We start from the raw sequence: 105,420 nt of genomic DNA on the forward strand, positions 1-105,420 counted from the left end.
GATGAACCAAATTTGCTTGTAGTTCACCTTTAAGTGACTTTTAAACTATTAAACCCCAAAATTATATACATCATTTGGATTTCCCAGCAAAAAACTGAACATCCGCACAAACCATATTTTCCTTTAGAGTACTATATGGATTACCCTAAACCAATATTTTATGTCCTATTTTGATGGAAATATCTAGACAAGCATTAACATCACTAGATGTCACTAAATCGTCATTTCCTTTGCAAAGATTCCCCATGATTGTTTTCCATTTGGTAAGACATTCATATTTCAGTAGTTTAGCTTTCATCTCCAGATCTGACTTTGTCTCCTATCACAGCTTTGCTTGTCACCTACGTCATGTGTAAACCTTTGTGCCCTACGCTTCAGTTTTGGGGAGCTTTTCTGGTCATTGTGCATAATTGTGTGTGGGGGCAGGTAAAGCCTTCTTGTGGGTTTGGTTTTATGAAGTGCTTGGTTTTCACATACTCCAAGTAACACCAGAACTTGCATTTGTGCTACATTAATGTACTTTTTTTTAAACTAAAATACTAAAAAATTTCTCCCTGTTGAGAATATGTAAAAAGACTATTCACATCTAGATTTTTGGGAAATTTGTTTTATGTTTCATATGTACCAAACTACATATTCTGCTGAAGATTTTTAGAGCAAGCAGAAAATGAATTTGCAAGAGCAGAAGGGCAGCCATCCCTACGGTTCTTATGTCCTACTTTTCACCAGTTGAACAGCATTGCCTCTTACCTGCCCACAACTGGAATTCCAGGAAACAGCAATCTTGTTCCACATTGTCAATACCCCAATAACTCAGTCTCATGCCATGCTCAACCACTACCAAAAAACTTGCATATGCCAGAACACACAGTGGTGCCACAGCTTATTTAGAAACAATCATCTGGGTTTGTGTCTTGCTAGCTGACACTGGAAGTGCATTTGCTCTGAATGCAGATGCTCAGCTTGTCCAAGTGTAGTGATTTTAATGGACTGCCTCTGCCTGAAGAATACATTGCTTCTAAGCCTCACCACCAGCCTCTGATTTTGTTGCTGGTGTGGAGCACGCTTTCTTCACTTGATGGGGTTTTAATATATCTGTGACTCTTATTAGTTCCCAGAGGTTATATTTTGCCATGTATCTTTTTGATCCATGTTTTTCCTGACTGTTGGTGGCACATAATGCCTCTTACAATAAAAACCAAAATTTTCAAACTAATCCTTTTTTATTTGATTAAACGATCCTGTGTTGTTGTTATCACTCCAACAAAAGCTCAGTCTTAAAGAAAAGTCATATCACTTAACTTTTTCAGTGTTTTCATTATAAGCACAACTCATTAGCATTTTGCCTTCCTGTTTAAGCTCTTAGTTTCACCTTAGTTACAGATACTTGGATACCCTTGAGACTTCACCAGAACTTCTGACAATTCCTTCTCCATTTTCAAGATCCAGACCATTTCCATCCCACACATAAATTAGCCTGGTTCAGACAGCACTGGGAACACTTGCATATCTTGGAAATTAGGCTTTCCCTCTAAAGAACTTCCATGGGCACACATAAATTCCCTTTAAATTTGACATTAGTGAGAGAATTAATCAGAGTAAGCCCCTAAGAGCCCAGCTAGGGTTAGGTAAAGAATAGGTACAAACAATATTTCTGAACATCTAAGGACATTACTTTAACAATCTACTTCCAGAACTGAATGAGGAGGTGACAGTACCTCTTAACCAAATATTACTGAGCATCTTTTGGGGGTTGGGGGGGAGGGATCAACGTGCATTGTCATTATATTGCAAAGGTTCCGTACTGGTGTCTCCTTATTGCAAGCATTTCACACCTCCTTGATGTTTTCCATGGGCAGCTCCTCTAAGCACTGCCTCTTCTCCCTTCATCTCACAGTAACCAACAGACTGCAGCTCCCCTCTCAAGCAACCAATCCACTCTTTTATAGCACTCTTCTTCTTATTGGTTACAGCTGTGGCCTGTTAAAGTCAGGCCTGTTCCCAATCTCTAATAATTGGCTCAGCTGCAACTCCTTAGGGGTAAGATTACTTCTATACTACCTTTATTTTCTTATATTCTATCCCCTTACAAATGTGCTCCAAAAATATTTTTTAGAAATGAAAACACAAGAGAAACAGAGAACTCACATTCAAGCATGAAGTTTTCAAGGAACTTAAACTCATTAAAGAAGAGGCATTCATCCATATATAGAAGCACTCTGAAGGAGGCAATCTGGTGCCTACTTCCCATTTGATTGAGCACTTATTTGGAAGAGTTTCTGAGTATTTTTGTTCTTTAACAAGATTAATCCTGAGCACAAATACACATCTATATTTTAAAAGCCCAGTTATTTTCACACAAAAGCTTGGCTGGTGCTAACAGCTGTAGAGAAATATTTTTAAATCTGTGCAAATCATTGTCAATAAAACATCCCTGAAGAGAAATCCATTTTCCTTAATAGCTTCCAGATGTAATATTAAGAACAGGCTATCCATGAAGCTGATTTATGTAATTTATATTTGGAATATTTTCTTCTTTGTGTTCACAGAGTCACAGAATGGATGAGGTTGGAAGAGACCACAGTGGGTCATCTGGTCCAACCTCCCTGATCAAGCAGGGCCTTCCTGGAGCACATGGCACAGGACTGAGTCCAGATGCTTCTTGAATATCTCCAGTGAGGGAAACTCCACAACTTCTCTGGTTTATCTGATCCAGTGCTTGATCACCTGCACAGTAAAGAAGTTCTTTCTCATGTTCAGGTGGAATTTCCTGTGCAGCAGTTTCTGCCCAGGACCTCCTGTCCAATTGCTGGGCACCCCTGAGAACAGCCTGGCTCCATCCTCTTGGCACCCTCCCTATGGATGCTTGTAGAGATCCCCTCTCAGTGGTCTCTTGTGGTGGTACTACATGGCAATGCAGTTCTGTAAAAGGCCATGTATGTTGAATTCCACAAGCTACTTTCTCAAAATGAGAGACCTATGAAACTCATGCTTATAAGAAAAAATTACAGGAGCTGTTGCACTTTTATAAATGCAGTACTGACCTGGGCAGGATATTTCCATTCGGTGAATTACTGTGAAGAGGTCCTTTGATCCAGAAACTTAACAAAGATTTTTGCTTATGCCAAGTGGGAGATGCATGGGTTTCAGAGCAGAAGCACTCATCTTTTCCTTCAGAAGCTCCACATGGGCTCAGCATATTTTACACCAATGAAGAAAAAGGAAGACATTTTTACACATTTATTAGGAATGTTAAACTCACAGCAAGCAAGATCTCTTTGCATCAGCAAAGCTTTCGCCACTGTTTTTTCTGTGAAGTTGTGTCCAATTTATTGCTGATTTACCCTTTTCTTTTAAGAGCACTTAAGCAATATCAATTATTGTCTTTTATTAAAAAAATAAGTGAACAAATTGTTAGAAATATGACTAATCTTTTAAAAGTTAAAAGGTTTAAAAGTTGTCCGAAAACAACAGATTCATTTAGGATTAAGAATATTTTATTGTACTTTTGATGAAGAAAACAAGGCATACCAGGACACTGTTTATAGTGTTTAAGCATTGTACTAATGCCTCAAATTACATTCCTCTGGGGAATCTTTGTGCATCTATATTTTGTCTTTGCTCTGGTCCATTTCCATAGCAACATGTTTGTTCCTATGGAGAATCTGGGTGAATACTTTCAAATTGAACCGGAAAGTTTTGAAACAAGGTTACAGTTGTCTACAAAATAATTATGAACAAAAGTAATTTAAAAAACCTAAAAATTAAACATAATTTTGCCATTGTTTCTTTTACCGTACTCTAGGCATGATTAGCTCTGAACAATCCTTTGATCTCTTTCCCATGATGTCCAGACTGGGAGCAGGCTTATCCACATGACTTCAGCAGCTGTTATAAAATCTGGTGGGGAATTTTTCATTCCAATTTCAATGGCTCACTGTATTCACTAATTATGTTGTTATATACACACACATTCCAAATTTTTACTCAGAAGCTGGGATCTGCACTTACAGAAACCCCTAATAAGGAAAAATCCCATGAGGAGACAGGGGAAAAGAACAGGGCAAGATGACTTTAAAATTATTTTCAAAATAATAAAGTTCATTTTAGAGGATCTCTTTAAACTCTAGCCAGTACCACTTCCTGTTCATATTTGTCGCTGTCCACTCTTTCAACTCAGAAAAGATTTTATAGCTGAAAACCATTTATTGCTACAAGATAATAGTGCTAAAATAAGTTTTTTTTTAAATAGTTAACTGTTCTTTAGCAATGTTTCTTCATTTATTCAAATGCATGCACTCAGAGAAATAAATAAAATTGAAAAGTTTGGGTTTGTTATTTTTTTTTAAAGAGGATATTTTCATCAGAACCTGCTGGAAAACAAAATTAATTTTAAAAAAATCAAAGGAAAGAAAACTAAAAAGAAATATCCCTAATTACATATTGTGGGTTTTTATCATGACTTTTCATAGAGCAGTAGGTCTCTTAAGTCTAGTTGTAAAATGATCCAGCTTGTTTTTCAGTCAAATAATTTCAGGAATTCTCTTGGAATTGCCAAATTTGTCTGACCAAAGTTACCTTTCCTGCAATGCACAAAATAACAAGACAGAAAATCCTGTGTGTAAACTGGCATAAAAGAAAGGACCCCTGTTTTGCTTGATTGGGCAGGTGGTGTCAGCCTATTGAATCCAACTCAGATTATGCCATTCATACAACTTGGAAAATTACTGCTGCACAGATTGAACAATTTTGCAATATTTCGAAGCAGACCCAACATCTGCATCATCTGGAGATAATGATGCTTTCATTCTCTATGCCAGCAATTCAAGACTTACATGTGATAGTCAGAAAGTTTTCACAGATGGTCCATTCCAACCTGCTCTTTTTCTGCTTCCCCTGGGTTTGTGCTTTTTTTAGGCATTTCCCATCTGCCTGCTTTAAAATCTTTAAATAGGTGGAATTTCTCGTGAAAGGAATGAATACTTTTATTCTGCCTCCAAATTCTTTCCCAATGATGCCACGTGCACATTAGAGCTGGCAGGCCCGTACTTTGAAAAGAAGCATAAAGTTAAAAAGAAAAATATGGACCTGTTTTATATACTAGTGAGTCACTGCTGCATTTTAGTCACAGGCTACAGACAATAAAAGAGAAAGGAAGTGTCAGTGATTGAATTGGGAGTAATAGATGGAAGCTCTGTAGAGACAGCATCATCTTTTCTCAACTGGAAAAAACCACGTTCATTTACAGGATAGGTGCCCTGCCATCTGCCAATGAAGACAGCTCTAAAAACCTGTGTGGCCTAAGTGAACAGGACAGGCAATCATGGAAGTGGCTCCTGAATATCACTCAGAACAATAACCTTGAATCATACAAAAATAACTGAGAAATAGCTACAGAGCAAAGAAAGATGGTATCAATAGTTTTTAATAAAAACGTTGAAAGAAATAAATTCTTATTCCACAGTGGGGGAAAAAAAAAGTTGCAGTATCTGTAACAATTGGTTGTTAATAATACAAGCCTACTTTTCCTAGTTCAGCTAGGTTAAAAAAGGAACGCAGAAAAGGGTGGCAGCTTTGTTTGGAACTAGGTCTGGCTTTCTGTAAGAAAAATTGTGTGTCCAACCATCTTCAGATTCCAGATGGAAATCCACTTGGTTTCAGTAGGAATTAGAAGGAAAATTAGCTCTTGTGTAAGCTGGATATCCAAAATTATGTTGGTCAGTTCCAGGGTGCTTTGAATCCTGGCCATTTTTGAAAATCTGGGTTCAATATACCACAGTCCACTCGTATTTGTAATTCAGTACTTCTGTTGGAAAATTATATGAACACCTGCAGAAAGAAAGAGGAGCATATTCACCAGAATTGAAGGTACTGAGAACAAATTATTAATCAGGTTTGGGCAGTATTAGTGTTTTCTGTCCTAAATCCAAGGTGATAAGTATATCCTGTGGTGTAAAATTTGTGTACCATGCCACAGTGAAAACCATGGGCATTCCTCCACTCAGTGAAACATAAATTTAAAAACAAGACAGTGAAGTACTGAAAGATGCTTTTATGCCACATGAAGATAGGAGAATTAATAAGCAAGCCAGGAATAAAACAGTGAAATGTGAGAAAAACCATCAGATTCATTTCAATAAATTATAGTAAAAGCTGGAGGAGGATAGATACTTCAATGACATGTTATTAAAAGGCTAAAGGCCTTTTCCCAACAAAGTAATATTTGGAGACTCCCCACCTAATAGCAAACAGTCATGGATAAGTAAGTTCTTCTCTCCAAATCCACAAACTGTTTCTAAATGTGTGGAGCTATCATAGGAAGCCCCTGGGAATACTGTACATGCTTTTGATCACATAATAGCAATGTGACTTCTAAGTGTATTATTCCGGCATCTGTGTCATACTTGAGGATGTATGAGGCTACATAGGATAAGAGCTAAACAGCTGGAGAATTGAGCAAAATAAACCAGATCACTATTTATGTCTTTGGTACTGCATATATTTTGTATAGTCTCATCTCACTCTAAACACTACGCTGTCCTCGTGAAGGACACAGTGAAAGGTCATGTTAGAACAGGTCCTTTCCAAAAACATCTTCCTATATATCTGTTAAAGAAAGACAGGCTAGAGGAATGTGCTTTGCACTTGGAAGATAATGGGAAAATAACTAAAGTGTTTTAAAAACTGTAGAAGTCAATTCCACTTATCTTTTGCATACATAAATTTTACCTTACAAGTGTAAAAAGAATTTTATGAAACCAGAATAAGGGCACAACATACTATACCATTTGTGTAAGAGACAGGCTGACATTCCCACTTATCAAAATCGTAAGCTAGAAGTTAGGGCAATGTTCCAGAATTTGAAACGTATTAATCCACAATACACCTTAATTACTACATTAGCTTTTCCACCTTGGGTTGGAGAACTTTTATCCAGAATGAACTATCCAAGCCTGTGTATTACCAGAAAATATTCTGGCTTCAAAAGAGGAAAAAAATTACAGTTAACTTCCTGATGGCTCTATGGAATTAAGAGCATGTAACTGACTGCTAGGATAGGACCTAGCTAACTGGGGATAATATTAACAATCAGAAAAATCTCCTTGTGGAGCATCCATAAGGAATTGAAAACAACTGAGATGCTAGAATATGAATCAGACAAATGTATATTTGGGTCAATTAGCCAAAAGGATGAACCCTTTAGGCTCCTTAACACTCCAACTCTTCCTAGTTGGCTTTATCATAGATTTCTTCCAGGAAATGTTCATATTCAACATTAAGTTGACAGCATAGTTCAAAGTGATGAACATTAGTGATAACAATGACATTTCACACTAAACAGAGATGTACTCATTAACATAAAATCCTTTATGTGCACCCTTATATACAGACAAGTAGATTTTACTTGACAGATATATAAGAAGAAAGACCAAAGTGTGCCAACATAATAACAAAGTTACCTACTTACAAATTATCTGTCAACATTCCCTAAGGCCTACCCATTTGATTTAGCATGTCATGGATTGTGCCTTTCTCCACAAATACTCTCCCCCAGCAGTTGTTCCTGAAAAGGCCTATCTAGAAATGTAGATGCAATTTCTGCTTTTTCTATTCCATCACCTCCTCTGCAGCTCTGGCCTTCTGTTGTGTTTTGTTTACAGAGTAGGAACTCTTGTGCTTTAGTGTTTCCCTCCATTTAATACTGCTGTATAGCAGGCTGAGGGTGTTGCCTAATTTGAAAGCCTTGGCCACTTAAAACGTGGCTGTCAGCAGCAGTTGCTAAGAAACTACAACTTAACTGCTTTCAAACACCGTATTGCAAAAGTGCAATTACCCACACCTGCTATTATTATTTATATGAGCTAATGTGTAATTCCTTCGTCACCATACTGGACACGTCCTCTCTTACCTCCCATTTCAATAAGCCCCTTCTTTCTGGTAACTTCTGAGATCATTCCTCATCTCATCCAAACAAACATTTCAAACTACCCCCATATCCCAAATATTCCCTGAGCAGGGAAATGAGCCACAAAATATCTTTGTGTAGCTCAGAATGAGAGCTCATAAAGGCCCAGCCAGTCACTGTCACTTAGAAAACCATGATTATGAGACAGAGCCCCTGAATAAATTTTCCCCTAAGAGAGATTGTATGTTTGAATAGGAGTGGATGGGCATTTTTCACTTGAAGAAAATGTTTATGAAGTAATAAAATATTTAACTAAAAAAAATTAAAAAAAAACCCTAAAAAGTGTATAATTTAGTCACTCTGTCTCTATTAGGTTCAACCTTCAGTGTTTTGATATATGAACAAAAAAAATGCCAGTAATAAGGAATATACATGCAAGTGGAGTGTGACTGTGTTCACAGGGGTTCTATGAGGGAAGAGATGAGAATGTTGACTCCATGTTCAGAAGGCTTGATTTATTATTTTATGATATATATATACTACATTATGACCATACTAAAAAGAAAAAGAAGAACAGGTTTTCTCAGAAGCTAGCTAAGCTAAGAATAGAAAAGAAAAAAATGATAACAAAGGCAGCTCTCTCGGACTCTGTCCGAGATAGCTCAGTCCTTGATTGGCCATCAATTATAAACATCCAAGATGGGTCAATCACAGGTGGACCTGTTGCATTCCACAGCAGCAGATAACCACTGTTTACATTCTGTCTCTGAGGCCTCTTAGCTTCTCAGAAGGAAAAATCCTAAAGAAAGGATTTTTAATGAAAAGATGTCTGCGACAGTGGAGTGGGTGTCTTATGGGTGTAATACTTTTGCCCTTACCTTTTTTATCTTGTAAACATCTATTGGTGCCTCCTGAATAAAAATGGCTTCTTCTACAGTATTTTGGCTGTATTCCAAATCAGCTCAGCCCATTCTGTTTACTAAGTAATTTCAACCATGTGAATTAGATGTCGCCTTCTTTGCTTTCAGGAGGTGAATGCAAACCTCTTGGAACCAGTCAAGCAGAGATGTGAATGAGTGGAAGTCTGGGCCAGATAATAGGAGCGAACAATTAAAATGCAAAGAATTTGTAAAGCTTAATGCTTGCCCTTTTTGTGCAGCCTGAAGTATGCAGAAATGCACGAGAGTAAGGAGGAACAGCCTTAGGAAAAGCAGGGCACCTCTCCACAGGTGGGAACAGACAGCCTTGCTCTCCTCTTTCCTTCCACTGAGTTCCCACTCAGAGCTAAGCAGACACAACCCAGAGAACAGACTATGCAGGGAGGCAGCTGTTAGCCCCAGTCCAGCTATGCTTTATTGCAGCTGTATATCTTCTGAAGAGACCCTTGCTGGCACCTGAAGATTCAGAAATACTGGAAAAAGGGCTTATGTATGTCTCCAGTCACCCACATGGGCTCACACAAAATAGAGGATATGAAAAGAAAAAAAAAAAAAAAGACAGTAGGGAAAAGGAAGAAAAAATAATCTTCTTAGCTAATACATACTCACACTCAGGCAGACCTTATACCTTCACAAACTCCTTCAAAGGAAGTAATATATTCAAATGTAAATCTTGTTAGTTGCTGGACCACTAGTCCTTTAAGTTAAACTAATTGATTTTCAACATCTGGTTCACACTCAGGGTACAATTCCTTTTCTTAATGCTGTATTTGGGTATTTATTCTAACATACATAGTTTTCTGGCGCTGCAATTTTGAACATTTGAGCTTCTCTGTAGGGTGGTGAGGCAATGTATCCTGCATTAGACTGCAGAGGTAAACAACGTGATTTGTAGCTGCATGTGATTGTTAATTATGCAAAGAAAAACTTTGGGAACAATACAGTAAACAAATGAGGTTATTTGTAAATCTCTAATTCTCTAGTTTTAATTTCTAAACTACATAATACAAATGCAGTCATATTTTCCTGTATGAAAATAGCATTAATTTTTTTAAAAAAGGCAATTTCTGCATCAAAAGATATCATTGTTCAGTTATTTAGAAAAACAAAGATGCATTCTTTCCCTAAGGGAGACTCTTGAGCTGACAGTTTCTTCAGAAAGCTTTATTTTCACTTAAAAATATTCTGATACCTCTAGATAACTTAAGAACACATTGTTAGTATACATTTCAACACCTCTACTGCATAACTGCAGCAGGGTAGGCTCAGTATAGTTCATTTTATGAAAAAAACAACAATCTGCCATTTTCACAAAACTCCAATTTAGAGTGGAATGGGTATAATAAGTTGGAACAATAATTCCTGAAGACATCATTTGAATGGCCACCTTTGGAGATGCTCTGGAGGTGTTAATTTGTGGGAGAGGAAGGGGATCAGCAGTGCCCACTACCCTGCTGTGATGGCCTTGGGGCAGAGGATGCACTGTACATGTTAAGGGATCACCAAGGGTTTCCAACCTCCACCCAGATCTGCAAATTATCATTCATGTCCGGAGCACAATATGAAGGCACTAGATTGAATCAAATTTATTGATAGGATTAAGGCATTGGGGTTTAGGGTGTGCTTTTAAGAGTTCTTTGAAAGGAACAGTTTGGTGGAACAACAATAGACTGCAGAGAGACCCAGGTGTACTACTGCATATTCAGATATGTCCAGTTTTTAAAGATTGTTTCACCTGTATTTTTATTTTTTTTACTTTTGGATGGATTAGAAATTCATTCTTCATCATATTTTGCTTGCTAACTGAGGCAGAGACAATAAAACACACTACTAATAAATCTAGGGATTCAAACTGCAGCCCTTGGCTGCCACCTAAAGGTTTGCTGTACTTCTTTAGAGATAAATACCACCAGACTCCATTTCCGTGTTTGGAATGTAAAAATGCTTGTCTACTACCATTACAGGCAGCCTCCAGGGTCACTATTGCTAAAAGAGAGGGGGTAAAATATTTATGGGGCAAAAATATTTTTTCTAAAAGGACCAAAAAGCCCCATCAAAACAAAATGAAGGAAAAAACCCCCACAGTGGTTCAACAGTACTATAAAAAGAATGATTTCTTGTGTTTGCATGCACTTTCAATTTGAAATAACACCTAAAATCTTAAAAAAAAAATATATAAAAACAAAGCATGCTATTTGGTTTTGATAAAAGAAGACAGCCAGAACAAAGAAACAATACAAACTACTGAGCAATGAATGGCTCAAGAACAAAAAAAGGAGTGGTGTGCTCAGCCACCATTTGGGCAACACAATGCGGGCAGCAGGCAGTTTGAGTAGGTCTTATGCTCTCCACCGAGGAGAAATTGATCTCTCCAGACTCTGGAAATTCAAGCTCTTTGAAAATAGGAGGAGCTGAGATGGAAAATAAAATCCTGGCCAGGGGTCCTTTTAGCACCAACAAGCAGAATTATGCCTCAATTCTTTAGCTAAGTACAACTATTTGATTGTTATCAATTAATTCAAAATCACTGCTCCTTATTCACAGTGTCTGTAGTAGCTGGGCAGTACTGACTTCCTTCAGAGGTTTTTTAAAACTATTATAAAGTTTAATTTTTCAATTACCTATCAGTTTGACACTGATGAAATCATTAAATCATTTGTTGGGAAACCTTTTTTTAATGTATCTAGAACCTGTAACTTGCATGGTAAATGTTACACTTTGGTCCTTATATGAAGGGACCTTCGCTTTTTTTCTTTCTTTTTTTGTTTTCGTCTTTTTTTTTTTTTTTGTTAGACTTTAGAATATTGGGTGCAGATCTGAATGAAAATGAGTGCTCTGAAGTGATGTGGCCAGCAAGAAAAAATATAAAACTAGCACAGAAACTGCCTACACTTTTTTTGAAGTTTAATCCTTATTTACACATCCAACTCTTTCCACAGAATCTGATGTTTTATTGATGTTTTATTTTTGGTTCATCCACTCCCCTTACAGGAATGACACCTCTCACCTCTCCTCCTCATACAGGAACGAGGACTGACAAAGGGACAATGATGCTCTGAAAAATAAACCAAGAAAATTTACAGAGAACTAGTGGTTTCCACCCACACATGGGAAGAAGCTTAGTGACAGCATTATCCTGGCCTCCATTGTAAAAATGAAAACCCACAAGGAATCAGTAAACTCATAACTGTGCATTTCCAAGCTGTGATCATTGTGTATTTGCAGTATTCCATGGAGGACAGTTAATAGCTAAGGTTAAAGATCTAGTCATCCTCTTATGTCCTTTTGAGTGGTCCATGTGTCTATGTCATCTGTGGCAGGCACAGTTATATTTGAGGCTATTACCTGGATCACACCTTTTGCAATCATAACCTCCCATGGTAGTTGTTAGGATAGTTTGTAAGGTAAGGAGCATGTCACTGGTATCCTCTCAAGCTGCCTAAGGTGCTGGCTGTTCTGTCCTTTATTTTGGTTTGGTACCTGTATTTTTCTGTTCAGCAAGGTGAAGTTTTAGTTTAATTGTATGTAATGTAATCTTTACCGATTTCAGAGTCAGCCAGGAGACATCTGCAGATTAACTTCATGTGTTCTGTTTTCTCTTCCAAAGCCAAGTCATATAGTTCTGTTAATCATCTGCAGAAATGTGGACTCTTAGAAGATTGATAGGATTTAAATCAAGAAGGAATTGTAATGGCAATCTTTTCTGACCTCCTGGGTAGTACAGGCTATAAGACTTCACCCAGAAATTTAATATTAATGCTTCTGTTTCATCTATAGTCTATCTCTCATACAACCATTGAGCCTTGAATTCAAGACCAGCCGTGATGGAAAATGGTGCCAAAGATGTTTTATCAGAAACATTTTTCTTCAAACACAGTTAGAATCACTAAATTACTCTGCAATCTCTATTTCCCCTCACCTTCCAGTGATCATCAGCGTGTCATGTCACATGAGGATTATTTGCTGGTACAATATCACATTAACTAAATTTTAATGAAAAAAAAATTATTCTGGCTGTAACTTAATTTTGTAAAATATTTTCCACACTCTGGCAAATCCTAAGGTAGCTGTGTATTCTATTCAAGTACATGCTAACAGTGTGGCCTTAATTTTCATCCTCAGTTCATACTGACTTTATATACTGAACAATTCAATTACTCCTGACCGCCCCAATTCAGGTTAGAACTGTCTGTCCCCAAAAAATTCTCTGTTCCTTAGCAATACATTAATCCCATAGTCCCTCTCATGCCTTACCCTGACTTCAGTCACAGCTGGTACCAGATGCTTCAGCAAAGGTGGAAGTCATCTTTAAAGGAACATGTCATGGTGTGGCTGCAGGGGAAATTTCTGTGCAGCCTTAGAAAGTGACCAGTTCTTGTTCTGAGGTACAAAAGGTTACTTTTGTTATGAACTTTTATCCTGGCTAATGTAAAAGCACATACAATTCATATAAATATCTCATTTATTTTTAAATCCTACAAATTTCTACAGCCAATGAATTCCAAGAGTTATTTATATGTTATTTTAAAAAGAATCTTAGCTTTATTTTAGCTTAAAGTATGAGCAGTAAAACCAATAACTACAGTTCCACTGGATCCTGGAATTAGACAAGAGAAGACTTACTGACATGAATAAAAAAATTTCAAAAGTAGAGATATCTTTCAGAAGAAGGGATGAACTTGTGTGAGATGCTGCCCAAATATACATGCTCTTATGCCTAAATGAAAACATTGCCAAAATGAATCATCTGAGGATAAGCAGGATGTAAGAGGTGAGAAGATATATACACAGACACATATTTGAAACAATTACAAACATCAATATGCAATGTTTTCTTACTATTTCTAAATGTCCCCATCTGCCTCCATTCTTTCCTGATTTTGCACCTAAATATTTCTCAATTTATTTTAGTTGTCATTTTAGCAGTAAGTCTAAAGCAGCAATCTGGTGAGAGAGAAGATATGCAGGTAAACACCACGCAGAGAGCAACCAGGCTGTAATGTGCACACCATGTTTCAAGACTGAGGACAAGATCAGATGAAATTCTACCAGAGATGTTCAGAACCTTTGATAATTCTGGAAAACCACCCACCTCCTGTCTATGTTCTCCATGTCTCCCACTTCCTCCCTCTGCTACACACACACAGAGTTTGCCTGTGGGATTTTTCCACTCATCGGCCACTGCTCAATGCAGCAGCTTAGCTATGGGCAGGAGAAACAACTTGCACCCATCAATCACCCAATTGCAAACTTTTGCTTTTGAACTGTAGGACACTTTTGAGCTTGATCCATACAGGTTACTCTGAGCTAGAAATGAGCTTTAATTTCTGTTAAACAACACCAGTGCTGTTTATGAACCATATCTAACTTTCCCTTTCAACTTCTAACACCTAATTTCCTCCAAAGTTTCTCAGGAGGAACTTAAATCTTTCAGAGGTCCCAAGAAATATTTCTTACTTATGATCTACTGTATTCTATCTACTTTCTTCCAGTTCCTTGTAATATGTAACATAGGAAATCTCTGGGAAATAACAAGTGAGCTAATGGCTGTCAGGGGCAAATGTGGGAATTTTCTCTGAAAACTTCCAAAAATTTTAGGCCTACTGAACTATTACAAAATATTTCATCTGGACATTTGGTAACCCAAGGTCTTAATTCCAGGGGACAGAAAAGGGTAAAATTATTGTGGAAGGAGTATGAGGAAGATGAAAAGCTGCTTGAGATAGCTGCAGCAGCAGCAATCATGACCTTGGGACTCTGTTAGGGAAGTGAGACACACAGGAGTAGGTGGGGAAAGCAAGAGGCCTGTAAGTATCTGAGGATCCATTCAAAGTGACTGGTTGGAGGGAGGGTGAGAAGAAAGAATAAAAACTTTTTCATGCAGATGAGGAAGAAGGCAGAATGGGAGTAGTAGTCTTCAACGGGAAAAAAAAATTCAAAAGAGGAAAAAAAATTTGAGGAAGAAGAAAATTAAAACACCTGAAGTGTAATACAGCGACTTCATGGGCACCTATGTTGGCTCTCAGCACCACTAACAGGAGATTACATACCTTTTTCAAGTACCAGAGGGAAAAGTAGGAGACAGGTAACAAGAACAGAAGGAAATGGGTGGAGGTAAAATAAACACATGGAGTGCCAATGTTTTGTGGACAGTTTGAGCTTGCAATAACAACAACAACAACAAAAAGTGTGTGACTTGCTAAACTTCACAGTGGCTGTTGTTCCTCTGTAGAAATAAAAGTGCTGTTTGTGCATGTCACAAAGTATTCTGTGAAAAGTGTGTTTTCAGAGTTCAGTTGACTCAGTCTGTGGATCTATACCTACTTCTATCAATATGAAACCTGGTCTTCACCCATCCTCCATGGAGCTAGAAAACAACATAGCTTTAAAGATGCTATGACTGTTTTTGGGTGGGCTGCAGTCCTTTGTGAATATAAAGCTAATTAAAACAATATGCTCTTTTTTCTCTGTTAGTCACTGAAGGCAAACAGGAAAATGGCACACAGATTAGTAACACAGGGCCAGGTCTTCAGTCCTTCAGGCCAAAATCTCACCGAAATAAGGCTAATGAAATAACTCATCTGGCCTACTGTTCTTCTGTCTGTTCCTTTCAGAAATCAAGCCACGGTGCCTGTAAGTCCATGAAGTAATATCTGGAAAGCATTAATGACAGCATATAGAAGAATCCCAGGTAAATTTTATACTCCAAAGACAGACCACAGGGGACCTCACCTCTCTGAAGTCAGAAAGAGTCTCAAAACAGTGTATTTGTCAAAAGAAAACACTTCTATCTAAAATATCAGTTCAGTCACATAAAAATGCATAGTGGAAATACCAAAAAATCTTAGTGAAACACTATTCTTTAAAACTCTTCATGTGACAACATCTGAAATGTTCTTCTTTCAGAATACATCTGTTCAACTAAATATACTACTGGGGTTTTTAGTAATTACTTCCAGAAAGAGATTTTTAGACCATTTCAATAAACTACTTCAGTTTTGACCACTTGTTACAATACATATTTTTATGGTTTTGAGCATCCTAGGGGGACTACATAGATAATTTCTTATGCTTTCTTGTGTCTAGAAAAATCATCCTATTCTTTCTTAAACAGAGGACAGGGACACCTTCATTGAGCCCCCCCGCCCTGAGCCAATATACAGATCAGCTGCCTGCACTACAGATCTCTTTGGAAATTAATGTGTAGAACTTAAAGCATTGGGTTTAACCTAGTTAACCCTAAACAGAATTATACCTTCTCACCTGTGAAACAACTGCTGTTTCTGTCTCAACTGCTTGCTGACCATTTCTGTTGAGAACCCATCTGCACTGGCTTTTTTTTTTTCTTGAATAGTCTGAAATATCTCAGGTTTATTGTCTTATAACACAGTCTTCTTCAGTGGACTTGTATGGTATTGCAAGTAATTTTTTCAGAAAAGCAGAAAGGAGAAATTTCTGCCACATAGGCCAGAAAAGAAAATAATTGTATAGTTAAAGTTTTCCAAATATATTATGAATAACAACAACATTTAGACACAGTATACATAAGTCACCAGGCTGAGTATATGGAAAATAAAAAGTGGGATTCCACCTGTCTCTGCATGACATTGACCAAACTGTTAACACTGAGAGGGTAAATGCAAAAAGGTTTTGGTTCAGATGTTGCCAGATAATTTCATGCAGGCCTACTGAAGTTGCAAACCTAAGTAAGGTTTGTAAATTCACATAAAATTTCTACCTGAAATCAAAGTAAGCCTTAACAAAAAATTAAATAGATTATTGGACAATGTGGATTACTGCTTTACAGTAAAATAGACCATTTTCTCTTTGTGCCATATACATCAGGAAGTTCAGTAGCATGGGCTAGTAACTAAGGTAGGTACTAATGAAAAAAATAATGAAAAATACTATTTTGGGGAGTAAAGATTTTTCTAGTTTGGAAACGGACATCGCCAGTTCTTACAAGAATTGAGGCTAGAAACTAAAAACAATGTGCACAGTTTTAATATCTTATAAGGAAATGCATCACATTTTTCATCACATTTTCTTTTTCAGAATTAGAAAATAAAAGCACATTTTGTTAAAAAAATTGTGTACTGCATTAGGCAGCTGGAATTAAATGTAGAATTTTTCTGTATATAATAAACAGCATAGGTGGGTTGTTCATAGTCTGCACTTCTGAGGAAAAGGCCTTCTTGGCAACTGTTTTTTTGGGAATAGTCATTGATTTTGAATTATTCCATCATTTTTAATTGATGGAATATAATGGATTTGCACAATACACTGACCTTTTTATATGAAACAGATGCAGTTTTAGATTCAAATATTGTATAAAGAAATGAACACAAGTGATAGCAAATGCAATTGTATCTGACAGACAAGCATATGATTCTTTTTGTTAGTTATACTGCAAAAAAAATCAAATTTGCATGTCAGTGGGATCGAGCGAAACCAAAACAATTACTATACTCTTGCAGGATTTTATACTATTAAAATAGGGAAGTTGGAGGAAAGTAGAATTAATTTAACAATACCAAAATGCTTTCTACGGGGATTTTAATTGTGTCTAAGATTCCATAATATTGTAAGAAATCACAAGATTGGATAAATAATACTTTTCATTTTAAAAAAGCTTTGATACTAGTTGCAAAATACCATCAATCTTCCCTTTGCAGTCCTGGTTTGGACTCTCCCCCAAGAAATGGCAGATTAAAGATGGTTGGAATCATTCAACCAAAAAAGGAACATGGTTTTTGTAAGAAAAGTTTTGGGGTTTTTGACCAGCTCTAGTTAACATTCATTGCAGATGCAATATTTTCAAAGCTGTTTCCTGAAAAGAGAGACTATTCACCAACAATGTAATAGACAATTGCATTTTGTTTCAATAAAGCAAATGTAAATACTGGAAAGAAGCCACAGTTATAACACTTCAAGAAATTTGGGATACATGTAATATAATAACACAGTTTCCACCACAAAAATTTGTAGAATAACTTAGGTTGGAAAAAGCCCCTTGAGGCCCAACCATCCCTCTGCTCAAAACAGGTTCAATTAGTTCAGTCTGCTTGGGAACATGTTCAGCTAAGTTTCAACTCTCTCCAAGGACAGAGATTCCACAAACACATTGCTTCAAGATTTCACAGCCCTGTGGATAGGACAGTGGATTGAGACTTTAAATCCATTTCCAATTGTGTTAAATTCTTGTTACAGGAGTTTAAGAGTTACATACTCTCATATGTGACCTTGGATGATTCATTTTCTCCACTTGCAAGCCTAGAATTATTATTCAAAACTCCTGCCTAATTATATTATTGCATTATAAACACTGTCTAAATAACAATATATTCAAAGATGCTATCACTGCAAAGTAAATGTTTTTAAGTCCTTGGATTTCACCATGAGAAGAATGAAGCAAAAGAAATAGGGCATTTTACATAAAGCAGCAGACTATACTTTAAACTCTTACAGCAGCCTCTATACATTGAGGCCTAAACTATTTGTATCTTCAGCTCTTGGCTTTTTTGCTTGTGATTTTATTCAAAGTGCATAGTTCTCACCCAACATTGGCATCCTTTTCTTTATGTTCTCAGGGTTTAAGTTAATGACCAGAGTAGTTTCATTTTGGTAACCTTATTATCAGATTTTTATGAAAATGATCCATCTTTATTCTTCCACATTAAACTGCAGGTATTGTCTTTCTGCCCAGAATACCAAATCTTTGCATGATGTTCTCATCAGGACTAGTGCATGTAATGACCGATTCCTACGTGTGTGATGAACAGCCTTTGCTTAGAAACTCAGAAGATAATTCATGCTGTTGAGGACATAGCCATTTTTTATGCTGCTTATGATAATTTACATTCTGTCTAATAAATAGTTTCATACACAATGTATCTGTATGGGATATCAACTGTATCATTCCTCCCATCAGCACCACTTAGAACTATGCAGGTGAAAAATCCAAAATAGAGAGATCCCAGTTTCAGTCACTTTTGCTTCTGATGGCATTTTGTTTAAAGATACTTCCTTGAATTTCTTGATGTATCATCTGAATCCTTTTTTTCCAGATACATTTGAATCACCATAAATTTGCAACATCATGATCTATAAACTAGACATTACAGTACCCAACAGGAGTAAATTGAGTTTAGTTCACCCATCACCAGTGTATCTCATTTCAAATAGCACCCAACTGAGTTCTCAAGGGACATGTAGCTCTCCACCTACAGCATTTGAGACTGTGACCTCTGAAATCATACAGCTTTTAGGTTAAGAATGTCACAATCTTTGAAGTCCTGTAGATGCTGCATTTCTTCCTGAATGTCAGGAAGCATATGGCTTTCTCACATCCCATATCCCCATTTGGGCTGTGACCACTCAAGGAATGATAGTCAGATGTCTGAAATGGGGGATTTTTCCAAAATTAAGCAAAAAACATGATACATCATTTAAAAACTCCCAAGAGTGGGACCACAAGATTGCTACATTGCCAGCTCTTCCTCAGCACTCTTGAACAAACCTACCGTGCTCAGTTTCTGACCTCTGACATTCAGATGCTAAACCATCCATAGCTTCCCAAGGCTTAGCACAGGATCTGTAAAGGCTTCCGCATCCCTTCATTCATAAAGACAGTGAAACAGCACATTATTTACACTGGTTGCATTTGCAGGATTTATTAACGTTGTGCCCCGCATAGGCAGACTTGGATGCAGCACAGAGATCCTTTTAGGATCCTGCGTGCATTGTCATCTGTTGCCGGTATGAGAAATGAAGGATGCCACAGGGCTGGCCATCAGAGACCCGAGGTCGGCACACCTACCCCGTAACGCAGCCGGGCGGGGGCCCGGCCGCCGGCGTGTGACAGGGCGAGGTGCCCAGGTGGGTTTTACCTGCCGGGAAAACGCCTCCACTCACAGCCTCCGCGGGGAGCGGAGCCCTGCAGAGGAGCACAGGGGCAGAAGATGCAGGGAGCTCCTCCGGGGAGCGGAGCCGGGCCGGGCGGGGCGGCGGCCGAGGTCGCACCTTGGCCCGGTGGGGCTTTCCTGGCCCGCACGGCGCGGTACTTTCCGCACACGGTTAACCTTTGCGTTACTCCCACTGCGCCCGGAGGGGTGGAAACTCCGGGCAGAAATCATTCGGGGAGGGCGGTAAAGCCGGGGAGGTGGTTTTAGGTAGTGAAGTTTTGCCGGCCGCACCAGGGGTCGGCGTGCTGCTGCCAGCGGGACGGCCCGGGGGAAACGGCGGCGTTCCTGGGGCCGGTGGGCAGCGCCGCGGGTTACGGAGGTGCTGACGGCGAGGGTCGCACAAGCAAGGGGCGATGGGGTCACATGGAGCGAAGGCCGGCCCAGCCGGCGGAGCGGGGTGGAGCGGCTGCTACGGGGGTACGGCGGGGGCCAGCGGCGCAGCGCTCTGCCCGCGGCCTTCGCCCGCCTCCCCGCCCGGGGGCAGCGGCCGTGCCGAGCTCGGGGAGCCGCGACCGAAGCCGCCGCCGAACAAAGGCGCGGGCGGGCGCAGTGACTTCATCGCCGGGCCCGCCTCCGCATACCCGCCCGCGGAACCTGCCCCGCTGCCGTCTCCTGGCAACCTGCGGGGAGCTGCGGGCCCGGCGCGCACCCTCCGCGCTGGGGCCGGACAGCGCCGCGCAGAGCCGCCGGCCGCGGTCTCCGGGCCTCCCCTTCCCGTCCTCAGCAGACCCCGTCCCCCCGGCGCGGAGAGGCGGCCCCGGCGGCGCCTCGGGACGGCGGCGGGCAGCGCCCACCTGGCCCCGGCGGGGGCGGGCAGGGGGCGGCCGTCTCCGCCCCCCCCGGCAGCCGCCCTCTTCGCCCGAGGGAGGTGCGGAGCGGCCGCCGCCGCCGTTCCCCGCGCGGTGCCAGGAGCCTCCCCGCGCCCCCCAGGCAGCGCGGGCGGCGAGGCGCCCCTGGCCCGCCGGGCTGGAGGCGGATGGAGGGAGCCAAGCTCCGCGCTCGGCCGGGGCCCTTCTGCCGCCGGGGGAGGGCCGGTCCTGGCGGGGCGCGGGGGCGCGGCAGGCGCTGCCCCCGAGATGCGGCGGCCCCCGCCCGCCCCTGCGAGCGCCCTACCTGTGCCGGGCCCGCCGCCGCCCCTCCCCCGGCCCCGCCGCCGCCGCCCCCGCGGGGGCCGGGACTGAGCGCGCCGCGGCGCCGAGACACGGCCCCGAGAAGAGCGAGCGGGAGCAGTGCCGGCCGCGGCGCATGATGTGGGTGCCGCTGCTGGCGTGCCTCACCGCGGGGATCGTCTCCGTGCCCAGGTGCCAGCGCGGCCCCGGAGCCTTCCTTGGGGCGGCCCGGCTGCTGGCGGCCGTGCCGGGACTCTGCCAGCGCTGTAAGTGTCCGAGCGCCTGGGGCTGCTCGCCGTGCGCCGGCTGTTTGGGGCTGTGGCCGGGTTTGGTTCTGGCGCGGGGTCGTGCGGGGGCGGGGGGCTTGCTCGGGCCCGGCGGCTGCCTTGGGGTACAGCGCTGACAGCTGGGAGCGCCCGGCGCCACCGGCACTGGCCGGCCGGGCGGGCCGAGCTGGCGGGCGGACGGTACCTGCAGGGAGAGCCGGGCTGGAGCGGCTCCTGACCAAGCCTCACACAGCCAGGGCCAGCCCGTGATTTAACTGCCCACGCCGGGGGCGTCCCGCCTTTAGGGAGCCGTGGTAGCTCCCGGGGAGCCGGCGGGACTCTCGCACTCCAGGGTGCTGCGGGTCCTGAAGTGCACCCTCCGCAACACTCCGTGAAGCGGCACCCGGACCCGCCCGGGGGACCCGAGCTAGGAATGGACAGTTCTTGCGGATGGTAACACTTTGTTTTTACGTCCTTTATATGGCATGCAATGGCAGGGTTAAATAGGGATAGAGCTACGAGAAGATTGTCTTCTGTTTACCTTGGGATAATTGTGCATGTTGACAGTTCCCCGGGAGCTATGGTTCTCGGGTGAAAAAGGCTCTGGTAAATGTGGGTAACCCCTCGCGTTGTAGAATTGCTTCTCAAAGCCCCCAGCATCAGTTTTAATGTGTGCAGGCTGAGGGGGGTTTGTGCAAATGCACCTTAGATAGTGCAGCAGTTGACAGAGCAAGCAGGTTAGTCTAGTATTTCATAAAGGATCTTATTTAGCTAGCAGTGATCATAAAAGCAGATCTGGTTGTCAATCATCTTTCTGTATTTTTTTTTGCTTGTGGAATAATTGGCATTTCCCAGCTTAAGCCTGGAGCTGATTTAAAATGTTAACATGTAACCTCTGAAACAAAGATTTACAATGGGAACAATGTATTAGTCTTAAGTTCTTTATTGCATATGTGGCAAATTCATGCCTAATTCAGTAGGATTTGCCCAGTGCTATTAAAAACAATGGAATAATTTGTTAACTTTCAAAGGATAATTTATTTTACTTTTTTGGCTTTGTACTTTGAATTCAGAACCAAACTAAATGTCAATAGGAAAAATAAAATATATTATTAAATTTCTTATGAAACATGACATCTCGTATGTAGTATCCCAGTTGTTTTTTTTTATACAGTGCAATTGAGTTGAAAGGCTAATTGAAACTTTATGAAAAGGATGGTTCTGTGCCTGAACGCAGTGTTGTGCTTGCTCATGAGTGTAGTTCCTGGGTACACACTAGTGTAAATAATGCATCAGAACAGAATGCCACAGGGGGGAGGTTGTGCATGGGGCTTTTGTGCCAAAAGATGCTTGCTGTCTTTGTTGTGCTTCATAGTGAAAATATATATGGGCAATGCGTCATGGGTTATGTGTTTATTGTGACAACTGCTCTCAGATTGGGCAGGCTGTAACTCACATAGACCTTGTTTTTTCCTTTTCATTTGAAACCTCTGCTAATTCATGAAAGCTGAAAGGCACACTGAATTCTTTCCTTCATACATAATCACTTTACAGGCTACAGCCGCAGTTGAAGCAAGAAGAGTGTTTTGTTTTGTTTTTCTGTGAATGAACACGTGAAATTTTTTGTTATTATTAATGTTATTTGTGATTTTTTACATTTGGCTGTGGTAGCCAGTGCAGCACCACCTGGATTCTTTGAATGTCTGCAGGCTGCTTTGAGAGAGACTGGGCAGCAGCTCCATGTACAGATATTTGGCAGCATGGCTTTGTTCAAGCAGCCACTCCTCTCTGCTTCTGCATCAACAGTGCTGGGCATGGAGAAAAGCATCGTGCTGTTCCTGTGCCATCAGCAAGTCCAGTTTATTTATGTGCAGAGTTGGCAGAACCTGCATATCTGTTGCACTGAATCTCCAGTTCTAAAAGAGACTGAATTAATATGAAATGTACATGGAACTCAAATTTATTTAATTTTTTTTGGAGCATTTGTGGCTCTTCTAATTGAAAAATTGAGAGCTTGATACTACCTGAGGTATTTGTTCTGCAAACTGCAGTTTGAGATGAGAGTCATTGCTTGGGGATAAGTAAAGGTAGAATTTGGCGCAGGGTTTGAAGTTACAAGGAGTGCAAAAGGAAATCTCACAATGCTGTAAATTTGCAATTCCCAAATTACAGGTCCTCTAAGCTCAGATAAAAAGAGGAGTGTTGTTGCCTTCTACAAAGAGCCCCTTGTTCAATAAGTCTCACCAAAAGGAAATTTGCAGTTCAGTAAGCCAATTATAACAAATACCTGACATAAGAATCAAGCTAGTTCTGTAGGGATTTCTACAGATCTGTGCATTTATGTTGGAGCATTAAACCTGACAAACTCCTAAAGGTGTAAACCAGTGAACTGAATAAAAGCTGGATTCTACAGCAAAAGCATGTGTATGCATTGTGCTAACCAGTTGAGTAAGTGCTTACTTCAGTGAAGACCGTTCCCTTGCCTTGTTCAGAAACCAACTACTGAAACTCTTATTTTTTACCTGCTGTATAAGCACAGGGGTTATGTGGGGTTCAAGTATGGAAGAATGACTGATTGGTCAGGGTTAATAGATGACATTAGTTCAAATCTCCACAGTGTCCCAAAACTAATTATAATTAATATTAAAATATGAAAATGAAGGTATTTGGTGCTTTCCAAAATACCGAGGGAGTTATTCCTCTATGAAGCTCAAATATACAGAGTGTACTTGTGATGTGCAAAGAGGAATGGGATGGAATGAAAATCTTTATCTTTGAACTAAAAGTTGGAGAACAGTCACGCAGCAATTCTCTTAGATAGTTGTGATTGACAGGTCTCTTTAAATATCAACTTTAAAAGTTTGTATTTTCAGTCTTCTTGAGAGTGTGATTTGGAAAGACCACTGGGGAAAGTGGGGGATCTGTGATCATGAAGGGGTCAGTTGTTAATTGATTTATGCCAATAGCATGACTTCTGATTCATTAATTTTCTCCCATCAAGGTATTTGGTGCTTCGCCAGTCTGGTCACATCAGATTTCCATGTGATCCCTCTAGTTAAAAAGTTTTATAAACCATTACTCGTGTTACTTCTCAAAGGAATAAGAAAAGCTATTCAAGCCACCCATGGAAGTTTTTGAAGAGAGGTGATCGAGAAATGTCCCATGACACACACACAAGCACACAATAAAGTCTGAAATAAAAGATATATCATGATAGCTTGAATTGGCGTTTGTCTGTTAATTCTCTTGTGTACCCATGCGGCCCATTTTCTATTGAGACTCAGTGGAAGAAGCTGTGTTATATGGAATACCCAACACTGAGCCAGTTCGGCCTTTCCTGAGGCTTAAAACAATCCAAGAAGAAGAGAAGAGCCATTTTCCATTTCCTGAGTCTGCCTGGGTGATCTGCTCCCGAGGGCTAATGGACCATCTTTGAGAAAGCCAACCTTTTGGGCACCAGCCTTTGGGGAAAAACAACCTGGCAGTTTGAGCAGGCTGTAAGTTGCAGTTCTGAGGAATAGTGAGGGAGAGGTTTGTTTATGTGTGCATTGCTCAAGGAGCATATTTTGCCAATGACATGAATACATTTGCTTTGCAAATTGTACACTTTTCATAATCTGTTGCAATGTCATGTCTCTGGGGGCTTATGTGGTAAGGTGTTTTTTTTATTTTATGGTTTTTACAAGTTGAATGAAACTGTAGTTGCATGTGTAGTGTTTACAATGTTTTCATGCTACAGGTGTTTGAGATGAGGCTGGGAAAAGTGAGGAGAGGGGCAGTTTATGAACTAGAAGAGCAATAACCATTCTCTTGGTGCTATGGAAAGGTTGCCTCTGTTATTTTGGATATGCTGTTGCTGAGGAAAGTTGTCAAGGCAGTCTGAAGAGTGTATGCATCAGAAATACTCTCTACTGTTTGAAGGGGCAGTTGCTTCTTTTTGGGCCTTTAAGCTTTCAAGGACTGGAACTGCAACAACTGAGATAGCAAAAATTAGACCCCATTAGTCAAGAGGCCTAAATAAATAAATTTGATTTTCCATACAATCTAAGTTTAATTTACTTCACTTCCCCAGACCATCGGAAAGATGTCAGAATGTGAACATCATGGAAGCTAAAGAAAATCTTCATTAAATGACCTCCATTCCACAAGCAGACATTAAAATGTCAGATTATAACCTCCCTTATACTTTATAGAGCATTTAAATACCAGTAATATTTTTCAAATCCCTCTGAAGAATTTGTGATGACTTATCCATGTTGTGTCTTGAGTTAGGGACAATTAGAACTAATTACCATAGGAGAAGAAAAATGGAAGATATTTTATTTAGAAATTGTGTAAGTTGACATGGACTGCTGATATTTATCAAGACTTTTTAATAACAGTTAACAGTTGGACCAGAGGATTTAAAGGATCTTTTCCAGCCTAAATGATGCTATGATTCAAGGAGGTACTCCTGTGCCTACATGTGCTTTTCTTATCCTCATCTCTGAAAAGTTCCCCCACTTACATGAAGGTGGAATCATTCAGGACAAAAACTCAAAGAAGAGAAGCCTCAGAGAGGTGCATATAAACTCAAGTTTTTCATGTAAATATATATCAATGTAGAGGATTAGTGGTGGACTTGGCAGTATTGGGTTGATCTTAGCGGTCCTTTCCAACCTAAATTACTCTGATTCTATGCTATGATTCTGTGAATAGATCTGATATAAGGAACATTAACCTTAATGTATAAATTACATCTGCATTACCTACATGATTTTTTTTTCAACAATGTATATTTTAAAAACTGATTATAGAAAAAGTGTACTTTCTTAGTTCAGGATAGGTGTATCTAAGGCAGTGGTTGGGATTTAATGAGTTCTGTCAGGGTAAGAAGAACAAGTGGAATAGCTTGGTGTTCTGACCTTTAAAGTTTGTTTAGTGTTCTTAAAATATATAAATGGCACTAAAGTCATATGTTATATTTTCAAAACTTATATGTGTGAACTATTTGGAGCTTTTACTGTAACTGGTAATCTAGACATCTTGATATAAATTTGACTTCTCATGATGAATTTACTGAAAACAGAAGAGTGGAGAAGGATATAGTTTCCATTTTGTTAATAAACTTTCTGTGTTTTGGGGTTTTTTTAAATAAAATTCTTAAGACCTCAGTGCTTCTCATTCTACTTGCAACCTCCTTTTCAGTGAAATCTTGTTTTCAAAGTTCCTGTATCTCCTCTACTAATTGCTGACTTCTGTCTAACCAGTGGAAAGATGTAATAATTCTTTCTCATCTGCTTAAGCAAACATAATTTTTGATGGACAGAGTAGGATATGGTCTGTTATTCTTTTCTAAGTACTTGAACTTCATTAATTTTTTTCCTTTTAGCAGTTTACATAAATGGACTTGGGCTATTTAGTTTAACTTTTGGGAAGGAAGTGGGGCTTTAATGAATTAGTTCACTGTACACTGTAATGGAACCTTTCTCCAAGAAGAAAAGTAAGCTTCATGCCAGCCATTCAGGATTCCCCCTTTCTCTGGTGGCAGAACAAGAATAACCCCTTGAGCAAAATGTAAGTGTTTCAGGATGATCAGAATTTACAGCATTAGAAAGCTGCCAAAAAAGCAACTTCTAGCTGAGGCTAAATTGGCCTAAATTGAAAACTTTGCAAAGCTCATAATTGACTTTTTTCTTTATATGTTTCTCTGCTTCCCATGACTTCATTGTCATATGCCTGTGGTAACTTCTTGGTATTTACCCATGGTGACAATAATAATGAGTCTGAGGTATTTATGGTCATCAAAAGATGCTGAGACAAATATTTTAACTATGATTATTGGAGAAAGAAATTTCTGTAGCTTTAGGTGGGTCAAATGATGTTCCTGGATGTTTGATTTTCGTTTTACTTCAGGCCTCTTCTCTGCCCACTGATTTGGGAGTTAGGTTGTTAGCAGCAGTAGTTCATTGGGTTCAAATATTGAAGACTGGTATTTTTGGTGTTTTGCTGTTGTAGCAGTGTTATGAATACAGCGCTGCATGGTGTATGGTGACATCACAAAAGTAGTCCAAGTCTGATTAAACCAGTAGCTGCCCTTTCTAAAGTTCTGTTCCTTCTCTATGTTCAAGGGAATTAGACTAAGTGAATTCTGTTTGTTCTATACTTGAGAGTACAATTTATTTCCACCTTATCTCTGCAGGGTGGAAAGGGTTAGTACTGTGCTGAGGACAATTTGCTTCTCTCAGATGGGAGCTTCTTCCCAGAAACAACCAAGTTCCCATCTTTTTGTTCAAACAAGACTACCGGGAAATAAGAAAACTTGTAACAACTTACACAATGGCACGAATGGCACAAAGTAACTAAATAAAACTAATGACATCAGCAAGCAGGCTCTTCCAAGCTAAGCAAAGTTGTTGGAGTGCATTTTGCTGTTAGAAATGTTGCAGCATTACTTCAGAACATTAAATAAACCACTACCTGTTTAAAGCCTAGAATTTGCATGTTTGAAGTCTGTCCCTTAAGAGAGCATTTAAGCTGCACCTGCAGACCCTACACAAATGTGAATACTTCCTTGAAAGAGCAGAAGGAGAAGCTTGCATTCAAGCAGTCTGTGTGCACCTGTAGTTTACTTATAATTAGTATGTGTCTGTATATTTTATAGCCCACTGCCATGTTTTGTGGAATCTTTGCCCCCAGATTATAAAATTTAACAGGCTAAACCTAACATAGAGGTTGTACAGTGTCTGTTCCTAGACAGGTGGGTTGGGTTTTGAGGTTTTTAATCATGAAAAAAATCCCAGAAAGTTTTTTACCAATTTGTCTCAGGGACAATAACCATCTTTGGAGATTGAAAATCCTATTGAAAAGCAAATTACTGAAATAACAAATACCATAGACTTGGTATTCTAGAAAGCAGTAACATTTTTTAAATAGCCCTCTTGAATAAATGCTCCTCCCAATCTTGTGGACTACATACAAATCCTTAGGGAATGGTGGTTATCCTGTTTCATACCAGTCTTAGCTTTTATTTCATATTCTTGAGGTTTTCTCATTGCAAGTGTAAACTATGTATGTTCAATGATCTGTCTCCCTAATCTACACGTGCACAGCTTTTGGTTTGTTTCAGGAAAATCTTGTGTAAAAGCACAATTCAGTTTATCATTTTGTGTTCAGAACTGAGGGACTTGTTCCCCTGGGTTGTCAGCTTTGGGAATTTCGAACTAGAATAGATTTGTTCCAAACCATGTATGCAGATAAAAGAAATTGAAGTAAGCTATTTGCATTGCTATGGACTAAGAATCTATCAGGTTGTCTTTGGTGACACTGTGTGGGAAGAAATAGCCCTGAGCTATTAAGATCCTCTGCACTGCTGCTGGGTATGTGAATGAAAAGACAGTGCCAGGATGAGGTCATGCTCCTATAGGGCAGAAAGCAGCAATTTGGTGATGATTAGACATGCAATAAAAGGGTACTTTAGAGAAACAATTAGGGGTTGAAGGCCTGGTTTAAGGAGGTACAGTTATAGAAGATGGTGGGAGATAAAGCTTGGGCTGGTCTTTTATTCAAGGTTGATCTTCTTAAGCAGGCAGAAAATAGTCTTTTTTTTTTCTACCTTTATAACCATCATGACCTCCTGATTAGGTAAGACTTTATAGAACACACAGGAAAATACCAACTGTTCTGGGCTGTTGATAGGCTACCTGCTAGCAGCGCTTACTAATACAAAAGAAATTAAATGAGCAGTGATATATGGCAGGCTTTGCTGAAGCAACATGACTGTATTCAAGCTGGTCAACTCTGAGGGAGCTTCTTGCAGCTGTAGATGACTGGAGTACAATGATTCCTATGCCCATGTTCCATCCTAGGAAACAGAATGAACACAACTCCACATATCTTGAAGTTTCCTTGAAATCAAGGGATTTAAAAAAAAAAACAACCTTTTAAGCTCTCTGGTTCCATATGCTTTGCATTTTTATTGGTGTAAAGCTGTAGAAACAGGACCATCAAACCTGTGCCATAGAAGCATTAACTTTTATGATTGTGGGAAATTAGTCTGTTCTAATGATATAATCCTAGTAAATTTTCCTGTATGTTTTATTTGCAAGAGACAGGATAGATTAGTTTCTGAAGCCAAGTAGTCTTTGACTCATTGTTTGCTGGCATGAATTGCATCAACAAAATGTAACCATCTCCCAGAGAAGCAGGAAGTTTCATAGAAAGGAGAGGCTACAAGTAAAGTTGGCCAAGAAACAAAAATTGTGTTGTGAAAAATTTCAAGGTTGCATTGCTTGTTTTCATTCTGTGTTGTGGCTTGGGAACAAAGTCAGACTGGAGTAGTCAATAGCTCTGTCTCTCACAGTCAAGGCCATGTCTGAGGCTGTGGTTTGAATGTTGTGTTTTTTGAGTCCTAACTGCAATACCAGTAGCTACTATGGGTAGTACCTTTTCAAAAATGCTGTTATATGAATCTTTCTGAAAAAAAAAATCTTCAAAATTGCTATATGTAGATGAAAAACTTGGGTTGTTATGCATCTGTCTGAGGCTTATGTTCCCCAAGTCTTCATCTGAATGTGCAACCTTCATGTAAGTGCTGGAACTTTTCAGAGAGATGAGGATAAGAAAGACACAGATAGGCTCAGAGAATGTCAGGAGTATCTCCTTGAATCATAGCATCCTTTAGTCTGGAAAAGACCCTTAAGATTCTCAACCTAACCCAGCACAAGCTCACCATTAAACCATGTTCCTAAGCATCACATCCACATTTCTTTTAAATACCTCCAGTGGATGGTGGCTCTACCACTTCCCTGGGCAGCCTGTTCCAAGGCTCAGCAGCCCTTTCAGTGAAGATATTTTTCCTGATATCCAATCTAAACCTTCCCCAGCACAATTTGAGGCCATTTTGTCTTATTGCTCGTTAGCTAGGAGAAGAGGCCAACCCCCACCTTGCTGCAGTATCCTTTTCAGGTAATTGTAGAAGATTATAAGCCCCCCCTCTCCCACCCCTGAGTCTCCATTTCTCTAGATTAAACCACTCTAGCTCCCTCAGCTGCTCCTCATAAGACTTGTGCCAGACCCTTCCCCAGCTCCCTTGCCCTTCTCTGGGCATGCTCCAGAACCTCAATGTCCTTTTCATTAGCAGCTTTCCAGCCCCTTTTCCCCCCCAGCCTGTAGTGCTACGAGGTTGCTCTGACTGAAATGCTGAACCTGGCATTTCCCCTTATTGAGCTTTATATAATTGCCTCAAAGCTTAATATGAATATCCTCTCTAATTGCAGAAGTGTCCTGTCCATTCACTTTTTGGGAACTCCATGTCAATGTGTCTTTATAGAGCAGACTTACAAAGCATTTTCTATCCTCCAGCATCAGCTATGACTCTTGTTTTCTGCCAGGGCTTTCCCAATGCTGTGTTGACAGAGGTGTTCTCCCCTTTTGTCTGCGCTGTTCAGCTGAAATCCAGTGTCAGCTCTCTCCAGTGACGTCACTCAGACCTTGCACAATGTGCAAAAAAGGAAGATCTTGGTGGTTTTTCCTGCGTGCTTTGCAAAGGCACAAACTCATGCAGGGCAGACTTTTGCATTGCTTTGCATTTTAATGGATTTGTAAATCACCTGTGTAGCTGTAACTAATGACCCTCATGTTTAAAAGGTACTTTCTTCATAAGGTAATGCAGATTAATTTGGGAACCCCAAAACTCTCAGGCGGGAAGAGGCGGGGGGGCGGGGGGTATATTGGCAGAGTTAGGAATGGGAAGTCCCTATCAGTTATCAGGACTTATTCACTAGTGATTCTTTTCACTGCATTTATTTAGATGTGCAAAGACTTCTTATTAGATTCTCACCTCTGCCTCTTGCCATTTCTGTAACTCACATTATGGTTTATCTCTTCCAGTTCCATTTTTCCTATTAGGAACACTGTAAAAGTTGATTAGTTTGGTTTGGAGGGGTTTTTATCTTGTTTGTTTGTTTGAAAAGGTGTTTTTACTCATGTGCCAGGTTTACAGAAGTATTTTTTGAGAGCTCAGAAATTAATAAGGTTTTACGCCTTCCTTTTACACATCTTTATTTTCTTAGCAAAAACATGTCTCTGCCATGCAGAGTTGTAGTGTACTGTTTGTTTTGTTGCTGGCAAAAAACATTTTAAAATCAGTGGGCAGCTTAGCTTCTTTCTGTCTCAATAGTGAAACTAAAGTGCCCAAAAGTTAATGACAAAATGAAACAAATTAACAAATCCCATATGTAATAGAAAAAATGGGAGAGGAAAGAAAAGTTGTTTGGTATTCTTCTCAAGTAATCTTAGAATTTTATTATAAAGCTTTTTTATATAAATTATAATACTTTTATATACCATTTATAATACTTTTTATATAAAAAATGTACAGTATTCAAGTTGGAATCTCCTTTCCTGGGCAAGGTTGAATACCTCTTAAAGCTGATTTTGAGGTATATACCTTGTAATCTTATTGGAAAATCTGGTGATGACATAGTGTGTTTTTAAGGTATGGCACAAAAGGTAGAGAGAATTATTTCCTGTTTGGAAAAAAAAAAAGGGGGGGGGGGGAATCCCTAATTCCCGGTCTGGGTTTTAGGATTGGCAGTTAAAGCACAGACACTCATTTTTTTCCTGTAATCTGAGCAAGTAACTGTCCAACATAATAATAATGGAAAAGTAATCCTCCTCTGTAGCATTTTTATAATGCTTTTCATTGTACCTGCATGCTCAGCCAGAGCAAGTGGGGAAGCCATGTGTTAGGTGGGACAGCCACTGTCTGTCCCCTCTGCAGGGTCATGTTGCTCTGCTCTGAAGACAGAAAAGTGGAAGTAACTGCAGTATACTACATAAAAGCTGCAGCTTTCCTCATAAATTAGGCTATACAGGAGTTAGTGAAGGCCTCATTCATTATCTGTGCAAGGGGATAGCCTGGCTGATGGCTGCCCTAGAACAAGATTAGATACACAATTGAAGGAAAACCAACTCTGTGGAAGCTGGATATTTTCCTATCTGCTTGCTTTAATGAGTGTTCACCAGTGTGAGGGCCATGATCAGGGAGGAAAACTGCAAGCTATATTTTGGCTTTCTCTTTTAAGAAAGCAAGTGGTACACCCTCCAAAACCAGCACCAGCATGTACCAACTGTGAAGCTGACACAAATCCAAATTCTTGGCTGTACTTGAACAAAGTGCTGTCTGTTTGAAAACCTGTTTAACATCCCCTCTGAGACGCCAGAGTGCTTTATTGCTATTTCATCTCTGAGATAAATACCCTGATTGTGATAAGGTTACTTTCATAATAAGGAGGCAGGATATAATTATAACATATAGGATATTTGTCTTGCCTTGATCCCTCTTGTTGCAGAGAGTCTAGGCTTGCCACACCTGTGATCACTGTAAATAGCTGCAGTTGTTGGAGCATGGTTGTAATTTTGTGGAGTAGGCTGGAAAAGTGTAGTTTAACCTGATGCACTTTTTATTATATGCATATGCCTGTGCAGTTCCCAGCACAGAATTTGGCCCTTGTCGAAAATACCTTTTGGCATACATCAGTTCAAACTAAGCCAGTAGAAACTAGCCCTTGGCTTTGGCTGAACAGTAACTCAGTCTTGTCTGGACTCTGTTTTTGGTGAAGTGGCAGGAAAAATCTCCGTTCTTTTTTAAGTCAACTCATAAAAAAATATTTCTTGCTTTACCATGATTTTTAAAGCAACTGAAAAGTTTATACTTCAACAGTTATGGTTTTAGAGCAGGTTTACAACTAAATAATAAATATTTGATGAATGAAAGCATGTCCATAAATGTTACTGTCATTATGGACTATGTACTTGGGAACCAGAGTAGTGATGTAGACAGAATAATAAATAAAGAAATTAATTCAACTTTTTCAAGTTTCTCTTTATTAAAAACACAAAATTTCAACCTTTTGTTCCAATGGTACCAAGCTTCTCTATTGCCAGTCCTTGACTTAATATTGTGAAAATTGAGCTCTTGGGACTGGAGAGTTATCAGCAAAGAGTTTTGCATCCAGGAGTACTGTATATCTCATTTGTTAATGTGATCACACTGAAACTAGATTTTAAGATATTTTTTCTGACTTAGCAGTCTGCAAAGTCAGAAAGACACAGACCCCCCTATGTTTTACTGGACAGGCTGTATTAATAAACTAAATCAAGTTTCAATAGATTCAATAAACTAACCATACAGAAAAAAAAATTGGGACAGTTATTTTTCAGTCAGCTTTCCAATGCATCTGGAAAATGGCACGTAGACACATATTGTTGGGTTTTCTTAGCAAGTGCATATTAAAAATGTGTTAATATTTTGCTATGTGGTCAATGGCATTTAAATTAAAGTATTAAATTAAAGTTTTGCAGATAGGATTATATGTTTTAAGAAAGGAGTCTCAGATATTATTGCAGGAAATTAACTAGGACATACTTATTATTTGGCTTACTTGGTTTACTGATTGCAATGACTAGGAATAAATCTTCCTTATTCCTTATCTGAATAGCTAGAAACACAGGTTTCTCATTTTTTCATGTCAGCTATTTATTCTTATCAGACCAGCTCTGTCTCTTGCAAGGAATTTTAACTTGAATGGGTAACCTCAAAATTAATGTAATTTTCTCCCTATTTTGCTCCATGGTGGTCTTAAAACCACTATTAGGCTGCAGATCAGCAACTTATATTTTTCCTTGTCCTTTGACACTTTACTGAATTTATCACTCTCTTTTTCTTGTAATGCCTTTCATCTCTGCTATCTTTGATATCCAGTTGAAGATGGGAGGGATGTTTGTGTGCCAAGAACAATTACATTCCTTTTATTTTTATTCTTTCAACAACTTTTCATTCTGAGTCTTTGCACTTTATGAATACTGTCTAGAAAAGGATCTGTGGCAAGGTCTGCAACCCTGTGCATGTCAGTACCTACCCAAAATCTTCATACTTTTTTCCCTGTCCTGCAGTATGTATTAACATTTTCAATGGCCTCCAGGACTCTCTTTCAGAGTTCAGAACTAGGACTGCATAAAGTGCAGTTGCTATCTTCTTATAATTACAAAAAAAGTTTCATTGTGTTAGTGCTGAATGAGCTTGCTCTCATTTCATATCCAAGTAAAACTTGCTATGCTTGTTTTTATAACAAAAGGAAACAAAAAAACCCCTTCAGATTTTGTCTTGTTCTTTTCTTTCTCCTTAGCAACTCCTTCTTTATTTATCCCTACCAACCTCTCCCACCCTTTAATCAGTTTTCCCTGCATTCCAGCACCTTCCTGGGCTGCTTTTCAACTTACTGTTTATATCATACCTGTAGCTCTCCTTTTCATTTATGTTTTTTTTCCTCACATTGCCTTCATGGCAAAAATTGTCAGCAGCAGTTGATATGAAATAGAAATGTTGGTTTGACCTTTGAAATTAATTAAATTGCCACTAATCTACACATTATCAGTATAATGCTGCAGCTTTGCTGCACTAGGCTTGTTAATACTGGTATATGTGTTGTTGGTAATAATAACAATGTGCAAACTGTGATTAGTGCCTTGCATCAGCCATCATTCTAAGTGACCTCTTGAATACTAGCTGTTTATATGATACAGGATCTCATCTTAGAATCCACAAATGAAATCAGCAAAATAAATTTAAAAAAAAAGGTATTTTAGTACATATTTTCCAAATGCAACTGTTCACTATGAGAAGTTTGTCTCATTACCTACAAAGAAAGATGGTTTGCTTTATTATTTCAGGTTGGAAGGAAATAATCTCAGACAGTCCATGTCACCAAAACTTTGGATGAAAACCAAACCTTTCATCAAACTGTTTTGATATGATGATGCACACTATCACAATGGACCAATTAACATATGTAGCCTTTTGTTGTATGCAGAAATTAAATTTATTTTGTTCCCTTTATATTTTCTAATATGGCATGCTGAACATGCCAGAAAGCAATGTTGTTTAACACAGTACTACTGAGCTGTGCATCTTGTGCCCTCCATATAACTCCTAGCAGGTGACCTCTGTGTTGTTTAGAGGTGCACTGGTCTGCAAGAGGGTTGTGCTCAACGTGCTGAAAGGATACACTAATGCTGACATTCTAGCTGAGCTGACCCAGTCCCTTGAAAAGACTCTTCTTCTCCATACCAACTGCCAAAGTTTCATAGGAAAGAGTAGTAACTTAAGCAATGATCTATAAAACAAAGACGTGAAAAGGATATAAAGGACTTTGCTGGTAGACATGTAAGTAGGCACAATTTTTGCAATTGTTGGTACGGAATGATGTGTCTTCAATCTGTGACACATGTAGTGCTGGATTCATTTCTATTTGCTTCTGGAAAAGAAAATCTTCCTCTTCTGGGAAACTATTCATTGCAAAAATGAATATGCAGAGGGGGAATATTTATAGAAGGTGAGAAAATACTTTGGGTTTCACGAGGAGTGAATAATGAATAATTCAGTCAAGTGTAAATGACTTAAAGGGAAAATGTCTGTGAAATGATAAGCTACCTAGTAAATTCTTTTCTCTTAGGCAGTAAATCAGCGAGATACATGCCAAAGATAAACTTACACTTCAAAATTATTCTAAATCAGGATCTTAAAAATTTGGCCTTGTTAATTGTGAATGGAGTTTATTCAATTTGTGCAAATATTTCTAGACTGTAGAGAAAAGGAAATTCTGTTCCATTGCCACAGTGCCTTTGTTATGTTCTACTTCTGTTTTAATATATTGTCATCACTCTTAATCTGGAGAAGTAATTTTTAAAATCTTGGTTTAAAATTAGATATTTTACAATTTCACGTATCATCATAAATCATGAATGTTTGGGTTTGTATTTCATTGCAGCGGAAAACAGATGTGCCACTTCAAATGCAGTAACATGCACAAAGTGTCTTGCTTTGGGTCCAGAGTGTGGATGGTGTGCTCAAGAGGTATGGCATTTTGCTTAATTACATTTGACTTTATATTTTAGCTGCTTCTGATCTTTATAAAGATAAAGACCTTTAAACTGAGAAAATTATAGTAAGAAATAGCAAGAAAATCTTTAAATGACCCCTAGAGACACAACCTGAGAAATCATGTGAAATACATTTTGTTTCCAAAGGAGAAAATGCAATCTTTTATTTGGAAAATTGCAGTAATTTTAAATAAAGTGAGACCTTCCTAATGCATTCCATCTGCTTTGTAGACAGCTTTGGCAGACTTACAGTAGCCTTGAGATTTTAACAGTTTTTGGCTTCCAAAGCAAAATTACTTATCAGTACTTTGTATTAAGTCCTTATCATATATGAAAACAAGTCTATACATATATGTCTACTGCATTTAGCAAAAGGTTCTACTAACAGTGGAGTTGACTTCAACTTCACCCTATATTATGATCCTATCACAAATGGAAAAAATTATGCTTTTCTCATTTTGACACTGGAAACTATCAGTTCTGAGACTTGGCACAGAAGATAGTTCTTAGGTAGCAAGAATTATTCTGAAATTATTGTTACTGTGCAAGCTGTAAGAATATGAGAATTTTTGGTTTTGTTTGACAGAAAACACATAACCCTGTTGATAGCATGATTCTGAATAATCACTTCAGAGGAGCAAGCTTTTGAAGAATATCACTGGCAATTGCAAGCTCATATGCTCTTTAAGCTCACGTGGAAATTACCAGTGGTAGTTTTCCAGTTAGCAGCAGAGAAGGTAGATAAGTTCCTGGGGTGTATCTGGCAGAGATAAGAAGAGTAATGCACTGGTAATATCTATGTCTTGGAATTATTAACTTAGTCTGCCAAAGGTACAAGGCTGAGTAATGCAAGGATGGGTAGAGGCATGCAGGGCTTGTTTTCCCAGAGGAAGCTTAGCACGTGTAGATGGCACAATGGATTACAGTGTTCATTATTCTGGCCCCATGTCCTGTCCTACAAAGGGCAAAGCTTTATCCTCCTCCATCTGCATTTATTACAGAACAGCATTTGCTAACTCTCCAGTGCTTTGGAGCTGCAGTATGTCCCCTTCTAAGTAGGCACATGGACTTGGCCAGTTTCGCTTCTGCTCTGCTTGTCCTGCTTCACTTCTCAAGTCCATCCTGTGAGCTGTTCATGGACACCAGGGCTTTCTCAAACCCTCTTAAATAGCTGGCTCACCTACACACCATCCCATGGTTATGGAATGGCATAACTAGTATTATTGCAGTTGGAAATATTGCAGTGTAGCTTAGCCTGCTTGCTTCATGAGAAAAATCTTTTTAATAAGATAATCAGGCCTGAGGAACTCTTGAAATGCTTTGAATTTATACCCACAGACAGTGGACCTCAGAAAACACTACAAATCTATTATTCATTACTGGTAACAAGAGTAGCTAAATTCTTTATGCATTTAAAAATCTAGCTTTTTGAAAAGTATCCACTAAAGAATATGTAAATAGCAGTAACTAAAAAAGCAGTCTCTGCTGGTTTTAATAAGGAAGGTTATAGAAAAAAAATATATCAGGGATAGACTACAAAAAGAAGCTTCAAAGATTGGAAAACAAGATATAGGACTGTCATATTTCATTGTTCAGGGGCTTTCTTAGTCTTTACAGGGTCTGGATGACTATTTATTGTCTAATACACAGTTGACTGTAGTTTAGATTGCTTATTTTGCCCATTTGCATCTGAAAGATCAGAGGTTGTCCTTTGTTTGGTTGGTCTCCAGCTTTGACTCAGATGGACCAATACTTTGAAAGACTACAAGAGATCTTGTCTTCCCCCCCCCCAGCATGTTCAGAATCGTATTAATCATCAGATTAGTGGTCAGGAAGGAATTTTGCATTGGATCATTTTGGCACAATTTTGGACAACTTTTCTCTTTCAATGCAGAAAAGGATGGGCTGCTTCTGACATCATCCTTTTACTAATCACTCTTCTGTTGCTACAAGGGCTTTTTTATTTTGGTGACATTCTAAACTGTCCACTCCTGTAATTATACATGGTTTCCTCTTTCCGGGAATTGAAATGATGTAGTTCAGCAGGTCTTTGGATTTTGTGTAGTGGGATAGATAAATTCAAGCTGGCTAAATCTAGAGCTGACTTCTGGTGTTCCTACTAAGTATCAGCCTGGGTAACATTGCCAGTGGATTCTTCTGAAAACTAACCTCTTTTGATGTTGTGGGAATGATGCTTTCTTGCTAAAATGAGCTCATAACATGGCACAGAACTTTTTAAAGTGACATAATAACAGTGTGTAATTTCCTTTTTCTCCAAAGTCAGATTGTTCTGATTGTGCAAGATCCTATTTCTCATTTAAAATTTTTTTTGTGTAGAAACGGGTCAATGTGAAATTAGGTTTAACTTCTAATTTAAATATTGCATCATTATTAAAAACATATGGTTTCATGAACTTTTCCTATAATTTATGCAATTATAGTAGCGTATTTTATTGTTTCAAAGACCGATATTTTGGTTTTCTTCATCCTTTGAAGTTAATACAGTTTTTTTTCAGCTCAGATTGTTTTGTACTTTTTCTTTCTTATTAAACAGGATTTCATGGCTGGCACAACACAGAAGGGACGCTGTGACACTGTTTTCAACTTAATGAAAAGAGGCTGCCAATCAGATTTGGTTGAAAACCCCACGGTTCATGTCACAATACCTAGTGACCATGAAACAAATACACAAGTGACACCAGGAAAAGTTTCAGTCCAACTGCGTCCAGGTTGGATCATCTCTAACACATTGATATTATAATAAATTTAAAATAAAAACAATACTTGGAAGTACAGATATTTTGTGAAGAGGCATCTGGAATAATTATTTGGAAGAATGATGCTATAGCATTGTGTTGTAGAACTGTGATGGTGTTGCTCCCATATTCAAGTATCATCTTCACCAAGAATTGTTTCTGTCAAACACAGCTCAGAATAACGCAAGTAATAAGTGGAAAGGGAATTTTAGGTATTCTTTCCTGTTTTCTTATGTGGTTTCTTGATTCTTTAGCCACTTACACTAACAGTTTTGCCTTACATGTGTATATATATTCCTTCTGAAAGAAAATAGAGTTATAATCCCTCATTTCATAATTTGATAAACTTCTTAATTATTTCTCTACTTTCAAGTGCATTGACTAGACAAGTAGAAAAATACCAAAACCATAATATAAGAAAAAACTACATCCTAAAGAAGACTTAGCTGTTCACTGCCTGAATTTTTTTATAACTAGTATATCTCCATTTGCCCTCAGCACGTCTAGTTAAATCAGTGTTCATTCTCTGTCTCTAAAAAAGCTGTAGCCAACAGCAGAAGTGAAGGTGATATAAAGGGATGCAGGGTTATCTTTCACTCAATAAAATTTAATTTATTTCTTTTTCAAAGAGAAAGAAATATGTGAGAGGGATCAATCTTTGTCTGGAAAACATTAAATGTTTAGGAGAAGTATTTTGCTGATCTTCACTGTAGAAATGATAATTTTCTGTCAATTACAAGGGGAAAAGGAAGGATTTGCGTGAGTGTAAAAGGATCTCTGTTTTTTACACTTTATAATAATAAAACAGTCAAGGTAACATCAGCACTTCTTCTTTCTTCACTCTCCTTCTAAAGAAGTGACTGATCTCTGCTTTGAGAAATGGTTCAAGGAACTGAGCTACCTCTAAGCACTGTCTATGATCACATTTATTTCCGAAGGCATACTGGATTCATAGGAAAAAAAGTTAGCTTTCTCAAATTTGGTTTCATTAACCTTTTTTTCAGTAAATAATGAAATTAGGTTTGGAGTTCCTTATGCTTTGTAGAAGTTTTTGCATCAGGGAGGCAAAAGAATGAAATTTCAAGGACTCCAGAAGAAAAACTTTTTATATATAGATATCTTGCCCATATTTTCCACCTCAGGGAAACACACAGATATACCACTATAGTTTTTCTTTAAAACAGACATTTGCTACACTATAATCATGCAGACAAAGATGCTTTTGTTTTGATACTGGGGGGGTTTGTCACTGTTTACATATACTCATCATTTAGGATTTATGTGGGAAAAAAAATAAAAGCTGCACTCAGTGTCTCACTATATGCAAACTGAAGACCTGCAAGGGTCATTTACAAAAAGTAATTCAATTTACATTGGCAAAGAGGAACCATAAATTACAACACACTGAAACTGTTTTCCTCATGCAAGACCTAATACAGACAAATCCTGACAATTTCAGATGGATTATGTTCAAAGACCTTTGGAAGAAGTACTTTAAATATTTAAATTTTATGAGTCAGATCTCTATACTGGATGTACCTTTTGATAGTTTTAATTGAAAACCTGCATAGTTCTTCTGTAACATCTTCCTTCCTCCTGTCCTTTGCTGTATCTTCATTGCACAATGCTGGATTAGATTCTCCACTCATCACATGAAGATCCTGAACTCATTTTTGCTGTGAGCTCACACTTTGGATGATGTAAAATGATGGCTAATTTGAAACTGTGAATTACTGTACCCACTCTGCCCATACAAATCACTTCAGTCATTTTCCTGACATTACAGAATATTATTAGACAAACAAAAATGTGAGGACTGGTTTAGCAGCTTCCAAAGCATTAACATCTATCATCTTGAAATAAGAGTTCTATTTTGTATATACCAAAAGATTGACTTTTTTATATTAAAACATTTTAATAAAATATATATATATATTGATCCCACAGAGTTTTCTCATCAAGTCTTTGGGATTTGATGAGCAGTTTGGGATAAACTTGTATCATTGTTTATGTCAGTTTTTGAGGCTGTCCTTGTGGTGTGTATGTAGTTTTAGATTCTGTCATATGACAAACTATTTGCAGGATACATTTACATACTTTGAAGTGACAACCTTGAAGTGACTGACCCCAATTTGTATGCAGATCTGTGTCCTTTGTGAGCCACAACTGCTTTTTGTTATAATGCCAAAGGGATTGCGTAACCATGAATTTAAAACAAAATGGAGAGAAGTCAGATTTTTACAATAAATTGCACAGTGCTCCTGCAAGAAAAAAGCCCAAGATGTTCTCCAAAACAGCCCTTTATGGCTTATTTTTGAATGCTTCTTCAAGGTTTAATTTACTCTTGGGGGATTTTCTTGTTTGTTTGTTTTTCTCTTTGCTGACACAAACAACTTTGTGCTGAGGTTGCTACAAAAATAAATGTATTTTTAAGCATGTCCATTCAAAAATAGTAAACAAACATACTTGTTTCTTTTTTTTAATCAGGAAGTGAAGCAAACTTTATGTTAAAAGTTCGTCCTTTAGAGAAATACCCTGTGGATCTTTACTATTTAGTTGATGTCTCAGCCTCTATGCACAACAATATAGAAAAGTTAAATTCCGTTGGATTTGCTTTATCTAAAAAGATGGAGAATATTTCTCTTGATTTTCGACTTGGATTTGGATCCTATGTGGATAAAACTGTGTCACCCTATATTAGCATTCATCCAGGTAGAATCCATAACCAGTGCAGGTATGTTGTCTTTTTACATTTACTGTAACACGTGTATTTAATGACAGAAATATGCATTATACATATTTATACTTAAAATTCTTCAGAATTTATCTTTGTTTCCTTTTACTGTGGTTATTTGACAAAGTTCCTAAGAAAATGCTGAAATTTTTTTTACAGTGATTACTTCTGAAATACCTGGTGAATGATTTCAGAAAAACTGTTTCTGTATCAGAAAAAATGTGCTGTATTTTCTTTAGCAAAACAAGCCAAAACCCATGCTGCTTTGGTGATGTTTTGTATTTAATTTTAAATTCAACTGTTGTGGTTTTCATTATTTTGGATATGATACCTAGATTCATCACAAAGTTTTTACTTTCTGTTCTAGGTACTTTTTAGTGTATGGTCATGTATTCATTAGCTCTTTTGTGACAATTCTACTTTTGTCAACATCATGTGGTTTCTTTCAGCACATTTAATGAACATAAGTGATTCTCTGATCTACTTCCACAGTTCTAATGTGAAGGAGCTCCTCTTTTAAATACAAAAGATGTTCTGGCCTGCATTCCTTGGTTCATGCCATGCCTTATATACCTTGGGTTCAACACTTATATAAAGTGAGGGATCACTTCCAAAAGCCCCGGAGAACAAGATTATGCACAACAAATTCAGAGCTGCATAAATGTAGCTGGAAAAGTAGATAGTAGCTGGAAAAGTGAATATTAATTCTTCATACTTTCTTGCTTGCCTTTCCTGGGAGACATGATCCAAAGTTCTGTGAAGTCCCTAAGTACTCTTTGTGATTTCATGGGTTTTGAATTGGCTCCTAGTAGTGGAATTCATTCTAGAGATGTGACTACCTTTGGATAAAACAGTCATCTAGGCCATCTATATGTAGTGAGTGGATATTGATTAGCATTTCTAGGTCACAATGTATTTTGCCTCAGAGGAGACATCTGCAGAGGTATTAATCCTTTCAATGCAAGTCTCTCTTCTTTGACTGTACCTTGGTTTGGAGGAGAGCAGGTTACAGTCTGGATGCAGTAGAAATTAAGAGTTGAAAGCTGCTCAGCACCTCTGAAATGGATGAGCACTTCAACTTGTGCCCTAAATCATGGCTGTGAATAGATCCCAGGTCAATGACCTGTATAAGTGCTGCTTCACTAACATACCTATGATAAAAATCAGACTTTCTCCCTTATGCATAATTTGAGAAAGTAGCATTTGCTATGATGTTACTGAAAATGAATTTTCTCATCTATTTGATGAGGTAATTATTATTAATATCAGTATTAATTTTGGGTACAGTTATGTAACCCTAGTGGATATAGGAACTTAGATTTTGTTACAGTTCAGTAGCCTGTGTAGCAACTATTAAAAGATCTTACTGTTACAGTATGATAGTCCCTTCTCAGGATAATGAAAAGCAAAGTTGTATCACACTGTAGATATTTCAAAAGGTTTAATATATTTCCTGAGATCATACCATCCCTCTTGTTGCATTTTTTGTTCTGTATGAAACACTACATATATACTGTTAACATATTAACTAAGTTATTATATACACAATTCCATAAAATACAAGATAATATACATTCCTTGTAGTTAATTATAACTGCTTCCCACTGAACTTAATTGCACATGGACTTGCTCTTTTTTTCTGTAAGTGTTTCTTATTCTGTGCTACCTACATCTTCATTAATATCAGGATTTTAAGGGTTAATGGGGATTCAATATTTTCATCTCCTTCAAAGGAAAAATAAGGCTTTTTATTTGTTTTGTTTTTGTACAGTGATTACAATTTAGATTGTATGCCTCCTCATGGTTATATTCATGTGCTATCCCTGACTGACAACATAGCAGAATTCAGAAATGCAGTGAATAAACAAAAAATATCTGGGAATATTGATACACCTGAAGGAGGTTTCGATGCAATGCTCCAAGCAGCTGTGTGCCAGGTAAGGAAGAAGCTTATTTGCAAAAGAGATAGTAATTCAGGCACTATATATATATATATATATATATATATATGTATATATGTATATACAGAGAGAGAGAGAGAGAGAGAGATAAACTGGTATTCAGTGTTCCTGAATTCAAAATGCCAGTGCTATGCCTGATAATGCTAAAAGTTTTTCTTCCTTTTCCATTATTTCCCTCTTAAGTAAAAATTTCCAATTGAAACTGAAAAAAGAGAGCATGAGGGAATATGTTCTAGTATTGGTTATGGATGTTCAATTTGTGGCTCTAACCAGCCTAACCAACATAGGATGGATGATAAAAGCAATTGCTTCTTGTTTGAACAGACACATGCATGAATTTCAGTCAATTACATAATTAGTTTCAAAACTCATTAAAGCACTGCTTGTGTTCCTCAATGAAGACATACCATTTGACATTTCTTTTCCTTAAGAATTTGAAAATTGAAGATGTTTTACTTTACTGCTTGTGTAGATAAGGAAAACAGAAGAACTTCTATGTTCTCAGCTTTTAAAAATTTCAAATTTTAAAATAGTACAAATCAACTAAAAATTAACTTTTGTATATTGATAAAATGTCATCACAGTCTCTCCCATGCAGAAAAGGATAGAAAAGATCTGCATGGATAAGTCTCAACCTGTAAGCATATTAGATAAAGAGAGTTAGTTTTGCTCTAGAGAGCTATTTTTGGTTGTTGTTTTTCTTCTTATGCATATTAATGCAGTGCAAATTTTGAAATTTGGCTGATTCATGGGTTTGGTAATGCTCTATAAAATATTCAACTTCTATTCAAATCATGGGCTTGGCATGTTTCTCATCTGTTAGAATGATGTCAGGACAATTGTTTTATCTTGTCCATCTTCACACTATTTTTCTGCTCAGTACAATATCTCAAGAACAAAAAGTAATCCAAACTATGCTAAAAATGGATGGTTTGGTCCAATTTTATTTTCAAATTTTAATGAACAGGTAAGTAAAAACCACGCTTCATAAACACTGGGATTGAAGCTGTTACAAAGAATTATTCTGGAACTTTGGAAAAATTCCTAAAAATTCAGTGTTTCTCACTGGACACATTCCACACTTATGACATGTGAGTTCTAGAATAATATATGCTTCCAAGAACAATAGAATGGAAACATTCATGAGAATGTGGAGGCTTTCCTGGTAAGTGAATTGTGAACTAAAATGGATGGGAAGAATGTGCAATTCATAATGACCATCGTGAACTATAAATTATATTAATGTGCACTCATTTTGCCTACAATAGACCTTTATAACTTGCTCCATCTTGCTTTAACCAATACATCATAGTTGCAAGAGGTAGCAGGTTAGGACATGGAGCTACTTTAAAATTTAGATTGCTGTGACGTATGTAGGTAGGAATCATATAATCACAGAACATCTCAAGTCAGAAGGGACCCATAAGGATCATTGAGTCCAACTCCCTGCTCCTCACAGCATTACCTAAAGCTAAACAAGTCTCAAGGTGACAAAGTCAAATGATGGAGTCTTAGGAGAAGAGGTTTTTACAGTGCTGGCTGGAGGAGAATTTGGAATGATTTAAGACAGATCCTGTTTACAAATAAAACTTAAAATACTCCTTCTTTAGAGGGATGCTGTCTAGGGGTGTCCAAGAGAGACTGATGCCTAAAGTATAAGTTGGAAAAGACATAACACCCCTCTGTACTTGTTATTCTTGCTGGCTTGAGATATTTAATCTCCGTTCAGAGACAGTAGAGAGTGAGCCTGAGAAGGGAGCTAAACTCCTCTCCATGAAGAAAGGAAGGCAGAGAGTAAGTCACAAAACCTGGCTGAGTACATGGACTGTATTGCAGGTTCATGTTTCACAGAGATTCTGTGTCATAAGAAGGAGATAAAATGGAAGCAGTGAAAAAGTAGATGAAATAAGCAAAAGAGGGAATAATGAAAAAGCATATGATGTGTTTCCTGTGTGCCTCAGAAATTTGATTATAATCAGGGCAATAAATGTTTTTAAAATACAATTTGGCATCTAAATCAATTTAGGTATAAGCTTACTCTGCTGCATCCTTCACATCACCATATTCCTGAAAGGCATTCAATTCACCCTTGAGGCTGCCACTTTGCTATCAATCCCCTAAGATGGTGAGTAAATGTAGCATTTTGCTGCTTAATAAGGAATTTCTCAATTTATAATTGCATTAAGGCCTTCAAACTTTAGTTTATTGATTTGTGATTGCATACTACTGCACTTTCCAGGAAGTTGTGTAGGAAAAGAAAATTATAGAGTGATGAGAATATAAATCAAAGTAAAAATAAAACAGTGCCAAGTATCAATATGGACGAATGCATATTTACTCGTCATAATGCTTCCTAGGACCCCAGAGGATTTTACAAACTATGGGCTTTGCATTTGTACTTCATAGTAACATACACAATGTGGCAGCTGTTATCAAGCCCACTGTATAAAGCATAACTGACATGTATAGTGGGACATGGCTCTTTAAAAAGCAAAGAAAATGGTAACTGGAAAAAAGCAAAGAAATTGGTAGTTTTCAGTTATAGTACATTATGTCTATTTTGACACAAAATGCTTTAAATAGCCTGGTCTAAATGCAATGCTGCCAGGCAGTGTAACATCTGAAAGTGGTCTTTCATGTTAATTTTTCATTTTGTTGTTTTATTACTTTAGAAAATGGGTAGCTACTGCTTTCTTACGCCTAATTTTGTTTCCTTTGTAGAGCCATATTGGATGGCGTAAAGAAGCAAAGCGACTGCTTCTTGTGATGACAGATCAAACTTCCCATCTGGCCCTTGATAGTAAATTAGCAGGAATTGTAATTCCCCATGATGGAAACTGTCACTTGAAAGATAATGTGTACATCAAAGCTACGAGTATGGTAAGGTATATGTCATGGATTTTGCCTTAAGAGAGGCAGTGCAAAACTGTTTAAAGGAGGTTTTTAGACTGCTCTCAAAGTACTGCTTTTATTTCAGTTATTATAATAATATTTTTCCAGGTAGGGAAGTTGTGAAATGAAGAATTGGTCACCTGTCATATTGACATTCTTTTTGTGTGGACTAAAGTATTTTGGAGTCTGAAAAAAACAGTACACAGCAAGGAAGGATATGTTGTGGTTTTGGTGTGGGTTTTTATTAGCATCTCAAAAATCACACACGTGTTTTATAAAATATAAGTAAGAAGTGTGTGGTGTGATATTTTGCACAAGTAGAAGCTGATAATATGTAGGAGTTGTACAATCATGCTCACAAGACAAAGGTAGTGGCTATGGTTTATGGTCAGAGGATGCACAGGAGTGTTGGTTGAAAGACTTGGTAAGAGTAAACCAGAGGGCATACAACAGAAATGAGCTATCTCAAATGGATGGACTAGCATTAAATGCATTCAGATTTCACAGTAGAAAGCCAATGTGTGGTAATACAAACCTCTGCAAAAAGTTGCAGCAAATCTGCTGTAGCAAAGTAAGATGCCTTCAACAGATTTTTTTAACTTTCAAAATATTTTCTTCAGTAATATATGAAGTGGTTATAAGTGACTGAAGAAAGGAATTTTTTCCTAAGAATTATAGGTTTCAACTGCTTTGGGTATTTTCTTAAATAAATATGAATTGTTTATTTAAGAAACATGAATCACTGCTTAATTGGAATGTAATCCCCAGAAAGCAGAAGTATGAGCTGTGGTACAGTTAGAACACATTGAAGTTTTCTTCTCAGTGCTGGCTGCCCTTAGTTAAAGTGTACAGCCTGTGTCCAGCCAGAGCCAGCAATGTGAAAGTGAAGTCAGTGAGGGCTTGTGTAAGTGGGGTTAGACCTGAATGTAATCCTGGCAACTGTTATTTACAAGGATGGTGGAGCAGCAGGAAGAGGCTGCTGGCTGTTGTGTTATCATGAAATACAGGAGGTTTCTGGGAAGCAGTGAGTGTTTGGGACCTTGCTGAGCGGAGGAGGGAGATCAGTGTGTGCTAACAGGAAGGTTATTTAGATTTCCGTTTATCTGACGTTCTTGCATTCATATACTCCCTCTGTCACCTCTTGGATATTTCCTCACAGATGTCAGATTTTTTTTTTCCATTCTAATCAGTCTATTCAGTTTATTTTACTTAGAGCAAATAATCCTGAAACTTTTCTTTCACAATACAGAACATTCTCTGTTCTTCTTTCTTTTTAGTTTTCTTAGTTGCAGTGCTATAAATCAGAGAATGTTTGCTCTGCTTATTAAATAATTGCTAAAGGTACAAATCTTTTTTGGTGTTCAGGATTCCTTTGATAATAAAGATATTGTCTGTTTCAGGAAAAAAAAAAACAAAAACAACAAACTGTATTTATTTTCTGTCCAACTTTGGGAATTAATTTCTGTTGCAAATGAAAAACTCGCCAATGGAAAATATAGACAAAATTAATGAATATATTTCTATGCAGCTATGATAGATTGATGCTCACTGAAAAAAATGGTTTTTTACTGATATTCTGCATATGGTTTTTTACTGATATTCTGGTTTGATAGTTCAGAATAGAAATTTCCCATATGGAAAATGAAATCTCCATGATGACTGCTACTGACGTATTTTATGAAATTGGTTTTTTTAGCCACCCAAATGAAATGACCTTGAAAGATGCTTAGATCTGTGGTGGAACATTTAGAGCCACGTGTTTTCTGGCTGCTAACCCCTTTTTTTAAAAATATGTGCTAATTTTTGCATGCCCACATGTTAACAGTAGGCATCAGCTTAGTACTAGGAATTGCATTTTCTGGAGCAGATTTGATGACAACACAATAGTGTCTATAAGGGAAGGTGTGCTAGTTTCTTGCTTTTTTCCTCTCATCCATGGTACATGTGATTATTTTATTTATAGATATCCAACTTCAACTGTGTGAGTGAAATCAGAGGGCTGGAATAACTATTTGATACTTAAATGAAATATCATGAAAGTCTGTCAGTCTTTTAGAAAACATAATGTGAAACATATTTTTGGATTTTTTTTGGTATCAATATAATTTTGTTTGGCTGGGCTAAATTAAAAGCTTCTGCAATTACATTGTTTTCCTGCTCTGATTCTTAGCTTTGGGTAGTCATGAGAAGATTGTATTTTGGCATATTTTTATTTCTTATTTGTGCCAGTTTAGAGGACTTTGCTTTATTTATTTGAACAAGTTTAGACTTTATATCAGAAATGTTTCCACTTAGACAATTATTCTGCATGTTTCTTTCTAACTTCTGCTAAGCAGTCACAGAAGGGTCAGCAAAAAAATGCATGACAGGAAAGAAATCTAGTCTCTTTTATTTAGACCCGTGCTTGATCAACTCCCTTTCTGAAATACTTAACATTTGTATTAGTTATCTTCTCTGCTTAACCAAGTAAAGTAAATTAATAAAATGAATGATGCAATTGAAACAAGAGAGACGATCTAAAATTAAAGTACATTTATCTGAGCAGTAGTGGGAAGAGATAAGATGAAAACACAAATTACAGCAAGGTTTTCACAGCAAGCAAAGTGAGGCTCCATGAGTGACCTTATGTCATCTCTTTACATGCTTAAAATTAAAAAGCTAGTGTGAGTCTGTTGATGCTTTGGGTTTTGTTTGGTTTTGGTTTTTGCTTTTTTAAACTCAATTCTAATAAAAATAAACAAGAAGCTAGACACTCTACAGAGCTATTTATGACAAGTACATGGAAGTTCAGCCTTCCTTGTGAGCAGAGGTAGTCTGGGGATCCTGTCCCTGCATTCCTTGAGTGTCTGTGCATGTCATAGGCTCCATCTGAGTAAGTTTTTGTTTTGTGAAGGCTTGGAAAGCTATTTCTGATACTCCTGATTCCAGGTTTCAGCTAGTAGCTGCAGAGTTGCTGAGGAGCCATTCTGCTGGAATTCAGACAGATCTAGTATCATGTGCTAAGCAAGAGGACTGACTTATTTTGCCAGCATCTCAAGATCTCTTGGTACTGCCCCTGTCATTCCCACATTTATGGTGCAGGAGGAGTTTGCAGAACGTCTGGCTTCACTCATATCCTGGGACCACTTGGTGTGTCTGTGATCTGCCAGCCAACTGCACATGGCCTGTAGGGTTGTGCAGCACAGTGGAGGCCCCACCTCTGTGCTCTGTGCCATGGAGAAGGAAGGAGGGCTTAACACTGTTGTAGGCTACTCTCTCTAGCTGGAGCTGTAAGAAGGCCTGTGTGATACTGTGTTATCTACCTTTCATCAGTTATCTTAAGGAACATAATCTTTTACCAAAGCATGGAAACGTTGAGAGAGGAATGTACCCTGGCCAATGTCAAACTGTACCAAGAAACTCTTTTGTTCTCTCTGTGCATTATACAGGCTCTTTATAATCATGCAATATAATGGAAAATAGATTTTGCTCTCTTGCATAAGATTCTCTTGGTCTCAGTTGTCTTGCTATTCAGATTATTGCTAGCAGGGCTGTTGACTTGGAGAGTCCCTTAAGTAATAAGGGACAATCTGAGGAGAAAGAAATTGTTCAGGGAAAAGACTGTGTTTGTGCAAGAGAGAGACAATAAGGGGCAGATGGTGAAAAATACCAGGAAAAGAAAGACAACAACAGTGTGTGGGGGATAAAGGTTGAAGTACCTGACATAAGTGGAGGTGTCCAGATGAAATCTCTTTAAGTGGAATCACAGGCCAAGACCCCAGTCACTTCTTTCTTTTTAGTCATGAATTTTAACTCTTGAATTTACTTATTGAGAAGTATTCACTTATAAGGCTGGTTAATAAGTGGTGATTTTCAGATACAGTTTGGTTTGGAGTACTGGAGCTGAAGGGATCTCACATAACCCAGGTGTACAAAGCCCATTGGGACCACACAGAGACCCTTGAACTTCCCCGGATCTTGGAGGAAGAGATAGCAACACAGCTCTTGCTCTCAAATCCATGTCAGCTCTCTCAATGAGAAGCGTAGAAGAGCAGGTCATTGGCACAGGACATGCTGTCATAGGTACTCCACCAAATAAAACAATGCATTACTGAGGAGAGCTGTGAAACTCATGCCATCTTCTTCAAGCATAGGTGTGGTTAAGAAAATGTACCAGGTCATCGTGGTGAGGACTAGAGTTGCCAGTCCTTAGGTAGGTCCTGAACACACCAAGGAGAAAGCTGTCAGTAGTAACTGAGATAAACATAGAATACTGACATTGCCAGAACCTGATCCAGTGGCTGCCAAAACATACATCTGAGAATCACACATTTTTAATTACCTTCCTTGTTGTTCCCAAAAACACGCCTCATCTCAGTGCTTCATGTTTTACTTTCTCCCTGGCTCTTGCACAAGAACCCACCTATCATTCCCTGTTCTTCTAGATGGACCATGGACCACATCCTATCCATATTTCTTAAGCATCAGACTCAAACCAACAAAATAGTAGGGGACAGTTAGTCCTCCTGCTGTGCAGCAGATCAACATAGTTGGCAACAGATAAGCCTGGCTGATGCTCCTATGATTTTTTTTTATTGTTTATTAGGATGACCCCATCCTGGTTTTGATGTCAGTCTACTATTCTCTGTACATTTAGGAGTTATAATTGGAGTGAAATCAATCCAATTTGATTGATTTGAAAATCTGTAATGTGTCATATATGAAATATAAGATTTTTTTCCTACTAATCTGCAATCTTCTCTTTCCTGTTGTATTTTGCAGGAGCATCCATCTCTTGGGCAGCTCTCTGAAAAATTGATTGACAATAACATCAATGTTATTTTTGCTGTTCAAGGAAGCCAGTTTCATTGGTATAAAGTAGGTTAGAAACCTGATTTCTTTTTTCAATTCTGAAGGCACAATATTTATACTTAAAATTAAAACTGTGCATAAATTTTTTCTTTTTCATAGGATCTGTTACCTCTCTTGCCTGGTACTGTTGCAAGACAAATAGAATCCCAAGCAGCAAATCTCAATGATTTGGTGGTAGAAGCCTATCAGGTATGAGGAGAGTGACATGTTCTCTGTAATATTTGTACATTTTTCATCTGAAGTTGGAATTTTTCAGGATCTCATCTCCCATCTGAAGTCTGCAAGGATACATTCCGTACTTTTCCTAATGTCCAGGTGGATAGGTGATACTATCTTTTGATAGCTCTCAAAGTCCCAGGCTGTCAGTATCTCAAAGCCAAGAGCTACTGCTTTTTAATTTCTAAGGATCCTTCTAAATATTGTATTTGGTTCTCTGTATCTGTTGCTATGTCACTTCAAAAGATGGTTTATTTATTTGAATTTTGGCACCTCAGATCTTTAATTACAGACCAGACACCACTGTCTAGGCACCATATAAATTCAGAGCAAAAGCCTAATGCAATATCTGGAGAGTTGTACAGCATAATTTTTAGAAAACAAACAAGAAATGGGAATTTACAAGGAGGTAGTTTTGAGAATGGTGGATATCGTGAAAAGCAGTATCTATACTGTAAAAAGCAGAGTAATGACTTGGGGGTTTTAGGCATGGAAGTGAAGAGTTTTGATAGGGATTTGGGAGAGAAAAATAGAAATGGCTTTGGGAACTCTTGCTTGGAGCCATCAATTGAACGTAATAGTTTGAGAAAGTAATAGTATGGGAAATACCATAAAGTCATTTTCCACACATGATTGACACAGAATGGCAGTTTGAAAGTGAAACAGGCATGTTGTTAGAGCAGGAAAGAGGGTGTAAACAGCTTTGATAATGAAGCCAAGAAATAGACATCTGAGGTACTGGAGCATGGGGAGCCCATAGAGCAGCATCTGAATGAATGTGATGGGTTGCATGGTTGAATGCTGTTAAGTTGTGCAGTTACGCACAAACATTCCATTTCAGAAAGTTGAAATCTCAGCTACAAAAGTATATGCAGGGTATCCACATGTATCACTTTTTTTTTGTCATTAGTTAGATTTGGGAGGCTGAAATTATCCATTTAACCACAGAATCAAGCAATTTGCTTACAGCAAATTTGCTGTAATGAAGAGCAAGCCCCCATCTCTGTTCCTAATTCATAGAATGCTGTTACATACGCTTTTCTCGCTGTCACGTTGGAGACATTGGGAGAAAGGTAAACACATTCAAAACCAGAGGAGTTTAGGGGTAGTCAAATTGCAGAGCAATTCTCACTGTTATTTTACTTCCTCTTATAAAGTCAAGAGATCTCATTTTAAATATGGAGGTTTGCAGGAAGTTGCTGGCATAGAATTTTGAAAATTGTAGTCCTTTTGTATGACAGTTTTACACTGTCCTTCCTAAATTGAAACACAGTTCTTACCCAGTGCAGGGCAAACATTCAAGGGGAGGAAATGAAATTTTATGAAGCAATTACTTTGTTCAATACAAGATTCAGTGGGACTTTCCTGGTCCAGCCGCCCCCAGTTTGCTTTAACTTTATTTTCATTTTTTAGACACTGTCTTCCTTCCCATCCTAATCTTCATTGGATTTCACAATTTGAGTTTTTCATCATAGTTTTAGGGCCTTTTTACTATATAAACACATGGTGAACAGGTCTTGAATGTGTTGCATTCTAGGAAAAAAAGGACTTAGATAAGAAAATAAATTTAGTGTTGATATTCAGTGACAGTGGGCCTCTTTCACTCTTGTTCCAGGCAGGGAAACCTTAGCCTTAGCTATGGAAAACCCTGGCTGAAAATCCCTGGCTGAAAAAGCCAAGGATGAGTCACTAATTTTCAAAAAGTTACTACTAAGATAAACATGTGTTAAGATTCATATAATTGCATTTCCATTTGTAGCAGTAAAAATATCCCACTAAACTCATTTTTAATAGTAATATGACAGGAATTTTAAAAATCCCTCTGTGCAATTTTCAGCTCATAAATTTGTACAGAGCTTTAATAAATTTTTAAATGGTCAAAAAGTATTTCTTCTTTGAAGGAAGCAGGATTTTAGGTCATGTAGTAAATACAAGTTACAAAGTAGTTGCTTTTTCATTATTTTTTATTGCAAAATTGGCCAATTGCTGGCTTTTATAGTCTTAGTTTACCCAGAAAAATCAGTAAGAATAATCCCAATAGCCTTTAGGTCACCCTAAGGTTTGTTCAGAGAAAAATTTTCTACGACAAATGCAAAACATTAGAAGTTTTTAAAGTGTTAAGTCAATTAGAAAACTTTTCTGCTGGATAACAGTGGTTGTATGTATGTTTACTGTTGTATTTTAGGTTTGTGGCTAAAAGTCAGTGTAGACTCAAACAATGAGCAGTTTTTGTTGCACATGGTTGTTGGAATAGATTTTCAAATTGTGAAAAATGCAGTCTCAAAACCATGTTAGCAAAGCTGAAAACATTTTTATCTGGAAAACCTAATCCTCTTTATCAGAATTACCAGTTCACTGGTTATGTATATTTGGAATGTAATTGGGTCTCTACATAGGAAACAAAGCTTTAATTCATTCCTTTATTCACACAGACAAGCATTCTTCATTTTTATTCAGACATAGGAGCCATACTTGGTGTTAGTCACTAATGTACATTATATTTTGAGATGCAGTGCAATTAAAACTTGTTTTCTGGTTACAGAAACTAATCTCTGAAGTGAAAATTCAAGTGGATAACCAGATCCAAGGTCTACATTTCAATATCACTGCGATCTGTCCTGATGGAAGTAAAAAAACTGGCATGGAAGGATGTAAAAATGTTGGATATAATAAAGAAGTATGTTGATAGTTCTCATTCTTCAAGGAACTGGAATACTTATTTTTCTGTTTGGTTGGGTTTCAATGGTGTGAAATCTTCTAGGGATTTACTTAAACTGAAAATGGATTTATGTGATTAATGATCACAGGCTCTCTATTATTCTCTGGGTTTATTTTTCCTGAATCTTATTTTAATTCTCACTAATCCTGTGGAACTAAGGCTCAAAGCTTTTCCTGAAAGCTAACGTCCATTAAAACTTTCCTTCTTTGTCCTCCACTGGGCACAACCACCACATCCATTGTGATGAAATCTGTACGTAAAGAGGTTGAAAGATAATCACTCAGTGGAAAAAAATCACTGGAATTTGTATTCCCTGGGACTCGATGTCACCTTTCTCTCTTCGTGCTTTAGTAGCCTTCCTGCACAATCAGGCTTGTGGATAATTAGTTTATTTTATAAACCAAATTAATAAAATAATTTATTCGCATTTGAATTGGTGGCACCTACTGAATGAAACAGAGCATCATGCACCATGAAAATGCAGGGGAAGATGTCTGGCTGAGGTAAAGAACATGGTTTTCTTCCCAGAAAAACTTCTCTGTGCCTTGATATATTTATTTAATTGCTTGGACTACTGGAGTAATTCTTTTCGCTTGCCAGGAAGAAGTCTGTGTTTCTAGAGAGCAGGGTCAAGGAGTTCTTTCCTGCTTGACATGTACATATGTCTCAGCTAGTGTGAGAAATAGCTTGTGTCTGTGTGTAGAAATAGGTAAACACATTAAATGTGTGAATTGTAATGTAAATTTGAATGTATTTTATGTTCTTCTGAATTTTGTCTGCATGCTGCTGATTGTAGCTTCCATAGTTTACAGGAGATTTGCTGTTTTTATTCTTAAAGCATCTTTTCCCCACTGTTGGTCCCTGGGCATGTCATAAGAAAGAGGACTGGAATTTGTTCTGTTTAATGAAAAGAAAAATATTTATATCTGTTTCTTTTTAATAAAAGCCAAGCCAGTTGATTGTAAAAGATTGCATGTGGTCCTAAACCTCTATGGCTGTTGAAAATGAGCCATCCTTAAGAGATTAATTTATTTTAACTGTAAATCCTTCTTTCAGTATTTGTTTACAGACAAAATGCTTTTCCTTAATTCTCACATTCCTTTCATTGTCTAATCCTTCTTCCTTCCTTTTCTTACCAAAACACAAAGTGGATTAAATTCTGGAAGAATCCTGTGGCCTCTTCAGGGTGCAAAACTAACTTTGGCTATTAGCAAGTGTCGTGGTGTTGTAATTATTTAGTCACCACAGGCTCAGTCTATCTGCTGCTGTGTTCAGAGTCAAATTTCACGACTCATATGCACAACATGATTTTCCCTTCCCTCCCATTTCCCTGCTATTCTTCCAGTACTGTTTTGTACATGAAGATGATGTTTTCTGGCAGGGCTCTGTGTTGAATAAAAGCACATTCCTTAGCTGCAGCCTGTCCTCCCCACATGATATGCACCTCCTGTATGAATCAATTTCTCTATAGCCACACTTTTGCCCTGTAACCCAAGGGAAGAAATCTCAATGCATGGAGAGTGTGGGCTGCTGAGGGGTTATGTGTGTAGTGGCACATTTGAGAAATGAGAAGAAGAAAAGCAAAGGGTGAGACAAAGCCTGTGTGCCCCCTCAATATGACATGAAGTGCATGTTTCTGCACAGCATTCTTCTCCTGTTGTCCGTGTAGGCAGCCGCAGCCCCACTTGCCACAAAGCCACCATTGTCCCCAAGGGCTGGGTTGTTCTCGTGTGGGGGCGCAGCGGGAGGGAGAGACAGTGATGAGAGATGAATGGCCTCAGTATTTGCGGGCAGTTTCAGCCTCATATGTAATCGGTTTCTGGGGGTTTCTCCTTTTTTATTTGGAAATCTTTATTTTTTGGTGGTAAAGATTAAAGGTACTTGCTTCTCTTGTGTTCCTCTCTCACTTTTTCCTCTACATTTTCTTTGTGAGGAGATGAGAAAGAGTTGCTTTGCATCAGGAAGCTGAAAAAATTCAAAACGTTAGAGGGAATACTCTGTCAGAAGTGTATGGACAAAAAAACCCAAAAAATAATTGTAAAATACAAGATTGATATCTAGTGTGTCAGACATGTCAGAGCTGTCAAAAACTTTTAGGGGTGATTGATGGAAACTCTATGGGAATCACCTAACTGCAAAAAGGATCCTTAGTCCTGTGCTAGAACTGCAAAAAGCCATGGGAGCTGCTGCTGTAGTGGGCACTGCTGGGATGAGAACTTGTAAAATGATGGTGATGGCCATGACATGGCCTGGAGCTAGGCACTGGGTCCATGGAATTGAGAAAAGTGACTGCTAACATGTGAGCTGTTTCTGTGTTTCAGTAGGGGTAGCCAGGGCCATCCAAAAATCTATGTGGTTTATGTGTGCATGACCAATTCTGCAGCAGGACGTTCATTATAGGTTCTTTTTGTGAAGAGTATCTCTGTTTCTGTTTGTATATTGTCTTGCTCAATCTAGTCCCAATTCTTACCTAAATATTCCTGTGATATGACAGAATATACATGTTAAATAATAGCAGGAGGATGGTGATGATATTTCTATTTCCATTTAATTTGTATTAAACTTGTCTTTTGCAACTATGCTTTCTTAACTTGAAAAGTGGACTTCCTCTATTGTTAGGATTTTACCTGTATTTGTGATGCCTATCATTACTAATATATAATGTTTAAAAAGTGACTACTGTGTATTTTGCTATTATCAGCTAGTGCACATTCATACACAATATAAGATTCTGCTTTATTTATGTGTTAAAAATTTTAAGCAAGTGTAAGCAAGAAAATAATAATATTGTTCAATCCATCTTTATTTCTTCTTAGGTACTTTTCAATGTCTCAGTCACAATGAAAGGATGTCATACAAGTGGAGGAAGAAAATATGTCATACTTAAGCCTATTGGTTTCAATGAAACTGCCATTGTCAATGTGCAGCAAAGCTGTGCCTGCCAGTATGGAGACAGCACAGGGCACAAAGGAGTGTGGGCTGATGAAACTTCTCCTGACAGCAAACAGTCCCCGTGCAGTGACAGTGACTGTAGCTCTAACAGAGACACACTTCCCTCAGAGAAGTGCAGGCAACACCAGGACCAACCCATCTGCAGTGGTCAAGGAAATTGCATAGATGGGAAATGTTTCTGCTACAAAAACAAGCTAGGCAAGGTGTATGGCAAGTACTGTGAAATGGATGATTTTTCCTGCCCGTATCACCAGGGAAACTTATGTTCTGGTAAGTTGCAGTGTTTCTGTCTGTATTTTCTTGGTTTGTTTTGTTTTCTGAGGCTACTTTACATGATGCAGCTGAAAACAATGATATAAGGCTGTCAAGAACTAGAATTGTTTGTGCAGAATTAGTGTGGGAAATGTCCTGAACATCCTGTTAGGAATACACACTCCTGGACTCTCTTCACCACAGGCATACTGTCTTCTAAATTTCACCACCATTTTCTAGGGGATACATTGATTTTTTTTTTCCAAAGTTTAGCTATTTTAATATTTAAATCTCAAAATTCTTAATAAGTAATGATACTGATTTCTCAAACAAAAAATAACATTATTCCAGGAAGCTAGTTGATACATTTCAGTATAATGGAAATATGCGATACTGAGAGATTAGGAAGGGATCATAGCTTCCAGGTGAGGTTCTGATTTTCTACCACCCTAAATCAGTCCTGTGAGACATACAGTGGCACTTGATTTCAAATACTGGTATAAACATGAACACTGTAGGGAATGCCTGCTTCAGAAAGGAGACTCTAAGTGAAACAGAGTTGTTAGAAATTTTCATTCTTTTTGTTGTCCACTATATGGTAGGGAAGAGGAAAAAAGAGAAAAAAAGGAAATGGAAATTGAAATGGAAATGGAAGTGGAAAATGAAAAGGAAAGAAAGAACCTGGCCTGTGCACATGAACTTTATACTCTTCCACTGAATCTTGCTGTTTATTTGAATGGAATGTTTTCTTGCTAACGAGAAGTTTGTTTAGTTTGCCTGAAGGCTATTTTCCTGGTCATTGTGTAATTCCTAATCTCCACTGTTTTGATCCAAAGCAAAAGAGCAGAATTTTAGTAAAAGGTTATAGGGTAACATCATAGTAGCAACTTATGCTCAACTTAACAATGAACAGCAGCCTTCAATATTGATCATGCCAGTAACTTCAGTCCAAGTTGTTAACTTAAAAACTAATTAGAAAGTCCAGGTCTAAATTTGCTCCGTTCAAGGTAAAGCACAAGCAATACAAATGTATCCATCTAAAATTTGTTTTCTGTGTTTTCATGGAAACATATGACTCCAGACTCTCTGTGTTGTAGGTAATGGTGAATGTGAAGGTGGTAAATGCAAATGCTTTGCTGGCTGGGAAGGTGATCGATGTGAGTGCTCATCACAATCAGCAAAGCACTGCCTGAATTCAAAGGGCCAAATTTGCAGTGGAAGAGGAAAATGTGTATGTGGAAAGTGTGAGTGCACAGACCCAAGAAGCTTTGGCCGTTTCTGTGAATATTGCCCTACTTGTAACAAAGCCTGTGAAGAAAACTGGTATGTTTCTTGTGCTAGACTTGACTTTTTCACTCCCTAGTATTGAAACATGAAAATATGTTTCTGCTTCTATTTCTTAGTTATTTGGATTGTAGGAAATTGGTACGATTTACACCAATATACGATTGATACTTCTCTGTGTAGTTGGATTCCCACTGGTAATTAAGAGAATTGCATGTCAGCATCTATTTTAACCATTCTTCATTTGAGATTTCCTGGGTAGGAAATAAAACTATAAGTTTGTATTTTTAAAAATGGAAAATAGATCCTACTTTTGAATGCCACCAAGTCCAATAATCTTCTTCACATTTGTTTTTGCACACTCCTTGTGCTTCTCAGCAGAAAGAAAGCGGTGTGGAGCTAGACCAGTACTTGTGGATTGTCACTGCCATTGATCAGCAGACCAGAGCTGGTCTTACCCAAAGAACAACACTCTTCATTGTTCAGTTTCAAAGCACTTAGTCTTTGCCATGCTGGTCTTAAAGCATGTCATTTTTCGTTACTCATGTACAGGAGGGGACAGTGTGGAGGTCAAAACTGAGCAAGCCCAGGAGGGGACAAGCTAGACCAGGCTCTCAGTGGTGCCCTCTGTGGTCCTGGCACAGAGAGCAAATGAAGCCCTTTCCTTGGGCACAGCTCTTCTGTGCCCTCTCATCACACATGTGATGTTGTGCATCTCACTGTGGTGCAGAGGGTGAAAGATCAGCCTTTCATTGGAAAGGTCATTGTGCTCAAAACAGAATCATTGTTTATCTCATCTGGTGAAAATGCTGGAGAACCAAGCTTGGCCACATCTGGAAATGTTGCTGCTAAGATTTCACTAGATAAAATGCAGTTAACCTTTCTGGTTTTTACTTGTTCAAAGTCACTGTGAAATGTGTGCCTTTAATAAATTCAGAAGATGGCATATCTTAATTAAAAATTCAGTTAGGGCTTTTTTGGGGATCTCTTATGACATCTGTCTCCTTCAGGGCTATACAGTGAAGACAGTAAGAGTGAGAGCATTGCCTCCTTGTTGTGCTCTCTCTCTAAACTGCCCAGCAGTGCAGACTTACTTGGCTTTGTCTTAACATAGCACCTAAAAATTATTGGCAAAGCTGTGTTTCCTCTGCTTACCTCTACCTTTCAATTCCAGCGTGCATCTGAATGAGATTGATAGGTAAGGAAAGACTAGAAAGTGGAGGCTGAAAGCTGAAGAAAGCTGGACCTTAGCTACACCCTTGCATCACAAAAGGCAGAGCAAGGATTGGATGGAGGTGGCTCAAAGCCAAAGACATGTTTTAGTTTGCAACTTCTGACTAGTTGGTTCTGAGAAGCATCAGGGGGATAAAATGCTGAGAGAGGCATCACATTTCAGAAAAAAATAAATAAATGTCGCAATGTTTTTACTAACAGGAAAGCATTATGTGCAAGCAATATGTCAGCCTGTTGATACAATCTCTTAAAGGAGAACGCAGAGAAAGACATAGGTTTTCAATTATAATTTACAGGAATTATTATTAAATTTGAAAAAATTATTAAATATGAAATTATTAAAATTTCAATTATTATTTTACAGGAACTGTGTTCAGTGCTATCATTCTAATAATGCATCTCAAGTCATACTTGACCAGTGCACAACCTCTTGCACTTACCTACTGCATTATATTGATAATACTTCAGGTAAGTGGCATTTTCTAGTTAATTTAATAAGAGATTAAAATCTTCTGTGATTAGTAATTGAATTTGTCAGTGTTAGAATGTCTTTCAGAAGTATATCACATTATTGCAATAACAAAGAAAGAAAGCAGGAAAAAGAGAAAAATTATTCATAGCTTTAGGGAAAGTAAAAGATAAATAATAACAGGAAATAAGATTGTCAAGCATTGCTAAGTTCAGTTTTCCCAGGTCCTCGAGAAGTCATGTCTAATAATGATGAATCCTGCCTGAGCAATGCTTAAAGAAATATTTATAAAAATTTGTTATGGCATCTGTATGTTTTATTACATTGACCATGCTTATAGTATTTGACATTACCAGAAACAGGAAAGAAAGAAGTAGAATGCTTACCTCAAGTTCAGTAATGTTTAAAAGTTCCTTTCAAGTATAAAAAACTGCAGTTATGAGGTCTGTGGAAGAACAAAATATTTTAAAATAAAATCTCACCAAGTTTAATCACTCCATGCAGCAATTAAAATACAGGTAAATGGTTACTTTTTGTTATACCTTAACATATATATAAATCTTTTTATATTACAGTTCATCAATGTGAAAATTTATTGTGAATACTTTTTTCACAACTTTAGTATTAAGGAAAGCTTACAGTATTAGTCTACCAGTGATGAGAGCACTGGACAAGGATTCAATAAAACACATTTTCTTTCAAATTTTACCCGTGATCTTCACTGTTGTCTTGTGAAGATTAAATTCTCTCAGCCCCAAACATCTCTAATATTTCATCCTCTCTACTTCAGCCATAAACTCACTGGTCTACAGAGAATTTGTGGTGGGCAATACAATGAAGACTAAATTCTGTTTCTACCATGGATCTTGATCTGAATTGCCTTTCTTGATATGCCCAACTTTAAAAGCTTGCATATGACAACTTTTCCTCTTAATTTCACTTAATTTATTTTCCCTTAATTTCTATCAGGCTTGTATTACATTTGTGCAGCATTACTTAGCAGTGGTGGATATGCCTGTGTTAGAGGGATGTGCCTTTTCCATACATTAGGCTTTACCCTTGTGTTTTCCTTTCATTGCAGATTGTTTCTCTGGACAAAACTACTTTAGAGTCTTTTCCATAATCTTTATAGTTACCTTTCTGATCGGGTTGCTTGTTGTCCTTATCATCAGGCAGATAATTCTGCAGGGGAGTAGCAATAAAGTTAAATCTTCATCTGATTACAGAGTATCTACGGCAAAGAAGGTAATTGATTTCAGAGCCATCATCTTCAGTAATCTTTTTCTTGCATATAAAAGTTAGCTAATTGCTGATAAAAATTGTATCTTCTCCTTCAAGGATAAGATGTTTTTGCCTACAGTTTGTACAAGAACAGTAACATACAGACGTGACAAACCAGAGGAAATAAATATCGACATCAGCAAGTTGCAATTAAACGAAACTTTCAAGTGTGAATTCTGAAGACTGCAAATGTCTATTTCCATCATGCTCGACTTTTAAGAAATTACCTTTTGTACTCTGTGGGAGTCTTGACTGTTGCCATATGGTTTTGTGTTGTGCATTTTGTTGAATACTGTAACAAAGTGACATGTGAACATATTCACATTATGTGATTATGTTTGGAACTATAGCTGCTGTATTTTTTTAAATTTTTTTGAAAGAGAAATGTGCGTTACTACTGTTCAGAAACATTAGTGTTGATGTAGCACTTTAGCATATTCTAATTTATTTAGTTATGGCCTAGAATGTAGATACAAACTGGTCTGACAAAGCACTGATCTCACTCTACATGTAGCTAGTACTGATGTGCTCTGTGGGAACGGACAAAAGCTGTGACTGGAGTATTAACATTGCTGTATATTATAGCAATAGATGAAACTATTAAAATGCTCTTTAATAGAGTAAATGGTACTTTTATAGTTGTCTCAGTTGACAGATTCCACTAATTTGTCTGCTTATTCCTCTTATCTTTTCCTCATAAAAATGATGGGATTGAGTGTTTAGTTCCTGGTATAGGTGTATGTTGTGTGTGTATACATACATATATGCATGCACACACAGATAAATTATATATTTATAGGGTTTTTTGTATGGATGATGTCATTTAAGGATAATTTATATCTGATAAAGAGTAATTTTAAGCTTTTTTACTTGTTTAAATATAATGCCCCAATTTTATACAAAACTTAAGGTGTTTGGAAGCTGAGTGGCTACAGAAAATTACTTCCTTTACCCAACAGCATAGTCTACATGATGATCACTGCCAGCAGACTACGCCTTTAGAGTCAACAGCATCAAATCCATTGCAAATAGATAAATTACACCAGAGCTGTGTTTGGTTTGCTAGCTACATGTCAGTGTTTTGCCAAATAAGGACTTGGATCTTTTTATATGATGTCAGGCATAAGTCTGATTTTACATGTGCTCTTTTTCTCTATGTAAATTAGTTGATGAGATTAGGTTTTCTAAGATTTTTGTAACTACTTCAGTTTTTTGCGCATTGAGAAGTATGTCGTGTCTGATGGAGAAAAGAACCTGCAAACTAGAAGAAAGTGAGGAAAATAAGAGTCTTTTTCTCAAAACACATTAATTGACTTCATAAATATGGATTAGATTCTGCCTTCAGAAATGTGAAAAACTCTTCCAAATATGGTGGGACCAATTAAGCTTATCTGAGAGCAGAATGGGAGCTAAAAAGTCAAGCAGAAGCATATTTTTTTTACCCCTGAAACCAGCTAGAGTGATAGAACACATGTTATTGTTATATGCTTGTTGGAAGTGTCAGTCTGATTTACTAACTCTATGCTGCTGAAACCCTGTGAAAATCTGATCAACCTCTAATGCACTAAAACCTTGCTGGCAAAAAGAAAAATCATCTCAGAAGACAGTGTATAATTTCACTAACATTTATTACTAATACTAAATACCGTCACTATTTGTCATAGAAAAGAGTTACAGAAACAAAGCAGGACTTCCTTATGTGCAGTCTTTAGAAATTACTTGTATTTCCTATTCTGTATTTCTTCTGTAAACTCCCACTGAAACCTGAGCACTGTGAGGATTGAAAGGAAGGCAGGGTGTAGAAAAATGATGAGTGTTTTATGAGTGTTAAGTTTCTTGGGTAATAGATCAAGTGGGATTGAGAAAAATAATACACAGACAATGGGCCTTTCATTAGTCATAAAAGCTTAGGGATTTTTTTTTAAATGTGTAAATTGGACTATTAAATGTTTTTAAAGCAGTCTCCAAAGTCAGTCCTGAGCTTTCTACCACACAGGTAAAATTATCTCATTTAACAAAAAGAGTGTTTCTTTACACTGACCCTGTCTTTAGTGTTAGCTTAATTGTAGAACCTTAGTTATAGATTAACTCTGTAGTCTAAGAATTACACCTTAAACTCTCATTTTCTTTTAAAGTGTATAGGACCATTCTCCTCCTGTATAAATTAAAAGATTTCAAACAACTGGTTCTGGTGGGATAAAGATAAAAGATTGATAAAGGTTGACCTGCTGTTACCCTTGTCAGAATTCATGGCAATTTGTGAGTGAGGAACAATCTCTGGTTGCTATTTAACTTAAATTTTAAAAATGCTTAGTGGAATATATCTAAGTATATAAAAAAGAGGTTAATTAAGTTCTTTAAACAGTGTGATAAACCCTTTAAAAGAAAGATTCCTCAGAATCTATTTTCACCCCATAATGGCCTTTAAAGCATGTACTAAACAATTTATTGAACTGATAAATATATTTATTTACATTAGAAATTACTTTTCACTGTTAGACGGAGTTCAGTTTTGTGGGTAAGGGATAATGGAAGTGGGTTCTTGGTGGAAGAAAGACTTGAGCTGTAATACCCATCTTCCAGACATATCACATCACACTGCTACTGCTTTTCTTCTGTAGCACTTGGCATTGGACTGCTGCCTGTGAAGGGGCATGGCCAGTATTTCCTTATCAGACACCTGCCTGAATGTTTCAAATGCTCTGATCAAAAAGAGCAGGCTCACAGGACAAATTAAATTGCACTGTAAGCTGCTTGCTGTCCTGAGATTAAAAAAATGTATATAAATAAAACAAAATAAATATAAACAAAACAAAACAAAAAAAAAAAAAAAAAAAAAAAAAAAAAAGAAAAAAGCTTTCTTGCATCTCCCTCATGGTTTTTCTGTATTGTGGAAGAGGCTAGTGAAAGAGAATAAGCTGCTGCTAATGTGACAGGTCAAGGCTTTTAGAAGGCCCATGGGGAGCTTATACAGAGCAGGATTCTTGGGAGGAGGCTTTGTTTCTAGGGATGGAATCTATCCATGAGAAACTCTGGCTTTGCTTGGTACTTGTTTCCCTCTGCCTTTGACCATGTTTTTCAGAAGAGCTGCTGCAGGAGATGAATAGCTCAACAAAAGCCTCACTATTTAGGGAGCTGTGTTCCCTCAGCACATGACCTTAAATGAGAAAGCAGCCTTTAATTCACAAGGAATTTCTTCAGTGATTGCAGGAGGACTGTGCTTCCTATAGTGCTTAATATGGGAGATATTAAAGACAAATTAGTTCATATTAGTTTTCAATGTACTGTGCGTCAAAGATGTTCATAAAAATAGGGGAAAAAATAACTAACCTCAGAATAGAGTGTTCCAAAGTTCTCAAATAACACTTTTTATACTGGGCTTCTTCAAAAAAATTTAGAAAGAAGTCAAATAATTCTACTGCATGCTTATATCCAAAAATATACCAGCAGATACTGCTGCATCTCATCATTAGTTTGGGGAATTGTTTTTAGATTTGGTCCCACAAATGAAGAATGTGCATGACTTTTCACAGCATATTTGTTACTGTTAAAATCCATATGTATACTTTTCAAATTCTAGTCTCATTTTTTAACCTTTGACCTGTTATTTGCCTGACACTTCAGAAATTGCATGTTTATGTAATTAAAAAGTATGTATTTTACTTCAGATTTTTTTGAGTACTATAAAATGAAAAAATGCTATGAAATAGTTCTTTCCAAGAATCATGACTACACTAATAAGATTGCTGCAGAAGTGTGTGGGAAAATAGCTGTTTCATCCAGAAAACGTGCACATGGTATGCAAGGAATTTTCATTGTGCCCAGCTGAAATTCCCTTACATTTGCAAGGTTAAAAATGAACCTTAAAAAGGAAGGATGTTCGTATGGGCATAGTTTACATTTTAGCTATTATTTACAACTGGATTTATTTTTTCCTCTCTATGATGTCATGAAAACCTGCTATGTAAAGCATTCTTCTGACTGCAATGGAAAAATATTATTTTCCCAGTATGATCATATATAATATTTATTTCCTGCTTAGTGTGCATGTTTTGCAAACCATGGGAGTGAATGTGTGAAACAGCTTCAAGCAACTCTTTGTCCTAAACTAGGCATAGAGTCTGGTGATGCCCAGGGCAGAAACATGCAAGGGCATGGCTGCCTGTGTGGAGACTTCAAGAGGGACAGTGCTGGGGCTCCCCACAGCATCCCTGCAGAAATGGTGCTCTGAGATCTCACTTTGCCTTTTGTCAGGGAAGGAAGCCTCTTCACAGTGGGCTGGCTTGGCAGTGGTGGTGCCCTAGGTTCACATCGCAGGCTCTTGGCCCCAGACCGGGGCTGCATTGTGTGCAGTCTGAACCCTAAGACTGCAGGCTTTTTGCATCTTTACTCATCAAAAATGCCTGCACACAACCCAGCAAGGGACAGCCTGTACACATGGATGCTGCAGACCTCCATTAAAGCTCCTGGGGAGCGTTTGGGCACCTGCCCGCTGACTTCCCACCAGCCCCTGGATCTCCACCAGCCAGCCTTGAGGAATGTGAGCAGTGGCTGTAAAGGGCACTTCTCACAGAGGCATTTGTGCTGAGTCAGTGCTGGGTGACTCCTACTCTGTCCCAACTGCACTGCGAGTGACGCCTGGTGACAATGTCCTGGCTACCATTTTGCAACAGGGGGGAAAGCAGAAATTAAGCAATACCTAAGAAAAACACTAATTTTTAGTTCTGATCTCGAGACTGCTCTGATGCACAGGTATCTGTTGGCTCTTACAGAGGATTGAAATTCTTGGAGAGGGGGGAAAAAGGTTAAAGTTAACCAATGGGAATGAATCTTTATAGCATGCCAGATCAGTGGGGTTTCACTGAGAGCAAGGCAGCTCAGAATGGTTGGCATGTCTGGGGGGGGTTGGGGGGGGAAGAAAAAACCTTATATTTCTAGATTCTTAAGCTTTCTGCTGGTCTGAATTTCATGTTCTCTTTGTTTCCTTTTCTGAACATGCTTAAAAAAAAGGTACCTATTGAAAAAAATTAAAGTATGTGGCATTTGTTAAAATCATTACTTCTGTCCAAATTCTAACATTTCATCCTGATACCTATGTTGTATTTGGGCTGTTTCAGTTATATTTTGAAGGGAGATGCTGAAAAATGAGTCTTTTGCAGATGCATTAGTGTTGGATGAATTCACTGTGCTGACATCTTCACTCTTACCTACTACTGCTTCAAAAATAATGCTACTTTAAAGTGTCTTACTTAGCAATTGTGTGACAGCGATTAATAATACTACAGTTTTAAACTTTCTATTTAACATATACTACCTTTTGTAAAAAATAAATATAGAGAAATAAATAATGTGTGTCTAGATTTTATGCCTAGAGAATGTTAGTAAGGGAAGAGGTTTTAAATTTGATAACTTTTTACTGCTCATTTTACATTTTGAATGATACTTTTAAATCACTACTTTTGTTCATCTGGAAATATATTGAATATTTTATTATTTAAAATAGTATACTTTTATAGCTGTTTTATTAATTTCAGTTGACTACTAACTTTTATTGTAATATTTATTAATGAGTTACACTGTAGCATATTGAGATGTTTATTTTTCTATCAGAGCTGTAACAAGTATGACATAGCATTATTTTAATGCAACATCATTGTACTTGCTCTCTAAAAATAAAATCAATACTTAATCCATATGGATTTTTCATATTTTTGATATTAAATATATCTGTGACAAGAAAGAGATGTTCACCTGCTTTTAAAAGTATAAAGCACATTTACTGAAGTGTACCGATATCTGCAAAGGGAAGATATGATTGTGGTTATTTTAAAATTGAACAATACCATGTCCAAGGAGATAAAATATAAAGAATACTTTTTTTATCATATGTAGGCAAATGAGTAGATGCACATTCAGGATGAATTTTGAGAAGATGGGAAGGAGCAAAAAACTATTTATCAGTTTGGAGGTGCAGCTGCCCACCACCAAGGGTTTACCTTGCCCAACCCATCTAAATCTGAAAGCACCAGGAGGTGCTAGTATTTTGTAGAAGACAAGAAGATACTTGCTGTGTAAATACAATCTCTAGATTGATACATGGTTGTGATAGCCTCTCTTTTCCCTTGCTCTGTTGGGTGGTAGAGGAGCTAGATTTCTGGAAATGAGTAAATCTCTGCAGATGCCTCATCTATGCCACTCACTGCACACTTGGGTCACTTCATGGGTGCTGGTAAAAACATGTCAGTGGTGGGGAAGGTTCTGTCATTCTCTCCTTGTGCAGAATCAGTCACAGCATTTGCCTTGCACAGCGGCATGAAATTGTTCTTGAAAAGGATTTAGATATGCCTTGAATAAGGACATTTAAAATTTGCCATGATGCCTCAGTAAGAGATATCTGTGGCACTAAAACACTTGCCAGACATCACTAATAAAACTGTCCATCCATGCTGCTAACATGATACAGGTTTTGCTTTAGGAGTGAGAGGGAATCAAGTGACAACTGATGTGTTCTTAATCATGTAGCTTAGTGTCCAATAAAAGAGAAACACTAAGAAAAAGTCAAAACTGTAAGAAAAAAAAAATTATCACAGGGAAAATCTGTAAATCTTTTTTGCTTCTTTTATCAAAGCAAGGAACATCATCTTAATATATGCATGGTGAGACTATATCTGAGAAATTTCCTTTCACAGATGCCGTAATCAACCTTCACTGACACCCAGAGCAAGCAGGAGCAGCGAGTCCTATAAACAGAAATACATATTTTCCTTGAAAGCTCTTTATTGGGAAAACATTCATGTTATCATTACTCAGAATAAACATAAACCTAGATCTGAATTTCAGATGTAGAATTCAAGTGTATAACTTGAGCCAGAGCTGTAGGCCTCCATTTTGCTATTTGGGAGTAGCTTGAAGCTGAGGTTTTGTCAACACTTAAGTCTCCCATAGCCAGTGATCCTGGCACCAAGCAGTGTTGGCATATCCTGTATGTTATGAAATGATGGTAAGTGCTCTGTATAAAATCTTTCTTCCTCTCTTCTTTCCTATGTTCTGTAATCCAGTAACTAATTCATACCTATATACCTTTAAATATCCAGGTCATTACAGGGTTTGTGACACTGGCATTGTATTTAGCCAGTTTTTACCCACATATACACCGTTGTCAGCAAGAGTACAACAGGACCTAAATGTGTCTCTAACCTAACGCAAGTGCTATTTTCTTGCAGATGCCATTGCCAAGGAAAAGGCTTGCTGCCCAGACTCTCCAAAGAGAAAAGAAACCTAAATTGCAGCCTCTAAAGCTGGAGGAGGAAAGAGATCCTGATTACAGCCACTTTTTTGACACCAGTCATGTAGGTGTATTCTATTACAGAATTTCTCTGCCTGCATGATTCCTTTTGTGGTAGCTACAGAATTGATCCAATATTCAGAGAAAATGGCATTAGGAGAGTTGGTTTGAGTGAGTATCTGAATATGCCTGATGACAATCAAAAGATGATGATTAGAATTAAGAATAAAAACTTTGTTAACAGACTGATTTTGACTAGTAAGGAGTTAATCTGACAAGTGGGTGATTTCTTTTGCTTTCAGGTTCTGCAACAAAGACAAGAACCTTGGAAATGCATTCCTGCTACCCTGGGTTTAAAAGCAAGCAGTTTAATGTATCGTATAAAGTAAATAAAAATCTAGTTTTACAGTAACTCAAGTGGTCTGAAGCTGTGATTAGAACACAAGTGCTGTCGGTTCTTCTGGCTGCTCATATTCTGCTTGGGAGTCTTGGAGTGGTCCAAGTTGTATTGGACTGTACAGAATTCATATAAAGTGGGCTACCAGTCTGATTTATTTGTACTCAAGAGGCCCCAACATTATCATCTGGTTCCTCATTCCAGGGACTGTGGTGGATGGCAGAAAGCAGAATTTTCCTTATTTTTTTGTAAACCATTCTATCTCCTCAGCACAGAGCATAGCATGGTCTCTGATATTTTCTTGGCCTTGAACTTCATGATTCATGAAGGACAGTTACTGTTTAATAAAGATGATGTGTATGCAAGCAGATAAAACTACATTATTAGCCACAAAAGCATAATAATGCCAAGTTATGTCACATAGGCTTATTCAAATCAGTACTTGTGATGTATTTCTTTCAGCTCTGCAGCTTGCCAAGTCCCCCTTTTGGGGCTCTAAGCCTCATCCTAAGCCTCTTGTTTATGTCTGAGCAATCTGGAGAGTCCAGGACCTGTCTCTGAGTGGTATTCCTCTGCTCTCAAAACTACTCACAGGAGAGGCTACTCACAAACCCCTTTCTGAGTTTTTGGGCTTTGACCATAGCCTTACCACAAGCATTCTGAAAGCATCACTGAGGCTGTAAGGTGTGTGGCCTGCTGAGGAGACTGGGGACACGACACTGGATGGGTTTTTCATAAAATTTTCGGACACACTTTTGCTTTACTCTGCTCTAGACAAAGCAGGAATTTCAAAGACTTACACAACTTAATCATGGTGTTCTTTAGATTGTCCTTGTCTTCAGGAGTGTTTATGGTTGGCTTCTTTCCTTGAATCATTTTGCAGCTGCACCCAGGTTCTTGTGGGGAAAAAAACCACAACAGCTAAAATAAATACTTCCTGTCTTTTTCAGCTTCTTTTCTCCTCTTCTTGTGTATCTCTCTACATCTAAATGGAGCTCTACCTGTGTCTTCTTTGAAAATTGCAGACCCAGGGTCAGAGGGCTTCATCAGGAAACAGCTGATGAGGAAAGCTTTTTACTTTTGGGCAGAAAAGAACAAGTTAAAGTCTGTGGTGCTAAGCTAAAGAGAGAGCATCTCTCAACTTGGTCAGGGGCAGTACCATTCTCCTGCTCCTTTCCAGAGTTAAGAAGCTGGGGCTATTTCTTGCTGTACTAGCCAGCCCACAGATACCCACAGGAATTCTCCTGCTGTAAGCTTTAAATCACAGCTTCTGCAAGGTGTTTGCACCATACAAAGCCCAGAGACATATTTCTCCTCTAATATCCCCATTCTGATAACAATTTTTTTTTGTTTGTAAGTATTTCTTTCTGTATAACTTTGTGTGTGTGTGTTTATGTATGTTTATGTGTGTGTCTGTCTGCATATTCCATCCAAATTAACTTTTTCTCAGCATCAAGAAGTCCATCTCTGGTTGCTAACCAGCCTGTCAGTCTATATGCAGGCACAGTCTCCCTCACCTTTTTTGTATATGCTTAAAATGGGATTCCTCCCCTAATTTCATATGCATAGCGGGATCTTCCTTTTAAAATTCCTGTTTCTGTTAATGGCTAGCTGCTATCGTGTGGAAACTGTAACTTGAAGTATTCCCTGCTGTCTTTATTTCTTCTTTTTGCTTTTATCCTTTTTGGCTGCTGCCTAGCACATTAAACCTAAAACCTAGAAGACAGACACAGCACCTGACCCTGGGATTTTTGGTTCACAAATAGGTCCTAATCAGGATGTCAAAAATAATAAATTAATGATTCTTTAGCCAGTTTTTATCTCATGCCTTTGAAAGCAGAATTTTTTTCCTCATGCCTTTGATTTTTTTAAAAAAGAAAGAACCATTTGGCCCAAAGAAAGAAAAGATAATGTGTCAGATCATTTTGCAAATCCAAAAAGTGTCATTCTCAGAAGGAAGATTTATTATTTTGTGACAGACTAGAAGTGTTTCATGAGGTCTAAAATGAAAACCAAGTAGATTAATTTCCAGACCCAAAACCAAACAAACTCTGGTTTCAACAGTTTTGTCCAAGGTTCACTTCTGTTAAATTGCTGGGCCCTTGTGGTTCAGTTGAAGACTCTGTTAGAAGTGAACATGCTGAGCAGCTTTAAATATCAAATCCATAAGATCACCTTTGATATCAGATATGCAGCAGTTTAGGAATGTTAATGTAATATGTTATATTCTTTCTTTTAAAAAAACACCATCTTTCACAGAACTTGTTTGGTGATCCAAAACATAAAAGGCTTTATTTATTGTCTTAGATGATGTTCCCTCTTGGATCACCAAGAATTTCTGCTAGCAAATATTGTGGAATATTCTTACATTTTCTATTTTTCCCCTTTTTATCCACCAAAAAAAAAAAGGTAGTTTGGACTTAAACTATCTGAAAATAATGTAATGCATAATTTACTGTTATTTCCTGTGCTAACCAAGAACTTTGCTTGTCTATTAGCTGACTTTTTGTCAAGTGTGGTATTGTACTTAATTACTTTGTTTTTCCCTTTTTTCATTTTTTTTTATTTATGTGGAGAAGGAAAATTAACAAATTTCTGTCACTTGAAATATCTCAAATTAAACTGTATTACCCAGTCTAAATGCTATTATTTAAGTGATTTGATACATTTGGTGCCCTTATTCCTATGGAATTCAAGTGTTTTTACCTTGCCAAATTTTACTCCCTCACTTGGTCAGTGCTTGGTTCCTCCTTCTTCCTTAGGTCAATGCAAGTGCTTGCCAGCAAAGTCTGCAATTGTCCTTTGAACTAATGAAATAAGGGATTTGCTATTCTTCAGCAAGCTTTGGCAAAGAGGACAGTATTGTAAGTTTTATATGATTACAGCACCTGGGCTATTGAAGTTTTATTGGATATAAAATGTGTAGTCAATTTATACACAGCTGCCCTGAAGTCAGCAGTATAACATACCTGAAATTTTGCTAATTCTAAGGGTTATGATGTGAGGGACTTTTCTGAAGAACTCTCTTTTGTTTGAGTATTTTTGAGATCCCCCTTGGAATGATATTTTAGATACTTTATTTCCCCCAGGTGCCTCCCTAGAGGTCATCGAAATAAGATTAATTTACAGTGTTCACAAGGAAGAGGAATGATGCTGTGCCCTCCTTACCTTAGCGATATGGAAGTGACAAGTGCTTCCACAGCACCAGAACTGTGTTCCAACAAGACTCCTTACTTTTTATATCAGTACTCACTTTTATATCAGTACATGAGAATAGCCAGGTTTTTTCAAACCTGGAGTCCCTCTAGCATGGTCTATCTGTCTCCAGCAGTGGAGGCAAGCTGCCATGGGAAGCATAAGCACACTCCAACTGTGTATTACTTTCATGAGGTCCCCTAGCCTCAAGTAATTTTTCAGCATTTCCTACTTCTAATTCCTTTAGTAAATCAGTAAACCTCACTTTCAGGTATGTGCCATAGAGCTTACTTAAAAAAAAAAAAAAGAAGAAAAAAGAGTCAGCCACCAAGTCTGGAACTGCTGCATGAAGAAGAGCTTCCTCTGGTTTTGAATGCAGCATTTGGAATGCAGGAACTATGCCCCCAAGCAAATAGAGGGGACATTGAACCCCAGCAGCTCTTCTCTGGAAAACTTGTCATGTGTTGCCAGGTCACCTTTCCCAGACTGTGAAGTCCAAACAGACAGAGTCATTTATACCAAAGCCTGTCCTTATCCTTGATCATCTTTGCAGCACTTTTCAGATCCTCTCCTATCACTGACATTCTCATCTCCTTCTTTATGAATGAAGGAGTAGAGTTGTTTTCAAAATTCAGAATGTACAGAACCCACCTCTTTACCAGGGACATACTGATGTTTCTTCCTTTTCATTTTATAATGCTTTCTAACATTTTCATGTCTTTCTCCTTAACAGAGGTGTTATACTGAATTATAGCATACTTTCCTGTTTAGCTCTGAAACCATGGAATGAAAGAAAGATGATTCCTCACATCTCTCTTGCATACAAGTGCTAGAAGTTCAGCTCCCTTTTGGCTCAAGAAGGATCTCTGTCTCTCTTCCCCCCTCTCTCTTTTTGTCTCTCATTCATAATTTTGTTTTTTCAGTGCATAGCCTCATTCCTCATGAAGCAGAAATCTTGCCAGATACCCCCTCCAGTATTACAGTTCTGCCTTTCTACTTCTGTCTCCAGTTCTGCACAGGCTGTAGTAAAGGCCTCACAGAAAGTTCTTACTAAAGTCCTGGTCTCCAGATTTTTTTTTCCATGAAAATCATGAAAATCTTTTCCTCCAGAATTTCCTACCTTCTCTCTTCTATACGTGATTGATGGTTACCTAAATTCTACCCACTGCAACCCACTACCTCTAAGGTTAACCAGCCTTGCACTTTGTAGGCAAATTGTTTGTTTGCCTATATGTCTGAACCATGTGCTGTATCAGAGCATTTTGCTCCTCTTCCCTTCCTGCTGGACATCCTAGTTCCAGAAGGGCATTTGCATTAAGAGAGAGCACATACAATCCAGTTAAGAGAAACCTATTACTGGAGTCATACTTCCTTTCACTTGTCAATATGACATTCCTGATCTCACATGCCAGCCTACTTCTGCCAGCAGAAGTAAACAGGTTTTCTTAAGACAAAATATTCATCAACTGCAGCGTGTCCTCAATGAATGTCTCCAATAGCCCACTTCCCTCTGGGCCAGCTATCTGACTCTGACATCCATACACACGTATGCTGTTTTTTCCACAGAGGCAACACTTACATGACTTTCCCTCTCTCCTTGCAGGAAAGGTGCTTCTAGTGTTCTTCCGTCTTTTTGCCTTTTTGGACAGCTTCAACATCTGTTCCTGAAGAAGTATCTGTTGCCAACTGCTCCTTTTTCATTAACCTCCCATAGTGCCCTGGCCGCCAGGAGGGCCACACATGTCCTGGAATACATCAGGCACAGCATCACCAGCTTGGCAAGGGAGGGGATTGTCCTGCTCTGCTCCGAGCTGGGGACACCTCACCTGGAGTCCTGTGTGCAGTTTTGGGCACCACAATCTAATAAGGGCATGAAGCTGTTAGAGTGCCCAAAGGAGGGCCACAAAGATGATGAAGGAGGAGAAGCCATATGAGAAGCAGTTGAGGTCATTTGGTCTTTTCAGCCTGGAGGACATTGAGGGGAAACCTCTTTGCAGCTACAGCTTCATGAAGGGAAGAGGGGCAGGCACTGGTCTCTTCTCTGTGGTGATCAGTGACAGGACTCAAGGAAATGTCCTGAAGTTGTGTCAGGGAGGATTAGGTTGGATATCAGGAAAAGGTTCTTCACCCAGAGGGTGGTTGGGCACTGGAACGGGCTCCCGAGGGAAGTGGGAAGTCTGATTTCAAGAAGAGTTTGGAAAATGCTCTCAGGCACATGGTGTGATTCTTAGAGTCCTGTGCAAGACACATAGAAGATGAAAATGTTATATATGGGCCCTAAAAAGTCCTGCTATAAATGATAGCATCTGAAAACCAGATCAATTGGTAAGCAAATCTCCTTGAATTATAAGCTGAATTTTTAATTAGATAAAACTATGAATTGTAAGCTGAATTCTTTATTAGATACCACTATGGCAATGGAAAGTATTGCTTCTTAGACAACAGTGAAAATGAGAGAGAAACAAGAAGGTATATGAAAAAAGTTAAAACAAGGATTATCATGCCCTCTACTGTGGTGACTGTCATCTTAAAAATTATCTCTTGAGGGGATGGTAAATCACTATTTCACTCCTACGTTTTGTTCAAAGACAAAAGTTTTGAACTTCGAAATTTTGGCAGAGATTCCTCCAATGTTTGGCACAGCACAGTCCCAAATGCACTCCTACATTTGTTGAATCACAAGAAGTGGAAAATTAAAAATAAGAAAAGACTACTGAGATAAATCTGAACGTGAGAGTCATCATGACTGAAATCTGTTAAGATATTTTCCACAGTATGAATCTCTACTGCTTTGTCCCCATTTTACTTAGCACTCGGTAGTACCACACCTAGATATTGCATCCACTTTTGGGTCTCAGTACAAGAAAGGCATTGAGGACCTTGAGCAAATGCAGCAAAGAGGTTCTGAGATGGTCAGGGTTGCAGCACTTGCGCAGTGAGAAGAGAGCAAGGGATATGGGCTTGTTCACCCTCAGTAAGAGGTGGCTCCAGGGCACCAAGGAGCAGCCTGCCAGTGCCTATGGGCAACTGTTAGGTGATCAAGACAATGGAATCTGTCTCTTCACCAAGATTCGTAGTAAGATAATGGACATAGGCTGGAACTGGAGTTTGAGACTGGGTTTTCAGAAGAATGTTCATTCTGAGAATAATTAAGCATTCTAAGAGGTTGCTCAGAGAAGCTATGAGGTCTCTGTTCTTCAGTGTTTTTTAAATCCAGCCGGACAATGTCTTGAGCAAACTTTTCCAACGCAGCATTGCTCTCCTTTGAACAAGAGGTTGGACTAGAGACCTCTCAAGGTCCATTCCAATCTGGATAGGTCTGTGAGTCTGTGAGATATGTGGAGCCTGGTTAGCTCCTAAGCACACATCATTGTTCCCCTCTGTGTTACCTACATTTGCTTCAAGAGGCTTGCTGTATGCAGGTGGTCATTGGTACAGCTCGCAACAGTTTGCTAGGGATCTGCTAGGAAGGAAAAGCTGCAATCATCACACTCCTTTACAAAGCAGACCAATTCTCTTCATTGAAGAAATAGCTATATAAATAAACTCAATTCAGTGACATTTATAGCACACATTTACTTTGAATGTGTATTCCTTACCTGTCCATGGAAGGTTTTTGCCATCTGAAGCATAGAACCATACTCTGCTCCAAGGCATACACAAATCCCTTTAGCTTCAGTGGGAATAGCATGCACATAGCTGAGGGTATGGCTTGGCCCATGATCAGTAGCCTTCTAAAAGCATTTTTTCCTACATTTTTTTTCTTGCAATATTCATCTTTTTCCTTTCCAAAGGTTCTGATGTCATTCCTGTTGCTGAAGTTATAGGGCTCAATTTAGTGGGAACATCTTTGAAGTTTAATTAGATTTCTTGAGAAAGACCATGGGTAATCTGAAATACAAATTCACAAGACTGCTTCAGGCTAAAGTGTCATATTAGACCAAATATTATGCAATTGTTCTGCAATTCATGCTCCCTTCCCACTCATGAGTTGAGTTTGAAAAGCTTGTGGAATATATATGACGTATCAGAGAAGTGCCAAATGTTCCTTGTATAGTCCATTCTCATATTTCCTATGGAAAATGTTCCTTCTCACAATCTTCCCTATCCCACATTAAGCTGAAGTTTGTCCATTACACCAGGGTAACATCATCCATGTCCACAAAATTTCAAGGAAAGCCTCACATGTCCACAATATCTGTTCCAATGGCAGCATCCAAGGTCAGGTACAGACTGCATCCATAGAGCTAGCAAGATGAAATATTATATAATAGACACAGCTGCCATCTATGCCCTTTTTCTAGAAATGCATAAGTGATTATGCAGAATTATCCACATATGACTATAAAAACTTGAAAGTTGAACCTTATAGCTGCTCTGAACTAGTCCTGGCCTTGTCCCTCTGCTACAGTGTTTGCAGTGGGTGTGAAATCAGCAAACTTGCCTTTGGGGGCAGGGGCAGAGACCCAAGAGAGGAGGGCATGAGATTACCCGTGTGCTTTACTCAGATGGTCCCTCACAAGGCACACTGGCAAGTGTGGAGGAGTGGGGAGAGATGCTCCATCCCACTGTCTGGCATCTCAGCACTTCCCTCATGTCCAACAAGCAACTGCATCTGCTTGGCAGCGCAGAAGTTGGGCTACAGTAGAACATCTTGTTCACAACTGCAACATTTTCAGCACAGAAGATCCTGAGATGTGTTTACAAACCCTAAGTTAAAATTTACTCTCAGTAACTTACTGTCCAACCATTTCTGTCTTCAGTGGAATAGTGACAGCAAAGCTGGTGTCAACTCGTCCAGACATGACTGTCTCCAAGAGCTGACACGAAACAACACAGTCACCAAGCTCAACCTAAAACTGCTGCTCGTTTGGCCTCTTTGCAAGTACTCTGGGTAACAGGTCAATATATGATTCCTTGGGCAGAGTCTGCAAGGGCACGACTAAGAGGTGGCCAATGGCACACATCTTTGTCAGCCGGTCATGGTGATGACAAACCACATTGTTGCAGTCCTTCTTTTAATGCATATGGGGAAATTTAAGATCCCAGAAGATCTCCCACGTGGAGGTGGGATGATATTGCCTTAAGCCCACTTTGTACAGACTCAATACATGGAGTTATTTGGACCTACTGAATCCTTAGGCAAAATCAGCATTTTTTTTTGGTATCACTGAAATAAGAGTTTTGTGGATAAAAATCTTCCATTCTGTACATTCAGTGCTTGTTTCTTATAAAAGAAATTAAAGCAATCATCAAGGGAACATAGAACTTTACTGATGTTGCAACCTGCAAATAGCAAGAGATCCTTTTGTGTGAAATAAAACTTATATTTGGTTGCAACCATCATTTTACAGCACATAGCATTGAGATCTGATTCATTATGGCACAACTCCAGTTTTATAAATGGCATTTAGAGTAACGTTAGACTGATTCTGAGATGACTCTGTTTTTAATATTTGAGTAGTTTGTTGTTCTTTAACTGTCAGAGTTATGCATTGGAAAAGCAATTTATGTGTTGAAAAAGCAACAGTTGAATGTAATTTTCACATGAGTCCACTAAAAGGAGTGCCCCCACAGGTCTCATACTGCTGCCTAAGAAGTGTGACTATGGACTGAGAACTGAATATGTTATAAAACAGAAGTTCTGGGCAATATATTTGGGATAATTAATATTTTTCATGGTGTGTAAATCTGTCATGTGAAGGCTTGAACACATGATAGCTTTGTGGGATATAAGTATGGCATCCATAGAAGGTTCATGAGTACTGGTACGTTTGTGTCTCTAATGTCAGATTTTGCTCCGAAGCTGTGTTCTCCAGGTCACCCAAATGGAACATGGCCACCTGAAAGAAGCCCCTCAGGCCCACCCAGCCCAAAGCACCACAGCTGGACCTCCCTGACCTGTCATGCTTTCCTCAACACTTTTTCCAGCATCTGATTTATAAAACAGGAGAAGGATGAGAGCAGTACAACAGAGCTGTGGGACTGTAGCCAGCAGGGGCCAGCTCAGGAGGAGCCCCATGGGGAAATCCCACCTCAATTCATGATTTGGGCCCTGTAAACAGGGCCCTTATTCTCACAGGCCCTCTCCCCAGTGCAGCAGCCTCTGTTAATGTAACACACTCTTTTTTGCCCCTTCTTTTCCTCATTTCAAACAGTTTGAAGCAAAAGAATTAGGATCCCTAAGTCATATGCCTTCTGTAGGAGAGCTGACTTGTGTGCTACAGACTGGTGGTGTGCCAGGACTTCTCCTTACAGAAAAATGAGTTCTTCCTCTATGATCATCCTTTCGGTTTGTGTAGGAGTGTTTGGTAATATTAAGTACATGCTTTTTTCAGTTTCATCCAGTGGTTTTAGGTCTCAGGAGTACTACTCCTTTCCCCCTTCAAGGGGATCCCTCCTCCATAGATGAACTGGTCAGCTATTCATACAAATACTGTTTATTCTTCTGGTTTTGAATTATGCCTATTAAGGAATTTGCTTTGCTGCAAGAGAGGCGTCCCTGGGATTTGGGACTGGCCACATGCCATGGTTTCCACATGCAAACCCTTGGAGCTAGTCTCAGCTTTTCCACTGTGGCTTTGTGCTTTGACAGCCTTCAAGGGTAACATTACTTATTTATTTTCTCTTTTTTTGATGTGTGTCTGAAACTAGGTATCTGACTGTGCTTTTCAGACTTTAAAACAAGTTTAAAAAGCATGTGTTGTACATATAATGAAATCTGGTTGCTCTCCATCTACCAGAAATCTCTGCATCTCTCCCTGATAACCCCAGCAGACTCCTTCATGTCCCCATTTATTTGGTTGGCAGACAAAGGGTGGAAATAATGCATATGCCCATTGGCAGGTTGGTGTGCCTACAGGCCAGCAACAGCCAAGCTTTGGAAAGGGTAGAGGAACACAGTTGTTCCCCTGTCTTGTGTCCCCAGGTGTCATTTTATCCAAACACCAACATGGGAGAAATTTCTATATTTAAGAATTGTAGGCTGATTTCCTCTTTCATAAGTTATGCATGGCAAGTGGCCAATTGAAAATTAAGTGATGGTGCAAATCTCTCTTTCTCCTGCTTTTATTTTTTATTATTGTTTTTTAGGAAACCACAAGAGTTAAATCAGCAGTTCTTAAGCCTTTTTCCTGTGGTTGATTTGGGCAAACAATGGTGCCCACCCACTTTGCAGTTCTTTCTTGCTGTGTTTATATTTCCTCATGAGAAACCAGCCAAAATCACTGCTTAAGATGGAGTTGGGAAGGAGAGGTCCCATAAGAGCAATAGGCTGCCAGTAATGTCTATCAAAAGGACACTGCTGCTGCTGCTGCTGTTGCTGTGTATTATTACTGTACTTCTAAGGTTGAATATCAGTCTTACGTGATTGGTTTTTTCTTGAAATACTATTTGGGTAAACAGGAACATATCCCACAGGAGGTAAAATTCATATGTCATAGACTTCCATGTTATGAACTATTGACATCTTCTCACTTTTTCTCCAGGGAGAAAAAAAGGTGTGGATCCAAAGAATGTCAGCAAGAAAAAGCATCAAGCAATTTCAGTACACTTGACGCCATGAAACAGGCCTTGAAATAGAATAACCTCTTTTTGAGGGTCCAAAAAGATCAATGGGGAAATTAGGGACGCTTCCAAAACTTCAGTATTTATGCCTATTAATTATAGTTTATTTTTAAATCAATAAGTTTTTGATCAGGAAGCCAAATTTTATTTGATAAACCTTTATACTTTACATTTTCAGCCAATTTACTTTTTTTTTCTTTTATCCACAAAGTTGATGACACTGGAGCTGTATAAACAGCACACAATGCAAAGCCCAGTATTGGGAAAATTGCTCATCTAGTTGTTTTGGTTGATCTATTAAAGTAGTGGTGTTAACAGAACATCTTAAATTGCACAGTAATAATTTGTACTTCCTACTTAGGGTATGATGGTTTTCCAGTTTGGTTTATTGCACTGTAAATAACTCCCTTGCATCTGGGTTGATTTGTTTATTAAATTAAATCTGAAGGAAAAACAACCCAGTTTTGCAACAGTTAAATAAAGCAATTGTGCCATCCAGTGGCTAGCTAGGTTAACTCATGTCTTCTCCTTCCACATGATCATTTGGTGTTTCTTTTTTCTTGCTCAAAATAATATATGTCATAATAATATGCAATGTTCCATTGCTGTATCCCTTTTCTATATGCAATAAAAATTTAATCCTTTTAAAACTTCTTTTTTCTACACTATTTAAACCGAAGGCCCAAAAGAGGATTAAGATGTGCCATATATTCTTCTGGATCAGTTAAAGTTACAGGTTATTACACACCCTATCTCAAATATCATGGACTATTGGCGAAAATGAGCAAATAAAAACATTGCATTTATCTCCCTTGACCATGGAGCATGTCAGAACCTTTAATTAGGTGTTTCCAACATAACTTTTTATAATAACAGCTGTGACTGAGTTTATAAATTGGTTCATGAAACATCTCTGTGACTGTTTGAAAGAAAAATGCAGAGAGGGCAGACAATATGACAAAATAATCCTACAGTATGATTAAATTCTTCAATGTCACACTCATCTCTTGAGGATAATTTCTAAGGCAGCTCTCTGGAGCCTCATGTGAGATCTGGGGTTTGTTGCTTGACTACTGAGTAGATTAGGAAGTGTGGTCACAAGTCACAACTTGAAAATAGGTCATCATTTCCAAACCAAAATCCATTGTGATCACTTCAGAGGAAGAAGAATGTCCCTAATTACAACATTTTGTTGGTGCTCCACAAGCCTGTTTTGGGGAAAGTTTCATTGTGCAAATTAACTTATGGCATCCACATGAAGCCTGCAGTTTGGACAAACACAACACTGCGTGCATGGGTGTGGAGGACCAGGCATAGGCATGTAGGATGTAGGTGTCTTTTGTCTCAAATATTCTGGCGGTTGTGACAGGAAAGTCGTGATCAGAACAGAGGGTCCCACAGAGGTGGGGCAGCACATTGCTGAGCCAACTTCTTTTTCCATCTTAGGACTCACTCTTACCGTCCCCTGACTCCCTTCCTGGAGAGCTCAGAAGGGCTGACTGCTCAGATGCAAACACGCTGAGTGTGTGCGATGGAATGGGAGGAAAAATCAGTTTTACATGAGAGACTTGCACCAGAAAAGCTGTGAAAGGAAGTGCATCAGTCCTTCTTACTCTTTCTCTTTTTTCTCTCTCTTAGTCTCACTACTGCAGATCCAGACTATCCACATAGCAGGACCGTCGCAGGATCTAAGGACTGATGATCTTCTTGCTTCTCTTTCTCTTTTCCACCTTTATTTCTCTCCCCTCTTGCTTTGTCTAGACAAGGTTCAATTGTCATATTATACCCTGTACATTGCACTCAAGTTTGTTTTGAAGTTGGGAGCTTTTTGAAGTGTGTTGTAAAAGTTAAGGGCTTGATAGAACACACTTTTGAGACTAAAGACTGGGCTAGTTGCCTGAGCTAAGACAATTATACAATGAAGTCAAAGAGAGTTCCCTGACAAGTGGTCTGGTGTCTTTGTTCAGCCTAATGGGAATTTATAATAAACATAGTTCTCCCTACCAAGTTGGTTGTGATGGTGGGAAAGAAAAAAATAAGCATCTCCTCCATGGAGGCAAAATGCAAGCGAAATACATTTCAAACATATATGGTGCTACACATAGAGCTACGTTGTGGGAGAGAAAGATTTTGAGGGACTATTCTGGTTCCTTTTCTTACTTGTTTGCCATCCCCTTAAAACATTAACCTTGTGCACAAGAGTTGCACATCCCGGAAACTGTCACCAGGAGAAAAAGTGCATCATTAAAATAGCATGGGGGCCTCACACTGTGGGTACAACTCATGAAGGGACATGTTCCAGTCCCAGTACACAGTGACAGCTTGCTTCTTGTACAAGCGCCCTGTGTTCTCCTGACTGTGGGAACATACTCTTCTAGCAGATGGACTGGCCTTTTATTTTCACTTGGGTTTAATTGCAGGTTTTTAGCTCTTGGGCTCTTCATGTAGTCCAGCTGTGTAGTCCTTCCAGGAGCAGCACAAACACGTGTTTGATCCCATGCAAAGCTCTCTCTCTCAGGTACAGCTGCCAAACCATCCTCCATTCTGGCATGTCCTCCCCACTTTCCTTCTTCACATTGCTAGCACAGGAGTGACTCATTAAATCTCAAACTTTTCTGTCAAGTATTAAGCCATTCCAAACATATTTCTTGAATGCAAGCAGCAATTCCTCTATGCCAGGACTTCCAAGGAAATCTGTCTGTAATGCTGCCCTGACTCTCATGGATGTGAATTACTACCCACCAGTGCCATATGCACTTCACCATGATGAGATATGAGAGAATAGTTAACACAGTGACATCCTTTTGCTACAGAGACACAGGAAGGTTCTCCCACAAGGAAAACCTTAGATCTAAGCAAAACTGTATCTTGCCCTGTAATTTAGAAAGTATCTACAAATTTAGGCTGTCTTTTGAGAGGGCCAGTCCAAGAGGAACTTAACTGGCAAGAATCCAGCATTTTTGAGGCTTCTTAGAAATGAGGCAGCAAAATCACTGGTCACTTTTGAAAATGTTGCTGGAGATGCTTTGTTCCTTATGCACACATGTTCATATTTGCAAAACAATGTTTATTCATACTGTGCCACACCTTGAAATGAGATTCATACTATTTCTTTTGTTTTAGATATCACTAGCTGTTCATTATGAGAGAGATAATAATAGAATTATTATTATAATATAATCAACTATGTTCAACATATTGTAAAATGTAATAAATATATAGACTTTATAATACATGCAATATAAACTATAATAAATATATAGATGACTCATGCTTTATTATATAGTATACAGCCTATTGTATTGTATCATATAATTTCTAGTATATACAGATCTATTCTCAGAACACAGATGAATAACAGCTAAATGCAGATGTTCTCTGCTGGTTGTTTGTTGGTTTTGTCTTTTCTAAATTGTAACAAAAAGCTAATGTTTAAAAAATGAAACAAATAATCAAAAACTACAAAGCTCAGCATCAAAATGTCAGGAGGGATGAAGAACCAAGACCTTCTCAAACTAAATTTTTCTCAGCTGAGAAGCTGCAAAAGTCTAAAGAGACTAAATGACAATTTTGAATGTTTGTGTTGGAGAAAAAAAAATCTTCCTCAAGAACAAGACCCAGCCTTCCCAGTCAGATAAAAATTCACTGCTCTGCAGCCCCTTGAAGAAGGAAAGTGTTGACAGTTGTCACTATTTCACTCTGACTGAGTGTGTGTCTGCTGGACAGACCTCTGCCACCCTTCCTGTATGAATCCCACTTACCAAATCCAGGTGAAGTTGGGACCAGGTGCAGATACAGAATTGTGGATGAGATCAGCATTGCTGTGATAACCATCATTGAAGGAGAAAAAAAAAAAAGATTTTGAGCTGTCTTGAAGAAACATTAATGAATTTCTAGTGAAAAATTTTTACTGGACAGAGAACCTAAGGTCGTGTGTAAACAACAATCCGTATATTTAACACATTAAGAGAAAATATTGTTTTAGCCTGGCCATGTAGTTAATAATAAGCCAAATGAAAGGAAGTTATGGTAGGGATATTTTTCCACTTTCACCCTCTTGCAAAAAGTGTTGACACAGTTCTTTGAGTCAAATCTCAGTAGGGAGGAGATAAGGCTGTGATTATTAGCCCTCTGACTCCTAACCCTGCCCTGTTTAAGTAAAGTTAGATCTAGGCTGGACCTGCAAACAAGGAGGCATTCACTGAGCTGAGCTTTCATTCCACTGGAGTATGTGTAGCTTGAGATACCTCACTGCATTCAGATTCCTGTGTGCTTGATTTTCATGGTTACGTATTAAGTCACTCCCCTCCTTTCCCATTTATTTTTGGCTCCTTAAGCTTGGCTGCCTATGTGACTTGTCCTTGGGGAGCTCTTGGCCCAACAGGCATGAACTCCTGTCACAATTAAAGCTAATCTCTGATAGTTTTGATATGCCTGGGCCACCTTCCAGAGTCTGCTATGTTAATGCACAAAAGCAGCGACGAGGCAGGCAGGCTCATCTTTTTGAGGACGTTATATTTGTCCCATCTATGGCTTACCTATTATGGGATATAATGTAACAGCCATGCCTGACCTCTTCTGAGGACACTTTATTGTCAGTGGTCATTTCTACTTATCATCAAGAGCAATTGCCATGTTATCAAGTTTGTAAGGAAACTTAATCAAGGCAATCATCTCAAGACAGAGATGATTCTCTGTCTTCTTACAGCTATGAATTCTTCTGCAGCAGTAGTATTTGTGAGCTACTCTGACACAAATGATTCTCAATAATTAATTTCTCTCACAGCAGTCACCACCCAGGGGAAGATGCCAAATCTCTTTTTGTTCTGTCTCATTAGTCCCAAGTAATGAGCATGTGTGCAAATTGCAATTCTGATTCCTAAAACTTCAGGTAAGGAGGCAGCATCAGAAATGATCTACCAGAACTCAGCAACAGTGTACTTTTAGCCATGCTGCTTCATGCTCATATCCAGATCTACAGCTACTTGGTAATCTGTGCTCATTCATCTTTTCTCACCATCTACAGTTAAGGTAAACAGACTTTTTCCCCATTAGTAGTACTGTCATCCCATGTATCATTTTCCTCCTGTGTTTTCCAGTTGACTTTTCTAAGATTCATTTTCACTTTTAGAGAAATTAATATTTTACTTTAAAACTTTGCAGTAATATGTTGGCTTGAAGATCAGGACCCAAACAGCAGTTACTATCTGCTTTCAGTACTGATACAGTGTCTTGGAGATGCTACAGTTCTCCAACTTCTTTCTAGTATTCCTGTTCTTCTAGAAATATTTCTGTTGCTGTGATTGCTGATTAATGTTATAATATAATATAATATAATATAATATAATATAATATAATTAATATAATATAATATAATATAATATAATATAATATAATATAATATAATATAAAGAGACTAGCTTCAGGATAGTCCTAGCTTGTAACAGGTTCTCTACCCTTAATCATGGGAAATTATGTCCATGCTTAAATATATATATATATATATACATGGGAGATGTAGGATCTGGGCAAGATGTAAATGCTATAGAATAGGGAACGGTAATGTGAGTGAGCAGAATGTGGTTTGGAGAGGCTTGTCAGAAAGACTAAATTTGGGAATACCATTCCTAAACCAGAACTATTCCATACAGCTTTTATGGGAAGGGTTTATGGAAATACCACTGTTCTGTTTGGGCATGACTCACCACAAGATCCCCACACTCAAATGAGTAATATGGGGGCAGAGCTGCTATGGTCATCCAGGAAGAGGACCTGCCCCAGGTGAGGGGCAGATGTGTGCCAGCACATGCAGCTGTGTGAGCCAGCGGAGAGGAGAGACCCTGCATCCTACAAACTGTGTCACACCACATACAGAATGCCAAGGCTGTGTCAAGGCAGTGGCAGAGCAGTTTGAAAACTAGGCCTTTTTGTGTAGGTATGCTTAAAGACACCAGAGTGCTTTACCTTGGATTGGCACAAAACACTGAGTGTCATACAATTATGCGATAAGAAGATGATTTTCTGATGAGATCTATGGAATAGAAACGGAAACAGGGCTCAAAGGAGCAAAGTTAACACAAATTTTATCACATCTGTTTTAGCACACCTCACTGTAGGATTTCCTAAGTGAATTCCTTAATTTTCACCAAGAATCAAGTGAATTTAAAAAAATGTTTTGAATAAAGATATACATGCATTTTTGGACAAATGTTTTGAAAAAGATAAAGTATTGAATGAAAGACAGACATTGCCATCACACAGCTATGCAGTCCCCTCTCTTGCAATTTGCTTACAAATCGTAGGGAGCTCCCCTGCCCAGATCGATATTTCACCCTGATGCTGTAAATTCTAACTGGCTTCAGTAAATTTTCTAGACCTGGCCATCATAATGTCAGTGCAGAGCAAAGCTTGATGTTAGAGTAGCATTATGGGCTCAGTTTGTCTGTGGTGTCTGGGACCTGCAGCCATGTCACTAGCAAATAATGCATGTGCAGAAACAGGGTGAACAAAACTCTGCTCCCTGTAAATTTTGACTGTGCATGTTCTGAGGCAATTTTAAACTCAAAATTCCTTTTGTAAAATAAAATAGGCATAGAACCCTTCCTGGATTTTTCTGAGGTAAAACCAAAGACTTGGGAACTTGTGGTGACTTAATTGGTTATTCATTTACTTTTCTATTATCTTTTAATGTGTGGTGTTAATTTCTTTTTAAAAACTAGAGCAAAGGTTTTTGCTGAGTGTTTGTTGACAGGATCTGGGAACCAGCAGCATCAGACTGAATGCTGCTCCTTCCAGTTTTCTTTTGCTGGGAACAATGGAGTTGTGTTACTAAATTTTCTTTACTTCTATTAAAGAGGCACAAAGATGCTCTGACCAAAATGCAGACTTTTCATGTTAGATGCAATTTGTGAAGCCATATAAAGCCATATAAAATAAATCTGTTAACATAGGGTAGGAAAAGAAAATGATTAATTTTAGGGAGAGAAAATAAGGGAATTAGGGCAAGACAGCAATGGAGTTGTGAGAGGCAAGGCCCAGGAACAAGAACTTGGCTGAGGGCAGCTGTGGGGACGTGGCTTTGCTGGCAGGAGCAGAGATGTGCCTGCTTCAGGATGGATTAAATGCTGAGAGCAAGCAGATGTGCAACTTATCCTCATAGCATTTATGCTTCTTGCAGATATTTCCACAGCTGAAGGTAGGTTGTTCTGTAGCAGGACTGGAAGTACTGCTCTGCAAGCTCTCCTTCCCTGCTGTCACTGAATTTATGAGCACTAAAGGAAAATCCAGGCATTCATACCAGTCAGTACATTTTGCTGTGCCTCAGAATGCACTTGAGGTACCAGAGACAATGTTTAAAGTGTGTCTGCTCCCAAGTGCAAGGTGACATTTTAAAATGTTCACCACCCAGATGCCATCAGTTAATAGGCACTTGGGAAAAAACCCAAAACACAACAATCTGTTTTCAATAAGAGTCCTTCTTACACACCAGGTGCCTTATTCAATAATTGACTCTCAGCCTTGCTCTCCGAATGAGGGAACAGGTTTTTGATAAGCTATCATAGACTGCATGCCAGTGATGGAACTCCATTCCATTTGAACATCTTTGATCAGAAGCAGGTGTAAGATTTGCTTAAAGCCTACAAATCGGTTTGGTCAGCAGGAAGTTGCATTTTTCCATGCAAGAAAAGGATTGTTTTTAGTTTGGAAACCCTCTCCCAGTTCTGGGAGTTGCTCTAGCCATCTCTGCAAATAAGGGGAGTGTGTGAACTACACCTCACTGCTCCTGCCCACACCAGCATCTGCAGCTGTGCCCTGCCAGTAGAGGAAGACACAGTCCTACAGGCTATCCTATGCTTCCAATGTCTGCATTTGTATTTTAAGTTCAATCAGCAGAGTCCAGAGCAATAATCAGGCTCCAAGATCTCAGTGATCCACAGTAAGGGTCCAAACCTCAGAGAGACAGCACAAGGCTTGCTCCTCTGGCTGCTCAGCTGCACCATTGGCTCTCTAACCAGCTTCATCAAAGAGAACAAGTCCTGTCATGGTTTGGAGGAGCTGGAATGCTTTGGGAAAATTCCAGGCTTCAAACACAGGCCACAGATATTTATTCAAGACAGAAGTATAAGTCATCAGGATGAGTGATAAATTTAATTAGGTTTTGTAATCCCATTCATATTTTCAGTTCACTGTTTCTATTTATTGCAATGGGCTGAATGGATATACAACACTAGAAATTCTGATTGAAAATGAATTTGTTTCCTCTACTTTCCCCAATATTTGGACAAGTTTCCCCTCTTAGAACTTCCACCTTTTTTTCCATTTAACTTATGTATTACTTAACAAAAGCTACACTATTTCTGCATACACTCTGTACTCTTTTTCAGTTAATTACTTCATCATCTTTTACAGGCCAGAATTCAATCAATTTGAAAACCTAGTTACTTCTGGGCTTTACTTAATACTTCATCTGCCCATCTGGAGTTCTTAACTCAACATGGAAAGATAAGGCTCCTATTATGGAAAACCTTCTTTCTCCCCTTGTACTTCTGGGGACCCCCTGCAGACCTGTGAGTTGGTATTAGGCAAACTACTTTGAGCAAATGATAGCTTCTTTATTTAAATAGTTTCAAACTGTAATGCCTAATTAAACAGGCTGTGCTTTTTCCCTGTCATTTAGTGCTGATCAGATCAGATAGCATGGAGTAATTATCTCCAGCTAAGCAAGGTATGTAAGCCATCAGATATGGATTTTAGTGGTTTGTTTATTTTGTCATCTAATGGACTTTCAGAAGTGCAATAAAAAAACCTATGAAGTGCATATTTGGAACTATTCAAGTAACACAAAGATGAAGTGAAGCATCCCAAGCATTCTTTGCCTGCAATGGGAAATGCAGAACCTGACAAAAGCACTCATCTGAAAAGGCAGCCCCAAGGGAGCTGCTGCCACTCCGACCACCAGCCATCACCCCAATGCACTGCAGCTCTTCTCTCTGCACGCCAGCAGTGCTCCACTCCTCTTTCCTTCAGCTGTAAAGCCCTCCTCTTCCTGGCACTAGCTTTCTAGAGGGTTTCTGGTTTATGTGGTCTGCCTTTTTGAAAACTGCCCCAAAAAAATCATCTACAGAAGTGCCAGTCCAAATATGACAAAGTACTTATGAAATTTTCATGTATGCTCATTACTTCATAGAATACTTTCCACTGTATTATTCCACCTCAGCCTCATTAATTAATCACATAGAGCATGGGATCCCTTAATACCTCAACATCTGTCAGCTGGATCACTCTGCAGGTACAAGAAAGTTCAAGTAGGTTCAACAGTTTTTTCTCTGGTGTTGTAGGAGACATTGGGATTTGGCTGAAATGTACTATTCAATGGACTTTGGAATCTTGTATCATTTAAATTGGGAAGGAAGACCTTCTTCTTGTTCTTAGGAATATTCCATATTTTTCTGTTACACTACAATTATGTTGCCACAAGGAAAAATCTCTCTGCAATACTAATACCACAATTTACCCTGAGCTGTAGTGAAAGCTGGAAAGCACTTGGAAATGGACATCATCAGGTTGAAAACAGTGTCTACACTTTTCCAAAAAAATCTTTCTTCAGAGAGTTAACTCTGCTTAGTGATTTAGAAATACTAAAAGCAAAGTTTTTCCTACAGTATTTTGGCTTTTCTACTTGCAGTTCCAGCTGTGTCTTTCAGATTTGAGATAAGCAGATATGAAAAAATAAACTTTGCTAAAAACAGAGCCAACTTGAGCAAACCTCCAAAAATACTGGATACTAAGTTTGGGGTAAGCCCAAACACATTCTTTTGTATCATCCAGTTCCATTATCTAAAATTTGATTGGTGAATCAGAAGGAATCACTATTTCACTAAAGGTAGCAGCAGTAAATAGATTACTTTCAGGAAAAGCATTATCTGCTTTAACATTTCTGGGCCATTGGTTTTAATTTGTTTGGGGTTGGGCTTTTTCCCATTCCTTGGATATGAATATTTTTAATTTGTTTCCTGAAAATGTGCAGTGTGTCTGCAAGTTCTCTGAATTGGCCATCTTCCCATCACATGACTTACACCATGGAGCCTGTTTTCCACATTTTTTATCTTCTTTCAGGTACTAAACATATAATAAACATAAAGTTAGAGAGCCTTATGATTTTGCAGTGCCAGTGAGGTCTCATGTGATTAACCTGCTGAGTAGAGCATGAAATACTAAGAAACAAATGTTCCACAAGACAGGAACTGCACACAGTAAATGAAGCAAATCATGGCTTAATGCTTTATATGAATGTTTGGTTCTACTTTCTTTTTTCCCCTGAGGGCAAATTAATATTTTATTATTTGTGGTTGATATATTGAAACAGATAAATACACTAATACTGATTACTGGTAACAGCTTATGGACAAAAAAGAAGTAAACTGCATATGTGGGAAAGAAAAAGGCATACAATCCTGCTCTTCTTGAGGTCAACTACATGAGTTTCAAGCTTACCTAAAAAGCTGGGCCATTCTGTTTCATTTACATATTAAGTCCACCTCATTTACTGCAGTAAACTGGATCAGGAGGGGATTGAATTTCTAAGTAGCACTTATGTTCAGATCTGTCACAGTGCATCCAATAACTACTGGTACAAGTTACAGCTAAAGTCACTGTTATCTGTAAGAATTTTGCTTTGGAGCATAAGATCCACCTGGAAAAGGATCTTGAAGCATAAGAAAGTTTCTGACCAGCAGGGAAATATTCACCCAAACTTCGTGTGATGTAAAGTCAGCCTTTTGTTAAGTCAATTTGCAAACCTGCTCTGTTTAGGGCAGGATAACAATTTTGGGGAACAGCTTCCTCCACAAAGAAAAACAGATCCTGGAGAATATTTTCACTTCACATTAGACATTTGCTGGAGGAAATGATAGAAAATTCATTTTTATTTTGTGTTTGAGACTCTGATTTCTTAAACATAGACATGGCAGAAAATCAGTAAGACTTGATCATAAAGAAGTAAACAATAATTCTCTTCCTAACAGATAGTAAATTACACAACAAAAAAATAAATTCTGTGGCAGGTGTTTATATCAGAAATTAATTTACAATCCCCATTACACTTCTGCACAAAAAAGCCACTCATATACTATCACTAAAGCTGGAAATATTCCATATTGTAGAGATTTTTTTTTTTAATGAAATTGGTAGTAACTTTCCAATATCATGCATGACCTTCCTGAAAAAAAACATCATTCTGGTAAGAAAAAACCCCATCCTTATTCATTGGTAGCTTTAGACTTTTTGTTTTGTTTTTGACAAGTTAGACCAATTTGAAATGTTGATTTCCCCAGCTCCCAAAACATGTCCCTTTGCCTGTTACCTGGCAAGACTATGTCTGTGACAGCTAATACTTTGGGCTCTGATGAGCACAAATTTGGAAAAGTGCCTAAAAATTCTTGGAAAGAAAACAACTGAGGCAAGAGAAAAGCATACCCCTATAAATTTCTCATATCCCTCTGTCTCCTTTTGCACCCTTACATGCCCTGTTGTGATGTTACAGACTCCTGCTCACAAGCAGGTTACTGGACTTTCCCTGGGCTGATTTACCACACAAAAAATCCAATACAATGTGGGGATTGTTCTTGGAGCTCTCTGCCTGCTGACATACATTAACCTGGTACAATAAAAGATCTACTGATCTGTACCCAGCAATGATTGGTTTCTAAATATTGATCTTTCGCACCAGGGCACCTCTTACCTTCTGCACAGCAAAGCAGCTGAGCAGATTGCCTTCTGCCAGTGGTGTTTGCTTGAATTAACTATTTAACAGGAGGAAGAGGTGTGTCCTCCTCATCACAGTGATGTGCATGGCGAGAGGCAGCTTCTCTGTACTGAAAGGTAACCTCAAATGAACATCTCTCCCTTTCTGTCACCTTGCGTGAACATCAGGGCCAGGTTCCTGGTTCATAAACTTTTATCTCTTTGAAAATATTAAACATAAACCACCCTCTGATAAGCAGCGATAATGCATTTTGTAAAGGAGTTGTAAAACAGATAAGGCAGGTTAGAAACTTGACTTCAATTTTCCCCTCTGGCTCAAGGGAATTTCCTGATCCCTGCATACAAAAATCAGTCTGTGGGGGAGAGAACAACAGTAACCAACTTAAAGTGTGAGGGGTACCACAGCTCTTGAATAATTACAAACCATAAATGATAAGAAGTAACAGGAACTGGTGTTTTTATTTCAACATTTTCTGACCCATCCAACAAATCAGTAGTGGCTCCTGTGTATTTATAGACCGTTTAGTGAGTGAAGGCATTTTATCTCTCTCTGATTGTGGTTATATTCAGTTATCTGCTTCCCACTGCATGAATCTCTGGTCTATTTTTAAAGTTTTAAGCATAATTTAATCCTGATAACCCTCACATTAAATGGAGACCAGATTTAGTGGCAAAGTTCAAAGTAAAAATTGGTTGAACTGATTACCGATTATAACTGCTCTATAACATTCACAAGGGCCTTGTGGTGGGAGGGGCATCACATCTCAACATTTCACTTGTCCCATAGAAATTACATTTTTACCACAACGTTTCAGATTTTATTTCCTGGTTTTGTAGCTGGAGCTCAGGGCTAACAGTCAGCCTGTCTTGGCTAGGTTTGCTTTACTATGATCAACTTAACTGATCATTTACTCAAATATGCTTCCATGTTTCCCTTTTTTATTTTTTTAATGAAAAATAAAGGAGATAAAAGGTCTTGCTGTTCCACTAGGAAGCTGAAATCAAGTCAATGTTGTAATATTGTTCCAAAATATTCTTAGTTTCAGATGACAGCCACTATCAAACTCAAGGTATTACTAATTTAGGGATCTTAAGTAATAACTGCTCCAAGAATAAAATTGTTCCTGCTGTGAGGTGGTAATGGATGAATCCCAAGCATGACCAAAGATGGGAGGGAAATATCTGGATTTTCCTTTGATGCCCTGGGATTCTTCATTTAGTTCTGCAAGTTCTTACAGAGCCAGGACTGGGATTTTGCTGCCTTCACTCCTGGGCAGCACGCAGAGCAGCGGCAGGGCACGGGTCCTTGGTGACCTTTGGGAGGCACGTGCCAGGGACGAGCATAGCTGAGCCTGGCCAGGAGTGCCCAGGAGGGCTGGTGAGGCCAGTGGTGGAGGAAAGCAGGAGTTATTTAAGGTCAAGGAGAGAGGGGAGAAAGAACAGCCCTGGGAAGTAGAGCAGGAGGTATCCTGTTTGCCACAGTGCCTTTCTATAGGGTTGTTTATTACTGTGTAGCACGCAACAGAGGGCACGTCTTTTATAGTGGGAGGTAAACAGGAATGGCCCCAGCACAGCATTTCAAGTTTTTAATTACAATGCCCTTCACTTCTTTATCACGTGCTTCAGCAAGAGCCCTGCCTGTGAATGCTGGCTGAGCAGGCTTGTACATGTGCATGACCCGCATACTGATAATTCACCAACTTCTTCAGCTGTTTCTCACGATCTTCCCACCAGTGTATCCTTACTGCTTGCATGGTCACCCAGCTAAGACACAGCTGCAGCTACTGAGGTATTTCTCCTCTCTTTTAAATAAGTCATGCAGGAGAGTAAATAAAAGATAGAAGGTGACGTTTTCATAAAATGCAGTAGTAGCTCTTCTGCTTACAGCCCACACAATGTTTTACAAAATATCTGAGCTTTAAACAGAAGGTGTGTCCTGCTGTGGCCTTCCAGATTTGCCAATATTTCCTGACCAGCCTGGTACAGTTCTGCTCTTCCTTAAGAAAGATCGACAGTTTCTTATATACACCATAACAATAAGCAAAACCTGAACAGATATGACTCATATTAATATATAAGTTCTTCTGCAAAACTGAAAGCTTGGCTTTAGCACATCTGCTAAGGCCACAGAAATTATAGCTCCTCATTTGTGGGCAAATGCCATTCCCAATTGAAAACTTGTATTTCTGAGCTCTAGCCCACACAGTTCTTCCTCTCAGAAGAAAATAAAGTTTTATTGGATTTTGTTTTTCATCTGCTGACTGATCTTTAGTACTATGTGCATATCTGACTTTTCTGTCTGTAGAATTTGGGACTTTCACCCTTTGATCACTTCCGTGGATCAGGAAGGGTGTGTTTCATAAATATATAAATACTTTAAAACTTCAGTAAAAGCTCTCCTTTTTTTTACATAAATAGGTGAAAATTATCTGCCCAAGATCACACAAATTAGAGGTTGAAGAGCTAAAAAAGAAAACAAATCACCACTTTCTGGACTATCTTATGTCTAAAAATTATTTTCTTAAATATTTAGAGCAAAGTTCTTATTGTTATAAGCCCAGGGGAGTTATATCATTACAGGAATAAGAGATATCACATAAGGAAAGTTTTCTCTGGAGTTCCAGTTTAATTCCCCATATTAGTATTCTTGAATCAAGGCTCAATCAACCACTTCAATGTCTGATTTGCCTCTCCTGTGAACCTTCTGGCTTCATAGTGAAAGAACTTTAATTCAGGTTATGCACATAAAAGCAGATGGTTGGTAATAAAATAATACTTCTTAATTTACATGTTCATGTATTCTCAGTACCCAAAATTTAAAATACTATCTTTTGGAAGCTACTTTGAACCTTTGTTTTGCAATATTTTTAGGAAAGCTTATGGGGTGGGGTGATTTGAAGAGCATAAAAAATAATCTAGCCACTTGGAGAATATTAATTTTTTCAGTAAACATTGACTTTTGTAGCTATATAAAAATGCAATTTGCCCACAAACTAATTTTAAATACATTTTGAAAATTTCCCTGAGTTCTGCATTTGGTGCAAGTTGTTCTTCTGACCAAAATCCATAGGAAGAGATTCCTTCTTCAAAAAGCGACAACTGTCAGGAAATAACTGAACACTATTTCACATCAGAGAAATATTGAGTTTGTCATGACAGCATCATTTGAGAAACACTTCACAGATTCTCACTCCTACAATTCACCTGTATGGAATTTTAAAGTTACATCATGCTTTATACTGTCTCTGTGATACTTAGAAATAAAGCAAAGAAAAGCAAGATATACCATTCTCCCTGACTCTATGCAATGAGTAACTCTTTCTTGGCAGTTACAGTGGACATATTATGCTATATTAGTGTAGATAAAGTTCATGATTTTATTTCTTGTATTAAATCTTCCTTAATGGGTAGGATAAGTCTTGAATGTAATAGTGCAGTTTTTCAATGAGGATGTTATTGAAGACACCAAATTTTATCCAAAAACAGTAACATTTCTGGTTAATTATAAAAGAGGTCATCAAAGCAGGCAATTTAATGGATTTTTTTAAAACTGTGGATTTAGCTAATCTCTTTTCATGTCTGTGACCATTCTCACAACAAACCACATGGTTTTTCTGCATGTAAATACTCAAATCACTAAGTACAAGTCCATAATATTTACCAATGCCACAAATGTTCTTCAATGTTGTTGTTTACTTTAAACTCACATTATTTTCAAAACACATGTTGGCACTTAAAATGAAAATCATCAGAAGGAAACCCCCATAAGCACAGCTTTTTATAATGGAAGGTTTAACCAAGTCAGATGTTCTTTTTTTCTGAAAGAGTGAGCCTTATACACCGAGTATCAGACAGCAAGAGACACAGTTATCCTAAGCTCAACTTAATTTTTTGCTCTCCAAGAGAATGACAACTAAGACTACTGTGATTCCTCCAAAATAACATTTCAAGGGGATGGTAGAGCAGAACGGATTATGGGCTTGGTTTATTTAAAAAAAAACCCCATGCTTACTGAAAGTTTTGACCATCCTGAACCATCACCTTTCCAAGCTTTCCCCTGGGGAAAAATGTGCTAACACTTGCAAAAACACAGTGATCTTCACTTCCATTCACCAAGGTACACCTGTCCCACCTTCAGACACGTCACTTCAGATGTCTGCTTGTAGAGATGTCCTGCTCCCAGAGCCACGCTTGTGACCCACATCCAGCAGAACAGAAATTTAAATGTTGTGCATCCCACAGAATGCTGAGCTTCTGGTGGATAAGAGCTTCTTGCTCTCACTTGTGATTGTTTTTAGCACTTCAGTAATTTTTGGCTTTGTCTTGCTCCATGGTTGAACTTTTATGTGCTTTTGGGGAAAGAGAGGGATTATTCCCTGTTGGATTCTGGTTAAGGCTATAATAGGTTATTCTGGAGTCTTTGGCTGGAAAAGACACAATAATAGTTTTCTTGATTAAAAAATGCATAAATCCTTAAGATCTCAGGAGAAATAGCTGGGTTCTGAGCTTATTCATTTTTATCATGTGTATAGCTAGGGCAACATTGCAGAATGTTGTATTCCATGGCATTACAGTAGAAATGTCTTAGAGGTGTAAAAGTGATGAATGTTCAGATTGTGTCTTCTTATTGGTAATAGGATAGCATCCAATACAAACATAAAAAAAAAAAATCCAATGCTTTTACAGTGTCACTGGCTGAAAGTTCCTCCTGATTGCTCTCTTGGACATATGGTAAGAATTTCCTTGCAATTCATTAAGAGCTTTTCTGCATGACTTTAAAAAGGGATACACAGTGCAGATTGACTTCAGGGATATTTGGTAATGCGTAGTGCGTACTGCTGGGATCTTCTAATTATTTCCATAAGGATCAGTTCGTCAGAATAGTACAACTGGGTCATAGTGAATGACACAGATTGTTATAAGGAGGAACAAGAGGAAAAAGTTGGTTTTTTTTTTGGTTTACCTAAACAAATTTGTATCCCTAAATAAATCAAAGCAATATTTGAGTAGCAACCATATTAAAACTGAATTATGCTGTTGCTAATTTGAAAAGGCTAATCATTTCCTGAACCTTTGAGAGCTATTCAGGCATGTTCTTGTGCATACCTTGGATGCATTGAATTCTACTTTAAAGGAAATATCTTTCATCAGACCTTTTTGTAAGCCATGTTAATTAATTTTAATCCAACCAGAAGTTCTTTAGAGTTCTTGCTTGTAGTCTGTTTAGAAAGTGGTACAACAGAAGAAAAGTTTAGTGAGAGCCCAAGCATGACTGTGCAGTGATGCATACAAAAATGTACGCTTACATAACTAGTTTAATATTGCAAACACATTTAGAGCTAAAAGTTCAGCCCTGCATGAAAACAGCACAGAGTCCTGATCTGGACTTTACATCTCAACAGGAACTTCCTTCACTCTTGGGAGTGTAAATTTTTAAAGATTACACTGGACAAAACATACTCCTAAACCCTATTCACCTGTCAGCTGAAGGACTGGATCAGGAACGTATGGGAAACAGATGTAGTTTTAGATCCCAGTTTGCAGAGTATGCAAATAACCAAGGTCAGTGAATACTGTCACTTCTCAAAGCGAAGGAGGAAGAAGTAGGAAAGGGAGATTGTAGTGATACCTGAGAGACTACCTACTCAAAAGGAAAGGAAATTCAGAAGATGCCAGCATCATCCTTTTAAGCACCGGAGTTTGACTAAGGCAGCTTTGGGACATGGAGCTCTCAGTCTGCATCTCACCACAATTTACCCATATGACAGACAGGTGTGATACTTTGTTCCTCCCCTCAGCCCTGTCAGTCTTGTTACCTCTGAACCAGAAATCAGTGCCATCCTAGCCAGCATCAAAACTAGCCACCAGACACTGCAGTCTGAAATGCAGGAACCATCAGCTGGCAGGAATCCTACTGCTTTTTTCTGAAATGCCAAAACATTTTTCCTCAGAAGAGAATGCAGCCAAGTACATGTGAATGGTCTGTCATGGAAAAAACCTAATTACCCCAAGGCAAAACAGTATTGTGACCACATAACACAACTTTATGAGCAGAAACTATGACTTCTCTAATCTGAGAGATTTAAGCCAAATCTATAATTAGGGTAATTTATCCTGGTTATCAATTGTACTTTGCATGCAAGTAGTACAAGGCAGATGCTGTCAGAAATTTTCCCCATCTCCTCTGTTCTGAGACAATTTCTTATTACATCTAGGATGCTTTTCCCATTCTTGTCCTCAGGGACCATATACTTTGGAGGTGACTATGAGATGTAAAACTAGGGGATAGCTGAGATTTTCAACACCTGAGGCATGCCAAAAGAAATGGGAACTTTTAAACAAAGGAAAAATGTGGGTTTGAAATGAGGGAAGTGATGATATCAGCTGCACAGGCAGGTGCTGTGTCTCTCAGAAGAGGGGACAGCTGGGGTGCAAAGCTGGGTGGGGGAGCAGATAGGAAAAATCATGAATTAAGGAAAACTATGCTCCTGAACTTCAGCACCAGCTCAATCCAGAGACAGGCATTCTCTCAGTTAAAACTTGTGCATATATATTATTTAAATATGAAGTCCACACTTATTTGTCTTAAGGGTTTCATTTTAGGTAGGGTTAAATGTTTTGTGTGTGTCTTTATCACTCTTTTTCTGCCTCTGCATTTTAATTTTCTTTTTCCTGGATTAAATACTATCAGTGGAAGGTCACTCTCTGCTAACATCTTTAAATTTTTTTTTAAATCTTAATTTTTATCATGGCCAATCCTGACAAGGGAAAGATTCAGTGACATGCTCATGACTCATGAAGAGCATGCTAAGAGAGAGGAGATGTTTACACTGATTCCTTTAGATGAAAATTACCACATTCACTGACCCTTGGGAGCATATAAACATTTAATCAGAACATCTTCCAATAGTAAAGACATGGTACATATATGAATAGCGCCCATTTGATTCAGTTATGTTATTTAAATTATATATATGTACAAAGTGCTCTTTTATTGGAGGGTGAGATGGTAAAGTAAAAGAGAGGTGTCCTTGCCCTCAAGATTTGGCATTATGTTGAGAAATACAAATATTTAAAAGAAAGTAATTGTCACTTGGTAATTCCCTTTGAGAGTCTGAGACTAAAAAGTGAACTTTCTCTGTGCTGATCACATCCTGCTCAGCACTATGTAGTACATTCAAAATGTTGTTCAGTTCAAAGAGAGAAAGTTGGCTGGTGCCATCCCTGTAGTAAAGACATCTGATATTTTCTCCATATTTTTGTATTATGGACTGTTGATAATTCACTGTCACCTAACTTTTTGATGTGAGATGGTATAGAGTGCTTGAATAAGACCTTTCAGACCCAGAAAGGTTTCATTTCAGACAGCTTTGTTCATCCTGGGTTTATATTCATGAAACACTATGAAATTGTACCAGTGAAAAATTGTATCAGTAATTATGTCAACACTGCTGCAAATATATCCATTATCTGCAGAAGAGGTCCATGGACTTCATGGTTTTAACAGCTTTTATCCATTTTGCTCAGAAATGTGGCCTCTGAATGGCCACATTTCTATGGAATACCACTTAGCCTGAGTTTCCTTGGCATCTTGGCTGTGATGTTACAAGGAAAGAAAAAACACAGAAAAACATTTTTGTTGGCCGAAGGTAAGGATATACATTGCATTCCCTAGAATGTATCATGTCTGTGCAGAAATGAAGCCACAAGGACAGTGTTCCAGGATGGCAAAAGATGAAAAGAACAAAAAGTGTTCTATAGAAATAAGCTCTTGGGAATAAAGTCAGAAATAAATATTCCCAAAACCAAACCCCGCTTTTCATCTGAAAGTGAAATAACTGATGCCCTCCAAAAAGAAGACTAAAAATTTGTTTTAATTTCAATGGGCCATGTCAATGACTCTCCCCAGGGTACAGACTGGGTTGTGAAGTCACTGCCATTTGTCCATTTTCCTATCTTTTGCCAGTGAAACCTTCACCAAAACTGTTGCCAGCTGTTCCACAGGCTCAGTTAGTTGCTAAACTCATGTATTTAATTACAATCCAAACTGTTTGTGTTAAACTACTTTTATTTTGTTTTGCCCTGCATTATGTTTATCAGCACCACAGAGAAAATGGAGCTGATGAAGATCTCAGAAGACAATTTCATCTTTTCCCAATCTTCAAGGCAAAATAATCTTTACCAAAATTTTCTCATACACGAAATAGCTTGGCTTTAAAAGAAAAAGAAACACCAAAAATAAATAAATCAAAAATCTAGACACCAAGAGGTTCATTAGTTATCTGGCCCAGCACATTTTAATTTTTTTTTCTTATTGTAATTCAGTAACACAGTAGATACTGAAGACACTGGATTATACTGGTTTTGCAACAGCCTTTCATATTTTTCTAGAATTGATTGCATATTTTCCACCATACTAAACCAAATTCCATCTGTCTTTCCTCAAGGGTCATATCTTTCATATGCCTTCAGTTTCACTTTCTTCCTTAATTCCTATCACCCACATCTGTCTTGAAACAACCAAAATTAGACACAGCATTCCAGCTCAGGACTTGACAGTGCTACACAGAGAAAAGACTACTCCATATGTTTCACATGTGACTCCTCTGTGCTTTTGAGAATTTCAGTTTTTTTCATCCCAGTTTGACAGCATTGGCTTCTATTCAGTTTTCCTTCCAGTACATCTCCCAAATGCTATTTTGTAGAAAAGCTTCCTGTAAAGTCCTTCCCAGCTTCTGCTTATTGATAGATTATTCTTACACAAAAATCTCATGCTTCTGCATGAAATGTTCTCTTATTTGTGTTTCAAGTTCATAATAAGTTTCTATTAATTACCAACTCTTTTTATCCTTTTTTGCATTTAGGCTGCCTATCCGTGAGTAACAATAATCCTATTGAGTAAAAATTATCTTATATTCAAGCTTTCATTTATTCTGTTATTATTCCTTTCTTTTTCACTAAAAATGAACTAATACTACTATTTCTAATGAACTACAGGATATCACCATCTCTTTTATAGAAATCTCCTTCCTTGATCTCATTCAATTTCTCAGGATTAAATGAAGAAGTGCCCGTCTCCAGTTACTTCTTTTGACTCTTGAAAGAAAATTCTGTTCCTGGCACTTTCCAAGAATTGAAGGGGCATTTTTTTACGTCTTGTCTCTGTTGCCCACTTAATACTCCTGAACTGATAGCTCACTGTTCTGTCTTTCTCCTCATACAGGATGGAAGGCCCTAGAATTAATTACCTGCCTACACAAGGCAGTTCCTCCTCCCTTTCCCTTTCCCTTTCTTTCCTCCCTGTCTTTCTGAAATATGTGTGTATAACAACATCCAGTCTCCTTAATTATCTCCACAGATCTTTACCAACTTAAGTCACCATTTCTATAATGTATGACATTTTCTTGCTCAGAGCATACAAAATTTGCATACAAAGTTTTCAGCAGAATGACTGCCTTCTTTGCTTGATATGATCTTACTACTTATCTCACTCTATTACTTGGAAGGAAAAAAGAGTAAAAAATCTCTATTTTATAAACAGCAACGAATCACACTGGCTTGAATTTCTTTTTAAGGCAAGAGGAATTATAGTAATCCTACCAAATTCTGCACACTTATCACTTAAGTGTCACCTAAAAGAGATCTACAAACTTCACAGGTGAGAATAAAATGCGTTTCCTTGTTTTTATTCTTTGAGAAAATGTGTACTAGAGAACTTGTAAAACTATTTCAGCATTAATGAATTCTTGCAAGTTGCTCTGTTTAGAAACTGTTATAAATAAATAGCTATCTTTGATGTTAATGTTTAGTTAAAAGAATCAGATGTGTTCCTGCTCCCCAGTTTCTGGGAAACCACAAATAATAGTTTTGCTTGGTTACAGCATTAGAACTTCTGGATAACATAGTTCAGTTATTTTCAGTAAAGTTCAAGTGTTGGAACATATTTCTTTATCTGATTTTTCATTCTTCCAACCTTCACCTCTACCCAGACCTTCTCCTTTTACTGCATCAAATCTCCAATAGCTCTGCAGTTGCCAATGTGGCAGCAGAATAACTGCAACATTGTTTCACTTTGGAGAATTACAACATTTCGCTGGCTGCACCCTTAATTAAAACACTCCATTTATGCCCACCAAAATCCAGTCTCCTAATTCCAAGCACTGTGCCATGACTACAGCTACTCCCAGTGATTACTAATAGTTTTACTGTTGAGCTTCAGTACAATACAAATGTCACTGTACTGCTGTGGATATGTGGGAGGGCATTATAACAAATTATCCCCAAACCCTACAATAACAATTTTCCATTTTTAGTCTGATTGCCAAAAAATAAATAAGAAACCAGAACTTTCTTATCTTAAAGTGATTCTGTCAAGTCCTTTCTGGCTGAATCTCAGGTCGCATAAACAAAAGTCACAAAGCAACAAAAACCAAAGTGCAGCGCAGTCTTTTATAGGTCCTGCCTGTAAATTACAAATATGAAGGTAATGAGTTGTAATTAAGGTAGAGGTTTCTGAGTGCAGAAAGATGTCTTGCTGGTGTTCTTCTCATCTGCTGGAGAAATCACAAAGTGATTAGGAGCTCCGATACCTGTATAATACAATACACCTTCTTTGTACTTGACTGTCATTTTGAGGAAATGTTTCAGTAAAGTTGGGTGTCACTTGGTTTTGCACACCATGTGTTGCATTCTTTTCAGGGTAAATGGTTTTCTTGGGGAAACAAGTCTTCATTTTCAGCTTGTGTAACAGGGTGTTTCTGGTAGGGTGTTTGGTTTGCTTGTTTTTAAAGATGTGCTTATGGATAATAGTTTTTTTAAGTAGATACATTTTCTAGTCTGTTATGGGTTGTGTTAATTGATTATATTTAATTGTGTTTAATGTTGTTCTTCCTGTCAGTGACAGTGTTTGGACAGATGAAACAAACACATGGAGACATAGGTTTATATTGGCTATTTGGGATAGAATATTTTTTGGATGCATATATTATTTTCCAAAGATAGAAGATATTTTTGGATAAAGGAAGAATAGTGTTTCTCCTCCAAATTGCATTATGATATTTTTATCATAATGTGTTCATCTCAAAATTACAAAGGCAAAATTGTAAACTGGATTTTTTTGTGTTGCTCCTCTCCCTTCTATTGATGGGAGTCTTCTCTGTTTTACATGTGTATTTTAGTCCAGAATGTTTGCTTCTGCAAGGATATCAGAATACGCTGGTTTATTTTTAACTTAAGCGTAGAGTGGTTAGCTGTAGCTAGACTACAAGCTCATGTTTCTCAGTAGGTTTGATGGGGAATATTTTTCCAGGAGACCATTTCTTATTCCTTCTTTTCTAATTTTCTATTTAATCTCTGTTTATAGCTTGGGTGGGATTCTTTGCCCTTTGAAGATGCTCATTAACTTGCATAGAGCATATCATCCCTTCCAAGAGAAGAAATGGGGAGAGGAGGAAGAGAGAAGGAAACAAATTCCTCCTCAAGACCCTGTGATTCTTTTTTCTGCATGATCAGTTCTTTGCTCTTCTCCCACACCCTTTTTGGACCAACTTTTCTATGCAGGGGAACTCAGGCTCTTTCTTGCCAGGCTTGTGGAGTACAGAGCAATGGATCTGAATTGTGATTGTAACAACTTTGTTTTTACTGTGTGTGAATAACTAATAATGAAGCTTTGAAAAGTGAAAGTGTCTGTGTTTTGGAGGTATTAAACACTCCCTAGCTGCCAGTGATGCTGAACACCATCTGTGAGTATTGCATAGCTCTGAAATAGAGTCCTAGTGACTTTTTTGGGTTCATGCTATCTCCATTCATCTACTTTGCTATCTATGTGCTCTCAATCCCACACCAGGAGTTTGCTTTCCAGGTGGGATGTCCCTTTATCAAAAATTTTATATGCAAAGATAGTTTCTTCTGAAAATAATAGTTTATAAGCGGTTTAAATAAAAATTTGAGATGTGGTAAGGAGATGTTCTCACTCTCGTTGAGGTGAGTAACAAGAAAACTTGTTACCTTTGGTGAAGGAAATACTCCATAAAATTGTGAAGTCTGAGGCTGGGACAGGAAAGTAATTTCACTTTGGTGTTTCTGTCTCTTCCAAAAATCTGTAAACTCATATTCTTTATGGCAGCAGAAGCCAAAGGCCTTTTTAATTTTTTGAAGCAGAGAACAGATGTGTATGTGCATAATGTAGGCTTAACACTGAGCCACAGGATCTCAGAACCGTTTAGGTTTGAAAAGACCTAAAGACCTCTAAGATCATTGAGTCAGACTGCTAACCCAGCAGTGTCAAATCTGCCACTAAACCATGTTCCTAAGTGCCACAGCTGCACGTGTCTCAAATGCCTTCAGGGATGGTGACAAAACAACTTCCCTGGGCTGCCTATTCCAATGCTTGAAAACATTGGTGACGATATTTTTTCATAATATCCAAACGAAACCTCCTCTGGCACAACTGAAGGCCACTTCCTCATCCTGTCACTTATTTGGGAAAAGAGGCAGATGCACACCTTGCCACAATCTCCTTTCAGGTAGTTGTAGAGAAAGACAAGGCTCCCCTGCACTTCCTTTTCTCCAGGCTAATATAAACTACATATATAGATATATGCAAGTAATATAAAATATAAGTAATATAAATCCTAGCTAATGCTAATGGGATAAGAAAGTACAGAAACAGTCATAGGTCTGACATGCAGGAATTTGACTCTACCTGAACATACAGGGTTCCAGTGAGCAGGAGACAATAACACCCAATAACACATTTTCTTCTGAGGTTCTTTCAGAGCATCATGACCAATGAATGTAACACAAACATAATCTGAATACTTAGTGGGAGGTGGCCAAGAGAAACTTAAATTGGGCCAAGCCTTGATCTTGTTGCTTGAGAAAAATTTCAGCAGAGTAACTAGTTTAAATATCTGGGAGTCTTCTCTGGGATACCGGCATTTGGTGGATGGAAGAACAAGTAGGAGTTTATATACCATAATCCCTAGAGGCATTACTGAAAGCAAAGTATATCGATTATAATATGTACCAGTGGAGAAGCTGAAAAACTGTTATTTTTTAAGCTTGTGCAGAAAACTTGATTTCTTTACCTGATTTCTTCAGAAGGGAGAAAAAAAAAGGCATCAACAAAGCAAACCACCACCCTCTCAACTAGCCCAAACCAAGTCTTATTTCTGAAAAAAAAACCAAAAAACCACACAAATTGTTGGGAACAGGTGAGAACCAAATAAGCAAAACACGTTGCTTAGTTTCTCTAAAAACAATTTTGAATTTAGCTGGTTTCAGTTGTCATGTCATTTAGAAGTGGAACAGAAAAGCCTTTATTTAATAACAATTCTTAGTTGAAATTCACCAGCATATCTTCAGTCTTATTTGAAATTCTCCAAGTGCAGTGATGTAATTTCACAAATTTGACAGGACCTTGCAGATAACTTTCCCAAATCTGAATGTTTCCCTGGACAAGCAGCTCTCCAAATACCCCTTCATCTCTGCTTAGCAACTGAGTATTCT

The 105,420-nt window shown here is 38.3% G+C and overlaps 1 protein-coding gene across 5 annotated transcripts; it reads left to right on the forward strand.

Moving 5' to 3' along the window:
* The first annotated feature begins 19,886 nt into the window (after positions 1-19,886).
* Positions 19,887-80,796, forward strand: ITGB8 (integrin subunit beta 8). Of its 5 annotated transcripts, none has more exons than XM_071429154.1 (15): positions 19,887-21,183; positions 35,994-36,079; positions 38,660-38,834; positions 41,349-41,595; positions 43,367-43,532; positions 46,278-46,436; positions 51,210-51,305; positions 51,399-51,488; positions 54,058-54,192; positions 57,051-57,456; positions 58,536-58,761; positions 60,320-60,423; positions 61,506-61,669; positions 68,929-69,054; positions 80,070-80,795. In XM_071429154.1, exons 1-15 carry the CDS (start codon positions 20,172-20,174, stop codon positions 80,136-80,138), a joined length of 3,261 nt encoding a protein of 1,086 aa, XP_071285255.1. In that variant the 5' UTR covers positions 19,887-20,171; the 3' UTR covers positions 80,139-80,795. The 5 variants fall into 5 exon arrangements, 3 of the variants coding, with proteins under 3 accessions (XP_071285255.1, XP_071285254.1, XP_071285256.1); XM_071429153.1 differs by lacking the exon at positions 80,070-80,795 and adding an exon at positions 69,293-69,402; XR_011679501.1 differs by lacking the exon at positions 61,506-61,669 and having other exon boundaries at positions 80,070-80,796.
* Positions 80,797-105,420: the final 24,624 nt, after the last annotated feature.

This window comes from Agelaius tricolor, unplaced genomic scaffold (genome assembly GCF_023055355.1).
Source record: "Agelaius tricolor isolate 1412-34295 unplaced genomic scaffold, bAgeTri1.0.p SCAF_6, whole genome shotgun sequence".
Taxonomy (NCBI): Eukaryota; Metazoa; Chordata; class Aves; order Passeriformes; family Icteridae; genus Agelaius; species Agelaius tricolor.

Excerpts from the sequence above, each read along its gene's own strand:
- ITGB8 (XM_071429153.1), top strand. The coding sequence starts at position 20,172 with ATGGAGCGAAGGCCGGCCCAGCCGGCGGAGCGGGGTGGAGCGGCTGCT. Across the intron at positions 51,306-51,398 it reads GCCAGTTTCATTGGTATAAA|GATCTGTTACCTCTCTTGCC; the intron begins GTAGGTTAGAAA and ends TCTTTTTCATAG. Across the intron at positions 54,193-57,050 it reads ATGTTGGATATAATAAAGAA|GTACTTTTCAATGTCTCAGT; the intron begins GTATGTTGATAG and ends ATTTCTTCTTAG.